We start from the raw sequence: 140,587 nt of genomic DNA, 5'->3' as shown, positions 1-140,587 counted from the left end.
GACAATATTGACTCATACTTATATAGTTAAAAATAATAATATCTATCTACAATCAATTATACAATTCCACTTGTTTTCTATATACAATTAAGAATAAAAATAAAAGAAAGATAAAAAAATATTTGTTTTAATTGTCACCCACACATTTGATAACATTTGGTATAAACAAAATTTCAATAAATATTTCAATAATATGCCTATCGATTCATAGATGGCGCTGTATAGTAAAAAAATATTTGTTTGATTCAGGCAATTTATTATTATTTTTATGACAATATTGACTCATACTTATATAGTATACCTTATAAAATAATAATATCTTACCACAATCTACAATCATAAATTATACAATTCCACTTGTTTTCTATAACACCGAAATCAAAATGTTCTAGTCAGGAAACGAAGTAATGTTGCAAAATAAAAGAAAATGCATAAAAAAATATTTGTTTTATTGTCACCAACACACATTTCGAATAACTATCGTTTGGTACATTGAAAATCACTAACTTCTAGGTAAGTTTCAAATTGTTTTATGTTTGAGACAATAGGGATTATAGTTCGAGTGTGTGGCAATGTGGACTACACCAACACGCCGTCAGCATACGTGCGAGTAGTGGACGCTTTCCTCTCGGGCCGGAGCTTTTACGTTTCGGTCGAGAACTGTGACTCATGTCAGGTTGATCTCCATCCCCACCTTGAGGGATGACCCGAGAGGGAGAGAGGGATGTCGTCCTCGCTTTATTTACTGGAAACCATCGTGATAAATTGCCATTTGGAAAACATAATATACGTTAAGATCATACGTAGTTACGTGGAGGGTTACCTGACATGGTACATTGTTATAGACCATCTGGAAACCATTGTGATAAATTGTTAATTGTCACGATATACTCCGTCTGTGCAACGTCCGTGATCGCCCGCGACCTGATCTCACGCGCGCGATGTTCTCGCGCGCGGACAGCGGGCGCGAAGCGCACCTGCGCGACCTATTTTATATCCTCCGTGGCGGCGTTACTGGTGCCCCGCCAGCGTATACCGTTAACGCAGGCAGGTGTACCATACCATTACCAGAATCCATGTCATAATCCATAAAAAATTATATATACAGTATATACACTACTGAGGTACATAATTCTGTTTATATCTCTAAAATGTATTAGTCTAACAATAAAATTCACACAGTATTTACATCTCTCACTCTTTTAATATTAACAAATTCACCAGGAATTTATTGCCGTGGTTTCCAGGGTCAACCGGAGACATATTTGACGTGGAAGTAGATGACAAGGGTAGACTGTCTTGTATTTGAAAGTAGTTAATAACCACGATAAGTTTAAATAAAATATTTAAAGATCGTCTTACAGTGAGATGAATAAAATAATAATTAAAATCGTCTAAGATACAGGATATATTGATGAATATCTGTTAAACAAATTTACTGAGCAAGGCCTATTACTCACTAAACGATTACTTGAATGACGAGCGTGCATGGCAATAGTTTTCATGTTCGGGATTTTCATTTAATGTCAGACATAGACACCTATATACATTGTAAATAAACTGGATTTAAAAAAAAAGTAATTCAATTGAGTTTCTTGCCAGTTCTTCTCAATTGGATCTATATACCGAACTGGACGGTAGGGAAAAAAAATTATAATGTAAAAACTTGACGTTCATAAGCGGCTAAAATGTCCTACATGAATAAATGATTTTTGAATTTTGAATATATTTAAAGTTTATTTTTTTTTTGTATCCTGTAATCAAAACTATAAAACATAATTCCATACATGTCACTTTAGTGTCTACCATTAAATAAATTGTTTTACTGTATATATATCTACAACAGGTAATGGGGTCTAGCAGGGGCGGATCTACCTAAGGGCTTTTTGGGCTGCAGCCCGAGGATACAAAGGTTCCCCAGTCCACACTGAAACTATATTTAGAATATAAAAAAATATCTAGAATGCTTAAAAACCTATCATAAGGTTGGCAACCCTGAGATCAATCAACTCATGCAAGTGTGCGTATTGAAAGGAACGGGGGATTTTTTGGTCGCTTGTTTTTGGTCAGTGTATTTTTATAGTCGAGTAATATAATTAGGTAGGCCCCTAAGTAGATTTAACCCAGGGCCCCACAAATTCACGATCCGCCCCTGGGGTCTAGCAGTCCCAATGATAACAACGTTTAACCACAAATCTGGCTTTTTAAGACCCGATTAGTGGTCGAAATTCGACCATAATAAAAAGTACAAGAACATCTTTATATACAACAATAACAAATATATGTATCTTAACAATAAACAAAATAGTATATCAACGTCTCCATGCTGTAGCCATGGTGAAATCATCATGAAATCATGGTGTAGTTGGAATTTTACTAATTTGAGAATTAAAATTAAAAAAATATTTATTAATTTAGGACATTTTATGAACGTCTAATTTTTATATTATATTTTTTCTCTATCGTCCCTTATATATATACATATATATATTTTATTATTTTAGTAATAATAGTGTATTAAATATTATTCCTATTTTTTTACAAACGTAATATAATTTTAATAATAAAAAAAATTTACCTTAAAATATATATAATTACCAGAGATAATAGTGTGTCACAGATAACTTAGAAATGTAACTAAAAACTATTTCTTAAATTGTATTGCCAACAACAGACTACATGAACTCTTTGGAAATCATAATTAATTCTTAGTGAATTCCCCACGTTGTGCTCACTGACCTGACTTCATGCTATTATCTTCCAATGCTGAGATCAGATTGGAGCAGGCACTATTCCACTATAATTCTAAAAATCACTTCACCAGTCCAAAGGATTTTGCATCACATCTTTAAATGACAAACTACGTTCGCTGTAAAACTGCGAGAACCAAGTGCGAAACGCTTTTATCTGTTTGTCAGTCCGTACATAAGACGGCGCGCTGACAAATCGTTTATTATTCCATATGGCTACATCGCGTTCGAACTGTAAAAAAAAAGAAAATGATTATTTCTTAAAAACACTTTTTCGAATTTAGTTTGTAATGCAAATCAAAATATCTTTATACCTACGTGTAGTTTCAGACTCTTATAATAAGTCAAATCTACCATCAACACCGTTCAGGAATACGACGGACGAGATCAAAGACAACTTTATTGATATCAAGGTTGCGTATATTTGCCAATAGATGGCGCCACTAACCATATACCTGTTTTATTCGTTAATAGATGGCGCTGTTTACTAATAATCTAACTTCGTTATTCGACAATAGATGGCACTATTCACCAAGTAAATTTTTATTCGACAATAGATGGTCCTACAAGCAATGTAATCTTTTATTTGATAATAGATGGCGCTACTAACTATGTAATTTTTTTAATTGGACAATAGATGGCGCTATTTACTAACAATGTAACTTTGTTATTCGACAATAGATGGCACTACTCACCAAGAAAATTTTTATTCGACAATATATGGTTCTACAAGCAATCATCATTGCCTTGCCTTTATCCCATTATTTGGGGTCGGCGCAGTATGTCATTCTCTTCCACTGCTCTCTATCAGTCGTCATATCTAAACATACTCTTCTTTTATTCATATCATCTTTCACACAATCCATCCATCTTTTCTTAGGGCGTCCCCTCCCTTTACATCCATCCACATTCATATTATACACTTTCCATAAGACATGGTCCTCATTCCTCCGCATAACATGCCCATACCAGCTCAATCTGTTACCTCGCAACTTTTCTATAACCGGCGCAACTTTCAAACTTCCTCGTATATACTCATTCCTTATTCTGTCATTCCTGGTAACCCCACACATCCATCTTAACATTCGCATTTCTGCCACATGCACACGCCTTTCGTCCATCCCCTTTACGGCCCAACATTCAGATCCATACAAAATGACAGGTCTTATGATAGATTTATAAACTTTACCCTTTAGTTTCAAGGGCATTCGGGGGTCGCATATCGTTCCCGAGACCTGTCGCCATTTCATCCATCCCGCAGTAATTCTGTGCCTTACATCGCGGTCTATGTCGGCGTTGTTCTGAATAACTGAACCGAGGTACCGAAAATCGGAGCAGACCGGAAGCATTACACCGTTTAGATAGATAGGCTTGAAACTGGAGAGACCGCCGAAATCGCAGAATAGGTATTCAGTTTTAGTTCTGCTGATATTCAAGCCAACACTCTCCAGTTTTTCTTGCCATCTATCTAGTCTACTCTGGACCTCGATTCCATCCTCACCAACAAGCACAATATCGTCGGCAAACAGCATACACCAGGGTACCTCGTCCTGAATGTCCGATGTCAGAGCATCCATTACAATGAGGAAGAGGTAAGGGCTTAGAGCCGAACCCTGGTGTAAGCCTACCGCCACACTGAACTTATCGGAGGCACCTACCGCCGATCGGACGTATGTGGTCCTACAAGCAATGTAATCTTTTATTTGATAATAGATGGCGCTACTATGTAATTTTTTTAATTGGACAATAGATGGCGCAACTAACAATGTCAGTTTTTATTCGACAACAGATGACTCTACTCACCATATAACTTTCTATTTTCACAAAGATGGCGCCGACGGGTGCGTTGTAAATCGGTGAGTACAATCTATGCACTACTTTTTGAAGTAATGGACCTATTGGTGTAACTGACTGCGATACAAGAATAGGTCCCACTGGGGTCTGAACGTAGAGTCGTACGTGGCCCGGTCCAATCTGAATAAACAAACAAACATACCGTCAAACCGACAATTATCCTAAATGAGATTGTTAGAGACATTGTCAACATGGACAATGTTGTGATGAATATAACGATTTTGACGGCCTCGATGGTCTAGCGATTTGGCACATCGCGTTACTTCCGATGGTCGCGGGTTCGATTTCTCGCATGATACAAACATTTGTATTCATGAGTATGATTGTTTGTATCTGTAAATTAGAGTGTTAAGTTAAGCAGAACTTGTGTTATGGGTACTATACAACTGATATAAATAAATAGATACATTTTTTGTAAATATACCGATACAAACAATTACACTCATGAATACAAAAGTTTGTATGAGGATCGTACCCGCTACCATCGGAAGTAAAGCGGTGTGCTGAATCGCTAGACCACCGAGGCCGTCATTTATATAAATTACTAGCTGTACCCGCGACTTCGTCCGCGGACCTACTTTATTTTTCTAAAATAAAAGTAGCTTAAGTTACTCCTTATTACATCAGCTACCTGCCAAAAAAAGTCTCGTCAAAATCGGTCCAGTCATTTCACAGTTTAGCCGGAACAAACAGACAGACAGACAAAAATTGTAAAAAAAAAATTTTTGGTGTATGTACGTATTTATATTCATGTGCATGTAGTAAAAAACGGTAATTTCAATATTACAAACAGACACTCCAATTTTATTTATATGTATAGATATAGATTATTATATAAATACCTGAGTAATGGATACATCCACGTGGAAGAGATTCAGTTTCATGATCTTATAATCATGCGTCAACTGCATTGAGGCCGTATGGTCCTCATTTTTCGACCAGTCTGCTGCCCAAACGTGCTGTCCTAGATTTACAGACACTGGCGTAACTAGATACCCACATGTATATTGAAATTCAAAGCCGAAGTCAAAATGATAAAATGTTGGATGGACCATCCATCCATACGTACGCACAATACTTACAAATACAAAATACAAATACAAAATATCTTTATTCATGTAGGTCTATTACAGACTCTTATGATATGTCAAATCTACCGAATGAAACATATCTTCGGAATGATTTCGAGATTCTTTCATTATTAAACATCCATCCATAATAGATATTTCTAGGGTTGTCTGCTTTTTAAAACAAAACCTTACTAATAATAAATGCGAAAGTTTGTAAGTATGTATGGATAGATGTATGGATGTTTGTTACTCTTTCACGTAAAAACTACTAAATGGATTTTGATGAAACTTTACAGTAACATATCTTGTACACCAGAACAGAAAACATATAGGTTATATTACAAAAATATATTATACTAGCTGTCCAGGCAAACGTTGTTTTGCCTTAAAATAAAATAAAAAATAGGGGTGGCTACTACCCTTAACATTTAGGGGGTGAAAAATAGATGTTGGCTGATTCTCAGACCTACTCAATACGCTCACAAAATTTCATGAGAATCGGTCAAGCCGTTTCGGAGGAGTATGGGAACGAAAACTGTGACACGAGAATTTTATATATTATATAAATTAGGCGAAATCATCATTACATAGTATAAAACAAAGTCGCTGTCGCTGTCTGTCCCTATGTATGCTTAAATCTTTAAAACTACGCAACGGATTTTGAAGCGGTTATTTAAACAGATAGAGTGATTCAAGAGGCAGGTTTATATATATAATACATGTTAGTCGAGCGCGTAAGACTTGTTTCATTACAAAATATATCTACTAATTTGATGCCCCAAAGGCAATTCAAAATACCACTAGCGCCATCTGTGTTGGCGTAGTGTTAACACTTTCTGCTTTGAATTTGTTGAGAAACTCTTTTGATATATTTTAAGTTTTCATGTATTCTCTAATCAAAATTATAAAAACAAAATTATATAATTATCACCTCACTCTCTACCATCTTACCGTTAAATACATTTTTCCAGTCATAAATAGTTTTACTACATATTTCTACAACAGAATTACCTGCGGGAATAGTTCAATGCGTGAACTAATGAAGCGCTACTGTCGGCGCTGTGATTGGTTCCCGCCATTTCGTCAAAATATGGCGCATTAACTTGCACGAAAGAAGTCTCTGACGCATATTTGCATTATAAATCAATATTCATTCGTGATATACTGAAAATGTACCCTAAAAAGCTGTATTTAGCCTAGTGTTTACGTGAGCTGGTGTTGTGGACAATCACGTCAAGCTCTAGTGATCTAAACTCAAGTAATTGTTGCTGGCGGCTCGTGCCCCGGCACCTGTACAGCGTGTGAAGTGCCGCGTCAGGCTCAAGGTCAGTGGTGTTTTGCATTACGTTTTTCACAGTGGCCTTTGGTTCTATTGAAGAACCTTTGAGGAGTTATAATTAGTAGGTATATCCATGAGACATACGCGTACCTAATTGCTAGGTACATATGAAGTAAACCCCAAATTGTTGACGGCTATTTACACATGTATATCCGTGCGAAGCCGGGGCAAATAGGTAGTATAATGATAGATTAAAGAGCTTCAACTATGTGTGCGAAATTTCATACTCCTTCGTTCGTGCAATTATCCTAAAAAGTGGTAAATGGTGAGGTAGTTACCTATAAAATTCAGAAGTATGGGGTACTTCTCACCCAACTGCGTCAGGAGCGATGGTGAATGCACAGCATTCAGATGAGCTACGTCAGCTCCATTTTCCGGTATCTCCTGAAAATATGTAAATAATCTAATTTTTAAATACGTTAAAGCAGTGTCGCTGTTCGGTATGTATGATTTACTATTTATTTCTTCTAAACCACATAATAGATTTTAATACGGTTGTCAGTGTTTTCGAGAATTTCTTCCCTAAAGTTTTACAATAATATCCTTGAACAATTCATACAGCGCCATCTAGTACCAAGCTAAGCAAAGCTTGTGTTATTGATACTTGCGAACTGCGAATGAGGAACATCCGGGTGATGTACACTAGTATACTAATAAACAGTGCGGGAACTACTCTATGTAATTATATTTTTTTTTATTGGGGGTGTTTGGGCAATTTCAGGTGCATGACCTGTAGCACTGCGACCTACATAGATCTATTGTGCTCGCCCTTTTTCAAAGTTCGCTACCTAGACCCGTGAGGAACAAGAATTGAAGGATATTCTTAGGAGTGATGGTTTTTATCTCCTCCGGATACTACTCTATCTAAATAAAAGAGGATGATCAAACCTGAATATGAGCGCTGATAACAAACTCATTCCTTCCCCTATATCCCCAACTCTTCAATTCTGGTGCATCCTTAAGTTCCCACAGGGGATCCCGACCCTCGGCGTCGTGCCAGATCCACACCGCACCATCGGCTTCTACTGTTGGCCAGGTTTTGATGGAGACTCCTCGAGGAGCTGTGATAAAAGGATAGAATAGAATAGAATAGAAAATCATTTATTCAAATAAACTTAATTTAAGCACTTTTGAATAGTCATAACAATTAGTTTTTTATCTACCACTCGTTCGGAAAGCTGTCTCATCATAAGAAGAACGAGCAAGAAATTTGTGTGTTGCTCTTTTAAATAATCCTTGTAAGTTTTCAACCAGCACTACAAATATAAATATTCAATAAGAAAATCAGTCGTGTGAATACAAACTACCAACCAGCACTAATTTTTTTTAGGGTCAAATATATATATAGTATTCAATAAGATTAAATCAGTTTTCGTAGTGATAAGAGCAGTCCAGTCCCTACAAGCAGCACTCGTTCACGAGTATGACGGATGATATTTGTTCATAAGCCATCACGTGCACTTATTATTATTATTATTTATAAGGCGACAATATTTTAACAGGGGGGCGGATGTCTGATCTAAGTAGTCCCAATGACCATCACTTCAAGTTATATATAGTTACGTTCGATTTGGATGTTTTTTTTAATTGATTTTGCTTCTCGCGTGGTCCCATATGAATACGGTGGATGAGACTGATAGTTTTTGAGTTAGGTAATCTTAATACTGTGATTATACTTCGTTTTTTCGTGGCCCGAACACTGTATTTCAAATACATGGTAAAATCAATTGTTCCTAAAAGAGATTTTTGATATTTATGAACTTTTTCCCTACCGTCCAGTTCGGACTGTTAATTGTTTTTCTTTTTTTTTCTTTTTTATTTCTTTGTCCACTCACCATGTTCTAAACCAGGTACACTGACACAGGCTCCATCTTCTCCAAACCTCCATTTATGGAAAGGGCATTCAATGCAGTTCCCGCAGACATTCCCGCCAACTGCTAGATTTGCGCCCAAATGAGGACAGTACGCGTCGACGCATCTGGCTGTACCATCTTCTCCCCGGTAGACGCATAGGTTCTGACCTGGAATTCAAGCAGATGGAACTTTAAGGTATGTAGAACAGAACGAGAGTAGTAGTCGTAACAGGTTTTAGCTTCGGACTTAGAAAGGGTATAATGACGCTGGCGGGGCACCAGTGGAGGATACGATGAGCATGAGGTCAGGTTCGTTAGCACATTGTGGCAATTTTAGCAGGAATTTATATTGATGGTTTCCAGGGGGAACCGCGTGGAGGTCAACTTGACATGGTACATTACAATACCATAACAAGCAATGGAGTTATTAATCCCCATTCCGGCGACTTAAAGATTGTAAGTTCAAATGTAGTCGACAAATAATTTGTGTCCTTTTTATTTAATTTTTTTTATAGTACAGGGGACAATCGAGCTTACGGCTTATCTGATGGTAAGTGATTACTGTCGCCCATAAGCACTAGCAACACCAGGGGATTTTTTTTTATCACACGGGACAAACGAGCATGCGGCTCACATGATGGTAAGTGAAGAAACACCAGGGGAATTAGAAGTATGTTGTCTTTTAAAAAGGAATAAGCTCTTTTCTTGAAGGTTTCAATATCGTATCGGTTCGGAAATACCATTGCTGGAAGGTGATTCCAAAATGTGGTTGTGCGTGGCAAAAAGTTTCTAGAAAACCGCACTGTGGAGGACCGCCAATCATCCAGATGATCAGTGGTATTTTGAGAGATGAAATTTATGCTGCTGTGATAGAAACACTGACAATAAAGTAAGCAATCCGAGAGATGGCGGTAGGTTCCCTCGTTGGCACGTTTAGTTTAAAAATGTTACTTACCAAGAGCATCGACAGGGATGACCCCACCGATCTGTAGCGCGGAACTCTCTGCGATGGCAAACCACCCGTTGGGGTATGGGGGTGGTATTTTAGATCCTAGACGCCTGGCGCTCTGCGCTCGGGAAATTCGGAGCGCTCTATCAGGACCATGCTTTATGTATTCGAAGCCTATTTCCGTCAGTTCCTGAATTTTTTTTAAATATTTCATTTATATTAGAATGTCAATTAAGACGACGGTAAGAGAAATATTACGGGGCGGCAGCAGCAACGATACGCATATTAATTTCTTATTTCACTTATATAAACAGTAACACACAAGTTTTTTGCTCGTTCTTCTTGTGATGAGAAAGCTTTCCGAATGAGTGGTAAATAAAAAAAATTTGATGACTATTCAAAAGTGCTTCAATGTAAGTTTATTTTAATTAATGATTTTCTATTCTATTCTGTTCTATGTACTTTTCACTTTGAATGTTTAAAACAAACTGGACTGTCCACACAATATACTGGTGTTATGTTTAAAGTCAGTAGGTCAACTTAAGACTGTTATGATCAAATGAGAACTTATATCTTGTATTCAAAAATAAACATGATTTTATCAAACTTCTAGAACATACATTTTATATCATAATTATAATTACATTTAATCTTTACTATTTATATATTTATTTCAAGTTTATAGGCATAAATAATATTTATTAACTCAATATATATTGTGGTGGTTATCTCACTCAAACTAGATGGCGTTGTAATCACTGAAATCTGCTTAGCGGGGCAACAGAAAATTTTGTCTTCAATCAATCTTTATAATTAGGTTCTTTTGACAGACTTAACAAACAGACACCTATAAGAATCTGTTAGGGAAATATGCGTTTGAATACAAGAAGAATGGATCTACATAAAGTAATTCCTACATTAAAAGTAGTGGCACTGCCTAAGTAATCAAGCGGTGATACTTTAACTTAAGTTACCGAAATAACTTAATTAAATTAAATATACAAATTTCATTAGAATTCGTCCAGTATTTTTTGCATGAAAATGTAATAAATATCCACCTCTCAAAGCCTTACATTCATAATATTAAGACGATATAGATTTAAACTCACCTTAGTATACAATACTGGATTCCAAAATGATTTATAAATAACATACAACAATAATACCAAGATCACAGTTAAAAAAATAAATAATGCATATTGGCAACACAACTCGTGAACCATGACAAACGCCCTGCGCGTCAAGTTGAAATAAAAAAACAAAATGTCATTTTTAAATTCCGAATTCAAGATGGCGTCGTGACATTTCAACAACGTTGACCGTTCCGGAAATTTTAAATCCATCGTTATTGTACAAGTCATGTCTCCTTATTTTATATCTGAAAATAGAAATTTTTATTTTTTAATTATCTTTATGTAACTGGAATGTCAACTAATCTGATGGTTTTTTTTATAGCATAGGGGACAAACGAGCCTGCGGTTCACCTGATGGTAAGTGACTACCGGAGTAAGTAAGTAAAGTAAGTGATTTCGGACAACTCTAATTGTGTTGGCCGCAGCTGGCCTTTACAGCTGCGCCGGACGATAGGGGGCGAGTGCAGATGGCACTTCAAACCAAAAGAAGAACTTATGGAGCGCTTCAGCCGCCAACTCCCGCCTGACGGATACGACTTTAGTCTGAGAGCACCATTAGGGATTCGAACCTCGTCTCAGGCCGTCGTAATATCGATCCCCGTTTGAATTGAACGGGGAATCGATCGGAGGGGTCCTATCCTATTGGTACAGTTGACATATTTATAAAATAGCGAGCGGTCGAGCGGCCGCTAGTGCACCGGATTGGTCGGCCTGTTCCTACCGTGGTGACATTGTTTGTAGTGATTGGCCATAATCTTTATTTTTTTTATTATTAGTAAGTACTGCGCCGACCCCAAATAATGGGATATAATTTATTTATTCATAGTAGGACAGATGGCCGTTGGGGCAGTAAAGTCCTCGAGTGGCGACCGCGGACCGGAAGACGCAGCGTGGGAAGGCCTCCAGCACGGTGGACCGACGATTTGGTCAAGATCGCTGGAAGGCAATGGATGCGAGCAGCGCAGGACCGATCGTCGTGGAGATCTTTGGGGGAGGCCTATGTCCAGCAGTGGACGTCTTCTGGGCTGAGATGATGATGATGATGATTTATGTACACACTATCATGACGCTCACTAGTAAGAATTATGATTAGTAAGGTATACAAATGTTTGTTTATGGAACTGTAGCATAGACAAAGTCAATGTCAGTGCCGTGTCGTGCCTTCTATGTGTCTATGACCTACATAATTTCACGCATCAAGGTCGACGCGCAAAACAACAATTGCCGCGTCAGTAATTCTTTCAATAGGCGCCATGTCATTCTATACCTTACACACATTAATACGCAGTCATTATTACACATTTTTTTATTACATGATAATGTAATGGTGCCCTCGTCTATGGTAACGCTAACAGTTTACGGCGGGTCACCAGTGGAGAATCATAAATTTATATTCAAAAATCATTTATTCATGTAGGACATTTTAGCCGTTTATGAATGTCAAAGTTTTTGTATTAATATTTTTTCTTACCGTCCAGTGCAGTATACAGAATCAATTGAGAAGAACTGGCAAGAAACTCAATTGAAATTCGTTTTTTTAAAGCCAGTTTATTTACAATGTATATTTATATAGGTGTCTATGTCTAACATTAAATGAAAATCTCGTGCATGAACAACTATTGCCATGCACGCTCGTCATTCAAGTAATCGTTTAGTGAGTAATAGGCTTTGCTCAGTATATACGATTTAACAGATGTATATGATTTATTTAAGGGTAATTCTATAATAATAATAATATTATCATCTCAGGACAATTCACACAACGCCATCTAGACCCAAACTAAGCCGAGCTTGTTTTATGGGTACTAGACAAATGATATAAATAATTAGATATTTTTTTATTCATATATACACAATATATATAGAAAACATCCATATTGATACAAAGTGTCATACTCATGAATACAAATATCTGTACCGAGGAATCGAACCTGCGACCATCGGAAGTAAAGCGATCTATTTAACCGCTGGACCACCGAGGCCGTCAAAATAATAATTCAATGAGCCTATAGTGGCAAATTCATCAGGAACTTATCACATTGGTGTCATGGGGGGGGCCGCGTGGAGGTCTAGATGACATAGTACTAGCTATAGAGTCATATACCACATTAGTAAGAATTCCCTCTTCCCATATTTAAAAAATTATAATGATACTAGCTGTCCCGGCAAACGTTGTTTTGCCTTAAAATAAAAAAAAAATTAGGGGTGGACCACCCCTAACATTTAGGGGAATGAAAAATAGATGTTGGCCGATTCTCAGACCTACTCAATACGCTCACAAAATTTCATGAGAATCGGTCAAGCCGTTTCGGAGGAGTATGGGAACGAAAACTGTGACACGAGAATTTTATATATGAGATATTTACTTATTCAGCTTCACGTTTGCGAAGAAGTCAATTATATAATGTGTAGCATGAAATAATTACTGAAACCTTATTTTTAAATTATCGGATGCACCGCTAGATGGTCAGCTAGTTTTATTATATATTATCTGTGCCCGCGGTTACACCTGTGTTAAATTTCAATAAAAAATACAGCCTAAATGTTATTCTGATGCGTAAGCTATATTACTGTAAAGTTTCATCAAGATCCTTTATGTAGTTTTTGTGTAACAAACAACCATACTCACAAACTTTCGCGTTTATAATAATATTAGCTACTCGCCTGAATCTGCATTCCGAATGAGTGGTAGAATCAAAATATGACTATTCAAAAGTGCTTGTAATGAGTTTATTTGAATAAATATTATTTCTATTCTATTTACATATATAAACCTTCCTATAAATATTAAATATAAAAATATTATAAGTAACAGTAACTTGCTACTCGCCCCGGCTTCGCACCGGTGTATATGTAAATAGAATAGAAATAAATAGAAAAATAATCATTATTCAAATAAACTCATTACAAGCACTTTTGAATAGTCATATTTTGATTCTACCACTCATTCCGAATGCAGATTCATCACAAGAAGAATGAGCAAGAAACTTGTGATGTATATATATATATATATATAAACCTTGCTCTTGAATCACTCGAATCTATTAAAAGAAACCGCATCAAAATCCGTTGCGTAGTTTTAAAGATTTAAGCATACATAGGGACAGACAGACAGCGGCAGTGACTTTAGTTTTATACTATGTAATAATGATATTTAAGATGTATATGTATGTATATGTATGTACACATAACATTGTAATTAATATATAATATAAGGAAGTGAAGTTAATTTATGATATTTGACTCCCCACGTGTATGTAATATACATACAAACACAACTGTATAGTAGACAAATAAAAGAAAACAACGTCATAATATTAAATCTACGTTTTTATTGATAAGTATCTATATATATATAACTCAAAGGTGACTGACATAGTGATCTATCAACGCACAGCCCAAACCACTGGACAGATCGGGCTGAAATTTGGTATGCAGGTAGATGTTATGACGTAGGCATCCGCTAAGAAAGGATTTTGATTAATTCTATCCCCAAAGGGATGAAAGTTTGTATGAAACTTTGTCAATTTTAAACCGATCGGGCTGAAACTTTGCATGCATAAAGCTACTATGACATAGGCATCCCCTAAGACAGGATTTTGAGAAATTCCACCCCTAAGGGGATAAACTAACGCGAGCGAAGCCGCGGGCAAAAGAGAGTTTCATTTATAATGCTAGATGACCCTATAAACGTTGATTTGCCATATAAATTAAAATCCATATTAAAAAATAGGGATTGCTAGGTCAAGCCGCTTGGGAGGAGTATGGTAACTAACATTGTGACACGAGAATATTATTAATAATAACACCTTGTGTTACATTATTGTAAAAAAGTCATCCATAACAAAGAAAGATAAATAATACAAAAATAATAATATAATAATAATCTCAGGAAAAATCACACAGCGCCATCTAGACCCAAATTAAGCTAGCTAAAGCTTGTGTTACGGGTACTAGATAACAGATACAGATACATAGATATTTTTTTTCGTAAATACATACTTATTATACATAGAAAACACCCAGACCGATACAAACAATCATACTAATGAATACAAATGTTTGTGCCGTGCGAGGAATCGAACCCGCGACCATCGGACGTAAAGCGGTGTGCTAGACCGCTAGACCACCGAGGTCGTCGTAAAACTATAGTGCTAATATAGTGCATAGTTCATAGGAGTGTTTCCCAACCTTTTTGTGCCTTTTTACAATTCTTAGATTGAAAAAAAGTGATGACTATTCAAAACTGCTTCAATATAAGTTTATTTGAATAAATGAATTTCTATTAGCTGAGTTTGTACCTATTGCCAATCATATTAAATATGTATAAATGTGTAACTATATAACTATACTCATATTGGCAATAAATGGATTTATTATTATTATTATTATTATTTGTGTGTTTCGCTTTCTCAGCCTTTTTGCTGGGGTTTTACGCTTTGTGGCGTATACCACACTTACGGGGCAAAACCAAGTACGTGCAGTGTGTGTGTGCGCGTGTGGTGCATATGTGAGTTATATTATTATTACGGTTTATATATATATATATATATATATATATATATATCCATATATTATATCTCCCTTTGATGGGGTGTTAAATTCATTATTATTTCATCATTCATTATTTTTTTTTTTTTTTTCAAAAATTCTCATCTCCTCTCCTTAAGAGAGGAGAGGAGATGGCAACATACCCCCGGCAGAAGCACAGTCGGCCGGGGTTTTTTTTTTATGGATGATAATGGAATGGTTCACCCGCCTGCGCTAACGGTTTACGCTGCCGGGAGTCGGCCGGGGTTCAGGGCCCCAGGGAGAGAAACCGGCGTACAAGAATGACCGGTGGGCAGAATGTAACAGCACCGATTTCTGCATTTTTCCCGGGAGTGAGCCGCCCCGGAATCCCAACCGTCTGAGATGTTGTTCCAGACTGGTCGGGATAAGATCGTTCACCGACATAACGATTGGAATGATTTCGGTGGACACCACCCCCCACATTTCGGTCACCTCGTGAGCCAGGTTGAGATATTTTCTCTTTTTCTCAGTTTCGGCTTTCACGAGGTTCTCGTCATGCGGTATGGTGATGTCCACCAAAAACACCCTCGAAAGTGCCCGATCCATCACCACGATATTAGGTTTGTTCGCAAGAACGGTCCTGTCCGTGATAATGGATCGTCCCAGCCTGTCAGAGCTTGACGCTGTCACTTTCGAGGACCGGCTGGAGCTCGTACTTATAGTACGGCAATATTTATTATTATTTTATATATATATATATATAACCTATATAACACCTCTTTCGGTATGGCAACGTCCCATTCTATTTTGCGATGTGGCCATATATATTCGTCGATAGTACGATATACTCGATACATTTTTTACACTGGCTCCAAATGGCTACATTTTTTGAATACACAAAGACTTTTTGGCTCTGAATATATTTTAAAAATCAATTACTTGTGTTGATCACTTTATATACTCGTCCTTACTGCGATACTTATTTTGATCCGAATATATATAGATACCGTAACGGTCTATCAATTATTAATTTACTAATCTAGATATTTTATATTCGCAATGCTACATACATTGTAATATCCGCCTCCATTCATTGTAACGGTCGAGGGACTAAATAGTTGCATAAAACTGAATAAGCAGTTGCTCCACTCTATAGGTACTGCGTCGTCGTCGTATGCTGTTTATTTTTTCACTCGTTTTGGCGCCAAGAGAGGGTCACATAGTCGTGGTCAAGTTAAGAACTTATAATTTAATTTTGATAACAATAGATACAAGTAAAAAGTAGGTATTATATTAATGTACGTAAGTACTGTACTTAAATATATTTATTCTTTATTGTACATTTGAAAAACTTAATACTTAATGACTTGTACATATACACGTACATACTGCCATTTTCTCTTAAAGACATCCAGAGATATTTAAGCACTATTTATATAATACGCGGGTATTGTGCACCGATATTTGACCTTATAACAGCTGATTCGCGCGTAACGAATTACATTGCTACTTTTTGGTATTTTATAGTGGATATTTCACTATAAAATATTATTATTTCTTTAGATTATGACATAATAACATAGTTTATAATTAGCCAGATACAACAGTGTGCATTAAAGTTAAATAAATAAAAAAAAAATACAGCAAGCACTAAATCCAATTCAACTACACATGAAACGAAATTATACCTTATAATTATTTAACGCAATTATTTAATAATTTGCTTTTTTCTTTAAATTTTGCACAGATATCTAGCGTTGCAATTAAATGGTCCGAAACGAATTCGTCGAGTCCATTATCGTATTGACCCCCTCCGGGGAATGGGCCCCGTTGGGAAACACTGGTCTGTAGCATGCAATGCAACACTTGATATGACAAACCAATATTTTGACTGTATCGCGGTATAGGATTAACCTAGTATCTTGAAATTATTTGATTTAATGTATTAATTAGTTAAAAAAAGAAATTCAGTTGAGTTTCTTGCCAGTTCTTCTCAATTGAATCTGATATTGAACTGGACGGTAAGGAAAAATATTAATAAAAAAAAAATACGTTCATAAGCGGCTAAAATGTCCTACATCAATAAATGATTTTTGTTGCAACCTATTGTTTACAAAAATACAATGCTAAAAAGTTGATACACAGTTTTAAATAAACAAAATTTTTTATTCAAAGACGCATGCACAGCTATAATTTCTACACCAAATGTCAATTACAAATTATTTGTCCTTGACTTTGAAATAAATAAAAAAAAACAACATACCGGAAACTTTCATTCCATTTGTTTTTTTGAAAATGGAATACACAATCGAAGCTTGCCGCGTAACAGATTGCACTGAGTGTCCTGAATGTGCACTTGGCTTTATATATAGAACGACATTCAGCAGGAGTGTGACATAAGGTTTTATTCACAGTATACGATTTGAGGTTATGATTTTCCCGCGCATTTATTATGTATGCTCTATGGTATAATTTATAGTCTGTTTTTTAATCCCTAAAGACTAAAATGACAGGTGTAAATGTCAAATTTTCAAATAATGTTACCACCTATAGCGGGGTAGTGGTGTACCTGCGATACTGATTTGTTTAATCGGATATTTTATTTTAACACAATAGTTTTAAAGCTTTATATGACCTTTCCACAACAGATTTTCAAAATTTACGTACTTAAACTAGTGTTCGCATTACTGTCGTGGTAAATACTTTTTTTTTACAATATTAAGCTACGATTATTATTTTTTCAAACTGCTAAATATTTTAAATACAATTTTGATATATGACACCATACAAAGGTCATTTGTTTTATAAAAAAGGCAGGTATTTTAGTGAAAAATAATGAACCTATACTTATTAATACTTTATTTTGCGATAATGCGTTTTAAATAAAAACCCACGCATTATTTCTGAGTAACCTATAAAAATTTAAATCTACTGCTGCGAAGTTGTTACTTCGTAGTAACGAACTATGAGATGCTGTGAAGTATTGTTCTTTTACTAGTAAAATTTGATTATTATATTGTATAAATTAGACTGTGGATACATACGTAGAACAATAATATATTAATACTTTAAAAACATTTATCTGTACCTTTAGTGTTGTAATACTGATTGTTAATTGACCTTATTTATAAGTACATATTATTTGTAAATATATATATTTCTCTGTTGGTTTTTTTTTAAAAAAGGGTAATTAATAGATGTTAATTTTCGATAGTGGTATAATCCTATTTAAAAATTGCAAAAGATGGAAGATGTGTTAGCTGTTTTTATTTCTGCTACTTATGAATTACATGCACAGTGCAAATAAAAGTTTGTATTCGGAACTATATGTTTTTGGGGTGGACCTTTTTTTTAATGGATGATAATGGAATGGTGCACCCGCCTGCGGTAACGGTTTACGCTGACGGGGCACCAGTGGAGGATGATAAGATGAGGATCTTTTAGGTCAGTTATAATCGTGACAAATTCAGCAAGAATGTATCACGATGGTTTCCAGGGGAACCGCGTGGATGTCAACCTGACATGGTACACTGCAACAAGATCATCAGTTCACATTACTGACAATCCCCTTTCCCCCTATAGGTGACTGTTACCACTTACTAGCAGGTGGACCGGCGGCTTGTATGCTATTATAATCATCTTCTTTTTTCCGGACTACTCTAATGTTGGCCGCAGCTGTCCTTTACAGCTTCACCGGACGATAGGGGGCGAGTGCAAATGGTTTGAAGTAACCAAAGGAAGGATGCGATGGAGCAGCTGGATACCAACTCCCGTATGACGGATACGACGCCAGCCTGCTAGGGTTAGGCACCGCTAGGGTTTCAAACCTCCGTTCAGGCCGTCGTAATTTCGATCCCCGTTTGAATTGGACGGGGTGGACGGTTTTAATAGTGGTCGACCAATTTCAGTAACTTTTACCCTTCTCCTTCCCTTCATATTACAATTGATCACATTTTAATATTTAAACTTTCGTATTTCGTTACAAATATTTATATAAAATCTATTTAAAATATCATCCCGATCATCTGGATGAATGGCAGTCCTCCACAGTGCGGTTTTCTAGAAACTTTTTGCCACGTACAACCACGTTGTGGAATCACCTTCCAGCAATAGTATTTTCAAACCGATACGATATTGAAACCTTCAAGAACAGAACTTATTTTAAAACGTACTTGCAATTCCCCTGGTGTTGCGGGTGCTCATGAGCGGCGGTGATCACTTACCATCAGGTGAGACGCATGCTCGTTTGTCCCTGTGCTATAAAAAAAATAGTAAAATCCAAAATCATTTATTCACATAGAACCTTTAGGCGTCTTCTGCAGGTCACTTTTTTACCACTATCACCCTACCGTCCAGTTCGGCTAGCTACTTCAGTTGGCGATATGGCATATTTTACAAGGGGGGTTTCCTAAGAGGGTGGGTTTTTATGACTCCTTCACCCTCAGTGCAAGTACATGAAGCCGTACAGTCCTAAGAAGGTGCAGGTTGGGATGCGGATTTTGAAGCGGCCTTTTTTAATAGATAGAGGATTCAAGAGGGAGGTTTATATGTATAATACATGTACATGTGCGAAGCCAGGGCGAGTAGCTAGTACAGTATAATATTCTCTTACACTATCTCATATATACACCGGAGATTAATTATAATTAGACTTGTCATAATTGTCTGTTATGGATTAATTAATTAATATATTTTAACATTAATATTTTTTTTATTTTATTTAATTTTATTTTAAATTCCATATATAAAAGTTGTTTCATTCTCGCCTAAACCCATCCCTCTACATATCCCATATTTTTTTCGTAGATTTATTTAAATTTCGACATTATGCCTTATGGAAGAGAGTTTTTTATGGAAAACAACATTTGTAATGCTAATTTACTTATGTTTTATGTACATATTACCTGGATCTGTGAAATATATTGGCATAATGTAGTAAATGTTCTCTTCTCTCCTTGTTTAAAGTAAACTAAAATCTTCTAGAAGTAGACTAGAATTTTTTTTTATTTTTAAATTTAGGAAACCAATCACTCCATTACCTCACCAGTGAACAAATTGCCTTAGCCGCACCGCAAGTAGACTAGATACAACGGATAAGAACTGAGAATAAAATCACACTATAAAAACTCGTCTGCATGTCTACCTTAGTATCACCTAGTTCAGCCGCTAAACAGCTTGATTTATAAAACCTTATTTAATAATATAGATAGACAGATACAACTTTTAGCGTTAAAGGCACATACACACACACACGCGCACACACACACACACACACACACACACACACACACACACACACACACACACACACACACACACACACACACAACACTCTAGTATATAACATTCTCGTGTCACAGATTTCGTGATTATACTCCTCCGAAACGTCTTGATCAATTTAAATATATGTATAATTAATTATATGTATATTCAGTAGTTTTATAACGAATTTTTATACACCTTAGTTTTAAGGGTGGCTCAAGGCAAATTTTTTTTTAATTTTCGACAAAGTTATATATATTTTGTATTTTATTACGTGGCATTAAGAATACATACAACCCTATATTTGACCCTTAACTAAATTAATTCACGGCAAAATAACATTTGACGGGTCCAGCTAGTCTAATATAATAACTAGTATGTGCATGTAATGCGTAGGAATGAAGATAATATTTTAAGGAAGGTGTTACATATGAATGTGAATGGTTATAAGAGAAGAAGGCCGAAAAAGAGATGGATGGACTGTGTGAAAGATGATATGGTAAGAAAGGGAGTAAATAACGCGATGACTGCGAACAGGGATGAATGGAAGAGAAAAACATATTACGACGACCACAAATAAATGGGATAAGGAAGAAGCAGATGATGATAATAACTAACATAATAAATCTGGTCATAGCCAAAAGCTATTAGCAGATAGGAACAGAAAGAAAGTGGTCGCCAGGTGGTCGAATTTCGACCGTAATTAAGGCGACGCATCGCAAATATTGACCTCAGAAAATAGTGAATTTATTATTATTATATTTTACATTTGGTAAGGCTGAAAATATCTTTAGATAGACAATAATAATCTATTCTCAATTTGACTACAGACTTTATCAAGTCAATGAACAAAGATACGTGTGCGTGTCAGATACATGGGAGTGTTTTTTTATTAATAATTATTAAATTATAAAATTAATTTTTTATTGGTTTACTTCATTTATATGTATAATTAAAAAAATATTAGCATAATAATTTCTCTATATAAATTATAAGTATGAGTTTTTCCCTTCGATCGATGCCCCGTCCAATTCAAACGGGGATTGATATTACGACAGCTTGAACCGAGGTTCGAACCCCTAGCGGTGCCATCAGACTAAAGTCGTATCCGTCAGGCGGGAGTTGGCCTTCAGCCGCTCCATAAGTCCTTCCTTTGGTTTGGAGTGCCATCTGCACTCGCCCCCTATCGTCCGGTGAAGCAGTAAAGGCCAGCTGCGGCCAACAGCATTAGAGTAATCCGAAACAAAATCAACAATCGATACTGCGCCGTCCACGCAATTATCGTTAAAAGTAATATTTTTATATATATAATAACTTTATACAATTCACACAGCGCCATCTAGTCCCAACCTAACTAGAGTTTGTGTGAACACTCAGACCGATACAAACAATCATACTCATGATTACACATGTTTGTGCCGTGCGAGGAATCGATCCCGCGACCATTAGAAGTAAAGCGGTATGCTTAAGGGCTAAATCACGAAAATCGGTATTTAGAATTAGTGTATATAACGTATATATATGTTATATAACATAATATAGTATCTTCAAGACTTTTGCTGCAAATTAAACAAGCATATGGCAAAATTGCGCCTATGCACGACAAAAATCTGCAGATTCTGCCAAACTGAAGAGGAAACGCCACTACACATCCTATGTGGTTGTAGCCCACTCATGCATAAACGAAATATCTCCTTTGGAAAGTTTACACTCTATCCTGAGGAGATAAAAACCATCGCTCCTAAGAATATCCTTCAATTCTTGTCCCTGACGGGTCTAGGTAGCGAACATTGAAAAAGGGCGAGCACAATAGATCTATGTAGGTCGCAGTGCTACAGGTGCTACAAACATCTGACAATAGCCCAAACAACCCAATAAAAAAAATAAAAATAATCTTCAAGACTGTTATCTCACACGGGGTGGTCAGTGTCAGAGTCATTGTCAACTGTGGCCGTGGTGGTGAACGCAATACTTGACATGTCCACATTTCGCTAGGTATGTTTGAATACAACGCGGTTGCGGGCGAGCCTACCTACCTACCTACCTGTGGATTGATGTTATTAGTTATTGGTATGTGTGACCGAATAATAATAGTAGGTAGTTTATTCTATAATCTAAGTGTATTTATGTGTTTAATTAATATATGTATACAACCTCTTTTGTCATTGTTATGTGCCAGTACTCGTGTTAAGAAAAAAGAAAAAAAAATAGTTTATTTAATCTGTCAAAAATTAATTAATGTGTTATTTTGAACAATACACCTAGATAAAACAAGGTCAAGATTTTTCATTTAAAACAATTTATTTTTAAACATATGTAATAAAAAACCCCTTATCGTACTTTCCCTAACTTCTAAATGAATCTTTGAAAACAGTTGGCTGCAAAATTCGTATAAAAAAAAAAGTTAGTTACACTGCTTTATACAAAACATATTTATTGTCCTTCAGCCGCTCCAGACGTCCTTCTTTTTGTTTGGAGTGCCATCTGCACTCGCCCCCTATCGTCCGGTGAAGCTGTAAAGGCCAGCTGCGGCCAACATTAGAGAGCCAGCATTAGAGTAGTCCGAAAAAAAAACTAAGCGATCGAACTTGCTAGTAAAACAATAGATTGCAAACACCGTAATAATTTTTTTTTATCACTAGGTGGCAAACAAGCATACGGCCCATCTGATGGTAAACGGTTACCGTAGCCTATGTAAAATGTATTAAAATTAAAAAGTTAGTTACACAGCTTCATGCAAAAAATATTTTTTACTTAGTGACGTAGTCATCGCATTTGGCGGCAGAAATATGTGAGACAGAGACGACGATATGCTGTCTCTCTTTAGTAAATAATATTATCAATTTTCAATTACAGCAATTCCTCTTCTGACGTCATTATATATGTATAATTCAGGACTTTAGCAACACATACGTTTATAAAGTAACTGTAGTTTGTCCGTTTGTTCTGTATAAATCCATATGTGAAATTGTAATGTACGATTTGACACTGTTTTAGGCGACCGTTAGCGAATGGCGGGCGCCATTTTGTTTTTCTCGAAATGCGTTCGGAAATGCCATGTTGTGTTTTTTTCGAAGAAATATTACAAACTTTTTTTTGTTAGTAGCGAATGGTTTTTTTTTATATTCGTTCATCTCCTTTCAAAAATGGAATAGGCAAAGATCCTTAGACCGTACAGCCTAGTTTAGCGAATGTTTTACTTTCACATAGACAGACTTTGTAAAAGCTCATCTACGTGGCTACTTCAGCCTCACCTATTTCAGCCGCCAAGCAGCTTGCTTTGTAAGATGTGTTTATGTTGTAGGGTACAGATTAGGCAGTGACATTACAGGATAAGAGGCGTGACATCACATTCTAAGGTGATATCTCTTGTGCTGTTCATGTATATAGACGACGGTTACCACTTACCATCAGGTGGAGGATCAGATTGTTTACCATTCCAATGGTAAAAAAAGTCTAGTTTCTTTCAACTACGTCTACATTTTTGAGTGCCAAACGTCATTAACATCAGGTCAGATGTTCATTAGTGAAACTGTCATAAACAGACGGACAATGAGATACTGAAGACCAGAGAGACTTCGCATTTATACCCCCAAGGGGGTCACCTGCATCCCCTTGGGGGGTGAAGGTTGCGGCTACAACCCCCGAGTAACTATACTACAAGTGTTCCGTATTCCAAACGTCTTTATTCTAAGAAGGTTGTATCACCGGCTTGCTTACTGGAGCAAAGCCTCTTCTAACAAAAATGTTGGAATACGAATCCTTATAAATTAATATATAAAAGAGAGAGTGGACTGTATTTATTGAAAAGAAAATAATTAATGGAAAAGGAAGTAAAAATACGATTTCGACCTGGAAGAACGTCTTCCACACTCCGAACACCCCAAAGTAAGCAATGTAACACCAAACTTACTCACCTTTGCTCAGGAACGTCCCGATGTGTAGTACTGTTTAGTGGCCACGCACTCTACAGTGTATATTTTCATCATAAACAATTATATTGTGTTAAATAATTTCTTAATTATCTTGTTTTATATAGATAAAATTACGAAGCGTGCTTTTAAGTCCAGTTCTTTTTTTAAATTGTTTTATTATTCTTTTTTTTAAATTTAAGTGGCCACATGTTTTTATATGTGGTCAGTATTACCGAGCGCCCTTTGCTCCAGTAAGCAAGCTGGTGATACAACCTGCTTAGACTAAGGAGGTTCGGAATACGGAACAATAAGTTATGGACATACCTTTCTAAAAAATACAATTAAATAAACTTAACCAAACCACAGATAACATAATATTACATAACCAAACTAAGAAGTAGTAATAATACTGGCTACTGTATTCCTTCTTTTCTTTGAGATTTTGATGACTTTGACAGACATTGACAGAATTGGCTGTCATCCATTATTGTTTACCTAACATATATATATTTTTTTCGGTCTACTCTAATGCTGTTGGCCGCAGCTGGCCTTTACAGCTTCACCGGACGTTAGGTGGCGAGTGCAGATGGCACTCCAAACCCGCGGAAGGACTTATGGAGCGGCTGAAGGCCAACTCCTACCTGACGGATACGACTTTAGTCTGAGGGCACCACTAGGGGTTCGAAAAAAGCACAGACCTTTTTGTTCTGCGCCTAAAATAAATGTATTATCTTAATATAATATATTATAAACGCGAAAGTTTGTGAGTATGGATGTTTGTTACTCTTTAACGCAAAAACTACTGAACGAATTTTGATGAAACTTTACAATAATATAGTTTATCTATGCATCAGAATAACATATAGGCTATATTTTTTATTGAAATTTTACACAATTATTTATGACATTAATACAATAAAACATTTACATTTTGTTATTAGAAAATTAAAATTCGTAATAACTTAACCGATTTGAGAAATTCTATTACAGTTAAAAACGTTTGTTATTCCAGAGAAACATAAATCATAGCTTTTGAAGCTGGTGATTAGTACCGTGGACGGGGCATACTAAGTCCCTCGGTACCTTATTATTTGCTACAGAAGTTTATTACGCTTTGAGGCGTCATATTTAAGGGCCGAAACCACCAGTATGTGTTTATGTACCTACTTATTGCGAGCCTTTTACTATTATTATTTATACATTTTATATTCTCGAATTTCTTCCGTGTTATAGGTTTTTTTTGTATGTGATAATGAAATGGAGCACCCATCCTGCGCTAACGGCTTACGCTGGCGGGGCACCAGTGGATGATAAGATGAGTATGAGGTCAGGTCAGTTAGCCCATCATGACAAATTCACCTGTAATTTATCACGATGGTTTCCAGGGGGAACCGCGTGGAGGTCAACCTGATATAGTACATTGATAGCAACGGGGTCTAGAGTCATTACTAACAATCCCCTTCCCCTCGTGTTATAGGTTAGAGTTATGGATCATACTGACCAGTTTTATTATTATTATTACTTTATATATGTTTTATATTCTCCCTTCTCCCTTTTTACAGGGGTAATACATACAAACACGCTAGCCTTAGCCAAAAGTTATACGAGGATGATAAAAGTGATGACGAAAGAATTTCCTTACAATACGGCAAGTGTTAAGAATGACGTCTTTTTGTAATAATTCTATTATAGAGGAGCGGATTTGCAACGTGTCTAGGTGTTTATTATTATTATTATTTAATAATAAAAAAATCAAATATTATTATTACTGTTATTCCAGTTACATAAAAAAAATATATCCGCGCCGCGTATCCGAACGCGCCGCGCCGATACCAATTCATGAATCCCATCGCCTCAATACAATATTTATGGAGCTGTGTGCGTCAAACACCGAGATTTGAATAAATGTATACAAACATTTTGAATTTCGAATGACTTTGGACAAACATCTTTGATGCGTCGATCAATTGCTGACCGTGAATTTATTCCCTTGTCTGAAAAAAAAAAGTTATTCGGATAGCTTGTTTCCTTTGCATGGTTTAGTACTTAAAAAGGTTCGTGTTTTTTTTAATAATAATTATTGTAATGTTGCAGACTATCTTCATATATAAATGTTTTCTTTGGCTATGCTTTTTATACATTTTTATTCTGTTTTCTTTTCAGCAATTACCATAAACGAGAAAGGGCGAGGTGAAGAGTATTGTTAATAAATGACGTTAATGTTGAACCTACACATACATATCAGGAAACCATCACTGTTACATAGTTCCTGCTGTATTCACCACGGCTGACCTGACTTCATGCTCATCCTGTCATCCTCCACTGGTGCGCCGTCAGCGGTCGAGGAACCATTTCATTATCACTCATTTAAAAATACTAAATATGAGAATATAAAAAAAACAGAGCTTTAAATGTTAAAAGAAGAAATCAATTGTTCGGTAATAATATAGACAGCGAACGTATCTGTCTGTTGCTTATGAGATAGAATAGAAACAAGACTAAAGTTATTTTAATTAATTTTGTTGTGAAATTAAGTACTTATAGAGGGACATAGACAATATTTTATTATAAGAAAAATTAGAGGAAGTTTTTTTTTATTAAATAACAGAACCAGGACAATTTACACAGCGCCATCTAGTCCCAAACTAAGTAGAGCTTGTGTTATGGGTACTATATAACTAATAATAAACTTAAATACATTCTTTTTAATACATACATAATTTATTTTTATTATTCATAGAAAACACCCAGACTAATACAAACAACTCGTATGTTTGTTCGGTCCTTGGACTCGAATCGCGACCATCAGAAGTAAAACCGTGACCCAAACCACTAGACCACTGGAGTCATCATGTGAATGTTAAGTCAAGGACTACTCAATATATAAAAAAATATTATATATTGTGTATTCTCCCATTGCAGTTCATTTGCCGCCATTTTGTTGTGTCTATTCTCGAGTTAACTTTGTCACGTTTGAAATTAGTTTTATGAAACAAAATCCTACATTACTGTTTACAATAAACGAAAGGTTGTATGTATTTTTTGTTTATAATTAATTCGACTCCCCGACGGGTGGGTCTAATTTAAATAACACTCTGGAATCGATAAATCGTATCGATATATTCGATTATTAATCGAATGAATGCGCGAATACTTCCGCGAAAGTGATTTCGTTTTCCTGCATTACTTTTCTTTTTAATCTGTATTTTATTGGCGCGAAATTACACAGAGTTATGCAGGTTTATATTAGTTACTCTGTGATCTGTAGTAAAGATTGACAGAGTTGCGTCACTTAGAAGAAAATAATTTTTATATGAAACTGTAACCAATTTTTTCTACAACGGAATATATGCAAAAATTGCTTGAATATATCAATTTTGAAAATTTTGTCGTTATGTGTTTGCAGGCAATATGTAGAAGAAATTAATTCTTGTATGAAACTGTTAATTTTTTTTTGTAGTTTTTCTAATACGGAATATTTGCAACAACATATATTCATTTTGAAGATTTTGTCCTCATGCACATGAGCACGTAACATTTTTTTCGATCTACTCTAATGCTATTCCGTAGCTTTTCTTTAATGGATGATAATGGAATGGTGCACCCGCCTGCGCTAACGGTTTACGCTGGCGGGGCACCAGTGGAGGATTATAAGATGAGCATGAGGTCAGGCCAGTTAGTCCATCATGACAAATTCACCAGTAATTTATCACGATGATTTCCAGGGGAACCGTGTGCAGCTCAACCTGACATGGTACATTGCTAGCAATGAGATCATCAGTCCACATTACTAACAATCACCTTTCCCCCCTGTTGTTCGTAGCTGGCCTTTACTGCTCCATCTGACGGTAGCAGGCGAGTGTAGATGACACTACAAACCAAAGGAAGGACTTAAGGACCGGTTGAAGGCTAACTGCCGCCTGACGTATACGACTTTAGTCTGAGGGCACCACTAGGGATTCGAACCTCGGCTCAGGCCGTCGTATTTTAGATCTCCGTTTGATTTGGACTGGGGATCGGAGGGGTAACATTTGGATGAATATATTTTTTGTAAAAAAACTGTGTAAGCTCTCCATTTTTAGAACTACTATAGGCAGTTACATAGATTCAATTATGGTTTCATTCATATATATTCTTATTATTTATATATATTATAATTATGAGGAGGTCAAAAGTGGCTCCAAATGGTTCGTGTAAATATACACACGGTGCTGCTCGCCAGTTCTCTTACTTGATACTCGGCTTGACACGCTACCACGTGTCTAGATATATTATTATATTCATATACTGTATAGAGATGCTAAGTTAAGTTAATTTTCATAATGGCGATTTCTTTAAAACGTTATTTTTTTGCTCTTTGATTGCTCTGTGATCATGATGATCATAGATAAAATAAAGATATTCAAGATATTGTCTGTTTAACATGATATCTTTATATTGTCTTTGTAATGGATCGGTGGACTGTATGAGTATTTAAATGATGACAACACGTGGTTTATAATAATATAATATATTAATGTGCAGTTGCGAACTATGAAAAGGACAATAAGAGAGTGTTACATACAATAAAGTGAAGTATATCAAATAACATGACATATAAAAAAGAACTCTTCAAAAATATAAATATCAAAGGAGTTCGGTGGTCGGTCGCCGGCAGTCTTCTTATTGTGGGATGTATTGTGTAGATACATATAGCATATTTAGTAAATAAACATTGCTTGTCTATATTGTAATTGATTTAAATACAAATAAAATAGTTTCTCAACTAAATTATATAAAATTCATCACAAAAATATAAATTTTAACTAAAGTAAGATTATTAATTCCAGTCAGTAAAATGACATTTACAGTGTTGCAGGTTTTTAGCCCCAAATAAATAGTGATGTGGTACATCCAGTTTTTACAATTAAAACTTAGTCGAGATTACATTTTTTTTATTCAATATCAAATTGCCTTTATATAAATAAAAATTCTAGTATTAATTCCTCTGAATCTCTTTTTACATTTTTTCCTAGCTTTTGTAATAATGTTATAGTGAGAAATTTTAATATGCTGGTAAGGTCCATATTTCTAAAATCGTATTATTTAATACGATATGTATTAAATATTATAAATAAAAAAAAAGTTTTTGATAGCTAATAAAATAAAGCATGACTAAATGTCTAAGTCTATTGATTGCCGAACATCACTATTGTAGCGGGTCATCCTTTTTTGTATCTGTGACAGTTGCACTTGTCATTTTACTGACTGGAATTAATAATCGTACTTTACTAACGAGCACAGGTTAGTTGTTAATATAATACACTAATAATACAATTTAGTATGTCTAATCATCTCTAGTTCTTCATTTCATTTATTAGTAATAAATAATGAAATTGGCGCCATCTTAAGTCAAACGTAATGGCGTCGTACTTGGAAACCGGACGTTACTTATTTTGCACTAAGTTCAACTTAACGCGCAAGTTGTATTATTTTTAATATATCATTGAAAAAAATGATTAAATATAATAATAAGTATTATCATCCGGAATAATACTCATTATTATCTAACTTTGTTGTTTTTGGCATGTTGTAAAAAAAAAACCCGCCATCTTACATATAAAATTCTCGTGTCACAGTTTTCGTTCCCATACTCCTCCGAAACGATTCTCATGAAATTTTGTGAGCGTATTGAGTAGGTCTGAGAATCGGCCAACATCTATTTTTCATCCCCCTAAATGTTAGGGGTTTTCACTAATTTTTTTTTTTAATTTAAGGCAAAACTACGTTTGCCGGTACAGCTAGTAATATGATAAAAATGTATGTAATGGAGGCAATCGAAATGAAATATTTAACATTTTCTATTCTTAATAAGAACAATTTAAATTTGGAATTGATAAGTTAATGAAATAATTTTTTTAATCATGGATATTAAGCAAATGGAGGCAAAAGTACAAATTACAAAGCGCTATTAACAACCTAATCAGTTTTTTAATGAAATTTTAAAGTAAGTGTTTTGATTTGATTGTTAGTGAAAATAAAATACTCATTTATTTTTACTTACGCATTCCATCATATTTATCTGAAAAAAAAAATTACTAGTGTTCTTATTTTGAATCGAATATACAAATTTATTTGTAAAAAGATGCCCGTAGCAACTTTTTACCTACTTCCTTTTAATATAATTTGGCAATGGGTACATGGAAAACAGCCAAAAAAGCCATACATATTCCATAAGTTTTTTCCAGTGACCTTATCACTGTAAGATATTTATGTATTCTCCCCGATTTCCTGGTTTTTTGCAATGTCCACACGAATAAATTGGGTCAATACGGGTCAAATTAAAGATAAGCACTCCTCTGATTTTAAATAGTAAGTATTTAGTAATACTGATGAGCAATGTCAAAAGCAAATGGAAGAAATTCCTAAAAGATTAGTTAGTTGAGTAAAAAGTGCTTATGCATCATGAGTAGGGCCCTCAGTGGACACTATAAATTGAATAAACACATCTCAAAATTAAGAGGTTAACAACAATCTGTAGATTTTGCCAAATAGAAGAGGAAACGCCACTACACATCCTATGTGGTTGTAGCCCACTCATGCATAAACGAAATATCTCCTTTGGAAAGTTTACACTCTATCCTGAGGAGATAAAACCATCGCTCCTAAGGATATCCTTCAATTCTTGTCCCTGACTGGTCTAGGTCCCGAACTTTGAAAAAGAGCGAGTACAATACATCTATACAGGTCGCAGTGTTAAGGGTCTGCACCTGACAATAGCACAAAACCCTCAATAAAAAAAATAGTTGGTAAAGTCTTTTCTACTAAACTATAAACGTGCATTGCAATGTAGCTGAGTTGATGCAGCTGTCATGATCTCCTCCGATTGATTCCCCGTCCAATTCATACGGGGATCGATATTACGACGGCCGGCCTAGGTTCGAACCCCCCCCCCCCCTCCCTCCCCCAGTGCTTTAAGATTAAAGTCGTATCTATTAGGCGGGAGTTGGTCTTCAGCCACAACATAACTCCTTCCTTTGGTTTGGAGTGTCATCTGCACTCGTCCCCTGTAGTCCGGGTAAGCTGCAAAGGCCAGCTTTAGCCAACAGCATTGGAGTAGTCCGAAAAAAAACAAGATGGTTATCTGTTGTAAACATCCTGTAATCCTTACCAACCTTTTTAAAAATAGTTTTTGAAATAACATGTTTTTAACGCTATGAGGCGCCATTTTGAATTTAAAAACAATGTGATTTGACATCCTGTTATATTGGCGGGAAACTGTTATCCTGTTTACCGTTAACGAAACGAAAATATGTCAATATGGTGTGTCCAAGACGCAATGTGGAACACTAAAATGGAAGGCTGACTGCGCCTGGAACCGGTTTATCTCCAGCTTAAAAAAATGTTTAATAAATTTACCATTAATAATAATAATAATAGAATAGAAGAAAGAATAGAAAATCATTTATTCAAATAAACTTAATTTAAGCACTTTTGAATAGTCATAACAATTTGTTTTTTATCTACCACTCGTTCGGAAAGCTGTCTCATCACAAGAAGAACGAGCAAGAAACTTGTGTGAAAATAATTCTTCACTATCATCATCCTCGTATAAGTTTTAAATAAACGTATTACCCCGTAAATATAGATATATAAAACATATATATGTTTATATAAAGGAATAATCTTATATATAAAATTCTCGTGTCACAGTTTTCGTTCCCATACTCCTCCGAAACGGCTTGACCGATTCTCATGAAATTTTGAGAGCGTATTGAGTAGGTCTGAGAATCGGTCAACATCTATTTTTCATCCCCCTAAATGTTAGGGGTAGTCCACCCCTAATATTTTTTTTTATTTTAAGGCAAAACAACGTTTGCCGGGACAGCTAGTAATTATAAAAAAGGTTAGTCAGTCTCGATTGTAGTGTGAAAATACAGTATATAAGCATGACAGTAGCCCTTTTGAATGGCAATTAACGTGTGTTAAGATTCCAATCGATCCCCCGTCCAATTAAAACGGGGATTGAAATTACGGCCTGGTCCGAGGTTCGAACCCCTAGCGGTGCCCTCAGACTGGCGTCATATCCGTCAGGCGGGAGTTGGCCTTCTGCCGCTCCATAAGTCCTTCCTTTGGTTTGGAGTGTCATCTACACTCGGCTTCTATCGTCCGGTGCAGCTGTAAAGGCCAGCTGCGTTTAACATTAGAGTAGTCCGAAAAAAAGAAGATGATTATAATGGCATACAAGCCGCCGGTCCACCTGATAGTAAGTGGTAACAGTCACCTATAGGGGAAAGGGGATTGTCAGTAATGTGAACTGATGATCTTATTGCAGTGTACCATGTCAGGTTGACATCCACACTGTTCCCCTGGAAACCATCGTGATACATTCTTGCTGAATTTGTCCCGATTATAACTGACCTAACTGATCCTCATCTTATCATCCTCCACTGGTGCCCGTCAGCGTTAGCGCATGCGGGTGCACCATTCCATTTTTTTTAAATTAAATTAAACAATATCTAAAATAATAATAAAGTATCTTAAGTTACTCCTTATAACATTAACTATCTTCAAATCTCGTCAAAATCTGTTCAGCCGTTTTAGAGATTAGCAAGAAAAACGTAGACAAATTTTAAAATTAACTTTTTTGATGCAAGTACCGTATATATTTACTTTCATATGCATTTAGTGGTAGCTTAAGTTACTCCTTGTAACATTAACAAAGCAAGCTGCTTGGCTGAAATAGGTGAAACTTAGGTATTTCTTCTTCATCCTCGCCTCTTCCCGTTACGCGGAATCGGCTTTCCTAATCTTAAGGACATGCATTCACTGGTAAGGATCGTCAATTGAGGACTTACACCTTCATGTCTTTTGTACATTGTTTTGGCAGGTATTTAGTGCCTTGCTTCTTTTCATTGCAATCATGGAAAGGCACTTTGTCACTACGTGGTATTCGGATTTACGCAAAATACGAGTATGTCTATTGTCTGGCTTTAACTGGCTTTAAAAACAAAAAAGAAATTCTTGCCAGTTCTTCTCAATTGGATCTATACATATACTGAACTGGACGGTAGGGAAAAAAATTAAAATAATTCGATACTGCACATAAACAAACTCTTTGCGCATTTTACAGTTTACAGCGACCCTCGTAAACGCGACCAACAACACGTGCTGAATCAGCCATTTGTACAGCTAGTGATGTTACGACGATTTTACTAAGACATTCACTATACTTATGTTCTCCTGGTAAGATTATAAACGCTAATGAACGTTAAATATAAATAAATTTAACGTTCATAAGCGGCTTATATGACCTACATGAATAAATTATTTTTGAATTTGAATTTGTATATGCACTTCTGTAGTGTCATTTCAGTTTCCAGTCAGTTTCAGTGTACCAAACAATAGACAATGGACAGTAGAGATATATAAACGTTAAATATAAATAAATTTAACGTTCATAAGCGGCTAAAATGTCCTACATGAATAAATGATTTTTTTAATTTGAATTTGTATACGCACTTCTGTAGTATCATTTCAGTTTTCACTCAGTTTCAGTGTACCAAACAATAGACAATAGACAGTAGAGATAATTCTTTGTCTCGTAATCGATTCACCTGACCTCCATTATGAAAATGGAGCATCGCTCCGGGACTGGAGACATGCTTCTTGTCACGTAACATATAATTCATGAGAGTGCTCTTCTACTATGGTCAGCAGTTAAAAAATTGACAATAACAATTCTCAGACCTACCTAGTACCTATACATATAAAATTTTATCAAAATCGGTTAAGCTGTTTCGGAGAAGTATGGCAACTAACACTGTAACATGAGAATTTTATATCTATACTAGCTTACAAGTAAAAGAAACAATACACAGATCAACACATTTATTCCTTATCATCAGATTACTCACACTGCTAAACAATCACAATCCGCATTACAAACAAAATACCACTACAATGTATAATTCCAATGATCAACATAAAATAATTATGTAATATATTCTAACTTAATTTTAAGGTAAGATTATTCCAACGTATAAATATAATATATATTATTTTAATAAATGGAGAACTATTCGGAGATCTGTCGACCTCAACGTTTTTAGAATGAATGCAGAACGCAGTGCTCCCTCGGGTGCGCCCTCTACCGCGCTCACGCAGCGACGGAAGTTGTAGTGGGAAGAATTTAGTCATTTTTATGACCAATAATCATGTCGATAACATCCGGCCGTCCTGCGCCCGCGTTCGTCCTCGAACGTCCCTGGAATATACACGAGTAAATACATTAGCATAATTGTAATAGGTCTCTTAAGAGATTAGTCATGGTGTGAAAACTGAACTTCCGACTGACAGCGAAGTGTTTAAGCTAAGTAACGTTCCGGTTACCCCATTACACTTCGGCAACAATCGCAAGCATCAGCGTTATTACATGGACTCTTTCAACTCATGATTGTCCGGGAATCCAATCCATTTGAGTAACGTTCTGGTTACTCACTTGTTCACGAGCAATCACGAGCTTTTATCAATATTTATAAAATAGGTAGAAACGATAAGCTCTAAACAATTAATGTATAACAAATGCTGGAGGTTTGGTGAGCACCTTATCTTACATAAATAAATATGTAACATTACCTTTATGAAGCGATAACATCCGCCTTACATATCCCTATTTTCTCCGATCTGAATCCATGGTTTCATGTTTTCTGCACAACTTACTCCATTGTAATGTTTTGAGCTTCTTTCTGATCCCCTCATATCGCTAATTCTATACCTGTCTTTACCTAAAACTTCATCAATCTGAAATGGACCCTTAAATAACGGCATTAATTTGGTGCTCTGTCCTTCATTCGAACAGTTTGGTGTTTTAATCACTACTAAATCACCTATTTTGTAAATGGGTGCTTTTTTACGCTTTGAATCAAAAGTATTTTTCTGCTTTTCCGCATTTAGTTTTATATTTTCATCTACTTTCAACCTCAATGCTGTAACATCCACTGTATTTTCCTCAAGATCGTTGTCAATTTTATCATTATCCATGCGAATTCTATATCCAAAGAACACTTCGCTTGGAACCGCAGCGGAAGTTTTATTAATTGTGCTGTTGATTCCTTGTTGGATATTTGTCACATGTTGGTCCCATTTATTGTTGTCTCCGTCTGCTCCCATACTACGCAATGCTTCTAATATAGTTCTATTATATCTCTCTACTTGTCCGTTGGAGCGTGGCATGGCAGTGGCGATTATGTGTCTCCTAATATTACGTTCGAGACAATATTTTGTAAATGCTTTTGAAGTAAATGCGCTACCGGCGTCACATATTACCCGTTTAGGATTGCCAAATATTTTGAATATTTTATTTAATTCGCTTACTACTCCCTTAGTCTTTGTATTTTTAACGGCCGATATAAATACAAATTTAGTAAAAGAATCGACTGCTACCAACAAATAGCTATTTTGTTTAGTGGACTTAATAAAGGGTCCTAAGTGATCTAAATGTAATGTATGGAATGGTCTAGCGTATTTAGGAATTGAATACAAAAGTCCTGGCTTTTTTCCATGCTCGCTTTTGTAGTATATACAGTTCAAACAATTTTTTATATATTTGGAAACGGTCTTTTTTAAACGCGGAAACCAATATTTTGAACGTATTCTGTCTATAGTTTTATCAACAGCAAAATGACCTACATCATCATGGTTGGCTCGAATTATCTGCCAAATACATTGTGTGGGTACTAACCAACGTCTGCCGTATTCTGTTCTCCGATATACTTTATTACCTATAACTTCGTATTCATTAAATAATTGTTTGTTTGACTCGGCCTCACCTGACATTAAAATATCCCTAATATTGCTAATATTTGTGTCTTGCAATTGCACGGCTAATAACCAATCGCTTTCGTTTATAGACATAACTTCTATATTCTCTTGAGCAATTATATCTTTTATAGGATTACGGCTTAATGCATCCACGTGTTTCATTTGGGAACCCGCTCTATGCGCGATATCAAAAGAGAACTCTTGGGTTTGTAAAACCCATCTACTAATGCGTGGAATAATGTCTTTTTTCGTTAGAGCATATCGAACGGCATTACAGTCTGTAATTATTTTAAAACTATTCCCTAACAAATAGTGACGGAATTTTTGAAGTCCTATCACTATAGCTAATAATTCGAGCTCGAAAGAATGATATTGTTTTTCCTCAACAGTTGTCTGTCTACTGTAAAAATAAATTGGTTTTTCTACATTTTCAGTTAACGAATTGTTTACTGTTTGCATGAGTATACATCCTATGCCATCTCGACTGGCATCAGTATATAATGTGATAGGTAATTTAGGATCGAAAATTTGTAATACTGCGTTCTCTATTAATTTATTTTTTAAAGTATTTACAGCTTGTATTTGTAGCGGACCCCATTGCCAGACGACATCCTTTTTTAATAAATTAGTTAAAGGTTTACACAAAACTGCACAATCTTTTATAAATTTTCTGAAGTAATTTATTAATCCCAAAAATTGTCTAACTTGATGAATTGAGGTGGGGATTGGGTACTCATTAATTGCTTTAATTTTTTTAGAGCTTGGCCGAACTCCTGCCTCCGATATTTCGTATCCCAAGAATGTAACTACCGTCTGCAAAAATTTACATTTTTCTAAATTTATTGTAAGTCCATTTAATTGAAAAAGATCTAATACTTGTTCTAAAGAACCTAAATTTTCCTCATACGTCTCGGTAGCTATAAGTAAATCGTCCATGTAACAGATTACCTTACCAAAGCGTAAATTTCCTAAAACAGTATCCATTAACCTTTGAAACACAGCTGGTCCGTTACATAAGCCAAAGGGCATTCTCAAAAATTCAAAATGTCCATCAGGGGTAATAAATGCAGTTTTATGTATTGACCCTGGTTTAACCGTAATCTGATAGTACCCGCTTTTTAAATCTAATAATGTAAAATATTTACACCCATGAAGTCTGTCAATGAGGTCTTCTATTAATGGCATTGGATATTTTTCTTTAACTGTAATTTTATTTAGCTCCCTATAATCTATACATAAACGTTTAGATCCTGACGATTTATTTACAAGGAGAGCTGGGCTTGCATAGGGAGAACTACTGTTTTGTATTATACCGTCTTGTAATAATTCATCCGTCATTTCGCGCATTATTTTTCGTTCACTCTCCGAAATTCTATAAGGCCTACGATAAATTGCTTTAGATGAACTTAATTCAATATCTAGCTCGACACGTGTGGTTTTCCCAAGATTGAATAATTTTTGTGAAAAACATTCAGGGTATTTTGATAAAATGTTATTAATTGTATGTTCATATTCCGGGAGTACATTATTTAATTGATATTTATCTAATGTTAATATATTTAACTCTTGTACTTGTTTAAACGTTAAGGTATCATTAATACGTACATACATTATACTAGAATCTTCCGTGAAATTTCGTCCTATAAGAATGTCACAACTACTCATGCTATCGATGATATAAAATGTTATAAATAATTCAACCGTATCAACTTTAACATTTACAGCTACGGCTTCGCTTACTTGAACAGATGAGTTGGTCGCAAAACCGACTAGATTAATTGCCGAATTTAGCCGAAATGGTTTAACGTGTAATTTATTTAATAACCGTGTTGATATTAATGAGCAATCGCTACCCATGTCAAAAAATGCTTCGCAATCAATATTGTTTATTAAAACATTTTTATAAAATTTTTGTTTGGTTCCCTGAGCTACTATAATTTTTACTTCAAGATTGTTTTCTTTTTCCTCCCCCTTTACTTTCTTTTTTGTAAAACAGATATTTTCTACATGACCTTGCTTATTACAAAATGAACAACGCACATTGGCATTACAATTTCTTCTAACATGACCTTCTTTACCGCATCGATAACATATTATTTTATTATCCGTATTGTTACTACTAGAAATTGCTTCTACATTATCACTATCAAACTTCTTGTTTAAGTTAGAATGCTCCTGAAATCGACGACTACTACTCGGTTTATTTGTTAAACAACTTTTTGTATTTAAGGGCTTTTCTATTTGAGAATAATTTTTTCCATGCAAAAAGGATGCCAAATCATCGCAATATTTAAAATTACCCGATTCGGCTACTATTCTAATATTTGTATCACCGATTGTACCTACTATTATGGACACTATATCTTGTTCCCGAAATCCTAAATGTAAACGATCTATTTTACTTTTTTGTTCGAAATAAAACTCATATAAAGATTGGCCCGGTAACGGTTTTGCATCTACTAATTGTTTTAGTGCGGTAAACATATTACGTTTAATTTGGAACGTATCTGATAACATATTACGCCACTGCCGCCATTTCCAAGAAGTCCATTTTGTCTCATTCTTTTGAAAGGAATCTAACCACATTTTAGCGGTACCATTTAATTTTTGCAGAGCTTGGTACTTTATCATTTGATCAGACCATCCGAAAGCATTTGAATTTGATTCTACTACGTTTATCCACATATCTATATCGTCAACTAATGGGTCGAATTGAGGAATTACTGATGATAAAATTGCATTTTGACTCACGGTTGGTGCTCCTTTATCGCGTTTACGCCTTTTCCTTACTTCCCTTGTTTCTGAAGATGATGATGATGATGATCGACTGGAACTGGAGGAAGTATCCCGTCGAGATTTTCTTTTCCGGCCACGAGGCATTTTTTTTTTTTTTATGCGGGTATTTCATCCCACTTCTGATAAAAGAAACAATACACAGATCAACACATTTATTCCTTATCATCAGATTACTCACACTGCTAAACAATCACAATCCGCATTACAAACAAAATACCACTACAATGTATAATTCCAATGATCAACATAAAATAATTATGTAATATATTCTAACTTAATTTTAAGGTAAGATTATTCCAACGTATAAATATAATATATATTATTTTAATAAATGGAGAACTATTCGGAGATCTGTCGACCTCAACGTTTTTAGAATGAATGCAGAACGCAGTGCTCCCTCGGGTGCGCCCTCTACCGCGCTCACGCAGCGACGGAAGTTGTAGTGGGAAGAATTTAGTCATTTTTATGACCAATAATCATGTCGATAACACAAGGCAAACGTATTTTTGCCTTAAAATAAAAATTTAGGGGTGGACTACCCCTAATATTTAGGGGGATGAAAAATAGATGTTGGCCGATTCTCAGACCTACTCAATACGCTCGTAAAAGCTCAAGCCGTTTCGGAGGAGTATGGGAAAATTCCAAAAAATCCCAAAATCAATTTATAATGAACTAGCTGTCCCGGCAAACGTTGTTTTGCCTTAAAATAAAAAAAAAAATTAGGGTGGACTACCCCTAAAATTTAGGGGGATGAAAAATAGATGTTGGCCGATTCTCAGACCTACTCAATACGCTCACAAAAATTCATGAGAATCGGTCAAGCCGTTTCTGAGGAGTATGGGAACGAAAACTGTCACACGAGAATTTTATATATAAGATTGTTTATATATAGTTGTCCGGGCAAACGTTGTTTTGCCATATAGATTAATATTTCGATAAAAAATAGGGGTTGATGGTAGAATGGTGAAGACTTGATTGTATTTTTCATTGCTAAATCATAATTTTGCTAACTAAAAAGTTAGGGGTGGATCACCCTTTGTTTAGACATTGAGGGGTATGAAAAATAAATGTTGGCCTATTTTTAGACCTATACAATATGCTCACAAAATCAGTAAAGCTGTTTCGGAGGAGTTTGGTAACAAACACCGCGGCACCAGAATTTTATATATAAGAAGATTTTAACGACCTTGGTGGTCTAGCTGTTACACACCACCTAACTTCCGATGATCACGGGTTCGATTCCTGCACGGCACAAACATTTGTATCCATGAGTATGATTATTTGTATCGGTCTGGGTGTTTTCTATGTAATATTAAAATCTATGTATTTGTATTATCTAGTACCCATAACACAAACTTTAGATACTTTAACTTGGGTCTAGATGGCGCTGTGTGAATTGTCCTGAGATTATTATTATTATATATACATGACTGTATTGTAAATTTGTAATACATTATGAAAAAGTAAAGTAACGCATCATTCCGATGCGCACAAGTGTCGACAGGCCTTTAAGAGAGAGATTCGCATATTTCAATGGTGTTTCTAAAAATAGATCAGTCTGTTAGTATGATTTGACCGACTTTTAGTTCTGAATCTATCAACTACCATGTACTGTCCCCAATAGTGTCCGAAGCTGTTTATCAATTCTATTACTGTATTCGAGTGTTTTGTATTGTTATACTTGTTGCCAAATGGAAAGGTAATACCACATACACATACGGTAAGGTAACACGTAAGGTACACTTAGTAGAAAGTCATCTGCGTATGTTTATAAAAATAATAATAATTATTGTACGCCGGTTTCTCTCCCTGGGGCCCTGAACCGCGGCCGACTGTGCTTCTGCCGGGGGTATGTTGCCATCTCCTCTCCTTAAGAGAGGAGATGAGAATATTTGAAAAAAAAAAGAAAATAATGATTATATTTTATTTGCCAAATGTAGGTAAACAATAACAAAGAATTAGTCTAGCCATTCAAAGAGGGAACGCTGCCAGTATCTTCGGAACATTGCCTAAAGAGACCCCTTTTAATAATATATTTTAGTATATTATATTTTTAATTTTAGGTTCTTAGTTGTACAATTAAGTTATGTAAATAAAAGTTAAAGGTAAACAATAAGGTGTTAACAATATTGTTGAGATCCGTACATGAACCTCGTAAGAGGTGTGCAAAATTTTAATTTGTAGGTACAATTATTATATATGTTTAATTAAATAAAAATCACTGTACTACGTCACGTACAGACAGTCATCAGAAATACACTGCCACACAACGAACACAAATCCTCGGATCGGTGAGGTCGCTCCGCGAAGCCTGTGAAGACAACAGGAGGCTTCTGCGCTTCTGGGAGGAGCTCTGGCTACTGTAGTACTCTCGGCTCTACACGTACAACGGCCCAAATGAGAGGTTAATTGCGGAGGATAGAGTCCACATTACATTACACTACATTACAATACGGTACACTTTATAGAAAGTCGTTTGCGTGGGTTCCCCATCCTCATTATCATCATCATCACCACCATCATCACCATCACCATCAACTCAATGCAGTCCACTGCTTCATAGGCCTCTCCCAATGAAAGCTACTGGGCACAATATTTAGCCCCTGTTATATAGATTGGTTGTACCATGATACATTTTGTAGAAAGTCGTCTGCGTGGGTTCCTTCATCATCATGATCAGCTCACTTCAGTCCACTGTTCCATAGGCCTCTCCCAAAGCACGCTACTGGGCACAATCTTTAATCATATCCAATCAAAGCTTCTGTTATAGGTACTAGATAACTGATACAAAAACATAGATATATATTTTTCGTAAATACATATATCATATATATGTACATAGAACACCCAGACCGATACAAACAATCATACTTATGAATACAAATGTTTGAGTCGTGGGAGGAATTGAACTCGCGACCATCGGAAGTAAGGCGGTGTGCTAAAACGTTAGACCTTCGTGGCCGTCAATAATTTGTTCACCATAAAGAGAGGAACTTCTTAGCATTCTATGGATTCACCGTGCGGATGCCGGGTCATTTCAATCCTACCTATTCCTGCTGTCAAGCAGCTAGCTTTAAGAAACGAATTCAAACAAAACCTGTACTTCGGAACAAATTACATAATACGTATAATTAGTAAAAACCACGGGATCTTTCTTTCGGACTACTCTAATGCTGTTGGCCGCAGCTGGCCTTTACAGCTTCACCGGACGATAGGGGGCGAGTGCAGATAGCACTCCAAACCAAAGGAAGGACTTATGGAGCGACTGAAGGCCAACTCCCGCCTGAGGGATACGACTTTAGTGTGAAGGCACCGCTAGGGGTTCGAACCTCGGCTCAGGCCGTCGTAACAGCGGTCCCCGTTTGAATTGGACGAGGGATGGATCGGAACACGTTTTATATTTATTGAGTACCCGATATTTCGTTTACCAGTTTACCCGTGATCATGGCGGTTGAAACACTGCCGAAATATCGGGAACTCAGTAAATATAGAACATGGTAAGATCCTGTGATTTACTAATTATACGTATAAATAATGATCGCGTCAAATTATATAACCCTTACATAGTATAAAATGATGTCGCTTCCGTTGTCTGTTCACTTAGATCTCTTAAAGTACGCAACGGATTTTCTTGCAGTTTGTAGCAAAAGATAGAGTGATTCAAGAGGAAGCTTTATATGTATAATCCATATACTTCTGTGAGAACCCGGGCCGAATAGCTAATCGTATATAAAAAAGGTTAGATTAAAAATGGACAGATTATGCAAACAGTGCGTCGTTAATGCAAATTCTAGAATATTCTCGAAAAATCTACTATCCCGTTAGTATATTCTGGATAGTTCTTTCCTGTGCCGTTGGGTGAAAGAATTATAAATAAAACATAAGTAAAAACCTCGAAATTCGTTCCAATTTCGATAGTCTGAATAACCGTTAAACTGAAACAGTGAGTCATTAATTTCACATGTGCGACAGAGAGCAACAATCGATTCATAGAATCGTTCGAAATCTATTTGTTTACCCGACTGATTGAGTTTCGTAAACATTGTTTTTTATGTCATGGTAACAAAATAGAGGCAAAGGAACAAAGCGATGTAAACAAGAAGGTTTCTAGCAAAGATCGCCATTGACAAATTGAGCATAGAGTAAGAGGAAACATAGAGAATACAATCGACCAGACTTGCGTCACTTACTGCAGAGTAATAAGGAGGTTGTTAGTAATCTGGATTAATAATCCCAAAATTGCTAGTGATATACCATATCCGCTTGACCCATGCGGTTTTCCCTAGAAACCATCATGTTAAATTCACGGTGAATTCACCACGATGTGCTAACTGACCTGACCTCATGTTCATCTTATCATCCTCCACTAGTCCCATCAGCGTAAGCCGTTAGAAAAGGCGGGTGCAACATTCTATTATCATCCATAAAAAAACCTTACAGATTTCATTGTAAATATTACCAGGAAGAGGAGATAACATGTTTGTAATTACATGTTCTCCCCTTCTCTCCTTAACAAATAAAGGTGCACCGCCAGCTACATATTAATATAACTATTGCAACACTATTACTGTGTTCTGTTTTTAAACTGGATAGTCCTGGTTTTTTGAACTTACAACTCTGGTTTTTTAAATTTGAGCTTGGCAACCCTATGGCATACAAACATTGACATGTTAAGCGGATAGAGAGTTTCAAATATTGTAATTGTCTCCATACCAACTTTGTGTATTGCAATTATTACAGCGACTCGATGGTTTTTATCACCCAACTCCATTTTATCATAAACCTAGCTACTCGCCCCGACTTCGAACGGGTGTACATGTATTATATATATAAACCTTCCCCTTGAATCACTCTTAGGGCTGTATGCAATTTTTATGCCAACTCAAAAATAATTTATTTCTCATCCAATATTGACGTTTCACATTTCACATTTAGGTACCAGATCCCTCCACTTACAATTTACAATTATTGGAATTACAATTGAGCGAAAACATAAAAAAAGAGAATCAATATTAACATAAACTTAACAGACCTATCTAATAAAACAAACCGCTTCAGAATCCGTTGCGTAGTGTTAAAGATTTAAGCATACATAGGGACGCACAGACAGCGACAGGGACTTTGTTTTATATTATGTAATGATTATTTGACAACGGTTTGGCGCGATATATTTTTTTTATACTACTGTGGTGGCAAACAAACATACGGCCCATCTGATGGTAAACGGTTACCGTAGCCTATGGACGCCTGAAACACCAGGGGTGTCACGTGCGTTGCCGACCCTCAAGAAACCTTAATATACCCTTCCTGAAAAACTCCATGCTGGAGTCTCTAGTCTAGAGAAAACCTCGGAAGGTAGTTCATTCCACAATCTAAGTGTATTTATGTAATAAATAATACCTATTACCACCTATACTACTTTCTCTAACTTCTAAATGAATCTGTGAAAACAGTTGGTTGCAAGTCCCGTGTAAAAACCCCATGTGTAATACCCTTCTTGAAAAACCCCATGCTATACATGGGGATATATTATGGGGAATTTCTCGAGAAAACACAATAAACCTTCATATAAGAATGACAGATTCCAAATTCAAATGATTTTTTCTCGGACTACTCTAATGCTGTTGGCCGCAGCTGGCCTTTACAGCTTCACCGGACGATAGGAGGCGAGTGCAGATGGCACTCCAAACCAAAGGAAGGACTTATGGAGCAGCTGAAGGACAACTCCCGCCTGACGGCTACGACGCCAGTCTGAGGGCACCGCTAGTGTTTCTAACCTCGGCTCAGGCCGTCGTAATTTCGATCCCCGTTTCATTTGGACGGGGGATCGATCGGAGGGGTTTTGTTTATGTAATTGTAACAATATTTATGGCCAGACTATGTAGATATCTGATAACGTTTTTCTGACCTTAAATTCTAGTTGCCATGGATGTATATTGTATAATTTAAATAAAATGGCTCTTGAAGGAAAACAGAATTATAAATTATACATAAGTTTATAGCGGAAATATTAATATGTTGAATGCTACCATGTATGTATGTATGTATGTATGTATGTATGTACATTTTGTATTATTTGTATGTCTACTGGGGTACATAACATAAGTATGTATGAATTGATAACACGTGTCGCCAAAATGTAATGTGAGTAATAATAATAATATTATATCTGCGATAGTTTGTGAGTATGGATATATGGATGTATGGATGTTTGTTACTGTTTCACGCAAAAACTACTGAACCGATTTTGATGAAACTTTACAATAATATAGCTTATACATCAGAATAGCACATAGGCCATAAATTTCATTCGGATGAAACCGCGTGAACAACTAGTAATAATATAATAATAACCTTGAACAATTCCCACAGCGCCATCTAGTCCCAAGCTATGCAGAGCGCGATTCTGTACCTACTAGACAACTGATATAAATACATAGATATATTGTTTTTATAAATACATGCATATACACAGAAAACACTCAGATCAATACGAACAATCATACTCAATACAAATGTTTGTACCGTGCGAGGAATCGAACCCGCGACCATCGGACGTAAAGCGGTATGCTAAACCGCTAGACCACCGAGGTCGTCGTAAAAATATAAAGTGCGAATATAGTGCATAGTCCATAAGAGTGTTTCCCAACCTTTTTTTAAGCTTTTTTACAATTCTTAGATGCGGTAGATTGAAAAAAAAGTGATGACTATTCAAAACTGCTTCAATATAAGTTTATTCGAATAAATGATTTTCTATTCTATTCTTATCCTCCCTGCTGGACCTCCGAGGTTGTCAGATATTTAATCTTATTTTGTTACTCAACCAGTTGATTGTGTTTTTATTTTTTGTCTCTAATGAATTAGTGCTAGTTAGTAGTTTGTATTCACACGTTTCAACTTAAAAATGTAAAGTTACAACGATTATTTAAAAGAGCAACACGCAAGTCTCTTGTTCGTTCTTCTTGTGACGAGATAGCTTTCCGAATGAGCGACAGATTAAAAAATGTGTATGACTATTCAAAAGTACTTCTATTTAAGTTATTTTTAAATAAAGCATATTCTATTCAAATTGTCTTAGTACTTAAATACAGCAAAAATATATATTGTAAATACCACAAAGTAATTGATTAATAAATATCTTTATTATAAGTTATAATAAATTCTTTATTCTAAAGAAATTTCGAGAAATTATCTAAAGGGCATAATATTAATAAATAATTGTAGCAATGAGGTTTACTTATATAGAGTTTGTAACAACTCGTCTGTGTACCTCAGTTTCACCTATTTCAGCCTCCAAGCAGCTTGCTTTGTAAGATGTTTCAGTTGTAGGGTGCAGATTAGGCAGTGAAATTACAGGGTACAGAGGCATGACACCGCATTTCTCTAGATTCACATCAACTATATTCTGTGTAAATTCATTAAGAATTAACTGGTATATTTTCCATAGAGACTGCGTAGGTTTTAACTTTACAGATCGGGGGGAAGGGAACTGTCAGTCAGATATGTCATGGTAACAAAATAGAGGCAAAGGAACAAAGCGATGTAAACAAGATTTCTAGCAAAGATCGCCATTGACAAATTGAGCATAGAGTAAGAGGAAGCATAGAGAATACAATCGATCAATCGACCAAACTTGCGTCTCTTACTGCAGAGTAATATGGAGGTTATTAGTAATCTGGATTAATAACCCTAAAATTGCTAGTAATGTTAGCTCAGCTATGTCAGATTGACCCATGCGGTTCCCCCTGAAACCATCGTGATAAATTCCTGGTGAATTTATCACGATGTGCTAACTGACCTGACCTCATGCTCATCTTATCATCCTCCATTAGACCCATCAGCGTAAGCCGTTAGAAAAGGCGGGTGCACCATTCCATTATCATCCATAAAAAAAACCTTACAGATTTCATTGTAAATATTACAATTACAAACATGTTCTCCCCTCCTCTCCTTAATAAATAAATAAATAAATGATTGATGAAAACAGCGTCCAGAAAAAGTTAAGTTTACGCCGTGGAAATCGATCATCTCAATGCCGGTTCACTACCAAATAAACTTTAAACCGAACCATTAAGGTTTCATTTCCAATGCGTGAATTTAATGAAAACGCGCTGAATACAAAACAAAGTATGGAAATGCAAGCCTATAAAAATACAGCGCGCTTCGCCCACCCTGCAGTGCCGGCGGACCGCCAATAAAGAGACACTCGTATTAAAAATTTCTTTTTAGAAACATAATATGAGTGCCATAATCCTTGTGCTGGTAGCCATTTTGGCTTACAATTTCTTCTCAAGGAAAGCCGTCACGTGGAGGAGTTCGAAATTCAAAAATGACAAGCCAGTATTCAAAACCGCGCCCGGCCCGATTCCTTTGCCCGTCGTTGGCAGCTTGCATTTGCTTGGAAAAAAAGAATCTCCTTTCCAAGTATTTACGGAGCTGGCTAAAAATTATGGCGACATATTTAGCATTAAGTTAGGCAGTACACCATGTTTGGTTGTGAACAATTTGGAGTTGATACGCGAAGTTTTGAATCAGAACGGAAAATTCTTCGGTGGTCGCCCCGACTTCATGCGGTTTCACAAGCTCTTCGACGGCGACAGAAACAATTGTGAGTGTTCTTTTTTAAATTACAATTTTAGAATTCCATTCCATATTTTTTTTTATTTTAAAGAGACTTTCTTCGTTTAAAATTGTCTAAGATGAAAAATTTGGCTCAAAAAACAGAGAACCATAGTCATTGAGAAAGCAAACTCTACGTTTTATCTAAGACACTAGGGTCCTTCCTCACTAGAATTTATAGTCAAGAGTCTTAATTTTAGAATTCTATTTAACTTTTCTAAAACTTGTTCAAATTTAAATTAAAACAAAGAAAACTACTAAAACAATTACTAAACTTAATAATTAAATAATTAAACGATTTAATAAAATTGAAAACAATACAAAAATTGGGCTAATATATCATAAAATAGCAATAATATCTCGCTATATAGGCCACACCGTTAACACTTCCTACATAAAAATAAATGTATAACATTTACGAATATTTTATTAGATACTTTTTAATTTGAAATCAACTTTAAAATATTACAGTTATAGTCGGTTATCTAGTGTATAGAATTGGAGGATACTGTCGTATCTAAATATATTAAAATAGACTTTAATATCTTAGATTTAAAATATATTATAAATATTTTTATAGATAAGCCTCAGTTTAATAACGAAGCTCACAGAGTAATTAATTATAGATAGAAGTTACGACCACAATTAACATTAGGTACTTTTTATACTAACTGACCGCGCCGTGACTTCATACATCACACTTACTTGACATTTATCATTGTATTTCGCCCAGTTTACATAACATATTTTTAAATTATAGTTTTTGTGTTATTTTTTTTTTATTCTTTATTGCACTTTAAAAGAGTGTACAAGAGGCGAGCTTAATGCCATATGGCATTCTCTACCAGCCAACCTTTGGGTAGAACTAGAAAGCGTTGTAGGGCAGTAATGGCAAAAATTTGTGATATTAATACTATAATAAATAATTAGGCAAACAAAATCTATGTACATATATAATTTATGTTATATAAATATAATATATACTTTAAATATTCATATATATATATATATAAATTATACAGAATAAATACATATTCTCATGTATAAGCTATATTATTGTAAAGTTTCATTACAAACCGTTTAGTAGTTTTTGCGTGAAAGAGTAACAAACATCCATCAATACATCATCCATACTAACTTTCGCGTTTATAATATTAGAAATATTGTAGTGCTCTAAAGAATGTTAAAAATTTATTCTATATATAATAATAATCTGTAATGCGTGCGTAAATAAATAAAATAAATAAATAAGACTGATTTGCTTATTTTAATGACGATTTCCAGACGAGCATGCATGGCAATAATAGTTCATGCAGCATTTCATTTAATGTTAGACATAGACCTAATAAAAAATAAACAACCTAATAAAAAAAAAACATAGACACCTAGGTTCACAATGTATATAAACTTGCTTTAAAAAAAAAGAAAAAAATACAATTCAGTTTACCAGTTCTCCTCAATAGAATCTGTATGCTAAATTGGACGGTATGGAAAAAAAAATACAAAAAATGTGACGGTCGTAACTGACTAAAATGTCCTATATGAATAAATGATTCTTGATTACGTTCATAAGCGGCTCAAATGTCCTACATGAATAAATCATTTTAGAATTTATTCATTTCAAAGCTTTTAAAATTAACCTCAGTCAATAATTGCTGACAAGTTTGCCGTAATACAAAATTGGTTACACTGTTTCTTACAAAATATTTAGTTAACATTGCTAGCAAACCAAATGGTTGGCTAGCGGTTGAAATCGACCGTAATAAAAAATAGAAAAAGATATTTGAACGAAGTCATAACTTTTAAACTAAATACCCAAAGACATTAACAATCACATCCAAACGCACACACAGACATACACACACACAAACACACACACACTTAATCTTTATTTTAATTAATAAATTACCTTATAATATTAAATTTTATATCGATACTATATTGGAACTGACTGTCCTAAAATCAACTAAATATAAATATGTGAACATAATCTGGCCGCTGCGGTACAAGCTATGCTTAGTGCAGATACCGTTGTAAATAAACACAACTGACCACTTTGTTTAACTGTCATAGGTTAAGTTAAGATCTATATTTGTAAAGTTGTGTCTCATGTGAAGTGTCTTTCTTGAAAAAAATAAATATTATTATTAAACAAAAGAGTATAAGCGTGTGTGTAAAATACATGCTATTGTTAGTAGCTTTTTTAATATGTAGCGTATTTTTTAAGCATAATATTTAAAAATATTAGTATTCTGCACTGGGTCTGTTCAAGTATTACGTAAGCAGATTTATCACAATTATTTACCCCTCATCCCCCGTTGTCAGCAAAAGTAAGCAAAGCTCTTACCCCTCCCCCCATGCTTACGTAAACATTTTTCAATTAATGTATTGTTTTACTTTAACAAAGACAATGTGAGGGTTGCCATTCGTGTAAAAAAGTAAATTACGACCGATGACGTAATCATCATACAGACTCCCCCACCCCCATGTCATCCAAAATAAGCAAAGAAAATACCCCCCGCCCCCCTATAGTGCTTACGTAATACTTGAACGGCCCCACTGTATATATAGACTATTTGGGTCTGTGGTTAATAATAATAAAATCATAAAAAAAAAAACTGCTAGCCGACCCCGCGAACTCTGTTCTAGAAATTATTATTTTTTACTATTTTCCTACATTTTATTACCGTTTAAACCTTCCCTGGATTTCCACGATTATTTCAAGATTAAAATTATTCTAATCGGTTCAGCCGTTTTCGAGTTTTAGCGAGACTAATGAACAGCAATTCATTTTTATTTATATATACTAGCTGACCCGCGCGACTTCGTCTGCATCACACTTATATATATTATATATATATATATATATGTATATGTATATATCGCCAAATTTACATAATATCTTTTTAATTTATAGCCTATATGTTATTATTAAGTAAAAACTTTCATCCACTATTTTATTTCACCCTTTAGGGGTAAAATTTTTACAAACTTTGAATGGCATATTTTATTATTTTATCAACAGCCTCAAAAATAAGTTACAAACTCTTAGCTTCAAAAATGACGATTCTTCCATACAATCTTTCATCCCCACTTTCAACCTCTTACAACCCTTTTTTCGCATTCAAAAGTACGTCCTTTCTCAGGGTCTAGACTATCTGTGTATCAAATTTCATTTAAATCTGTTCAGTGGTTTTGACGTGAAATCGAGACAGACAGACAGAGTTACTTTTGCATTTATAATATTAGTAAGGATATATATAGATAAGTGTGCGAAATTTCTTATACCTCCGTCCGCGCCATTTTACGTAAAAAGGGTACAAAGTTTTTGCATTTCTCTCACGCCACACTTACAAGCACAGACTACGGTCAGTAGCCTCACAAGCAAATAATGCTTCAATTTACTCTGTGCGCAATTAAATAATATATCGCCAAATACAATAATATATTAAGTAAAAAATTTCTAATTTGGAATAACCACTTTAAGTCATCATACTTAGAGTCTAATTTCAAAAAATAAAATTTTTGAGTTTGTGCAGTTTTATATGATATGTTGAAATAATGTAGCACCCACCTAATCAATAATGTATTAAGTCAAAAATTTTAAATTTGGAATAACCACTTTAAGTCATCATACTTAGAGTCTAATTTCAAAAAATTAAATTTTTGATTTTGTGCAGTTTTATATGATATGTTGAAATAATGTAGCACCCACCTAATCAATAATGTATTAAGTCAAAAATTTTAAATTTGGAAAATCCACTGTGTTTTGTAACTTTAAAATTGATATTTGAGTTTAGTCTTGTTAAAATAGTATAATAATGTATTAAGTCAACATTTTGAAATTTGGAAAATATACTCTACGGTTTTTACTTTCGAGTCTAATTTCAAATATTTGAATTGTTGAGTTAGTTCAGTTTTATATGATATGTCGAAATAATATAGCACCCACCAAATACAATAATGTATTAACTCAAAAATGTTAATTTCGAAAATCCACTCTATAATATTAAATTCAAAGTCTAAATTCATAAAATTTAATTTTTGTGTTAGTTCAGTTTTGGTGTGATATGAGTATGTTCAATAATGTAGGTCCCATTTTTGTTTTCTTTTTTGTATACCCTCCGTCCGTAATTGAAACTTAACCTATTTTTTTTTAATATTACACATCCTTACAATACAACTTTATATATAGACTTATTTACTACTAGCTGTTCCCGCGAATTCGTCTGCGTGGAATTTATATTATTTTTCTAAAATAAAAGTAGCCTAATTACTCCTTATTACATCAGCTACCTGCCAAAAAAAGTCCCGTCAAAATCAGTCCAGCCATTTCAGAGATTACCCGGAACAAACAGACAGACAGAAAAAAAATGTTATTTTGGTGTGTGGACCGTATTTATATTCATATGCATGTAGTAAAAATCGGATATTTTGAATATTGCAATCAGACACTCCAATTTTATTTTTATATGTATAATTTATTACACAAATTATAATCTGGTAATATAACGATCGATCCTTCATCCAATTCAAACGGAGATCGAAATTACGAGGTTCGAACCTCTAGGCATTGCCCTCAGACTGGCGTCGTATCCGTCAGGCGGGAGTTGTCCTTCAGCCGCTCCATAAGTCCTTCCTTTGGTTTAGAGTGCCATCTGCACTCGCCCCCTAACGTCCGGTGAAGCTGTAAAGGCCAGCTGCGGCCAACAGCATTAGAGTAGTCCGAAAAAAAGTCTGGTCGGTTCTAAGATGCTCGAATGCGACTAATAAACAAACGGACAAATAAACTTTCCTATAAATAATATTAAAACGAATGTTTCGCACGGGCATCCGATACAAGGCAGTTGTTATAAATTGCTTAGTCTCAACTTTGGAATTTTAATGATTTAATAAAAAGTTCATATGACCCAGTAACCTAGAAGTGTGGGCTATGATCTATTGTCTATGCCTGTAATTAAATATGGCCGACTAGTGACAACAGTGGGTCAAAGATAAACAAGTATAATATTACAAAAACAAACCTTTTGTTAATATTGTAATAAATTTGTTAATTATTAATTGGGACTAGATGTGGCCGCGATTTCATCCGCCTGCCTGATAATGTACATACACCAAAATAACAGTTTTTACAATTTTGGTCTGTCTGTTTGTTCCGTCTAATCTCTGAAATGGCTGGACCGATATTGACGGGACTTTTTTTGCCAGATAACTGATGTAATAAAGAGTAACTTAGGCTAGTTTTCTTTTAGAAAACTGCCTTTATTTTAGAACAAAAAAGTTAAATTCCACGCGGACGTAATCGCGAGTGCAGCTAGTAGTATATACTCTGTGTAGTTTTTTTTTTTATGGATGATAATGGAATGGTGCACCCGCCGCGCTAACGGTTTACGCTGGCGGGGCACCAGTGGGGGATGATAAGATGAACATGAGGTCAGGTTAGTTAGCCCATCGTGACAACCTCACCACGAACTTATCACGATTGTTTCCAGGGAGAACCGCGTGGAGGTCAACCTGACATGGTACATTGCTAGTAATGGGGTCATGAGTCCACATTACTAACAATCTCCTTTCCCCCTACTCTGTGTAGTTGATAGAGTCGCGTAGAGATAGTGTGAAACGCAAATTAGTTCTTTTTTTTAATACAGTACAGTTGTATAGTCCATATATAGGCTATATAACATCACGCTGTCACAAATAGGAGCGGAGCTGCAGTGAATAAATATTGCATGACACAAACGATGTTTCTCGAGTCATCGATAGATATATAAATTGTAAATTTATATCTCTAGCTGTTCCGGCGATTTCAGCTGAGTGAAATTTATACGCTACTAGCTACTCGCCGCGGCTTCGCACGGGTGTACTGTATTACTCTACTAGTACTTACTTTACTAGTACTTATACGCTACTAGTCCACTAGTCTACTAGTACTTATACGCTACTACCTGCTCGCCGCGGCTTCGCACGGGTGTACTGTATTACTCTAGAATCACTCTATCTATTAAAAAGTACCGCGTCAAAATCTGTTGCGTAGTTTTAAAGATTTAAGCATGGGTACATAACGTATTAGGGACGGACCGACAGCGACAGAAACTTTGTTTTATACTATACGGGCTACTCGCCCTAGCTTCGCCCGGGTGTACATGTATTATACATATAAACCTACCTCTTGAATCACTATTAAAAAAAACCGCTTCAATATCCGTTGCGTAGTTTTAAAGATTTAAGCATACATAGGGACGGACAGACAGCGACAGCGACTTTATTTTATAGTATGTAATGATGACTAGCTGTTCCCGCGATTTTACCTGCCTGAAATTTATACGTATCTGTTAATTTGATGTAAGTAATGTAGCTGACATTACTGTAAAGTTCCATCAAAATGCGTGCGGTTGTTTTTGCGTGTAAATGTAACAAACATCCATCCATACTCAGAAACTTTCGCGTTTATAATATTAAATTGATTACGATTAAATTGATTAATTATAAATATTTAACCTAAATAAATATAAAAAATAATTCATAATTAACATTCATCTAAATGCATTACGGTCGGAAAAGTGCATAATCGCCATTTCCTTTGCCAAATTTAATATTGAAACATTATACTCGACATATTAATATCATTTCCTATATTAATTTTAGCTTAGCACTTGTAATTTGATGTATGTTTGTTTCTTAATGCAATGGCAAATTATATTACTCCAGGGCTGTCCAAACTAATTACGATCACGGCCCATTTTTTAATTCTTATTAGAGACATCCGTCGTAGAGACTCGCCCGCTCCTCCGATCGATCAGTTCGAAGTTTCAGACGAAAATACGACGTTTCTACCCCCGTCCGATCGATTCCCCGTTCAATTCAAACGGGGATCGAAATTACGACGGCCTGAGCAGAAGTTCGAACCCCTAGCGGTGCCCTCAGACTGGCGTCGTATCGGTCAGGCGGGAGTTGTCCTTCAGCCGCTTCATAAGTCCTTCCTTTGGTTTGTAGTGCCATCTGCACTAGCTCTCTATCGTCCGATGTAGCAATATTTGCTTTGAGATGACAGGAACCTCAGTCTATGTGCCTGTTGTGGAAATCTTGGGAATCTTACTGTAGTCTGAAGGCACCTCTAGGAATTTAGGTCTTGATTTAGACCGTTGTAATTTTGATCTCCGTTTGAATTGGACGGGGGATCGATCAGAAAGCGTATTCATAGTGTGATTGTTTGCATCGGTCTGGGTGATTTGTATGTATATTTTTTAAGTATTTACAAATAATCTCAATATTTGTATCACTGCATTAGTACCCATAACACGAGCTCTGCTTAGCTTGGGACTATATGATCCTGTGTGAATTGACCAGGGTTATTATTATTGTTTTCCAATCTAATCCAGAATACGCCGCAATATAATTCTAGTATTATATAATAAATATAAAATGTTGGGACACTTTTATGAAAACATTATTGAGGGAAAAATAGAAGGAAATGGAGAGAATTGACCAAGGCACAGCTACATCAAGCAAATTAAAGACAGAATTGGAGTCATGTCGTAACAACTTTTAGAGAGAGGCAGAGATTAAATAATCTTTGTGACATTGACAAGTAGATAGATGGATGGACGGAACTGACGTAGCTGGAGTTTGGAGCGAAAAGTTTGGAGTATTTATTATTATAAAAACAAATAAGAGATGGTAATTGTGAATATTCTAGGCATCGGGGCATGGGACAATTGAGGGATGAATGGAAGAGAAAAACATTACGCCGACCCCAAATAAATGGGATAAGGAAGAAGCAGATGATGATAATGATGATGATTGTGATGGGTATGGGACACAGTCACCTAGATACATCAAAATAATCATTGCATTTAATAATGTCTAGTAAGACAAATTCAATATTGTCTACTAAGAGCATGATGGAAGATCGAGGAAAGTGGAAAGAGCTCCACCGACAAGAGGTTCTCTCTTAAATTATGAATGAAAGACCAAATATAAGCTGCGGCTCGCATTGGTGTTGCGGGCCGTGATTTAAACAGCTCTGATGTCACATATCTACGTAATTACGTGTACATTACCTAAAAACTCGCATTAAACGTGTATCTAAATATACGCCATTAAGTGGGACGCAATATCTATATATATATATATATAAATGAATTGCTGTTAGTTAGTCTCGCTAAAACTCGAGAACGGCCGAATCAATTTGGCAAATTTTAGTCTTGAAATATACGTAAAAGTCTAGAAGTTAAACGGCGATAAAATATGAAGAAATTTCATGGAGAATAGTAAAAAGAACAATTTTATTTTTCCAATTTTCTGAACGTAGCGCAGTGTGCGTTCTGAAATTTATTGCGTAACTAAACTTCAAAACTCATTTGATTCTAAAAGAGGTTAGTCGTGACTCTGACTACCCCGTCTAAAATGACAGTCGTGATGTTTATTTGTTTTTTAAAAGCTTATATGATAGAAATGGAAATTACTAGAACATAATTAACATTGATAAATAGTTACCCACTTAATAGAGCATGAAGGTATAAAAAGAAGCCTATTACAAGATCACGATACAATGCACAAGCATAAGTTACTAGCTGACCCGGCCAACGTTGTTTTGCCATATTTAAAAATAGAGGTTGATGGTAAAAGAGTGAAAAATTAGGGATGTATGTATTTTTAATACCGAATCTTAAAATAATAAAAAAAAATATTCCAAAATGTAACATACAGTTTTGAAGTCGGCCAGTTTTATCACGTAGGGGATATTAAAAAGCAGATATTATAAGTAGCATTAGAGTAGTCCTAAAAAAAAAGGATTCATTGTCAACTGTGGTCGTGGTGGTGAACGCAACACTTGATATGTCCACATTTCGCTCGGTATATTTGTATACAACGCGGCAGGGGGCGAGCCTATCGCCGCGCCGTCTAGGAATAATTTTTAGTTTTATATGTAATTTTTCTTTTACCTAATTTAATCGTCAAATACTAAGTCTAAATTCGTCATGACGAAAAATCCTGATTATTATATAGTATATATATAGTAACCATCAAAACAAATAAACAAAATCGTATTAGAAAATATAACAAAATACATTTCACTTTATAACCTCTTCGTATTTTCCGCCATTTTTTTACTATAAATAATGTTCTAAATTTAAATATGGTTATTTTTAAGATTTTTGTTTTTATCATCTATTAATTGATGTAACATTATGACAAACTCTTTGTTAACTGTACAATGTTTCCCGCCATTTTTCATCATAAATATGATTCTAAATTTAAATATTGTCATTCTTAAGACGCTTGTTTTTATCGTTTATAAATTGATGTAACATTCTAACAACATCTTTGTTGACTTTACATTTCCCGCCATTTTTTTCACCATAAATATGGTTCTAAATTTAAATATGGTAAGTCCTTAGACGCTTGTTTTTATCGTCTATTGAGTGATGTGTCATTATACATTCACATATTAAAACTGAATGTGCATTAAGGCGCAAGACGGGCGCTTGCGTGCGTGAATATTTTATCTGCAGAATTTATTATCTGTGTAAATTTAGACCGATTATGCTCTTGGCTTCGTGTTACTTTTAATATTGTATAATTTAAGTACTATTTAACATTCAATTAAATTACATTTATTGTTTAAAAATAATTTATATTGTGTTTTAAATAGTCATCTAAAAACACATTTAAAGTCTGCAACACGTACATGATACCCCGTGTTTCAGGCTACGGTTACTGTTTACCATTAACTGGATCGTAGGCTTGTCATTCAGTCGCTCTATGGTTCCAAAAACTTAAAAAAACTATTTCTTTGTCCACAGCTTTGGCCCTATGTGACTGGTCTAATCTCCAACTAAGGCGTCGCAACCTTGCAAGACGGCATTGCGGTCCCAAACAGCACACCGACAGCTACGCAAAGATCGGAACCGTCGCTACATTCGAGTCTATCGAACTAATCCAAACTTTAAAGTCCATCACTAGAACCTCCGACAGCAGCATTAACTTGAAGCCTATCCTCATGTCTACAGCTATGAACATGTTCTCCCATTACATGTGCAGTGTCAGATTTGACGAGAACGATCCCGAATTCAGGAAAATCGTAGACCACTTCGATGAGATCTTCTGGGAAATAAACCAGGGGTATGCCGTCGATTTCTTGCCGTGGCTCGCGCCTTTTTACAAGAAACACATGGAAAAATTGTCCAGTTGGTCTCACGATATCAGATCCTTCATTTTATCCAGAATTGTTGAACAGAGGGAGCTCAATTTGGATGTGGACGTCCCCGAAAAAGATTTCTTGGATGGACTGTTAAGGGTTCTACATGACGATCCGACAGTTGATAGAAATACTATTATATTTATGCTCGAAGATTTCCTGGGCGGTCATTCTTCTGTTGGTAACCTTGTTATGCTCTGTCTGGCAGCTGTGGCGAGAGATCCTGACGTCGGTAAGAGAATTCGGTCGGAAATCGACGGATTCATTAAAGGGAAACGCGCTATAGGACTATCTGATAGAAGTAACCTTCCATATACAGAAGCAACTATTCTAGAATGTTTAAGATACGCATCATCACCTATTGTACCTCATGTGGCCACGGAGAACGCAGCAGTAGCCGGTTATGGCGTCGAGAAAGGTACTGTAGTATTTATCAACAATTACGAATTAAATACATCAGAACAATACTGGGAGAAACCGGATAAATTTGATCCTTCGAGATTTTTAGAGAAGAGTAAGGTGCGGGTACGAAGAAATTCTCAATGCGACTCCGGTATGGAATCAGACGGTGAAAGAAACGGGCCCATAGACAAAGCTACTGAGACAGAAAAGGAGGTTACATCAGTTAAAAGGAATATACCACACTTCCTGCCGTTTAGTATCGGAAAAAGGACGTGTATAGGTCAAACATTAGTTACGACAATGAGTTTTGTTATGTTCGCGAATATAATGCAAGAGTTTGAGGTAGCGGCTGAAAATTTAGATGATTTAAGACAAAAGCCAGCATGTGTAGCTTTACCCAAAGACACATTTAATTTATATCTCGTCCCACGGAAACACTGACTGTAATTATTCTCACATTTTAGGTATAGACTCTCGAGATCAGTGTCATATTAATTTGTTTTTTTTTTTACGCTAACCACAGATTAAATATTAGGTTACAAATGAGGTTATATAGAAAAAATATTTGGTCTATAGTTCTTTAAAATTTTTATTATGTTTTCATAAATTTTGTAATGTTTTTAATCAACCTTTTTAGTGACATTTAGGGAATGAAATAGACGTGGCTTGACTCGAGGGAGACGCTCAAAATATTTATTTATTTTTCGAAATAATGACGGATTAGGTTATGTAAACGAATCCCAGTGTAACGCAAAAATGTTAATATAATTATCTCTATAAAAAAAAATGTGCCACGCATTGCCATTTTATTTAAAAGATAAATATTTTTAAATATAGAACACATTACTAACGACTGCATTTTGTTTGGCGGATTATCGATTTAATTTTAACTTTACGCATTTTATTGACTTCCTTTATGGTGGCCTATTTTTTTTAAATACGCCCCAAGTCAAAGGAGTCTAATATAAACGTTTTTAATTAGGATTTTGAGAATTACCTACTGAATGCATTTATATAGTGTAGACATACTTTCTCATTATAATAGTCTGTTATATGTAGTTATTTCATTTGTAGAGTCTTAATAAATTTGCTGTTTGTATAAAGAATTCTGTATATTCTCTTGTCCGTATGTTAGTGATAGTTTTTTTTAGAATTTACATACACCTCCGAATAGGGGTTCATTAATAAATTACGTTACACAAATTTCATAATTTTTGACCACTCTACCCGTTCTTGTGAGGGTCCACCTCCCCATAGTGTGGCGTCATATTTTGCAATTTTATTTTAGTAAACAAATAAAACAAAGCAAGTTATACCTTAAACTTATACAGATAAAGTTGAAAGTCTTTTGTCACAAAATGTCAAATATTGCAACATCAGCATAAACAAATGACGTAATTTATGAATGGCCCATAGATAATTTAGAAGTATATTTACCATGTATTAAATATCCTCATTTTCATTAAAACAGTAGCATTAATCTATAATAAACCATACTGCTTTGTATTTAAAATTTAATTCAGTAATTCAATTTATGCGTTTTCATCACTGGCTGTTGTATGTAATGTAATTTGTAATGGTGGTTCTGAATTCCATTTTTAAAATCGTACTAGGTACATAGATTAATAAATCGAATCTTGTAGGTTATACATTTGGCGGGAAATGACTTGAACCAAACCATAGACTATTTCTTTATTTTAAAACATTGACAAACAATAAGACAATAAATTTCATAGTAAATTATTTTGTTTTATAAATTTCTATATAAGACAAGACGATGTTAAAATCATGCTCAAGTTATTTTCCGATGAACTTATTTGACATTTTAATAACTTTTTAATGACATTTTAGTTTTTTTTTTAATCAAATGTAAACATTATTCTTTGTATAACGTGTCTAGTATTTTAAAAGAGTATTTAGTAAATGTTGTTGTTAATTCTTCTTTATAACAGAATTTTTGTTAATTTCCTGTCATTTTGTTTTGTTCATGGAATAATGTGTTGAGTAATAGCGTAGTACAATTGTGATCGTTTAGTTTGTAGATGCTGAGTTACAGATGTTGTATTATTGAAATTATAGTAATTATTATGCAATGAAATTTGATTTTTATTTATTTCCCAAATATTGTAAAGTGCAGTTAGCACATTAAAACATATTATTCTGACCCTTAAATAAATGTGATAATAATAATAACCTCAGGACAATTCACACAGCGCCATCTAGACCCAAGTTAAGCTAGCTAAAGCTTCTGTTATGGGTACTAGACAACTGATACAAATACAGAGATATTTTTTTTCGTAAATACATGCATATTATACATAGAAAACATACAGACCGATATAAACAATCATACTCATGAATACAAATATTTATGCCGTGCGAGGAATCGAACCTGTTACCATCGGAAGTAAGGCAATGTGCTAAACTGCTAAACCATTATTCATACACTCTCTGAAGGTATACTTCAGAGATGAAATGAACTTGTAGTGAATGTTCTACATGTTATTCTAGAAATAGATCTATCTATGCACCAAATTTCATTCGAATCCGTATAGTAATTTCTATTTATAAGAGTAATAAACATCATATCGTAATAGACATCCATCTATCCTTCGAAACTATTTTTTATGTAATCGGAATTACAGTAAAAATACTTACTTACATAAAGCTGACCACTTGGTGGTAAGTGGTAACCGTCGCCTATATACATGAACAGTATTACGGACATCACGTTATCATATAACACCCGTGATCCTAATGCGTTGTTATACCCTAGGACTTCGATGTCACGCCTCTTATCCTGTAATTTCACTGCCTAAACTGCACCCTACAACCGAAACATCTTACAAAGCAAGCTGCTTGGCGGCTGAAATACGTAAGACTGAGGTATACACGCAGACGAGTTTGTAGTGTCTATCTCGGTAGATAATAATATTATAATAGATATGGAATGGAATAAATAATATGGAAAAAGAATAGAAAATATTATTCATTACTCAATTATGTTTATAGCGACATCTAGTTTGTAGTAGAGAAAACTGCATAAAGTTAAACCGGTTTCGAATTTATTTCTACTACTTTGCACTAGATGGCGCTACTTGTCGTATATTGGAGTGGAATGAAAGATGGCGCTGAATGACATGCTTTCTTTCAGTGAACCAATCATTTATTCAAAATACTTGCGCATTTAAGTATTTTAAATAATGCTAGATATAAAAATAGTACATACAAAATCTTAAAGAATTTATTTATATATCTTTATTGCACCAGAAATAAATCACAAAGAATATAAACAGAAGTAATAAGGTACAATCGGTGGTCTTATCGCGTAAGCAATCTTTTCCAGACAACCTTTGGGTCTCTAGCCAGAAGAGAGAAGACTTCTGTCTTCTCTACTCTACCTTCTCTTTCTCCACTTTCTAGTGGTAGATGGATTATATAGTTTGTTAAAGAGAAGTGTGAGGAGAAGACTTTTCGGGTTACGGTCAATGATTAGACTATTTCCTTTTAACAAAATTGCAATAGTATATGCTGGTGGTCACTCTATACTCCCAAATTTGAATTTAAAAATGAATCTCTATTTGTGTAATCATGTACAAGCTCATTTGAAAAGAATAAGAGCTGAATTTCTTGTCAGTTCTTAGCTCGAAAGACTTCAAACTGACGGTAGATTTGACATATCATAAGAGTCTGTAGTTAATTAATTTATTCCATTTAAGGGGGTCTTCCTATGTGACGGCCTGTTTTTTAGGGATATTTTAGGATTTTTTTTCTACGACCAGTAAATATTTAGAGCTTCAAGTTTTTTATCATTTATTAACACATATTTGGACAGTATAAATATAAAATTTCAGCTAAAAATATTCAGTCAAACTAGAGTTACAGCGCTCTGAACACCCCCGCCTCGAAAAAAAGAGCTCCCACTTCCTCCACGATTCCGGCTGATCGGCTTATCTGAAAAAAAAAAAAAAAAAACGGCGTTTTAATTTGTAGGCTTAAAAGCACGGAATGACGTATAATCAAATGAATATAAAAAAAATTGGATTTTTGATAGACATTTGAAATAAAAGTTGCAAATTAGGCGTTTTTTTTTTGTTTTTTGCTATAAAAAAATCGAAGTTTTGAAAATTTTCGATTGATAATAGTTCATTCCATGCGTTTACATATATTGAGTGTGCCCTGTAAATTTCAAGTAATTCGGTCCAGCCGTTTCTGAGATACAATGGAGGAAAGTTTGAAAAACACAGTTTTGAGAAAAACGCGTTTAAAGTTTCAAGTCCGTTAAAAACTATTAAAATATCAACTTACTCTCAATCGGCGATGCCTGGTCCATAGAGTATTCCTTCCTCTTCCTCGTGAAACTCTTTTAAAGCAGATTGTTCAGCTCTTGAGTCAATCCTGGCTTGTTTAACGACATCACTTTCGCGCCGCTCAGAGCGTAAGATTCGCTTTTCATCCCGTTTCTCAACATACGCTTGGGCTTCACGACCAACAGGGCATCCCATAATCGACATAACTTTTAAAATACCTTGAAAACCTTCATTAAAGATAATAACTGCTAAGTAGCTAGCAATTTCAACAACTTTGGGACCAGAATGAAGATGTTTAGGAGCGAAAGTCCAAATCAAAGAATTCAAAGATTCGTTATTGTTTTGTGTCTCTGCTCCTAAACAACGAATTAATAATTCGTCTTTCGATAAATCTTCGAAAACCGGTTTGATAGCTTCTTGGACTTGCGGAATTAGAGGTGGTTTATCGTGATGAAATTGGTCCAGTTCAATATTAGCTTCAGCCTTACGCCATTTACACCAACTGTCTTCGCCTTCTGGACAAAATTGATGCTGAGGGTTTTCATCAGAAGAACATTTGTGATAGTACGTTGCCCAAACTTCCTTTCTCATATCTTCAAGCGAATCTGGATGGCGTCGAATTGCTAATCCGTAGAATTTTGTAATTTCTTGGATAACTTTATCAGTAAGTTTCCTTGCTCCTTTTCCTCCTATTCCTTTATTGGTTTTATCCTTTTTAACAGCCCGAAGTCGTGTTCCCATCCTCTTTTCTACGTGACCCACACATTCTTTTTTGTTACCGCAGTATCTCCATACGGTTTAGTATCTAGGATGCCCTTGAAAGTTTTGCTGTCACCGTCGCCAATGTATGTTAGATACTTTACGCCATATTTTTCTACAGACCTCAGAAACATTTTCGTGATGGCACTTATTTCCATTTTACCGGAACTTCCGGAATGGTTTATGGTGCATTCATCTACATGCGTTTCATACCACATCTCGTATTCTAAAGGATTTGTTTTTTTTTTATTTTTCCACAAATTACATCCACCACAAAAACTACTCATGACCATGACATCTAAAACTTTCCCAGTGTACTTGCCGATCAACGTAGACGCCGAGCAGAGATGAAAAGCCTCTTTTCTTCCAAGTACCGTCACCTGACACAATCAATTCATCCTGTGGTTTTCCTGATTCTTCATTCATAGTTTTTTCTTGCGTAACAGCGAATGCCAATAAAGTATCACACAGTGAAGATGTAGCAATATGAATGTTTTCCAGTAGTGCAGTATAAGTAGAATTTGCAACACCCGAACACATGTCCATAAAGCTACAGAAAAGATTTACTCCTTCTTGACCAACTCCCAATAATCGCATCGCAAATACAAACCGACGATTAACCTCAAATGCATTTCCGATCAACGGGCCTGAGTTTATAACTGTCTGTTTTTCACACTCACACGATAAAATAATTTTAAAGCCTAGGCCTCGGAAACTTGATCGCGAAATAGACACGTCACTTTTACAAGTTTTACATATAACTATTTCAGAGATTGCAGCAAATACAGAAACAAACTCCAAAATGCAATATGCGAAATTCGAAGCGATGGGAACATTCATGTTCATGTTATTTTTAAGTTTTTTGGCCGAAGCTGATGTAAATACCGTATCATTTTGGTGGGTAAAACGGTTTCCACTAAACTTTCTTTTTTTACTACGACCAGGATGAACATTTCCACTCGTACTTCCTTTCCGTCCACTCATTATGAAAAAAAATAATTTGTAGCTGTTGCTCTCTTCGAAGTTCAACCAAGACTAAAATAACTTCGGTAAAATATTATAACAATAGAAATTTCTGTTTAAGTCTGTAGAAACGTGTCTAAACTTGTATAAACAAATATATTAATAAAAGGGAGGCCAGGTATAAAGCCGACGGTACACAATAGGCCCGGTCTCTAACTGCCAACTCACCGCTCCGAACCGCTCTTTCTTTTACCTGCTGTATCTTTAAAACGACTTCGAATTTTCTAAAATCGCTTTACTACCGTATTCTAGACATGTTAAGGGAGCAATTTATGAAAAAAAAAAAACGATTTTTTCAACCCATCACATAGGAAGACCCCCTTAAATACACGTTTAAGGCGAGTTTTTAATTAACTTGCACGTAATTACTTAGATGTGATGTGTGATATCTGGAAACCATCTTGATAAATTCTTTGTGAATTTGTCACGAAGGACTAACTGGCCTGATCTCATGCTCATCTTTTCATCCTCCACTGGTGCCTCACCAGCGTAAACCGTTAGCATCGCAAACGCGAACACCATTCTTTTTTTTTTATATACCACGTAGGTGGCAAACAAGCATACGTCCCATCTGATGGTAAACGGTTACCGTAGCCTATAGACGCCTGAAACACCAGGGTATCACATGCGCATTGCCGACCCTTATTCTATTATCAAACATAAAAAAATAGACCTACATAAATAAAGATATTTTGAGTTTGGATACGAATTTTAAGTCATACTTGGCACAGACAGAGATTAATAACAAATAGTTTCACTGCAATGTGAGGAAAATTTTATTACGTATAGAGGAAATCCTAAGTGACTCACCGTACAAACATTGACCACATCCCACCGTGACCAACTGTACTAACTTGACTCACAAGTTAATACCATTTTCGTGACGTGTAAATGTATTTTTGTTTTAAATCATTATCATCATCATCATTACATAGTATAAAACAAAGTCGCTGTCGCTGTCTGTCCCTATGTATGATTAAATATTTAAAACTACGTAACGGATTTTGAAGCGGTTTTATTAATAGATAGAGTGATTCAAGAGGAAGGTTTATATATATATATATAGTATTTTTTGTAATTATTTATTTAAAATAACATCTATTCAAAAAAGCAACACATAAGTTTCTTTCTTATTCGTTCTTCCTGTGATGAGTCAGCGTTCCGAATGAATGGTGGAATAAAAAATATGACTATTAAAAAGTGTTTATATTGAGTTTATTTTAATAAAGATTATTCGTATTTTTATAAAGAACTAGCTGTGCCCGCGTCTTCGTCCGCGTGAAATAGTAAGAATATCCATTGTTAAATGACATATTAATATCTAACTTAAAAAAGCATATCTATTGAAAAAGTGTGGTGTAGAGAAAGATTGTTGGCGGTGCACATAAATGAGACATGTCCAAAAAATATATAAGGCAAAATATATATATTCTATAAAAAACAATACATATATAAATATAGAGATAAACACTATATATGAATAAATACTTAATAATCAAACAATCAAATTATAAATACAAAATAGTATATATCTGCAGAAGAAGTCTTATTTTCCCGCACAAAACTTTTTTTTTTAATCTTATGGGACACAGTTACACAAATTCAATATTGTCTACTAAGCACTGCCGTGTCTAAACTGTGTCACCCCACCTTACATTATCCTATCGTTATTTAGTATATAAGATCATTATTTCTATGTACATATTGTCAGTTTATTATCATCTGTAATATACATCGTCTCGACCAACAACATCGTATCATTTAACGGCAACAAAGCTCAATGAAAGCTACCTGCCGGGAGGAAATAATTGACGAAAAAGGCCTCTGGCTCGTGGACTACAACTACAACGAGCCGTAATAGCCCAAGAGCCCACGACTGCCAGACATACGTCATTTTAGTAAACGTGAAAGTTCTTGTATGTGTGTCCCCAACACAGGTAAGAACGATCCCCAAACATGAAACCTGGATCTGAAATTTTCTGGATATGAAATTTTTTACACCTTTGTTACCTGGTACCTGCCAAAGGAACCACGATCCAGGTTTCATGTTTGGGGATCGTTCTTTCCTGTGTTGGGAACACACATACAAGAACTTTCACGTTTACTAAAATGACGTATGTCTGGCCGTCGTGGTCTCTTGCTCTATAACAACTACTTGACTCCTTCCTGCAACAGGTAACTAGCGAACGACTTTGGTAGGAGTCCTGCAGGAAAATATGCGAATATATCATCATCATCAACATCATCGCAGCTCGGAAGACGTCCACTGCTGGACATAGGCCTCCCCCAAAGATCTCCACGACGATCGGTCCTGCGCTGCTCGCATCCAATGCCTTCCAGCGATCTTGACCAGATCGTCGGTCCACCTTGCTGGAGGCCTTCCCACGCTGCGTCTTCCGGTCCGTGGTCGCCACTCGAGGACTTTACTGCCCCAATGCGAATATATAAATAGAATATAATACCTGTTTTATATAAATGTATAAATACTACAGTACACGGGACTCAGTGGTTTTTCTTCCATTTTTATTGAGGGTATTATATAGAGGGTTATAGTCACGTATTTTAAAGTATCTACTATAATAAGTGTAGCGAACTCCTTGATAGGTTTTTATGGTATTTTTAAATTTTATAATAATATTCTTTGACATATATAATAATAATAAATGCATCAGTCACTAAATACCCTGAACTTGCCCCCTAATATATACTGCCAACTACAGAAGGCTGTAGTTCTAAATACATGCCGCAATGTTAGAAAGTTTCTACAGACAGATTAGGCCTACATTTGTATTATGGTATATCCACCTGAAATAGAACATTGTTATGTACTTGGCTTAGGCCCGTACATACCAAGATTACCGGCGAAAGTCGAGAGGAAAAATAATAATAATAATAATCTTTATTTGTCTCAAACAGAAACTTTTTACACAATACAACTATTGCCCATAGAATAATATAATTTAAAAACTAATTAATGAGACAAAACGAGCTTTATTATTACTTTCTATTATATATCGCTGTCATACTAGTCGCATTTCATTTAATCTCCGTATTTTCCTCATTAAAACCCTCAGCACCTGTCACTCATCAGACACATTTGATACTAAGAATATATATATATATATATATATATATATAAACACCTCTTTGGGCACTTTGTTGATCAGGCCACGACCTAAACACTTGCTGATTCCACCTTTTGCACTGAATAACTTGACTCCTATCGCGTATATCTCAGGCGGTATGGCAACGTCGCATTCTATTTTGCGATGCGGCCATATATATTCGTCGATAGTACGATATACTCGACACATTTTTTACTAATAATTCGTGCATGACTGGCTCCGAACGGCTAAATTTTTGGCATACACAAAGACTTTTTGGCTCTGAATATATTTCAAAAATCAATTAATTATGTTGATCACTTTATATACTCGTCCTTACTGCGATACTTATTTTCATCCGAATATATATAGATACCGTAACGGTCTATCAATTATGAATTTATTAATTTACTAATGTAGATATTTTATATTCGCAATGCTCCATACATAGTAACTCCACCGTATCAGGGGGAGCACCGTACACCGCACCCCGCGCACACAAACAAATTAGATATTTTTTGAATACACAAAGACTTTTTGGCTCCGTATATATATTTCAAAAATCAATTAATTGTATTGATCACTTTATATACTGGTCCTTACTGCGATACTTATTTTAATCCGAATATATATAGATACCGTAACGGTCTATCAATTATGAATTTATTAATTTACTAATCTAGATATTTTATATTCGCAATGCTCCATACATGCCAGCTCCAGCAACGGTGGAGGCAGGGGGGAGCACCGTACACCGCACCCCGCGCACACAAACAAATTAGAATAAATTAAATTCATAAGATTATTTATGTATTTCGACTGCCTCGGTGGTCACACCGCTTTACATCCGATGGTCGCGGGTTCGATTTCTCGCACGGTGCAAACATATGTACTCATCGGTCATCGATTGATTTCATCGGTCTGGGTGTTTTATATGTATATTATATATGTATTTACAAGATAAAAATATCTATTTATATCAGTTCAGTATCAGTCTGTGTTAATTGTCCAGCGCTATTTATTATATTTTTATAAACGGTTATCTTTTTCCATCGCACCGCTCGCTATCGACAGTGAATTCATAGAAATGTCACTCTAAAAACAAAAATAGTTTTGTATTTCAAATACTAAATGCAAAATAGGTATTTTCAAAATACTTTTTCAAAATAAAGTACCTTTTGAATTTTTGTCCAAACCTCAGATATTTTATTTATTTTACATAGGTATATCAATCATTACATAGTGTAGTATAAAACAAAGTCGATGTCGCATCTAACAGTACATAAATAAAGAAAGAAGACTTTTTGGCTCTGATACCGTAACGGTCTATCAATTATGAATTTATTATACCTAATCTAGATATTTTATATTCGCAATGCTACATACATTGTAATATCCGCCTCCATTCATTGTAACGGTGGAGGGACTAAATAGTTGAATAAAACTGAATAAGCAGTTGCTCCACTCTATAGGTATGCGTCGTCGTCGTATGCTGTTCATTTTTTCACTCATTTTGGCGCCAAGAGAGGGTCACATAGTCGTGGTCAAGTTAAGAACTTATAATTTAATTTTGATGACAATAGATACAAGTAAAAAGTAGGTATTATATTAATGTACGTAAGTACTGTACTTAAAAATATTTATTCTTTATTGTACATTTGAAAAACTTAACACTTAAGGACTTGTACATATACACGTACATACTGCCATTTTCTCTTAAAGACATCCAGAGAAGCACTATTTATCAAATACGCGGGGTGCACCGACCTTTGACCTTATAACAGCTGATTCGCGCGTAACGAATTACATTGCTACTTACATTACTATTTTATAGTGGATATTTCACTATAAAATATTATTATTTCTTTAGATTATGACATAATAGCATAGTTTACATGATTTTAAGGGAAACATACGATAAAAAAAATTCCCGTAAAATGTAAAAGATAAAAAATGGTTATTGTTGGTTATCCTTGAGAGATAGACATATACCATCACGGACTTTTTTGTTGACCTTATTTTGATACATCTCAAAGCACTAGACAATACGCATTTTCATTAAACAGTATTGTATTTTTTTTATTTATTTAACTTTAATGCACAAAAAAATTTGTACATGTGGCGGACTTAATATCTTGCCGCGTTATTTACCAGGCAACAAAGAAAGATTATTGGCGGTGCACTAATATAAATAAGAAATGTCAAAAAAAGGTATATAAATACAAAGCAAAATATACATTTCTATAAAAAAATAACAATATACATACATAAATATATAACCCATAAATGTATAAATAAATACATAATGACCCGATAATCAAATTATAAGTACAGTCTCAAATTGAAAGTAAGAAAAACAGAAAATATAGAGAGAACTATAGGGATATAACAGAAAGATGTTAAAAAAGGAGAAGGACAGTAAAAAAGTTACAAATTTAAATAATATTCCCGCAATTTCTGTTTAAATGAATTTATTACATTATTATATATATTAGGCATACGACTAGCCTTATGACTGTTACTTTTTTTTTAATCTATACATCTATACATGTAAATAAAATTGGAGTGTCTGTTTGTAATATTGAAATAACCGTTTTTACTACTTGCATATGAATATAAATCCGGTACATACACCAAAATAACATATTTTACAAGTTTTGTCTGTCTGTCTGTCTGTTTGTTCCGGCTAATCTCTGAAATAGCTGGACCGATTTTGACGGGACTTTTTTTGGCAAGTAGCTGATGTAATAAGGAGTAACTTACGCTACTGTTATTTTAGAAAAATAAAATAAAATTTCACGCGGACGAAGTCGCTGGGGCCAGCTAGTCTATAGATATACCGAGATTTAATATTTAAGTTGCTATTATGTTGTTGACAAAATTTTACTGTAATGTTACTATTACGTTATCCTACACAATTTGTATTATTTTGGATGAATAAATAAATAAATAAATAATAATCTATACATCTATACATACAAATAAAATTGGAGTGTCTGTTTGTAATATTGAAATAACCGTTTTTTACTACATGCATATGAATATATATAAGATACATATACCAAAATAACAATTTTTATAATTTTAGTCTGTCTGTCTGTCGGTCTGTTTGTTCCGGCTAATCTCTGAAATGGCTGGACCGATTTTGACGGTACTTCTTTTTGGCAGGTAGCTGATTTATAAGGAGTAACTTAGGTTACTTTTATTTTAGAAAAATAAAGTTTAATTCCACGCGGACGAAGTCGCGGGAACAGCTTGTTTTTAATAAAAACATCTTTTTTGTGGTACTTGAGAATGTTGAAGCCTGTTGTTTGTAATATTGAAATAACCGTTTTTTACTACTTGCATATGAATATAAATACGGTACATAATACACCAAAATAACATATTTTACAATTTTTGTCCGTCTGTCTGTTTGTTCCGGCTAATCTCTGAAATGGCTGGACCGATTTTGACGGGACTTTTTTTGGCAGGTAGCTGATGTAATAAGGCTACTACCTAGTAACTTAGGCTACTTTTATTTTAGAAAAATAAAGTTAAAAACCACGTGGACGAAGTCGCGGGAACAGCTACTGTATAATATATTAGAGATACCTACGTGTTTTTTTATTGATGACTAGCTGTACACGGGATTTCGTCCGTGTGGAATTTAACTTTATTTTTCTAAAATATAAGAAGTTAAATTCCACGCGGTACAGCTAGTTGTCGGTAGTCTAGCGATTTAGCTAGCACACTGCTTTGATTCCTGCTTGGTGGTCGAGGGTTCGATTCCTCGCACGCTGCAAACATTTGTATTCGTGAGTAGGATTGTTTGTAACGGTCTGGGTGTTTTCTATGTATAGATAATATATATGTATTTACAAAAAAAATCTTTGTATTTATATCAGTTGTCTAGTACCCATAACATAATCTTCAGCTAGCTTAACTTGGGTCTAGATGAAGCTGTGTGAATTGTCCTGAGATTACTATTATTATTAATTGGTACACAGGTAAACTACTAACTAGGCCATATTGGTGTTGTTTGTTATGGTGAAAAAACTAGTATATATATAAGTTACACGTACAATTTCAAAGACTTATTTCTTCAAAACTACTGGCTATTCTGAAATAAAACTTTAGGGTTTGTATATGTAATGTTTGCATATAAAATATGATTAAAGGTTACCAGTGTATTTACACTTTTACTGAACAAACAGAGTTGTTTAATAGTGAAAATATTGTGTGGAAGACATCAATTACTTTCAGTACATGTATAGCTTTTCTCTTTTCCTAATTATTATTATTATTAAGTTTAAAGTGGTTGAATTTTAAGTAAGGGGTATTTATACATTATTTCTAATTTACCATTTATTTTAAGTTTTTTAAACTCTATTCATCGAGACCTATCTAATGAGTCCAAACACGATATTTCTGCTGTACATAAGTTTTCGAAGAGTATGTTCATCATCTGATAATACTGGTGCCAGCATGAAGTCAAGGTTAACAGATAACTAATTACTTTTATTTCGTCAAAATCTTTAGATTACGTATAATAAATTCATAATATCGCTACCTATTCAAATCAAAACAAGTATTAGGTACTTCATGTACTAGTATATAAATTCATCAACACACAAGTAAATGATTTTTAAATATATTCAGAGCCAAAAAATCTTTGTGCATTTAAAAAAATTGCCGATACGGATTCACTATTGCAGGAAATTGTTGAAAAAATATATATCGCGTATAGGTATCTACTACTATCGACGAATACATTTGGCAACAACGCGCAACATATGCGATGTTGCCGTTCCGGCCGAGACCATGCCGGAACGGCAACATCGCATATTAGAATACAAAGATAGTGATAGAAAGAGAGAGACAGTGGAATCAGCAATATCTACGGATCGTGGCTGGATCAACTAAGTGTGCAAGTTTATATAAATGTATATATATATATATATATACATTTGTCTTTAATTCAAAGGAAATATAAATAATGAACGCATCACATTTAAAACAGTATAAATAGTTAATAATTTAATAATAAGTTAATAGTTTAATAAGTACGTACGTAATATTATCACATGGTAACAGCACGTATTATGGCAAAAATAAACATCGGCTGATTTGAAAAGATTTATTATAGTAATAATAGTAATCTCAGGACAATTCACACAGCTTCATCTAGACCCAAGTTAAGCTAGCTGAAGATTATGTTATGGGTACTAGACAACTGATATAAATACAAAGATTTTTTTTTCGTAAATACATATATATTATCTATACATAGAAAACACCCAGACCGTTACAAACAATCATACTCATGAATACAAATGTTTGCAGCGTGCGAGGAATCGAAGCCTCGACCACCAAGCAGGAATCAAAGCAGTGTGCTAGCTAAATCGCTAGACTAGCGATTTAGCGGGAACAGCTACTGTTCCCGCGACTTCGTCCACGTGGTTTTTAACTTTATTTTTCTAAAATAAAAGTAGCCTAAGTTACTAGGTAGTAGCCTTATTACATCAGCTACCTGCCAAAAAAAGTCCCGTCAAAATCGGTCCAGCCATTTCAGAGATTAGCCGGAACAAACAGACAGACGGACAAAAATTGTAAAATATGTTATTTTGGTGTATGTACCGTATTTATATTCATATGCAAGTAGTAAAAAACGGTTATTTCAATATTACAAACAACAGGCTTCAACATTCTCAAGTACCACAAAAAAGATGTTTTTATTAAAAACAAGCTGTTCCCGCGACTTCGTCCGCGTGGAATTAAACTTTATTTTTCTAAAATAAAAGTAACCTAAGTTACTCCTTATAAATCAGCTACCTGCCAAAAAGAAGTACCGTCAAAATCGGTCCAGCCATTTCAGAGATTAGCCGGAACAAACAGACCGACAGACAGACAGACTAAAATTATAAAAATTGTTATTTTGGTATATGTACCTTATATATATTCATATGCATGTAGTAAAAAACGGTTATTTCAATATTACAAACAGACACTCCAATTTTATTTGTATGTATAGATGTATAGATTATTATTTATTTATTTATTTATTCATCCAAAATAATACAAATTGTGTAGGATAACGTAATAGTAACATTACAGTAAAATTTTGTCAACAACATAATAGCAACTTAAATATTAAATCTCGGTATATCTATAGACTAGCTGGCCCCAGCGACTTCGTCCGCGTGAAATTTTATTTTATTTTTCTAAAATAACAGTAGCGTAAGTTACTCCTTATTACATCAGCTACTTGCCAAAAAAAGTCCCGTCAAAATCGGTCCAGCTATTTCAGAGATTAGCCGGAACAAACAGACAGACAGACAGACAAAACTTGTAAAATATGTTATTTTGGTGTATGTACCGGATTTATATTCATATGCAAGTAGTAAAAACGGTTATTTCAATATTACAAACAGACACTCCAATTTTATTTACATGTATAGATGTATAGATTAAAAAAAAAGTAACAGTCATAAGGCTAGTCGTATGCCTAATATATATAATAATGTAATAAATTCATTTAAACAGAAATTGCGGCAACATTATTTAAATTTGTAACTTTTTTACTGTCCTTCTCCATTTTTCACATCTTTCTGTTATATCCCTATAGTTCTCTCTATATTTTCTGTTTTTCTTACTTTCAATTTGAGACTGTACTTATAATTTGATTATCAGATCATTATGTATTTATTAGATATTAACTATTATATTATGCATAAAAAATATTTGTAATAATAAAGAAAATACATTTAAAATGTTTTACTTGTTGTGTTAGTTATTTATAAGATCTTACTATAATTGTTAGCTGCTTTACAATTTAGAAAGTACAATAGGTAATGTAAATTAAAATTAATTGAATACTTAACAACGTTTTGTTCGATTAAATTCATTTAATTATTAAAATAGTTAATTTAAAATTAGAATAAAGACAAAAAAAAATAACAAAAAAAAATCGGTGGCGGGAATCGAACCTTGAGCGTCCGTTTGGTAAGTTGATTCAAAGGCTTATTAAAATCAAAATTAAAAATTCAAAGGCTTATTTCTTCGAAATTACTGGTCATTTTGAAATAATACTTAGGGTTCGCATACCCTTATCGGATACTACTACTACACGGAGTTTCGTCAAAATAAAATATCTAGGTTAGGTATAATAAATTCATTGTTAATAGACCGTTACGGTATCTGTATATATTCGGATCAAAACAAGTACTATGAAATAAGAACGAGTATATAAATTGATTAACACAAGTAATTGATTTTTGAAATATATTCAGAGCCAAAAAGTCGTCTTTCTTTATTTATGTACTTGTTAGATGCGACAGCGACTTTGTTTTATACTATACTATACTATACTATGTAATGATTGATATACCTAAAATAAATAAAATATCTGAGGTTTGGACAAAAACTCAAAGGGTAATTTATTTTGATAAAGTATTTTGAATACCTATTTTGCTTTTAGTGTTATAGTACTTTAACTGTTATATTTTAAGTAACAATGTTTAATTATAATTAATACTACTGCACCAACACTCCGATCGTGCAAAAAAATTTGCTGTTTCATTATTTTTTAGTTCAATTAGTGGTCTACCTAAGTCCTGGGCTAAGGGGGAGAGTCATGACGCCCCCATGACTCCCATGACCTCCATGACGCTCCCCCCTGGATCCGCCGTTGCGTCTTCTCTTTATTCGCTCAGTAACGTTGTTACAAAAGAAAAGATTCCCGTCCAAAAAATAATAAGTATTGAGGTTTGATCTGGAGTCACGTTACTCCAGACTGATTTCTATAAATATTTAGATTAGATAGACTATTATTCTTGAAATACTAGCTAGACATTATTAAGTTACTGTAGCCATAATGTAGTAGCCCAAACGTGCCAATGAGGAAGCCCTTGGCAAATGCTGCACCCTGATTGGCCCGTTTGAATTGGATCAAGAACTGCTCGTATGCCAAAAAGGTGGATTTGTATAAAATCGTGTATAAGTTGCTTAATTATTATTATTACTCGTCGTGACAGTTGTGGCTCAAAACGGATCAACATTTATATATGGTCAGCTGGCATTAGATCAACAAAAGGCCTCCGGATCAACAAGTGAAAATGGATCAACAAAAAACTACCTATACGGCACGTCTGAGCCACAAAGTGCCCAAGGGGATATTTATATATATATATATATATATATATATATATATATAAGAAAAAAAAATCCACTCTAACAACTATAGCAAAAAAATTTGAATATAAAACGTTAGCAGTATCAAATTATGCCTCGCTCTGATGTAATTTATAATAAAACATATTTTATTTCGAGCTATTGTAATGTCTGACCTTTACAACTTCACCGAACGAAAAGGGCGAGTGCAGATGGCACTCCAAACCAAAGTAAGGACTTGTGGAGCGGCTGAAGATCAACTCCCGCCTGACGGATACAACTTTAGTCTGAGGGCACCGCTAGATGTTCCAACCTCGGCTCAGGCTGTCGTAATTTTGGTTATTAGTATAGTTCGTTACTGCAGAATAGGACTTGATTGAAATTGAAACTTGAAACGAACTATGGTTTTAGTGAAACAAATAAAAACCACATCAAAAAAACTAGCTGACGACCTTGTAGAGTGTAATCTACCGTAACACGTTTTTATTGATTTTGCCATGCAGAAGAGGAAACGCTACATATACTATGGTTGTAGCCCACTCATGCATACACAAAATATCTCCTTTGGAAAGTATACACTCCATCCTGAGGAGATAAAACCATCGCTTCTAAGAATATCCTTCAATTCTTGTCCCTGACGGGTCTAGGTAGCGAACTCTGAAAAGGAGCGAGCACAATAGATCTATGTAGGTCACAGTATTTGTTACAGGTCTTAAAAACTTACAATAGTCCAAAACCATCAACAAAAAAACTTGTTTTGATACTACTATATTAAAAACCAGTTCGTAGTTACATCTGAGAACTAATTAAATGCTAACAATTCGAACAATTAGATACTACATTGTTATAACGAACTACATAGCTCTAGTTAATAATTACATAACATCGTATTACAAAAAAATTATAGTACAGACAGATTAATATCTAAATTAAAAACATTTATTACAGCACAGATCACAATATAACCTTAATTATATATAGTTCATAATAATTATTACATTATAACGAATTAAAATCTCTAATTTTGCAATTATGTATCTACTTATAAGCTATTTAACAGTTGCAATACCAAAATGGTTCATAGAAAATAGCAAACTAAAACCACAGCAAATTAAAACCACAGAGTAAATAATTTTTTTACATTTTTATCACATTTCTAAGAACAGGAATTCAACTACAAAATTCTTATTCTTAGGAATTACTAACTTCAGTTTCGTCATCCTTTAATGTCACTAGATCACTAGAGCATTTCGTTACGTTTTTGCTCTCAATTACTTCCCAATGTTTTCATTTTCATTGTAAATTTTAGTATCGCTTGTGTTACCACAGAGTAAAGACGTGTGTTAAGTGAGTCAAAATATTCTTGTTTATATTTTTTTATTTTCCTATTTTATGTAAGGAAATAAGTATATAATTATTGTTTTCCTGTGAAATTGTATTGGAATTAGTTTTTCATTGTACTTGCTAGTTTATTAACAAAGAAATGTGGTTCTGTTTTCTTAATTAGTGATTTATATTGGCGGTTGCTTGGCGATTTTCGTGTCACTTTTTGCCGGTTTGCCGGCGCCGACGCGTGGGTTTTAAAACATTTATCAGTGTCCTTTCATGTTTTATTTGTTCTAAATATTAGTTTCAGGGTTACACGGAATTTACTCCAAAATACACTATTTGCAATTTATAACGCGATATTTTTATACATATATAAATTTATACCTACATTATAACTTTATTTTTGACAACGTACCTAAATCTATATACAAACGTAAATGTTAATCTATGTAAATAAATAAATTATTGACAAATTACCTTAACCATATTTGTTAAGTAAACCTTATTTTACTTCTTACTATTATAAACGCGAAAGTTAGTTACTATTTTACGCAAAAACTGCTGAACTGAATTTGATGAAATTTACGTAATATAGCGTACATTAGAATGACCACCATGGCGATCACAGATAACATATATTATTATAATTATGTACAAGTTAAACATAATTATTGAATTCATCATTTATATACCAATTACGCATTGTTTATATACATTTGACAAATATTTTTAATAATATATTTGCATTTAACAAAATATCTATTTAAACATTATTTATGAATTACAAGCTACTCGCACGGATGTACATGTATTATACATTTAAACCTTCTTCTAGAACCACTCTATCTATTAAAAAAACCGCTTCAAAATCCGTTGCGTAGTTTTAAAGATTTAGTCATACATAGGGACGGACAGACAGCGACAGCGACTTTATTTTATACTATGTAATGATTATACTTACGTACAAGTTAAACATAATTAGTTAATTCATTATTTATATACTTATTACGCATTGTTTATATACAATAACATTTAACAAATTATATATTTAAATTATGAATTATGTCAGATAACGTATTTCAATATTGTATACTTATTAATTACTAGCTGTACCCGCGACTTCGTCCGCGTGGAATTTAACTTTCATTTTCTAAAATAAAAGTAACCTAAGTTACTCCTTATTACATCAGCTACCCGCCAATAAAAGTCCCGTCAAAATCGGTCTAGCCATTTCAGAGATTAGCCGGAACAAACAGGCAGACAGCCAAAAATTGTAAAAAATGTTATTTTGGTGTATGTACCGTATTTATATTCGTATGCATGTAGTAAAAGACGGTTATTTCAATATTACAAACAGACACTCCAATTTTATTTATATGTATAAAGTATAGATTATTGAGCATCATAGTACAGAGTAAAACTATAGTAAATTTAAAAATTAATATTTCGCTATGAGCTGAAAGGACCTCTCCACTAAGGTAGTGCCGCAGCGTGTCTCTGCAGCGCTGACTTTCAGTTTCAGTTCAGTTTTATTTATATGTATAGACTAGCTTTTGCCCGCGGCTTCGCTCGCGTAGTAAGTATTATTATTAATTAGGTGTAGTTTTTGCGGCTTTACTTTTGTTTAGCGTGTGTAAAAAATTAGGGCCTACAAAATCTAAGAAGATTTATACATACTTTCATCCCCTATTTTATCTCCTTAGGGGTGGAATTTATAAAAATCCTTTCGTAGGGGATGCATACGTCATAGTAGCTTTATGCATGCAAAGTCTCAGCCCGATCGGTTTAAAATTGACAAAGTTTCATACAAACTTTCATCCCTTATTTTATCCCCTTGGGGGTAGAATTAATCAAAATCCTTTCTTAGCAGATATTACCAGCTTTTGCCCGCGACTTCGCTCGCGTAAAATTTATCCTCTTAGGGGTGGAATTTTTCAAAATCCTTTCATAGCGGATGCCTACGTCAAAACATCTACCTGCATGCCAAATTTCAGCCCGATCCGGTCAGTGGTTTGGGCTGTGCGTTGATAGATCACTATGTCAGTCACCTTTGAGTTATATATATTTAGATGTATATTTAAATATGTGTATTTAATAATAACATATAATTTGTATGTACACAGATAATGCCTGAGGTACACGCAGCGTTTGAGAACTCTGGAAGGAGTCCCGGACTCGAAGTGTGGAGAATTGAGGTAACTAAACTTTACGTATCCATATCTTATCTTATTACATATATATTATACTAGCTGTTCCCGCGACTTCGTCCGCGTAGAATTTAACTTTATTCTTCTAAAATAAAAGTAGCCTAAGTTACTGCTTATTACATCAGCTACCTGCCAATAAAAGTCCCAGAATTGGTCCAGCCATTTCAGAGATTAGCCGGAACAAACAGACCGACAGACAGACAGACAAAAATTGTAAAAATACCGTATTTATATTAATATGCATGTAGTAAAAGACGGTTATTTCGATACTACAAACAGACACTCCAATTTTATTACACTATATAATGATAAGTAAGGAGTAAGGATTGTTGGATGTGTAATTGTCATTTTTTTTTGTAATTATTACAAATTCTTTACGTCATTGTTCTCCCGAAATAAAGTTGATTTATCATGTATATAAACACATCTGACATTTGTTGTGCGTTACATCGGATTTTATAGTCGGAGAGGATGTAATAAACGGTTTTATTACCACCGTATGTAGCGACCTCGGTAGTTCAGCGGTTTAGCACGCCGCTTTATGTACGGTAGTCGCGGGTTCGATTCCTCGCACGGTACAAACGTTTGATTTTATTTATTTATTTAATTAACACAATATAAACTTAGCTAATTGCAACACGTTTATATTTTAAAACTATTATACTTTACTATATATACTACTTAGAATAAACTTACATTGAAGCACTTTTGAATAGTCATCACATTTTTTTTAATCTACCGCTCATTCGGAAGCTGTCTCATCACAAGAAGAACGAGCAAGAAACTTGCGTGTTGCTCTTTTAAATAATTTTATTATTACTTTACATTTTTTTAAGTGTGTGAATACACACCACCAATTAACATTAATTCAATTAAATACTCAAATAGAAAAAAATATTGAATATATAACCAACTGGTAAAAACTAAATAAGAGGAAATCATTAAGTTAAATATAGTTATATCTCTATATAGAACATGTATTATTTTGAAATAACACAAAAATGGTTGAAATAAACGTAACAATACGTAGACTCGTCGTCTACGTAGGTATTTTAAAACTTTCAAGTCTTAAAGAGTCTAGTATTGAATTACTTTCAATTTTAGAGAAAATCAGATTTAATTAACGGACCCAGTCTAACAGTGACGAAAGTAATATAAACGCATCTTTTTACTACTCTAATGCTGTCACCAGCAGCTGGCCTTTACAGCTTCACCGGACGATAGGAGCGAGTGCAGATGACACTCCAAACCTAAAGAAGTACTTATGGAGCGGCTGAAGGCCAACTCCCGCCTGACGGATACGACGCCAGTCTGAGGGCACCGCTAGGGGTTCGAACCTCAGCTCAGGCCGTCGTAATTTCGGTCCCTATTTGAATTGGACGGGGGATCGATCGGACGGGGGTAGAAATATCGTATTTTCGTCTGAAACTATGGCGTTTATACACCTCTCCGGTAGATCTAGTCTATATATCCGCCATTTTCAAACACATCATGTGACCATGGGAAATGCAATGAAACATAACATTTATAGATTGACCGTAAACTTGTGTGACCTTGGATTTAACTGTAAATCCGTTGTTTTGAACTTCAATGAATAGAATAGAGTTTGTTGACTCAAAATTTATTTATTGAACAAAATATCTTTATTCATGTAGGTCTATTACAGACTCTTATGATATGTCAAATGTACCGTCAGTTCGGAATGATTTCCAGCTAAGAACTGACAAGAAATTGAGCTCGTATTCTTTTCAAACGAGCTTGTACATGTTTATTAAAATACAGATTCATTTTTAAATTCATACTAGCGGACCCGGCCACGCGTTGCTGTGGTTAAGGCAATAAAATAATATTGCGACTATAAATTGAGATGTAAGCTATCCTATCTTTCAAGTTGGATCAAATTGCACACAATGTGCAAATCAAATTTGCAATCGGTTCAGTAGTTTAGGAAGCCACCAAACAACATGACACGTAATTTATATATATATGTATATATATAACTAGCTATCCCGGCAAAAGTTGTTTAGCCTTAAAATAAAAAAATAAAAATTAGGGGTGGACTACTACCTACCTAACATTTAGGGAGATGAAAAATAGATGTTGGCCGATTCTCAGACCTACTCAATACGCTCACAAAATTTGATGAGAATCGGTCAAGCCGTTTCGGAGGAGTATGGGAACGAAAACAGTGACACGAGAATTTTATATATAAGACAAGCTACTCACCCCGTCTTCACACGGGTGTACATGTATTATACATATAAACCTTCCTCTAGAATCACTATCTATTAAAAAAAACCGCTTCAAAATCCGTTGCGTAGTTTTAAAGATTTAAGCATACTTAGGGACGGACAGACAGCGACAGCGACTTTGTTTTATACTATGTAATGAATATTACGGAAGTTAGAGTGACCAGCAGCATATGCTATTGCAATTTTGTCAGGAAATAGTCTAATCATTGACCGTAATCAGGACGGACCAGTCCGCACTGTTGTAGTTTTATTTTATACTAGCTGTTCCCACGTTGAACAGCTAGCGACTTCGTCCGCGTGGAGTTTTACTTTATTTTTCTAAAATAAAAGTAGCCTAAGTTACTCCTTATTACATCAGCTACCTGCCAAAATAGTCACGTCAAAATCGGTCCAGCCGTTTCAGAGATTAACCGGAACAAACAGTTAACAGACAGACAAAAATTGTAAAACATGTTATTTTGTGTACCGTATTATGTATGTACCGTATTTATATTCATATGCATGTAGTAAAAAACGGTTATTTCAATATTACAAACAGACACTCTCACAATTTTATTTATACGTATAGACTATGTGACCCACGCAACTTCATCTGTACCACACTTATTCGACATTTATCATTATATCTCGACCAATTAACATAATATCGTTTTAAATTATATCCTATGTGTTATTCTGATGTATAAGCTGTATTACTGCAAAGTTTCATCAAAATCCCTTCAGTAGTTTTTGCGTGAAAGAGTGACAAACATCCAGCCATACCCACAAAATTTCGCGTTTATAATATTACTAGCCTTTGCCCGCGGCTTCGCTCGCGTAAAATTTATCCTCTTAGGGGTGGAATTTATCAAAATCCTTTCTTAGCGGATGCCTACGTCATAACATCTACCTGCATACCAAATTTCAGCTCGATCCGTCCATTGGTTTGGGCTGTGCGTTGATAGATCACTATGTCAGTCACCTTTGAGTTATATTTAGATTAACATGTATATAGAAAAATGAAAATACTAGAAATACTGAGATTTTTATATATTTTATATTTCTAATATATAAATTTGTAATCCAATATAATTGTTGAGGTACTTTTTGAGTTAATCCATTATTTCAAGTCGTTTGTGGCCCGGGACCCCACCAATATGCTGCCCACCTTCATGAAGGAGGACTACTGGCCGAAGGGTGTGGTGTACCAGCGCTACCGTGGCAGATTGCCGCCGGCAGTGCCGTGATCACACAGACAATTTCAATATCTTAATTTTATACTATTTCATATGTATGTTAGTCTGTAAGGTATTTATAATATGGGCCTAGTAGCTTGAAGTAAATAAATAAATAAAAGATAAATAAATTAAACACACAACATACAAAAAATAAAACCTATTTATAATCCAATACAATATAGTAATCCAAGCTCAGATACTTTTCGAGTTAATCCATTATAAACAAAGATACAAATAGTTAAACATTCACTCTTTATATTTGTTTAAATGCGCAGACAGATATTGTTTTCTTACGAATTCATTATGTTTCGGTAAAATTTATTACGTTTCTAGTAGATTCTATCACCTCCCACAGAAAACAGGGTTCAACAACTAGGGTTGTCTATTTAATACGAAATCTTACTAATGTTATAAACGCCAAAGTTTGTGAGTATGGATGTTTGTTAATCTTTCACGCAAAAACTACTAAATGGATTTCGAAGAAACTTTACAGCATTATACCTTAAACATATGCATATACAATATTTATAATATTACTAGCTATGCGCCCCGGTTTCGCACGTGAGTACATGTATTATATATATAAACCTTCCTCTAGAACAGTGTAGGCGAACCTTTATGCATCAACGGGCCATTTTATCCAAAAAACGTTTAATGGGGTCATTGACGTACCATCAAATAATATTGACTTTCTGATTATTTTGAAAATAATAATAAATACTATCAAAACTCTCTATGAAATAAAGTAAACAAAAGAGGTACATTTTGGATTGTTTTCATTACACGCATAAATTAAATTACTGTAAAATTAGTGTGACTTCTGTTGCTGCAGGTTAGATGACAAATAATTTATGTCAGGCTTGTACGATGTTACTTTTAGCAAAATGCATGCTGAACTGGATTCATCTGTCAAACGGTTTCTAACCGAGTTTTTAATGTTATTCAACTCTGAAAATGACTCGCAGGCATGGGTAGGTGAAAATATTGTTAAAATAGCATGAGCCAGTTTCTTCAAAACAGTTGTATGATCGACGGCGTGCCCAAAATATTGTCGCGTGCAATTGGTTTGCCTACCCTGCTCTAGGATCACTCCATCTATTAAAAAACCGCTTCTAAATCCGTTGGGCATAAAGATTTAAGCATACATGGGGACAGACAGCGACTTTGTTTTATACTATGTTATGATTATGATATATCACGATTGAGAACCCTGAGTTAGCCGTAGCAGTCTATTTTAGGTTCATGATGCACTGTCCCTGAATATACCAGCTGAATTATGTTTTCTGCTGTCTTTGTGTTTATTTAGAATAACGGTCTGAATCTCTGTTTGGACAGTTCAACAATTATTGACTCATTCTATCTACATATTTATAGACTAGCTGTCCCGTTTTTCTTTCTTTTGAAACTGTCTATATTCCTTCTGGCATAGATGATATTTTCATAGATGTATTGAGAAGCAACGGTGAGGATATTTGATTGCTTAAAACACTCTCGCAATGACTCCCTGGAACCCATACCATAAATGGAGTACTTATTTCCCTTATCCTACGATCACTGCAGTGTGGCTAAAAAATACATCAGTACTGTTATATAGTTAAGTCAATGCTAAGATTCGTCCATTTTACAAGCGACGAGGCCACCATAGATCGATATCTCCCATGATCGATGACGTCACCACGATAGGGTGCGACAATGGTGTATTCTCAAGGGAATTAGGTCATATCAAGGTGAGGTAAATATCAAACAGTTATAAATATTTGGACAAAATTTTTAGTTTCTCTTTTTTTATGATACAACATACAAAAATACATACAATCCTAAATTTTCACACTTCTGTCATCAACCCCTATTTTTTATAGCGTTATTAATTTATATGGCAAAACAACGTTTGCCGGGACAGCTAGTCATCCTATAAAATTATCTACGTCATAGACCCATAAATAGCAATAAATCAATATCAGTCTGTCTGTAAATAGAAGATTGGTACTTAATTATTTAAAGCCGGGCCTAAATAAAGAGATGTACGTCAGAATATAAGATCTTACTAGCTATTGTTACCGTTGGCCATCGTGCCCCGCTAAAGCAGATTTCAGTGACTACAACGCCATCTAGTTTAAGTTAGGTAATCACATCGCTCGGGTACAATGTTGATACTAAATATACCTACCTGGGGGGAAGGGGATTGTTGGTAATGTGGATTGATAACCCCATTGCTAGCAATGTACCATGTCAGGTCGACCTCCACGCGGTTCCCCCTGGAGACCATCGTGTTAAATTCCTGGTGAATTTGTCACGATGTGCTAACTGACCTGACCTCATGTTCATCTTATCATCCTCCACTGGTGCCCCGCCAGCGTATACCGTTAGCACAGGCGGGTGTACCATTCCATTATCATCCACAAAAAAAAATATACCTACCTACTACAGAATGTCCTTATAAACAATATTTACAGTTTTTTTTGTTATTAGACAGTACAAACATGATTTGTTTAACGCCGCCGGCCGGGCCGGTATGGACCTGCAAGATTTCAGTGACTACAACGCCATGTATGTAGTTTGAGTGAGGTAATCACCACAATACCCCGCCCCGGCTTCGCTCGGGTACAATGCTGATACTAAATATACCTACCTACTACAGAATATCCTTATAAACAACATTTACAGTTTTTTTTGTCATTAGACAGTACAAACATGTTTTGTTTAACGCCGCCGACCGGGCCGGTATGTCCCTGCATTTTAAATCTGTAATATCTTCGGAAGTATTCATTTAAATATTTAAATTACATGCTGTAAAGTTCATACTGATCTATATTAATTTTTGTTGACCTTTTCAAGATGTACCGTACTGTAGTACATTATTTTGATTTATCTCATGGGGTTCAGCCAGCGTTTTCAATGTAAGCGCAAAAAATGTGTTTATTTACGACCTACATCACATTAGTATCAGTGTTTCTCTACAATAGTATGTATGTAAACCTTTAAACACATATAAATCTTCCTCTTGAATCACTCTATCTATTAAAAAAACCACTTCAAAATCAGTTGCGTAGTTTTAAAGATTTAAGCATACATAGGGACGGAAAGACAGCGACAGCGACTTTGTTTTATACTATGTAGTGAAGTGATATGTTATTATGATCTGTAAGCTATGTATATATATGCTACATGGCATTTGTACTATGAAATTTACAGTAAAGGCAAAGGGGTTTATTTTTTGTATATTTTATCACATCTATTGAGAAATACTGATCGTGGTAATATTTTAAAGATTTCTTGTTGAAAGAGTTATATTGCGCCACCATATCGGCAATTAGTCAGAATCAGGTCGCCATTAAAATCGATAAATCGATTCCATGATTCTATGGCTGTTTACATATATACGTTGAACAACATTTATTTAAAACGCAACACGCAAGATTCATGCGGATGCTCGTTCTTGTGATGAATCCGCGTTTCGGATGAGTGATAGAATAAAAAATTATGATTATTCTAAGGTGCTTACATTAGGTTTATTTGATTAAAGATTATTTCAATTTTTATTTCTTACTATACTCATAATTCATTTAAAATTTTCATATAAATAAAGAAATAGCGAAACATATTTTATTACTCAACAAACTCAGTGTCTTCATACACCACATGTTATATTTATGTCTGTAACATCAGATAACTAAAAATATATCAGGACTTTAAGATGTGTCTGCCGGATGTCTTGGTCGCGAGTTGAAATTAAATACTTAATGTCTGGTCATTTGTCAAACTGCCATATTCTCGTTTAAAAAATATATATGCTAAACATTTATAAAACTTGTGACTAAGCAGTATAAACCATGCTCTGCGCCTGTTCAAATTGGATGAATTTTAAAACGACAATAATTAAAAAAATAAATTTTCGCGCCATTTTATGTTTGCGATTGAAAGCCACAGTGTACATTATTATATACGTTAAGTTTAAATTTAGAACATAATGAAATCAGACTTGTATAGGAACGAGCTATTTAAGAATCTGTGATACTTATTTTTTTTTTGCAATTGTTTGCATAGATTAATTTAAAATATTTTATTTCGTCGTGAACAAAATTTTCAAATTCTATAATTATGCTAATTATAAAAAAATATACTTGTTACCGATAAACGACTGCGTTTTCGATTAATTTATCGATTAAACATTTAATGTTAGTTATTAATTAAATATTTAAGATAACTCCCAAATCATTAAATTTAATTAAATTTAATTAAATTAGTTTGTATATCTTATCTGAAAAAAAAATATGCTTTTTTTGTCAATACATACTTTTTTTTTTTTTAATATTATAATGTTGGTAGACACTGCTGACCTTTACAGCTTCACCTAACGTTAGGGGACGAGTGCAGATGACACTCCAAATCTATGGAAGGACTCATGGAGCGGCTGAAGGCAATCTAAGGGCACCGCTAGGCGTTCGAACCTCGGCTCAGACTGTCGTAATTTCGATCCCCGTTTGAATCGGACGGGGGAATGTATATAGAAAACACCCATATTGATATAAACAATCATACTAATGAATAAAAATGTTTGTAGTACGACCTAGGAATCCTCCAGGTCAAGGTTTATTAGGAAGCCGCTAGTCTCCTATATTTAAAATCCCCTCCCTAATCGTGAGCGTTGTTATTAAACAATACAGTTTAAATATGCTCATAGATAACGGTTTGTTTGACTAGATAACGTTGAGTATGTAACGTATCTTTCTAGGTTTATAAGTATGTACTATGATATATTTATCAAGGTATTCACTTAAATCTAGCGTTAAAAAAAATATTCACACTGCCATAGTATGATTTGCATATACGTTCTCAAAACACGTTCTCCTCAAAGCACTGAAGTCGCGATAGTCCCCTTGGAAAGTTGTAGAAAATGATTGCACGCAAATTTTCCTTAGAGATTTCCATTTTTACAACTTACATATCACCTTTTAATAGACGATACAATAAAACTATTCGACCAATCTGAAAACATTCTTTTGTTTTCGATTTCTAAATTCAAAAAGATGTAAATGCTATATGCTTTTTTTTTAATAAACGCGGGAGGTTGGCAAACTACACGACTTAAAAGGCAGCCTAGGTATACAGCTATGACACGCTCGTCATGCTAATGCGGTTGCGGCCGTGCGATTTTCCCGCGCTTTTAATTTGTGCGGGAAAATAAAATGGCGTAATATTTTTTTTCTATTTAATTGTCTATATATACCAATCCCATACTTAATCCGATCTCTTTGTTTTTATTGCATGGGTGTTTTTTTTTATATTTCATTACTTAAAATACTGCTACATACCTGCCTGAATAAAAATACTTTTTTAATATGCATTGACAGTATTCTTCATTGTTAATATTCTATATACATTTTTATAACTGTAACTAATTTTTAATACATTATACTACATATGTATAAGGGAGAAAGGGGATTGTTAGTAGTGTGAACTAATTACTCCATTGCTAGCAATGTACTAAGTCAGGTTGACCTCTACGTAGTTCCCCCTGGAAACCATCGTAATCAATTCCTGGTGAATTTGTAACGATGGACTGATCTAATAACTGACCTGACCTCATGCTCATCCTATCACCCTCCACTGGTGCCCCGCCAGAGTAAACTGCTAGAGCAGGCGGGTGCGTTATTTCATATTTATACATCTATACATATAAATAAAATTGGAGTGTCTGTTTGTAATATTGAAAAAAAAACGTTTTTTACTACATGCATATGAATATAAATACAGTACATACACCAAAATAATATTTTTACAATTTTTGTCTGTCTGTTTGTTTGTTCCGGCTAATCTCTGAAATGGCTGGACCGATTTTGACGGGACTTTTATTAGCAGATAGCTGATGTAATAACGAGTAACTTAGACTATTTTTTTTGGAAAAATAAAGTCAAATTCCACGCGGACCAAGTCGTGGCCAGCTAGTCATATATAAAACTACCTATATATACACCAAACCTAGTATTTATACTAGCAATTGTAATGATCTACTTAACTTACCTTCCTTGATAATTATCTCATAGTACTTGTTAACCTAGTGAGGTAGTTGAGTCATTTTGTAGCGTGGTGGTTATCACCTCACCACTGTAGCGTTATATATGTTGTGATGAGTTGTCGCCACATAATATATTGTTTATTGTAGTATGTAGGTAGTGAGTATACATGTGTAATGATTGTACTATTTATTGTACATTATTGTACATCAGTCATCGCGTGCGATTCTTTGCGTACGGATGTGCAACAGAGCTGTCTCAGTTATCGGTCAGCATAATGGCATCAAATATAGTAAAATGCAATAATTGTAATATTGTGATTAGTGAAATATTGTCTTTTGTACAAAACAAATGTGAAGTTATGGATGAGGAAAGTCTCATTCGTATTATTACGTCGTCATTTTCGAGTGAAGAAATTAAGGAAGCGAAAACTTTGCTATTTGATTCAGTTAAATCAAAAATACGCAAGATCATACGAAAAAAGGATGGAAAAGAGAAGCGTGACATAGAAGATATTTTATCTGTAATAAAAAGTGTAGATCCTGAGAATATTCCAGTATTTGTTGCGAGAGATTTGCAGAAACTACCGCCAGTGAGTTTTGATCATGTGGATGTAACTAGATTATTAAAGGATATTCTTGTGTTGCAAAAAGAACTGCGAACTATTAAAGAGACCTGCGCTTCGTCAGAAGAAGTACAAATGATAAAGAATGAATTGTTGAATTTAAAAACGGCTTCAATTGTTAATAATTTTGAACCGACACAATATGTAAACACGAAAAGAGGTGGTTCAAATTTAATTGATAATTTTCATTATGACAGTGGGCCGATTGGGTTGCTTCATATATCGCAGGAAGAAAGAAATGAGAACTTAAGTAATAATTGCGATACAAATATTCCTTTGAAAAAGCAATCTAATGCTTTATTGAATAGTTCAGTAAACAATATTTGTGTGCGGGTAGGAGATACAGTTGATCAACCGTCGTTTAAACAGCGGCAGGTATTAGATGAGGCGCAAGCGGGCGCGGGAGGAGTAGCGCCACCGAACGCACCAATCACGTCAACCGGTATAGCAATGAACATAGTTGAAAGTAATGATCGAGTCTCCCATCCATTAGTAATGGAAAAATCATATGCGAATATTGTTACCAATGAAGCATGGAAAAATATAAAAGAGACAGAAAATTGGACAATAGTGCAAAAAAAGAAATTGAAGAATAGATTTATGGGAAAAAGAGGTCAAGCATGTACGGAACCCAATGGAAAATTTCGAGCAGCGGATATAAAGATACCGCTATTTATCAATAATGTTGACAAGAATACATTACCGGATGACATTGCTACCTATATACTGCAAAAAACTAACGTGCCTGTAACTCTAGAAAAAATTAGCATGAAACTACAGAAGGAATACGATGCATACAAAGTATACATACCGCGGAGTAAATTTTCTATCTTTATGGATGCGGGTCTGTGGCCGGATGGTATTTCCTTTCGTCGATTTGTGACTTTTAAAAAGACACTCGTAAAAGGTGATAAGATATAATTTATAAAATAAAAGTGGATAATACAACACAGTTATCTTTTATATCATTTAATTGTAAATCTGCGAAGCGATCGGCAGAATGTATAAAATCCTTGTGTGAGAGGTCCGATATCGTCGCTTTGCAGGAAACTTGGCTTCTTCCCCATGACATACATTTTTTGGACAGCATACATGATGATTTTGGATACACTGGAAAGTCTTCTGTAGATACTTCAGTGGGTATACTTCACGGTAGACCATTCGGAGGTGTCGCAATTTTATGGAGAAAAAGTGTTTTTAATTCGGTATCGATAATTAATAGTGAAAACTCGCGAATAACAGCAATTAAAGTGGAAACTAGTGATAAAGACATGGTCATTATGAGTGTTTACATGCCCACAGATAATAGTGATAATTTAACGGAGTTCACACATTGTTTGGGCGAGATTTGTGCAATTGTTGAAAATAATGATGTGCAATCTGTTTTTATTCTGGGAGACTATAATGCGCACCCAGATGGACAATTCGGTAAGGAACTTTTAAACTTTTGTTCGGAACAACAGCTGATCTGTGCGGATATACAGAAACTAGGTTTACAATCGGACTGTTATACATTTATTAGTGATGCACATGGAACGAAAAGATGGCTAGATCATGTTCTAGTAACACAAGCTGCATGGGCATCCACTGTTGATGTAGACATACTGTATGATGTTTACTGGTCTGATCATTTCCCTATTGAAATAAAATGTAATGTAAATCTTTTAAAACCGAAAGTTTCCATTAATAAATATGTTTGTAATAAAGTAGTTTGGGGTAGTAGAAACAATGAACAAATAAATATATATAATAGTTTTTGTAATGAAAAATTAAAAAATATTGATTTCCCAGAAAAACTAATTGGCTGTTGTGATGGATATTGTAGTGACTTAACTCACAGAGATATAATAAATCAATTGTATAGTAACATAGTGAACATATTATCAGAGGCTGCAGTCCGAAGTCACGACAGGCCGGTGGGAGTAGGGGGGCGAAGACGGATATCTGGGTGGAATAAATATGTTAGGGAGGCACATAATGAGGCGAGAATTAAATTTTTAGTATGGGAATTATATGGCAGGCCGAACGTGGGTGTTGTGTATGACGAAATGTGTGAAAGTCGTAAAAGGTTTAAAGGTAAATTAAAATGGTGTCTCAATCACCAAGACCAGATAAAAATGGATGCATTAGCTCTTCACCGGTCCAACAACGACTTTGGTGGGTTCTGGAGAGCTACAAACAAGTTGAGTGGTAGACCCTCTATACCTATTAGTATTAATGGGATTAAGGACTGTAAACAAATAGCTGATATGTTTAAAAATAACTTTAAGGTGAACTCATCTCTGCCTCCATCACAGTCAACCACCAACATTTTCAGTGAGGGTGTGAATAGTGAAGTGCATAGATTTACATCTGAGGATATTAAAGTTGTTATAAAGAACATGAAAAAAGGAAAGTCCCCGGGATATGATGGTCTCAGTTTGGAACATTTTCAGGCAGCAGGAGATCACTTGCCTAGGTTACTTTCAATGTTATATACATTTTGTATAGCGCACACATATTTGCCAGACGATATGCTAAAAACGGTTGTTGTACCAATAGTTAAGAATAAAACGGGAGACGTATCAAACGCGGGAAATTATAGACCTATATCTTTAGCAACAATAACTGCAAAGGTGTTTGATTGCTTGCTTGACTCACAACTCAAACGACACCTAAACCTGCATGACCTGCAGTTTGGTTTCAGGCAGGGGGTGTCAACAGAGTCTGCTATTTTATGTCTCAAGCACACAGTCAGATATTACACAGAAAGATCTACTCCTGTCTATGCCTGTTTCCTTGATTTAAGCAAGGCTTTTGATATGGTGTCCTATGATGTTTTATGGAGTAAGCTTAAGAATACTACTCTACCCGTAGAATTAGTAAAGATTCTTAGGTATTGGTACAATAACCAATGCAACCAGGTGAAGTGGAATAATTCTCTGTCTGACCCATACCATTTAAAATGCGGAGTGAGACAGGGTGGGCTGACCTCACCTAACCTTTTTAGTTTATATGTCAATAGTTTAATAGAGGAGCTCAGCGGTATGCATGCTGGTTGCTATATCGATGGACTTAGTATCAACAATATAAGCTATGCAGATGACATGGTATTGTTGGCCCCCTCAATTGGAGCTTTAAGGAAAATGGTAGCTGTATGTGAATCGTATGCAGAAAGTCATGGATTAGTTTATAATTCTGTCAAGAGTGTGATTGTAGTGTTTGCATCTGGAAGTAAAAAACCGGATTATGTGCCTCCTATATCACTCAATGGGAATATATTGAACCTTGTTTCAAATTTTAAATATCTTGGACATATTGTTACATCCACATTAAAAGATGATATGGACATAGAACGTGAAAGAAGAGCATTGGCAGTTAGAAGTAATATGTTGGCACGCAGGTTTGCCCGGTGTACAAAACAAGTCAAAATAACACTTTTTAAGGCATTTTGTCAGGTTTTCTACACTGGCGGCTTGTGGGTCAACTATACTCAAAAAACCTACAATGCTCTTCGCGTTCAATATAACAATGCCTTTCGGGCACTGTTGGGACTGCCCCGCCACTGCAGCGCGTCACATATGTTTGCGCAAGAGCGCACAGACGATTTCTATGCTATACGGCGGAAGCGAATAACGTCCCTATTAGGCAGAGTGCGGGCGAGTTCCAACAGTGTCCTGAAGACAATTGCTTGTAAAGTAGACTGTCCCATTCTAAGACACTGGGTGGGACAGGTAATATGTTAAAAGTTACATTTTTATTTTATTATATATTTTATTACTAACATAGGATAAGTTATGTCATTAAGCTGTTACTAACACAATGGATCATGTTGTCTGAAACAAAATTATTATTATTATTATTATTATTAGTAAGTTTATTTGGTAGTGTGCTACATGGCTTATTAGTGACGCGTACATTAACTCGAGTTAGGCATAAATTTAAAAAGAATAAAAAATTCAAAAATTTAAAAGAGCAACACGCAAGTTTCTTGCTCGTTCTTCTTGTGATGAGACAGCTTTCCGAATGAGCGGTAGATTAAAAAAATGTAATGACTATTCAATAAAATTAAGTTTATTTGAATAAATGATTTTCTATACTATTCTTATTCTTGTAGGCACAGTCTCACGAACTGTAATATTTTTATTTCCCATTTTGCAATGTTATTAAATTTAATAAATATTTTATGTTGTACATATCTAGTCTTATTTTTATAATAAAGACTAGCTGTCCAGGCAAACGTTATTTTGCCTAAAAATAAAAATAGAAATTTAGGGGTGGACTACCCCTAACATTTAAGGGGATGAAAAATAGATGGCCGATTCTCAGACCTACTCAATACGCTCACAAAATTTCATGAGAATCGGTCAAGCCGTGTCGGAGGAGTATGGAAATGAAAACTGTGACACGAGAATTTTATATATAAGATTATTATTTTAAATTTAGATTAAAGCAATGACCACCATTTTAACTACATTTATGTCAAAAGAATCAAATCAGCAATCGTTAATAAAATAATTGAAATAGCGCCATCTGTTGATAAATATAACAACTACAATAACTTGGGAGTACACCAATACCAGTGGGGCACCATTCATAATATAGATGGCGTTATTCATCTAATTTCTAATTGGTCTGTAACGTTCTAAACACATAATATCTATCAAGATATCGCTCAAGATGTAAGAACGAGTATATTTTAATAGTCATTTATACATTCCAAAGATCCATAATTTGCAATAGAATTCAACGCAGAACAGCCATTTCGAAATCTTACCATATAATGCCTGCGAAAATAAAGTCGCTGTAATAATGGAAATGAAAAAAAAACTCTTATGTTTAATATTAATAAGTGTGTGCAATAGTCAGGAAATATCTTCTTATATATAAAATTCTCGTGTCACAATGTTAGTTACTATATATACTCTTCCGAAACGGCTTGACCGATTTGCATGAAATTTTATAGGCATAATCTGTGCGTCTGGGAATCGGCTACTATCTATTATTATTCATACCCCTAAGTGATAAGGTTTGTCACCCCTAACATTATTTTTTGATGAAATTTTTGTCTGTCTGTCTGTTTGTTCCGGCTAATCTCTGAAATGGCTGGAACGATTTTGACGGGACTTTTTTGGCAGGTAGCTGATACAATATGGAGTAACTCAGGCTACTTTTATTTTAGAAAAATAAAGTTAGTTTCTACGCGGACGAAGTCGCAGCAATAGCTAGTTATAACATAATATTACAAATATGTACCAATACATATGATTTGTTTTAATTTCCAGGATTTCGAGCCTGTAGCCGTACCAAAACAGCAGTATGGGAATTTCTACTCCGGAGACTCATATATTGTCTTAAAAGTAAGTATAGTTTACATTTACTGAAGAACTATTTGAACTATAAGAAAAACACACATATACACAAAAACACACATAAACGGACGCTCATATACCCAGCCTACACGCAAACTTTACCTTTATTTTAGTTATTATTATTCTTTGTAAAGTACCGATATAACATTGGTTAATTTTGTACGTCGTTGAACCGGAGCCTGTTTTAAGTTAATGTTTTTGTAATTAAGGATTTCTGATTCCTGCGACACAAGCCCTGAGCTTAGTGCAGGGATTGCTGTTAATTGTCTTGTCTACAACCATTGATGTAATGTGTACAAATAAATAAATATATAAAAATTTCTTTTTTATTTTCTACCATTTGCATATTACTTTGTCATTCTTGAAATAAACTAAAGTCTTTGTTTTTGTATTGATCAAAAACAAACAGATAGTACATAACCTTAAAATACATAAGGCATAACCTTGAAACAGCGCAGTTTGATGTGGTTTGACTTTTAAAAACTACTGTTTTTATATTTGTGCCTAGCTATTCGCCCCGGCTTCGCACGGGTGTACATGTATTATATATATGTATAAACCTTCCTCTTGAATCACTCTAATACCGCTTCAAAACCCGTTGCGTAGTTTTAAAGATTTAAGCATACATAGAGACGGACAGACAGCGACAGCGATTTTGTTTTATACTATGTAATGAAGTAGTTAATCTTATTAATATTATAAACTCGAAAGTTTGTGAGTATGGATGGATGTTTGTTACTCAAAACTTTCACGTGAAACCTACTGAATGGATTTTGATGAAACTTTACTGTAATATAGCTTATACATTAGAATAACATATAGGCCATAAATTTCATGTCTGTGAAACTACGGGCACAGCTAGTAGTTAATAATTTTAGCCGAAAATAATACATTTATTGTAAGTTGGAATAATTATTAAACGTTTGATGTTATCACTCTTTGATAAGGCAAATAAAAGATTAAAAAGTTTGCCGCAAATTGAACCTCACTTCAAAGTTACATCGCCCATTCGATCCCGACCTGTCAGAAACGCAAACCGAATAGCTGTATGGGTGCAGTTCCTTTGCCTTTCCGTTAAACGATAAACAAAAATAAAAAAAGCAAACTCAGAACGGTCAAACTGTATTCTCCCTTCACAGACCACAGGAAGCAGTCCCAACTTCAACTGGGACATACACTTCTGGTTGGGCACAAAGACGTCCCAAGACGAAGCCGGGACGGCGGCCATTCTGTCTGTAAATTTAGATGACAATCAATTCCAAGGCGCCGCAGTACAGCACAGGGAGACCCAGGGCCACGAGTCTAAGGAGTTTTTGAAATACTTCGAGCCAGGTATGTTATACTAATGCCTTTACATAGTAATCAGAGATGTTAAGGAGCTCTGTAACCGTAACCGAAACTATCGGATATCCGACATAAAAATATCCGTAACCGTAACCGAAACTATCGGATATCCGATATAAAAATATCCGTAACCGTAACCGACACTATCGCATATCCGATATAAAAATATCCGTAACCGTAACCGAAACTATCGATATCCGATATAATAATATCCGTAACCGTAACCGAAACTATCGGATATCCGATATAAAAATATCCGTAACCGTAACCGACACTATCGGATATCCGATATAAAAATATCCGTAACCGTAACCGACACTATCGGATATCCGATATAAATATATCCGTAACCGTAACCGAAACTATCGGATATCCGATATAAAAATATCCGTAACCGTAACCGAAACTATCGATATCCGATATATAAATATCCGTAACCGTAACCGAATCCGAAATAAATATTCGGACTATATCGGATAGGGGCGGAGCCTTTGAGACACGTGATGTAACCGTTTTATTAGATATTTGTATTTTACTTTTGAAATTCCTTAAGGGGGTCTTCCTATGTGATGGGTTGAAAAAATCGATTTTTTTTTTTCATAAATTGCTCCCTTAACATGTCTAGAATACGGTAGTAAAGCGATTTTAGAAAATTCGAAGTCGTTTTAAAGATACAGCAGGTAAAAGAAAGAGCGGTTCGGAGCGGTGAGTTGGCAGTTAGAGACCGGGCCTATTGTGTACCGTCGGCTTTATACCTGGCCTCCCTTTTATTAATATATTTGTTTATACAAGTTTAGACACGTTTCTACAGACTTAAACAGAAATTTCTATTGTTATAATATTTTACCGAAGTTATTTTAGTCTTGGTTGAACTTCGAAGAGAGCAACAGCTACAAATTATTTTTTTTCATAATGAGTGGACGGAAAGGAAGTACGAGTGGAAATGTTCATCCTGGTCGTAGTAAAAAAAGAAAGTTTAGTGGAAACCGTTTTACCCACCAAAATGATACGGTATTTACATCAGCTTCGGCCAAAAAACTTAAAAATAACATGAACATGAATGTTCCCATCGCTTCGAATTTCGCATATTGCATTTTGGAGTTTGTTTCTGTATTTGCTGCAATCTCTGAAATAGTTATATGTAAAACTTGTAAAAGTGACGTGTCTATTTCGCGATCAAGTTTCCGAGGCCTAGGCTTTAAAATTATTTTATCGTGTGAGTGTGATTTGGACTTTCGCTCCTAAACATCTTCATTCTGGTCCCAAAGTTGTTGAAATTGCTAGCTACTTAGCAGTTATTATCTTTAATGAAGGTTTTCAAAGTATTTTAAAAGTTATGTCGATTATGGGATGCCCTGTTGGTCGTGAAGCCCAAGCGTATGTTGAGAAACGGGATGAAAAGCGAATCTTACGCTCTGAGCGGCGCGTAAGTGATGTCGTTAAACAAGCCAGGATTGACTCAAGAGCTGAACAATCTGCTTTAAAAGAGTTTCACGAGGAAGAGGAAGGAATACTCTATGGACCAGGCATCGCCGATTGAGAGTAAGTTGATATTTTAATAGTTTTTAACGGACTTGAAACTTTAAACGCGTTTTTCTCAAAACTGTGTTTTTCAAACTTTCCTCCATTGTATCTCAGAAACGGCTGGACCGAATTACTTGAAATTTACAGGGCACACTCAATATATGTAAACGCATGGAATGAACTATTATCAATCGAAAATTTTCAAAACTTCGATTTTTTTATAGCAAAAAACAAAAAAAAAAAAAAAAAACGCCTAATTTGCAACTTTTATTTCAAATGTCTATAAAAAATCCAATTTTTTTTATATTCATTTGATTATAGGTCATTCCGTGCTTTTAAGCCTACAAATTAAAACGCCGTTTTTTTTTTTTTTTCAGATAAGCCGATCAGCCGGAATCGTGGAGGAAGTGGGAGCTCTTTTTTTCGAGGCGGGGGTGTTCAGAGCGCTGTAACTCTAGTTTGACTGAATATTTTTAGCTGAAATTTTATATTTATACTGTCCAAATTGTGTTAATAAATGATAAAAAACTTGAAGCTCTAAATATTTACTGGTCGTAGAAAAAAAATCCTAAAATATCCCTAAAAAACAGGCCGTCACATAGGAAGACCTCCTTAAAACATTAATATTCGTAACCGAAATTATCCGAAACTAAGGGATAATCCGAAATAATTTCATATCCGCATCCGTATCCGAAATTTCATATCCATAACATCCCTGATAGTAATAATAATAATAATCTCAGAACAATTCACACAGCGGCATCTAGACCCAAGTTAAGCTAAAGCTTGTGTTATGGGTACTAGATAACTATTAGATATTAATACATAAATATTTTTGTGCGTAAATACATATATATTATACATAGACCGATACAAATAATCATACTCGCGAGTACAAATGTTTGCCGTGTCAGGAATCCACTCTGCGACCATGGGAAGTAAGGCGTTCTGCTAAGCCGCTAGACCACCGAGGTCTCGCACGGTGTATGTAAATGTATTCATTGTTTGTCTGGATGTTTCTTTTTGTATATATTCTAGCTGTTCCCGCGACTTCGTCCGCGTGGAATTTAACTTTAGTTTTCTAAAATAAAAGTTGCCTAAATTTCTCTTTATTACATCAGCTACCTGCCAAAAAAAGTCCCGTCAAAATCGGTCCAGCCATTTCAGAGATTAGCCGGAACAAACAGACAGACAGATAGACAAAAATTGTAAAAAATGTTATTTTGGTGTATGTACCGTATTTATATTCATATGCATGTAGTAAAAAACGGTTATTTCAATATTACAAACAGACACTCCAATTTTATTTATATGTATATCTCCCTTTGTTGGGGTGATAACTGATAAACTTGTCATTATTATTATGATTACTATCAGCTATCCGTTACTTGGACGGCGGCCACGCGTCGGGCTTCAGTCATGTAACAATAAACGCTGGAGCAGAGAAGAGACTCTTCCAAATCAAAGGCAAGAAGAACGTCAGAGTGAGACAGGTATATATATTCTTCTTTTTTATTTATTTACTAGCTACTCTCCCCGGCTTTGCACGGGTGTATTATCATAAAACCTTCCTCTTGGATCACTCTATCTATTAAAAAAACCGCTTCAAAATCCGTTGCGTAGTTTTAAAGATTTTAGCATACATAGGGACGGACAGACAGCGACAGCGATTTTGTTTTATACTATGCAATGATTTAGGCAATCAACAGTTCATACAATATAGTATTACATAATTAGTAAAGCTAATAACAAATTCTTCATGAATTTATTGAAAATGTGTGAATAGACGAACATCATCATCATCATCATCATCATCTACTTCTTCCTTATCTTGTTTATTTGTACTATGTTTTTCTCTTCCATTCATCGCTGTTCGCAGTCATTTAGTAATTTACTCCATTTCTTCTTTATCCCATTTGTTTGTGGTCGTCGTAATATGTTTTTCTCTTCCATTCAACCCTGTTCGCAGTCATCTCGTTATTTCTTCCCTTTCTTACCATATCGTCTTTACACAGTCCATCCATCTCTTTTTCGGATAAAAGTTTAGTTACATGGAAATTCGTCATTTTTGCAGCTAGAACGATGAAACATTTTAGGTAGAATATTAAATAATAGCAGCCGTTCAAATTTACTTTAAATTACGTAAGCACTATGGAGGGTCTTTACTTTGTTTATTTTATTTTTATTTATTCATTTATTTCAGGCAACTATTATAAATACCTTATAGACTAACATACATGTAATATAATATTTAAAAACTAATACAATGATATTGTCTGTGTGATGACGGCACTGAAGACGGCAATCTGCCACGGTAGCACCGATATACCACACCTTTCGGCCAGTAGTCCTCTTTCATGAAGGTGGGCAGCGAGTCGGTGGGGACCAGGGCCACAAACGCTTTGAAACTCGCGTTGTGACTCGACTTCAGCTGCGTTACCCTCAACTAACTATAACTATTTTGGAGGGGAGTAGTTAAAGGGCCTCTTACAGCTAGTAATAAATAAATAAATCAACAAAATTACATGATTTCTTTCAGGTGGAACCATCAATAGACTCGATGAATAAGGGAGACTGCTTCATCCTGGATGTGGACCATACCATCTACTTGTTCGTTGGAGATCAGTCCAAGAGTGTTGAGAAAATAAAGGCTATATCGGTAGCTAATCAGATCAGAGACCAGGATCACAATGGAAGAGCTGATGTTGAGATTATTGGTAAAGTCAAATTAAATCAAAAATCATTTGTTCATGTAGGACATTTTATCATCATTAATGTCAAAGTTTTTCTTTAGTATTCAATTCATTGTTGGATAAAAAAGTTTGCTTACTTCCCGTGTGTAGTTTTTTTATGGATAAAGGTATGGTTCACCCTCCAAAAGGTATACGCTGGCGGTGCACCAGTTGAGTATGATAAGATGAGCATGAGGTCAGGTCAGTTAGACCATCATGACAAATTCATCACGAATTGGTCACGATGGTTTCCAGGGAGAATTGCGTGGATGTCAACCTGACATGGTACATTGGTAGCAATAAGATCATCAGTCCACATTACTAACAATCCCCTGCAAAGCTAGAAGCTTGAAACTTATTTTTTAGGCTGTTGACTTGTGTGGAATTCTGTATGGAAATTCATCATTTTTTAAGTTAAAACGATGAAACTTTTTTATTTGGAAAATCCAAATAAAAAATCGTTATTAAATATTTTTGAATTATACGGTCAAGATTACTACTATTTACGACGAAAGTCGCGGGTACAACTAATTAATAATTACACTAGTCATAAGTGTCTGTACGTACATGAATATAGTTTGAGTTAAATCTATATTTAGTTGACTATATTTGCCATTCCAGATCCATATTCATCAGGCTCTGATACAGAGAAATTCTTCACCGCACTCGGTTCTGGTGATTTGGACTCCGTGTCGGACGCTTCTGAAGGTGGTGATGATGAGGTAATTTTTATAATAATAATAATAATAATAATAAGTATAGCCATCCCAAACACACACAATATACAAAGCGCAGTCAATGAAAAACTAACAAAGTACACAGATCTAGCAATAGAATTAAAAAAACAATGGAAAGCAGACACCATCCACAAAGTACCCATAGTTTTGTCATCCACAGGAATGATACCAAAAAGTCTGAACAAACAAAAAGCCTACAAAAAGCCGTCATACTAAATACATGCCGAACAGTAAGAAAATTTCTTTCTTCATCACATAACTCATCCATGCTTGGCTAAGGCCCGCGTGTTTGAATATATTACCCCCGTCAAAAGGGAGATATAATATATATATATAAAATAATAATAATAATATTACACAAACTGACTATACACACAGACAACCAAATAGCCAACGTTATTCACCAAAATTTAGCACATAAATACAAATTAATACAAGATACAAAAACCCCGTACTACAAATGTACACCCTGTTAGAAAATACATCTCATAAACTATATTACGATCGTGCTATACTTACTGATAAGACTATTCATTACAACAGACCAGACATAATACTACAAGATAAAGTAAATAAAAAACCTACCTGATAGATATTGCAGTTCCTAATACCCACAATCTCCAGAAGACAATTGCTGAAAAAATAAACAAATATGCAGAGCTAAAGAAAGAAGTAACAAGAATTTGGAAACAGGAAAAAGTTTATATAATACCCATAGTCCTCTCATCTACAGGTATCATACCCAAACACCTACATCATAGCCTGAAACAATTAAATATACAAAAAACACTTTACATCACCCTTCAAAAGGCTGCCATCTTAAATACCTGTCGTACAGTCCGAAAATTTCTCGAAATAGATGAAAAGGATATAACAGCAGTCACACCAGGCACACAATAAGTACACACACACTCACACATACACACACGCGCACACACATACACACTTACTTGGTTTCGGCCCGTAAGTGTGGAGAAAACCAGCAAAAGCTGAGAAAAAAATAAATAATAATAATGATAAAGGAAAATGTTTATATAATACCAATAGTCATCTCATCCATAGGTATCATCATACTAGATCATAGACTGAAACCATTATTCATCATTCGGTCATTGGGCTCCCTAAAATATGATCGAGCACAGTGATGGCTGGCTCATACGTCATACTCGTGAACGAGTGCTGCTTGTAGGGACTGGTCTGCTCATATCACTACGACTGATTTAATCTTATTGTGTTTTTATATTTGAGCCTAAATAAATTAGTGCTGGTTGGTAGTTTGTATTCACACGTTTCGACTTGTAAAATGTGAACTTACAAGGATTGTTTAAAAGAGCAACACACAAGTTTCTTGCTTATTCTTCTTGTGATGAGACAGCTTTCCGAATAAGCGGTAGATTTAAAAAAAAATGTTGACTATTCAAAAGTGCTTAAAATAAGTTTATTTGAATAAATGATTTTCTATTCTATTCACGTAAATTAAATGTTTTTAAATCTGTCCCGACAGGACTTCGAACGTGGTGAGGTTCAGGAGGTGTCCCTCAGTGAGATCTCTGACAGCAGTGGCACCATCAAAGTGACCAGTCTGCCCAAACCCTACCAGCGGGAGCAACTCAACACCAAGGTTGGTATTTGTTTAATCATTACCATTACATATTATAAAACAAAGTCGCTGTCTGTCTGTCCCTATGTATGCTTAAATCTTTAAAACTACGCAACGGATTTTGAAGGGTTTTTTTTTAAAGTACTATTGTGGCAAACAAACATACGGCCCATCTGATGGTAAACGGTTACCGTAGCCTATGGACGTCTGAAACACCAGGGGTGTCATGTGGGCGTTGCCGACCCTTAAGAAACCTTAATATACCCTTCTTGAAAAACCCCATGCTGTAGTCTCGTGGGAAAACCTCTGCAGGAAGTTCATTCCACAATATAAGTGTACGCGTGTTTTTAATGGATAGAGCGATTCAAGAGAAAGATTTTATATTAGAGATGAAACGGATATCCGGTAACTATCCGGTATCCGGGCTATTCGGCGGCCTTAATACTGTACCGAATAGCCCGGATAGAAATCCGGCCGAATGAAAAAAAAATCTGGCTAAAAAATTTTTTTAAAATAATTATTTGCTTTATTTAGTTAGTCTTAGTATTACATAACGAATAAAATCAGTTTTAGTTTAAAATTTTTAATCACTCGATAGTAAATAATAATAATAATTTTATTAATTAGACAACATGATCCATATATGATTCGACTGTTATAGAAAGAAAATGAATTTTCATTAGTTTACCCCCTAAGTTTCAGGCGTTCATAGGATATCCATCAGATGTTTCCCATCGTAGTTCTCTAGTTTATATATATAATACATGTACACCCATGCGATGGCGGGATGAGTAGCTAGTTAGTTAAATATATACTGTTTTACTTACTGTATTAAAAAAATTGTGAATGTTTCAGGAATGCTACATCTTGGATACCGGTAGTGGCGGAGTTTATGTATGGGTTGGAAGGGAGTCTAATGAGAAGGTATGACTTCATCCCATGACGGCCTCGTGGTCTAGCGGTTTAAACACCGCTTTACGACCGATGGTCGCAGGTTCGATTCCTCGCACGGCACAAACAATTGTATTCATGAGTATGATTGTTTGTATCGGTCTGGTTGTTTTCTATGTATAATATGTATGTATTTACAAAAAAATCTATGTATATAGAATAGAATAGAATAGAAAATCATTTATTCAAATAAACTTACATTGAAGCACTTTTGAATAGTCATTACATTTTTTTAATCTACCGCTCATTCGGAAAGCTGTCTCATCACAAGAAGAACGAGCAAGGAACTTGCGTGTTGCTCTTTTAAATAATTGTATTAATACTTTACATTTTTAAGTTTAAGTGTGTGAATACAAACCACCAATTAGCACTAATTCAATTAAATACTCAAATAGAAAAAATATTGAGTATATAACCAACTAATATGTATCAGTTATCTAGTACCCATAACACAAGCTTTAGCTAGCTAAACTTGGGTCTAGATGGCGCTGTGTGAATTGTCCTGAGATTATTATTATTATTATATTATAACATTTTATTAATTTACACTTACACTATCAGTATAAATGTTTTAATTTAATCAATAATTTCAGGAAAAAGCCGAAGCGATCAACAAAGCTCAACAATATTTGAAGCAACACAATTTACCTCCTTGGGTGAGTATTCATTTTCAAAATTATAAAATTATCACTAATTTCCAGTGGACACCGCGTGGAGGTCCACCTGACATGGTACATTGCTGACAATGTGGTCGTAGGTAAGGTAGGGTGAGTCACAACGCGAGCTTCAAAGTGTTTGTCTCCCGGGTCCCCACCAACATGTGACCACCTTCATGAAGGAGGGCTACTGGCTGAAGAGTATGGTGTATCGGCGCTGCCGTGGCAGATTGTCGTCGTCCAATGTATTGAATCCACATTTGTTTGAGTATATATATATTCAAATATTATATATTCAAATATCCTATATGTTCATAAAAATCTTGACTTCTTTCCAAAAAACAGCAATATTCATAATATTAATACTAGATTTAAAGACAAACTTGCTGGCCCCAAGTATCGTTTAGGTCTTTTATGGGAATAGGTATAAAATTTTACAATAAGATACCAAAGGATATATTGGAATTACCCTTAAATAAATTCAAAACATCTGTTAAATCATATTTACTGAGCAAGGCATATTACTCACTAAACGATTACTTGAATGACGAGCGTGCATGGCAATAGTTTTCATGTACGGGATTTTCATTTAATGTCAGACATAGACACCTATATAAATACCTATGCATTATAAATAAACTGGATTTAAAAAATAAAAGTAATTCAATTCAGTTTCTTGCCAGTTCTTCTCAATTGGATCTATATATATACTGAACTGGACGGTAGGGAAAAAAAATATAATGTAAAAACTTGACGTTCATAAGCGGCTAAAATGTCCTACATGAATAAATGATTTTTGAATTTGAATATAAATGTTAAGTGTTGCGTTCACCTCCACGGCCACAGTTGACAATGACTCTGACTACCCCGTCTAAAATAACAGTCGTGAATATATACCTAGCATCTGGTGTAGGGAGGAGAGGGGGGGGGGGGCTGCGGAAAATATAGAAAATAAGGTTTCACAACCATACCAGGAATTATAATTTTGACAAAAATCTGATGGTTTTTTTTTTCAATACGCATAATATTGTAAATGATACAATTCCGAGAGGAGTTTGCTCTGATTATTGTAAACATGTAAAGAATATGAGCTGAGTTTCATGTCAGTTCTTCTCATCTCGAAATCATTCCGAACTGACGGTAGATTTGATATATCATAAGAGTCTGTAATAGACCTACATGAATAAAGATATTTTGAATTTGAATTTGCTTTCAGGTACACGTTTCAAAAGTGCCAGAAGGTATTGAGCCGACAGCCTTCAAACAATACTTCGAAGCTTGGTTTTAATTGGTTTTTTTACTAAATGTATATATATATATATATATATATATATATATATATATATATATATATATATAAATATAAAACCAATTTTTGTTCCTTTTTTTGTATATTCAATTACTGCATTTGTATTGCATTATTGAAATGTTTATAGATCATAGACAAAACGTGATATTTTTTTTTTATAATATAAATAAAGATATATTAAGTTATATAGTGTATTTTTATTTAATTTCATTGTAATACATTCCGCCTACACTTGTAATATTTCAAAACTCGGCACCCTTCCATTTGTTTGCGTCTCCATAACTTTGATTACACCAGTATAAAGTCACGCCTCCAATCGATTCCCGGTGCAATTCAAGCGGTGGTCGAAATTACGACGAGCTATGCCGAGGTTCGAACTCCTACCGTTGCCCAAAGACTGCCGTCGTAACCGTCAGGCAGGAGTTGGCCTTCAGCCGCTCCATAAGTCCTTCCTTTGGTTTGGAGTACCATCTGCACTCGCCACCTATCGTCCGGTGAAGCTGTAAAGGCCAGCTGTGGACAACAGCATTAGAGTAGTACGAAAAAAACACACTTAGAGGTATAAAAAATAGGTAACAATCTATTCTCAACTGGCTAATGGCAATACAAACCGCCGGAGCCAAAAGAAGAGAGAAAAAACCTATTCTCAGACCTATCTCCTACTTCTACCTACCTCTCAGAGTACACATACTAAATTACGTTCAGTAATTTTCGATCACACCGCAGACAAACAACATGACATTTTATATATATAGTTAACATACCACCTTACTTTCCATAGTCGCGGGTTCGATTCCTCGCACGGCACAAACACTTGTATTCATGATTATGATTGTTTGTATCGGTCTGAGTGTTTTCTATGTATATTATACATGTACATACAAAAAAATTATCTAACTATTTCTATCAGTTGTCTAATACCTATAACACAAGCTCTGCTTACCTTAGTACTAGATGACGTTTTGTTTTAATGTGTATGATTGTTTGTATTTGGGAGTTTTCTATGTATAATATGATAATATTTACGAAAAAAATATATCTATGTATTTGTATCAGTTGTCTAGTACCCATAACACAAGCTTTAGCTAACTTAACTTGGGACTAGATGGCGCTGTGAGAATTGTCCTGTGATTATTATTATTATACGGTATACATAATGTATTTTTATTAAGGTGTACATAAAATCTTGAATTTCTACGAACGTGTTATCTGTGTGATTATATGTAGAAATAACATTAGTAAGAAACTCATTTCCAGTAACTAAAACACTACTTTATCGTTAAATATAACAACAACGTTTATATATTATATAAAAATAACAATGTTTGTTCGTTTGTTCACATTTTAAGAGGTGTATGTTGCACCAAGTATAATTTTCTATGTTAAATCCATGACTTTAAAAATATGTATAGTTTCGTAAATACGTACATATTATATATAGAAAACATCCAGACTGATACAAACAATCATACTCATGAATACAAATGTTTGTGCAGTGCGAGGAATCGAACCTGCGGCCATCGAAAGTAAGGCGTTGTGGTAAACCACCAGACCAACGAGGTCATAAGTATATTCAACGAGTACTACTTACTAACAGAGGGATCGATATTACGACGGCCTAAGCCGAGGTTCGAACCCCTAGCGGTGCACTCAGACTAAAGTCGTATCCGTCAGGTGGGAGTTGGCCTTCAGCCGCTCCATAAGTCCTTCCTTTGGTTTGGAGTGCCATCTGCACTCGCCCCCTATCGTCCGGTGAAGCTGTAAAAGCCAGCTGCGGCCCACAAGCAATAGAATTACTAACAGATTGGTCAACATCCTGTTCCATTCCAATAGAATAAGTAATTTAGCAGATAATTGAGTAAAAAAGATGTAAACAGGAAAACATAAATAGCCACACAATGCGAGCATCACCTGGTGATACACTAGTGTACATCATATCTGTGAGTTGACCTATGGCTCTATTTACTATATTTAATACATGTATATATATATATATCATAAACAATAATTGTGACAGTTGTGCTCTGTATTTGACACCCACATAGCATGTTTTTAGTTATAATATTTCGAAGAAAGTGACCAAATATTTGCTAGGTAAGTGTTTTTTTTATATACTGTTTTAAACTTGACGCGGTCATTATTTATACATATAATTAGTAAAAATCACGGGATCTTACCACGTTTTATATTTATTTGCTGAGTTCCCGATATTTCGGTAGTGTTTCGACCACCATGATCACGGGTAAACTGAAGAGCAGCGGGTAGATGGAAAATGAAATCTTTTTATGGGCAGACATATGCGTCTACCTTCACACGTCTTCGTTTGTTGCTACTACTGGAACTCGCTCGATATTCATCTCGGCAAACTGTACTCACAGTATCTTTACGTACATTTAATACACTTTTTGATCGCGTTTTTTGTTTTTGTTTAATTAAACCAATCACTGGATTCCAGGCATTAGAGAGCCTATAGCTGTCTTCTCGATTGAAATTTTTTGTTTTTTTATTAATATCTTGAGGATAAGATACAGAGTAGATTGGCGATATGGCAGCAAAAGCTGGAAAGTGGTGGCTTAAAGATAAGTAATTCCAAAACGGAATACATGTTTTGCGACTTTGGCGGTCTTTCTGGCTCTGCAGCCATTTATTTAGGTTCACTCCTCCAAAGCAATGGCGAATTAGACCGAACCATATAGCACAGGATTAACTCAGGTTGGATGAAGTGGCGGCAGGTTACGGCGACGACGACTCACGAGTTCCCCTTAAACTTAAGGGCAGAATTTACAAGACCATGATCCGGCCTGCTATTTTGTATGGATCAGAGTGCTGGCCCATAAAGGTGACGGATGAGAGACGACTGCATGCAACTGAAATGCGAATGTTGAGATGGATATCTTGAGATGGATGGACTGTGTGAAAGATGATATGGTGAGAAAGGGAGTAAATAACGAATGACTGCGAACAGAGATGAATGGAAGAGAAAAACATATTACGAGGACCACAAATAAATGGGATAAGGAAGAATCGAGACTCTAGAGGTTATATTATTATTTATTTCAGGCCACTAGGCCCATGTTATACATACCTTATAGACTAACATACATATGAAATACCTAATATTTTAAAACTAATCTTAGATATAAAATTCTCGTGTCACAGTTTTCGTTCCCATACTCCTCCGAAACGGCTTGACCGATTCTCATGAAATTTTGTGAGCGTATTGAGTAGGTCTGAGGATCGGCCAACATCTATTTTTCATCCCCCTAAATGTTAAGGGTAGTTCACCCCTAATTTTTTTATTTTTATTTTAAGGTAAAACGTTTGCCGGGACAGCTAGTATAATATATATATATTATTAATCCATACATATGAATAAAATTGGAGTGTCTGTTTGTAATATTGAAATAACCGTTTTATACTACATGCATATGAATATAAATACGGTACATACACCAAAATAACGTTTTTTACAATTTTTATCTGTCTGTCTATTTGTTGCGTCTAATCTCTGACACGGATGGACCGATTTTGTCGGCACATTTTTTGGCAAGTAGCTAATGTAATAAGGAGTAACTTAGGCTACTTTTAATATATGAATAAAAAAGAAACTTTACGAATTAATTAAAACATATCATGTAATAAGCAATACACTTATACAGCCTTGTATTAATTATAAATAAAATTAAATAACTATTATTACAATGATTTTAAAATATAAACGTGTTAGCAATAAGCTCTAAGGTTTTATTAAATTAATTTAATAAATAATTCAATTTCATTGTAAATAATTTCATAAAAAAAGGACTTATATTGATTCAAATATATGAACAACTTTTACCAGTCAACCGAAAAACCTTACATTTCTTTAACAAAGAACCCTAAAAACTCAATTAAATAATACCAGTCCACTTATAAAGATCCAATTAAGTAATAAAAACAATATTGACCCTACATGACCATATTCGACAACCATGTCCGAGTTACGATTGCGTCCATCTTGAATCTTGGCTAGTGTTTCCCGCGCTGTCATTGACTGCGCATGCGTATTACAGTGATTGTGTTGATAAATAAAATAATAACATTACAATAATGTAAGTAATATTTGTTATTAGTTTTTCTATAAAATGTTGATTTATTGAATTAATATTGAAATATTGGGGTTAGTATTAGAGAAATTGTGTTAAGATATATTAAAAACTAGTTTAGAATTGCCGTTCATTTTAGATAAATGACTAGTTTTCTTGTTACCTACATAAGTCTTGATCTCGTTACGGTTTAAAGATTTTGATTTTTGTGATAACTTTCAAAGTATTATATGTTGCTTTATCTTAACATATATATATTATTAGGTGTGATTCGCAACTTGGTCGGCTTGAAATTTACCTCTTTTTTATTAGAATAAATAAACTAAAATTAACCCAATCTTCTAACATTAGCTAACTGCGAATGTAAGTCCCGGCAAAATTATTCCAGTCGTCTCAGAGATCAGCAAGACTAACAGACATACGAACAAAAATATTAAATTATTTATTTGATATTAATACTATAGCATGAGATTTTTCCAGAACCCACGAAGGGTTAATACTGTCTAACATATTGTTATAAATTTTTTCTTATAACTTACGACTTACCCCGTTAACAGGTTCCGGCATGACGTCGACTTCAGGGATGTCCCACCTGTATAAAATAAATAGAATAGAAATCATTTATTCAAATAAACTTATTTTAAGCACTTTTAAATAATCATGACAATGTTTTTAATCTACCGCGCATTCGGAAAACTGTCTCATCACAAGAAACTTGCGTGTTACTCTTTCAAATAATCCTTGTAACTTTACATTTTTAAGTCGAAACGTGTAAATTCAAATTAACAACTAGCATTAATTTATTAGGGACAATTATGCATACACAATAAGACGAAATCAGTCGTAATGATTATAGCAGACCAGTCCCTACAAGCAGCACTCGCTCACGAGTATGACGTATGAGTCAACCATCACTGCGCTCGACCATATTTTAGTATAAAATAAATAAAATTGAAGAGTTTGTTTGTAATTTCAAATTAACAACTCTCAACTAAATGCATATAAAAGTATATACAGTACGTACAACAAACAAAACAAAATATCTACCTATTTGTTCTTGCTAATCTCTAAGGGTCGGCAACGTGCACGTGACACCTCTGGTGTTTCAGGCGTCCGTAGGCTACGGTAACCGTTTACCATCAGATGGGCCGTATGTTTGTTTAGTACACCACAGCGACTAAAATAGGTAAGACCGATGGTCATTCCAGAGGAATAAAGTGCCATTACCCTGTAATTTCACTGCCATATACTTCAACCGAAAAACATCTTTCAAAGGAAAATAGGTAAAAATGTGTATATATATTTTTTATATTAAGTATTTTTAAGGCCTTGGAAACATCCTTCCAGCCAAATAATTACATGATACACATACAGCTTATCTAATAATTACTACTGTTAGAGCGTCCTTATGGTATTTAGGATGAAGTCATATATAATCTGATAAGTTTCAGGTTTTTGTAGTAGATGACAATTTTTTTTTCGGATCACTCTAATGCTGTTGGCCGCAGCTGGCCTTTACAGCTTCACCGGACGTTAGGAGCGAGTGCAGATGGCACTCCAAACCCGCGGAAGGACTTATGGAGCGACTGAAGGCCAACTCCCGTCTGACGGATACGACTTTAGTCTGGGGGCACCGCTAGGGGTTCGAACCTCGGCTCAGGCCGTCGTAATATCGATCCCTGTTTGAATTGGACGGGGGATCGATGTGAAGTGTAGATGACAAGAGCCGGTTTATTTCATCTATATTATACTAGCTGTGCCGTATAATATAGTTCGCGAGGAATATTATTTAGGCTTAGGTACCTTCCTAATATTATTTAGTATTTGTTGTACATTTGGAATGTACAACAAATAATAATGACGTAATAACATGTAACTAAATTCGAAAGTAATCCACTAATGACGACTTAAATAAACAAAACAATGACCCAAATAAAGAAAACATACTATATTAAAATACTATACAATGTCTTCGTACGCACTAAATTAGAAAGTAACGTATGGAACCCACATGAATCAAAATATATACTCATGGTGGAGAAACTCTAAAAGAATTTATACGATATGTATATCAAAGGCAGTACGGTTATAGTCACATACCCTAATATATATCCTACTATGTTTTTGTTGGGGATGGTGGGATATGACACACTCGAAGTAAGACGGAAGATTGCATTAATGGAATATGTAGTCAAAGTCATGAGAGGTGAAAAATGTAACCAAGCGGTATTAACATCGGTGTCCATAAGAGCGCCCAATAATTACGTACAAGCACGAAGATAAACTTGTTCGGTGTTCCATGGAGAAGAACAGAGCTGGCCAAACAGGCTCCTATTTCTCTGGCATTGAGTCTACTCAACGGTGTAGTTAGTCGCTTTCCAGATCTCGATATATTTACTTGTGATTTGCTGGAGTTTCGTAAGATGGCAGTAGATTATTTATGTAGTATGTTACATTAAAATTAGGTATTATTTTTTCTTTTGTTTCCTTGTGTAATTAGTGTGTATGTATGTAATTAGTATTTATAATTGTGTGTATTTGTATACAATCTTCCTAAGCGAGCATATTGGGAGACTGTAAAGCTTACTTAGTATGATGTAAATAAATAAATAAATAAATATCGTCTACCATCTCCATGAGATGGTAACGCATTTTCGTGACTGAAGTATCGTAATACCCAACGTTATATAGAAGTTTCACTTCAAAAATCAAAATGTGTATTTCAGACTACGCAATTCTAGTCTTGGAAAATTAATGAAGCATGATTGAGATCATTGTCTGGATACGAAAACAATCTATATATGAACAGGACAAACAAACAAAGAGAATATAAATCCAATTAGAGCATTAGCTATGTGTACAAGGTCACTGAGATTTAGTCATCATTACTCATTGCCTACGAGTTAAGTTATTGAACGTTTAAATTTTACCTTCCTCATAAAAACACCTTTATATACTACTAGCTGTACCCGCGAAATCGTCCGCGTAAAATGACTTTGAGCAAATAATGACAAAATATTTAATAATCTGACCCAATGAATGCCAAATAAAAAAGTTTCAAGCTTCTAACTTTAAAAATGACTATACTTACATACAATCCTTCATCACCCCTTTCAACCCCTTTCAACCCCTTGCAACCCCCTTACAACCCTTTTTTCGTATTAAAAAGTAGCCTATGTCCTATCTCAGGGTCTAGACTATCTGTGTACCGAGTGATTCGACCGGCAGACCAGGCAGTCAACTCAACTTGTGTTTTTCATTACAGAATGAGGGTGTTACACATTGTAGCGCTTGCAGCGCTGACTGTAGCGGTCAACTGCCGCACCACTGTGAAGCAGCAGACAGAGATCACACCACAGATTACATCTCTCACCGACAAGGTAATTCACTAGTTTTCATCATCATCTGCTTCTTCCTTATCCCATTTATTTGTAGTCGGCGTAATATTTTTATATTTCGGACTACTCTAATGCTGTTGTCTGCAGCTGGCCTTTACTTGCTTGCCTGGATTTGCTTGCTTGCTCGATATGTTTGCTTTGACGACCTCGGTGGTCTAGCGGTCTAGCACACCTTTACGTCCGATGGCAGCGGGTTCGATTCTCCGCACGGCACAAACATTTGTATCCATGAGTATGATTGTTTGTATCGGTCTGGGTGTTTTCTATGTATAATATGTATGTATTTACAAAAAAAAAACTATATATATATATATGTATCAGTTATCTAGTATCCATAACACAAGATTTAGCTAGCTTGACTTAGGTCTAGATGTCGCTGTGTGAATTGTCCTGAGATAATTTTTAATATTATAAGCTCTTGTCTTGAAGGTTTCAATATCGTGTCTCGGTTCAGGTTTATAATATTAGTAAGATATATATATATATATATATTTTGATTATAGCATATTATGTTTTCAGGATGCCAGAAGAAAAGCATCTGTACATCCTCTGTTTGCTAACGCTGGACGCCAGGCTGGAGTTGAGGTCTGGAGAATAAAGGTATGTAGACTGGTAGAAATAATAATTAATTTTGTTTACTCACAGTCAACTTATCATCCAAATTTGAATTTAAAAATGAATCTGTATTATTGTAAACATGTACAACATTTATTTGTAAGGGATACAAGCTGAGTTTCTTGTCAGTTCTCATCTCGATATCACTCCGAACTGACGGTAGATTTGACATATCATAAGTCTGTAATAGACCTACATGAATAAAGATATTTTGAATGCGAGGTGAGTTTCTTGTCAGTTTTTCTCATCTCGATATCACTCCGAACTGACAGTAGATTTGACAAATCATAAGAGTCTGTAATAGACCTACATGAATAGAGATATTTTGAATACGAGGTGAGTTTCTTGTCAGTTTTTCTCATCTCGAAATCATTCCGAACTGACGGTAGATTTGACATATCATAAGAGTCTGTAATAGACCTACATGAATAAAGATATTTTGAATACGAGGTGAGTTTCTTGTCAGTTCTTCTCATCTGGAAATCATTCCGAACTGACGGTAGATTTGACATATCATAAGTCTGTAATAGACCTACATGAATAAAGATATTTTGAATACGAGGTCAGTTTCTTGTCAGTTCTTCTCATCTCGAAATCATTCCGAACTGACGGTAGATTTGACATATCACAAGAGTCTGTAATAGACCTACATGAATAAAGATATTTTTAATTTTAATTTACTAACTGACATCGTCCGTGTGGAATTAGGTTAAAATCCAATTTTTTTTTTTACAATTTACTTTTTTGATTACATAAATTAAAATTCAAATATAAAGTGACCTAAGTTAATCCTTATCTACATATTAATAAGTAAAGCAAAATCTTTGGACCACTTCTTACGAAAATTCCGCGCACGATGTAGTATGAAATTTCTCACACTTATAGTTTACCAGCTGATCTCGCGATTTAGCGTTTAGCGTGGAAAAAATTTTCTAAAGTTTCTTTAAATAAAAGTAGCCTAAGTTACTCCTTATTACATTAGCTACCTGCCAAAAAAAGTCCCGTCAAAATCGATCCAGCCATTTCAGAGATTAGACGGAACAAACAGACAGACAGACAGACAAAAATTGTAAAAAATGTTATTTTGGTGTATGTACCGTATTTATATTCATGTGCATGTAGTAAAAAACTTGTTTCAATATTACAAACAGACACTCCAATTTTATTTATATGTATAGATATATGTATGTATGTATAGATAGATGTATATATGTATGTATAGAAATATTATATAGAGAATTAGTGCAGAATGCTAATGTCTGTTTACTAAACTGGACGGTAGGGAAAAATATGAATTACAAAAAAACTTGATGTTCATAAGCGGCTAAAATGTCCTACATGTATTAATGATTTCTGTTTTGATTTGTTTTGTTTATCTAGGAGTATAAAATATATTTTACAAGGTAATCTCTAGGAGAAGAATGCCCAGAATTTGATAACCTTATGTTGTGTAGATAACGACAGATAAGTTATGATCTCGCGTAAACCAAACCTAACAAATCATTTTATTTTATACTAGCTGTACTCGCGACTTCGTCCGCGTGGAAGTTAATGTTATTTTTCTAAAATAAATATAGCCTAAGTTACTCCTTATGACATCAGCTACCTGCCAAAAAAAGTCCCATCAAATACGGTCCAACCATTTCAGAGATTAGCCGGAACAAACAGACAGACAGACAGACAAAAATTGTAAAAAATGTTATTTTAGTGTATGTACCGTATTTATATGCATGTGCATGAAAAATTGTAATGGTTGGAAATGAAAAAATGGTTATTTCAATATTACAAACAAACACTCCAATTTTATTTATATGTATAGATATAAATTGACAGAAATTGTATACATTATCTATATATAGTCGCAGATTCGATTCCTCGCACGGCACAAACATTTGTATTCATGAGTATGATTGTTAGTATTGGTCTGGGTGTTTCCTATTTATATTATGTATTGCAAAACATCGTATCTAAGTATTTATATCAGTTGTCTAGTACTCATAACACAAGCCCTGCTTACCGTGGGACTAGATGGCGCTGTGTTAATTGTCCAGGGTTATTTATTTATTTATATCAGTTGTCTAGTACTCATAACACAAGCTCTGCTTACCGTGGGACTAGATGGCGCTGTGGTAATTGTCCAGGGTTATTTATTTATTTATATCAGTTGTCTAGTACCCATGACACAAGCTCTGCTTACCGTGGGACTAGATGGCGCTGTGTTAATTGTCCAGGGATATCCTTATTATAACGGTGGCTCTATACATCCTAATTTGAATTTAAAAATGATTCTGTATTATCGTAAACATTCACAAGTTCATTTGAAAAAAATACGAGCTGAGTTTCTTGTCAGTTCTCATCTCGAAATCATTCCGAACTGACGGTAGATTTGACATATCATAAGAGTCTGTAATAGACCTACATGAATAAAGATATTTTGATTTGATTTGACGGTCGAAATACTATAAACGAAAATGTAATAAATTTTATAATTTTTTTTATTTCTTTGTACGAGGCTAAATATTTTTAAGTTGGCAACCCTGATAGATAAATTGTTGTTCCAGGATTTCAATCCGGAAGTGGTATCACAGAGAGACTACGGCAAGTTCTACAAGGGAGACTCTTACATCATACTCAAGGTATAATAAAATTTTTTAAACGAGCATTTAAAATTTAAAATCCTATGACGCAGTTTATTAAGTACTAGTTGACCCGCGCAACTTCGTCTGCATTTCATTTGCAATATTTGTGTGGTGGTGGTCGGGACCTTTTGCAATATTTTTCATTGCTCCGCTCCTATTGGTCGTAGCGTAATGTTATATAGCTTAAAGCCTTCCTCGATAAATGGACTATCCAACACAAAAAGAATTTTTCAATTCGAACCAGTGGTTCCTGAGATTAGCGCGTACAAACAAGCAAATAAACTCTTCAGCTTTATAATATTAGTATAGATTCAGGACGTCCCAGGATACTACAAAAAATAGGACATGTCCTGGGAAAGCGGCAGGAAAGCACCACTCTACATCTGTTTTTTTTTGTAATGAATGATAATGTACTGGTGCACCCGCCTGCGCTAACGGTTTACGCTGGCGGGGCACCAGTGGAGGATGATAAGATGAGCATGAGGTCAGGTCAGTTAGCACAGCGTGGTAAATTCACCAGGAATTTATTACGATGGTTTCCAGGAGCCGCGTGGAGGTTAACCTAACATTGTATATTGCTAGCAATTATGTTTCTATCATCATCATTAACAATCCCTTTAGAATTAAATGAAGGCAAACCACTATGCCATGACTACCTCAAATATTATTATTTAATTCTTATTATATAAAAAAAACTTCCATTCAAAAGAGCAACACAAGTTTCTTGCTCATTCTTCTTGTAATGAGTCTGCGTTCCAAATGAGTGGTAGAATAAAATATTAGACTATTCAAAAGTGCTTGTATTGAGTTTATTTCAATAAAGATTATTTCTATTTCAAGAAATAGTCCTACCATTTTGTGTGCTATCCGGTTAGTACGTCATAGTGTCGCCGGTCCATTGAAGGTTATTATATCCGGATTTATGTTACACGAGTTTTTGCCCGCGGCTTCGCTCGCGTTATTTATCCCCTTAGGGGTGGAATTTATCAAAATCCTTTCTTAGGGAATGCCTACATCATAGTAGGTTTATGCATGCAAAATGCAGCCCGATCGATTTAAAAATGACAAAGTTTCATACAAACTTTCATGCCCTATTTTATCCTCTTGGGGATAGAATTAATCAAAATCCTTTCTTAGCGGATGGATGCCTACGTCATAACATCTACCTGCATGTCAAATTTCAGCCCGATCCGTCCAGTGGTTTGGGCTGTGCGTTGATAGATCACTATGTCAGTCACCTTTGAGTTGTATATTTTTTTATATATAATATAATTAATTAAATATGGTTTTCTTCACCAGACAACAGCGGATAAGAAGAATAAGCTGTCCTGGGACATATACTACTGGATAGGCAGTGAGTCCACGCAAGACGAGTCGGGGGCTGCGGCTATATACAGCGTCGGCCTCGATGACAAGTTCAACGGTGCTGCTGTACAGCACAGGGAGACACAAGGATATGAAAGCCAGCAATTCACGGCCTTATTCCCATCTGGTAAGTGTCTATTTTGCTTGTAATAAATATATTTTTTTGGGTATTAATTCAAAAGTAAATGTAACTGGCAGCCTTCAAATATGTGTGTTGCCATGTCAAACAAAAAAAAAGATAGTTGAAAAAAAAAATTCAAATCAACAGAAACATTAACACATTTTATTTTTGTTTCATTTCATATAAATATAATTTTAAATTTTAAATGTATCAACCATCCCTCAAATCCTCGATCAGGTTTAAAAAGTGAGTTTATAGAAAATATGCAATGTACAACCTTATTCTGATCTGATAAGTGTCTATTTTGCTTGCAATGTTACTAATATTATAAACGCGAAAATGTGTGGATGTTTGTTACTATTTCACGCAAAAACTACTCGACTGATTTTGATGTAACTTTACAGTAATATAGTTTATGCATCAGAATAAAACATAGGCAATAAATATTATGTAAATTGGGCGAAATAAAATGATAAGTGCCAAGTAAATGTGATGCAAACAAAGTTGCGCGAATCAGCTAGTAAATAATATGTATATGTATATAATTAGTGTATTTATTGTATTAAAAAAAAGGTCGATTCTATTCATGTATGTATGTACCCGTAGTTATGTGTATTTTGTTATTATAATGTTATCTAAATATATATAACTCAAAGGTGACTGACATAGTGATCTATCAACGCACAGCCCAAACCACTGGACGGATCGGGCTGAAATTTGGCATGCAGGTAGATGTTATGACGTAGGCACCCGCTAAGAAAGGATTTTGATTAATTCTACCCCCAAGGGGATAAAATAGGGGTTGAAAGTTTGTATGAAACTTTGTCAATTATAAACCGATCGGGCTGAAACTTTGCACGCATAAAGCTACTATGACGTAGGCATCCCCTAGAAAAGGATTTTAATAAATTCCACCCCTAAGGGGATAAATTAACAGGAGAGAAGCCGCGGGCAAAAGCTAGTTTTATTATAATTCTTTTAGCCGCATTCAAGTATCTCCGCAGCTCAAAGGTGTACTTTGATGTGTGACTGGGAGAGAATGCTGTAGCATTTGGTCCACCTTTTGTAGCAATTCTAGTGGTCACAATAAAGCAAAATAAAATATATCTAGGTACACCTTGCGTTTTTCTTTTTTTCGGATTACTCTAATGCTGTCGGCCGCAGCTGGCCTTTACAGCTTCACCGGACGATAGGGGCGAGTGCAGATGGCACTCCAAACCACAGGAAGGACTAGTATTTACAATTCTTGCTTCTCAATACATTTATGAAAATATCATCTATACCAGAAGGAATATAGACAGTTTCAAAAGAGTTAGTGATTGCACTAATAAAAGCGTACGTAACAATAACAAATTGATTTTACCTAAATGTCGTTTGGCTAAAGTTAGTAATTCGTTTTATGGCAATTGCGTAAGGTTTTACAATAAAATACCAGAGTCTGTTATAAATCTACCAGAAAAAAGATTTAAATGTCAAATAAAACAGTTCCTTTGCAAAAAAGCTTACTATAAAATTGAAGAATTCGTTAACGATAATAATGTTTTTATAGAAAAACTTTAAATCCATAGCACTGACAATATTATCTGATTACACTAATAATGAGTGCGTAGCGACTTCTATGTTGATTATCGCATGCCTCTTACTTGTTATACTGTAATTATTTATATAAAAAAAAAAACATCTATTAAAAAGAGCAACACACAAGTTTCTTGCTCAGTCTTCTTGTGATGAATCTGCATTCTGAATGAGTGGTAGAATCAAAATATGACTATTCAAAAGTACTTGTAATGAGTTTATTTGAATAAAGATTATTTCTATTTTTATTATTTCTATTTCTATTATTCCTATTTCTATTAAGATCATGAAACCTAACATGGTAGTACCATGTGACCACTTACCAGTTTTATTAAGACCGAAGGTTTAAAAGCTGCGTTAATTGAAAACTGCGTTAATTAAAAACTGTGTTAATTGCTACAATTGCGTACATCATCCTATTACTCAAGTATTGATATTGAATTGTTAATTGCTACAACTTCTGCTCTGAGTCGCAATAAAAACAATTGACCACAACTGCCTGTAATTGTTCACTTTAATTAAACTAAAAACATTAAATTAATAGAATAGAATAGAAAATCATTTATTCAAATAAACTTACATTGAAGCACTTTTGAATAGTCATTACATTTTTTAATCTACCGCTCGTTCGGAAAGCTGTCTCATCACAAGGAGAACGAGCAAGATACTTGCGTGTTGCTCTTTTAAATAATTTTATTATTACTTTACATTTTTAAGTTTAAGTGTGTGAATACAAACCACCAATTAGCACTAATTCTATTAAATACTCAAATAGAAAAAATATTGAATATATAACCAACTGGTTAAACAATTAATAAGAGTAAATCAGTCATAGTGATTAGAGCAGACCAGTCCCTACAAGCAGCACCCGTTCACGAGTATGACGGATGAGCCAGCCATCACTGCGCTCGACCATATTTTAGGGAGCCCAATGACCCGGCCGACCACGCCGCCACAAGTCTGGACATTTTAGTGAGCATGACTACTCAAAACACTAGACTACGTCAAAGCTACTTACAATTGCTATCTGATAGTTATAGTATTCACATTTTACATAAGAATGCATGCGGCAATCAATACAAAAACCGCTACGCTTTCATATTTCTAAAATCAATCAATTAAATCAAGAAAGCAATGAGATAATTAAATTAAAATCTCCTTGAACTTGTAATATAGAATAGATTGCACGTCTCTGCATAAAAACATATTATCAATATTATAAACTCGAGTTTGAGAGTACTGAGTATGGATGGAAGTTTTGTTAGTCTTTTACGCAAAAACTACTAAACGGATTTCGATGAAACCTTACAGTAATGTAGCTTATACATCAAAGTAATATATAGGCTATAAATTTCACGCGCATAAAATCGCGGGCAAAGCTAATAGTTCATAAAACAAAATTGTAAAAAAAACGACTTATAAGACAATCAAAACAACTGTGCACATAAAATTACTTTAAGTTTTATGAATTTACTAACTGTGCCCGCGATTTCACTCGCGAAATTTATAGCCTATATGTTATTCTGATATATAAGCTATATTACTGTAAAGTTTCATCAAAATCCGTTCAGTAGTTTTTGCTTTAAAGAGTAACAAACATCCATCCATACTCACAAATTTTCACGTTTATAATATTAACTTGCTTTTGTCCGCGGCTTCGCTCGCGTTAATTTATCCCCTTAGGGGTGGAATTTATTAAAATCCTTTCTTAGGGGATGCCTACGTCATAGTAGCTTTATGCATGCAAAGTCTCAGCTCGATCGGTTTAAAATTGACAAAGTTTCATACAAACTTTCATCATCTATTTTATCCCCTTGGGGGTAGAATTAATCAAAATCCTTTCTTAGCGGATGCCTACGTCATAACATCTACCTGCATGCCAAATTTCAGTCGGATCCGTCCAGTGGTTTGGGCTGTGCGTTGATAGATCACTATGTCAGTCACCATTGAGTTATATGTATATATTTAGATAACAAGCTTTTTTACATTAAGGCCTCCGGTGATAATGAGCATTGTAGCTTCGGCTGCAGCAATACACCAAGTTCTTTTTAGCTATTAGCTAATAAAAAAAAAAACTTGACGTTCGCAAGCGGCTAAAATATCCTATATTAATAAATAATCTTTGAAATATTTAAAAGATGGCCTCAGAATTCTAGCGGTTTAGCACTCCGCTTTCCTTCCAATGGTCGCGGGTTCGATTCCTCGCACGCAAACATTTGCCTTCATGAATGTATTGAGTCCACATTACTAACAATTCACTTCCCCCTTTTCATCCAGGTGTACAATACCAGAATGGCGGATACCCTACAGCATTCCGTCACGTGACCACCAATGCTGGAGCCGAGAAGCGCCTCATCCAAGTCAAGGGCAGGAGAAACGTACGGGTTCGCCAAGTGAGTGTTATTAGCTGATCAGATTATTACATAGCCCAAAAATCCAGAACTTTCCAGGCCCGAAACATATAATAATGGGATTGTCCATTAATCACGTGAGGCTTGACCCCCTGCTATCGATCCCCAGTCCAATTCAAACGGGGATCGAAATTACGACGGCCTGAGCCGAGGTTCGAACCCCTACTGGTGCCCTCAGACTAAAGTCGTATCCGTCGGCCAGGAGTTGGCCTTCAGCCGCTCCATAAGTCCTTCCGCGGGTTTGGAGTGCACCTGCACTCGCCCCATAACGTCCGGTGAAGCTGTAAAGGCCAGCTACGGTCAACAGCATTAGAGTAGACCAAAAAAAAAAAGTGAGGCTTGAAAGGGGGGGCGAAAATCGTTTGGTAAAAATCACGAAAATATCACAAGGAGAAGGGGGAGTGTAGTAAGATATCACGTGTATCTACTTTTATGGCAATCAAAAACAACCTGCAACCCAGTCTAGACATTTTTATCATGGTCCTTAATCTATATATATATAAAAATGAATGCTGTTCGTTAGTCTCACTAAAACTCGGGATCGGCTGAACCGATTTCGCTAAGTTTAGTCTTGAAATATTGGTGCAAGTTCAGAGGAGGTTTAAACGGTGATAAAATATGAAGAAATTGTTTAGAAAATAATAAAAGCAGCAATTTTATTATTACAGCCCATACAAACTGTTCGTACCTGTCTAACAGGGTTAATTCAGAAATTTATAGTGTAACTAATTTTAAAAAAAACTCGAAGTTTTCGGGATGAGCTAGCTAGCTATTTTATAGATGATTATGGAATGGTTCACCCGCCTACGCTGGCGGGGCACCAGTGGAGGATGATAAGATGAGCATGAGGTCAGGTCAGTTAGCAAATTGTGACAAATTCACCAGGAATTTATCACGACAGTGTCCAGGGGAACCGTGTGGAGACCAACCGGACTACCTGACTAGCAATGTACCATACATTGCTAGCAATAATAATAATAATAATCTTTATTAAATTCAGAAGGATCGTTACAATATTATTTATACAATAGGTACACATTCCAGACAATATCAATCCTTTCAGTATTTATGTGTAGTCCTGGCTTCTGAACTAGCATTAGCCGTATGACAGATATAAGATCATCAATTCACATTACCAAGAATCCCCTTTCCCTCTGATTATTATATTACTAAGCCAATAATCTGCCAATAATGACTGCTTCTATAAATGAGACAGCTATAATTTTAAACCAGCTTAATAGGAAAACTGGATTAATGGAAACCCTTAATAATAGAATAGAAAATCATTTACCCAAATAAACCTAATTTAAGCACTCTTGAATAGTCATAGTTATCTCTCTTTCAATCTACGATCATTCGGAAAGCTGTCTCATCACAAGAAGAAACTTGCGTGTTACTCTTTTAAATAATCATTTAAAAGTATAACTTTGAAATCCCAATTAACCGGCTTTCACTGTATAATGTCATCAAAAGAAATCTGCACGCATGTCCAATACACTGAACATTATATTTATTATATACACCTTCAGGTGGACCCGAGCATCTCGTCAATGAACAAAGGCGACTGCTTCATCCTGGATGTGGATCATGACGTTTATATATATGTGGGCCCCAACTCCAGGAATGTGGAGAAGCTGAAGGCGGTCTCTGTTGCTAACCAGATCAGAGATCAAGACCATGTGGGTAGAGCTCGGGTTGAAACCATAGGTATGTATTTTTGTTTTACCCACTGCAATCGATCCCCCGTCTAATTCAAACGGGGATCGAAATTACGACGGCCTGAGCCGAGGTTCGAACCCCTAACGGTGCCCTCAGACCGAAGTCTTATCCGTCAGGCGGGAGTTGTCCTTCAGCCGCTCCAGACGTCCTTCCTTTGGTTTGGAGTGCCATCTGCACTAGCTCCTAACGTGCGGTGCAGCTGTAAAGGCCAGCTGCGGCCAACAGCAGAGTAGTCCGAAAATAAAATGTAGTTTTAACATACCAGCTGACCCGCTATACTAAAGTACGTGTAGTTTTTGCGTGAAAGAATATTCCATCCAAAAATTGGATGTATTTTTGATGTATCGTATGATATATACATCAAAAAGACATCCATCCATCCATACTCACAAACTTTCGCGTTTATTATATTAGTAAGATGTATCATAACAATAATAATCTCAGGACAATTCACACAGCGCCATCTAGACCCAAGTTAAGCTAGCTAAAGCTTGTATTATGGGTACTAGACAACTGATACAAATACATAGATTTATATTCGTAAATACATAAATATTATACATAGAAAACATCCTGACCGACACAAATAATCATACTCATGAATACAAATGTTTGTGTCAAGGAATCGACCCCGCGACCATCGGAATTAAGGTGGTATGTTACACCACTAGACCACCGAGGCTATCAAATAATAAACGAAAGTTTATCTATAACTAAGATCCCCTTTTCAGACCAATACTCCAGCGACGTGGATGTTCAGAAGTTCTTCACTGCTCTTGGCTCCGGTGCTAAGGACAGCGTGCCTGACGCCACCGCCGGTGGTGATGACCAGGTAATCATCACCTAGTTGGATTGTTCCTGATTTATTTTATTGGGGGAGTTTGGGCTATTATCAGGTGCTAAGACCTGTAGCACTGCGACTTACATAGATCTATTGTGCTCGTCCTTTTTCAAAATTCGCTACCTAGACCCGTCAGGGACAAGAATTGAAGGATATTTTTTATCTCCTCAGGATAGAGTGTAAACTTTCCAAAGGAGATATTTCGCTTATGCATGAGTGGGCCACAACCACATAGGATGTGTAGTGGCGTTTCCTCTTCTGCTCGGAAAAATCTACAGATGTTTAGCTAAGGCCTAATTTCGCCATGTGGTTATTCAAAAAACAACATTGGCGGTGATCTACCAAGATCTTTTAGATCAAAACTAACAATATATTGATGGAAGATAGTCGAAAAAATTTCAATAATGTTGAATCTTTTTGGTTTGTTAATAATCGAGTTAAATATTATGTTTATGGGGCCGAAAACCTGGCCGTTTTTTTTCGGACTTTCTAATGCTGTTGGCCGCAGCTGGCCTTTACAGCTTCACCGGACGATAGGGGGCGAGTGCAGATGGCACTCCAAACCAAAGGAAGGACTTATGGAGCGGCTGAAGGACAACTCCCGCTTGACGGATACGACTTTATTGTAATATCGCTAGGGGTTCGAACCTCGGCTCAGACCGACGTAATTTCTATCCCCGTTTGTATTGAACGGGGGATCGGAGATCTACATCTGTAACATTTCTACTTCCAGAGCTCCTTTAGTCATCGCTAGGGGTTCGAACCTCGGCTCAGGCCATCATAATTTCGATCCCCGTTTGAATTGGAAGGGGGATCAATCATAGATCTACATCTGTATTATTTTTACTTCCAGAGCTTCGAGAGGAACGAAGAACAGAATGTAATTTTAACTGAAGTGTCCGACAGCAGCGGGAAATTGGTAGCGACACCCGTGTCGAGACCATTCCGACAGGAACAACTCAAAAAGCAGGTAACTGTAACTGTAAAATTGACACACCCTATATATATAAATATATATAGGCTGTATCAATCAGCTATATATACATATCTATAGGATGTACCAATCAGCTGGTATATATACATATCTATAGGGAGTACCAATCAGCTGATATATATACATATCTATAGTGTGTACCAATCAGCTGGTATATATGCATATCTATAGGGTGTACCAATCAGTTGATATATATACATATCTATAGGGTGTACCAATCTTGAATGTAACTTTTTTTAAATAAAATCAATAGCTTAGCAATAAGGCCGTCTTTTAAACTTGTATATTTTATACCCTTTGATGGGGTGATAGACTTGTCTTTGCGGGTGAAAATCACAAAATTATTATTATATTATTTCTTTCTAAGGACGTGTACATATTGGACACCATCAGCGGGGGCGTGTACGTGTGGGTCGGGAAACAATCCTCAGAGAGGGTAAGTTATATTTACTTACTCTATAATTTTTTAGATACGTTTTTTTTAATACTAATACTTATAATAACCGCCAAGTACTAATGATCTACTACATTACATTAGTAATACTATAAGTTAAAATATTAGGACGATCTGCAATATTCATTTATTTTTTGGTTCGTTTATCCTTTATCGGAAAGACAAAGGGATCTGTGCCCATACAGCCATGTATGCAGGTTTTGATATTCCTAATTTTCTTAGTTTATTTTATTTTTTGAATTTTTGATAATACCATGTTGATGTTTTTAAATACTTAGTATATTGTATATGCCTTGATTTGTTCATTAATGTAGTTGTACAGTGCAAAAAATGTTCTTGAGTCTCCTAATAATTCCTGAAGTGATCGCGGGACATGTCCCACAAGCAATTTCCCGGACAGAACTCGCTTCAAAAAAAATCCTAAGACATCGGAACATACACTCCCCAAGCCCCAAAACTTTCCTACACAACGAGCGACTACCCATACCCATCCGGACGACTCACCACAGTAAAGACCACACCCCGCGCTCCCGCCACATTTTTACTTCACTACACTTTTTTTTTTCACTACACAAGTGTCAACATACAGACAACGGCTAAGTCACAAAGTCTAAACATACTGACAACGGCTGTATGTTTAGACTATTTGCCTTTTCTATATAAATAAAAATAAAAAATAAAAAAAATGTGGCGGGAGCGCGGGGTGTCTTTATTGTGGTGGGTACTCTCACAATCGTTTTGGTATTTTAGTTCTATTTACGTTTTTCAGATATGTTCTACTGTAATATAATTTCTCTTTTCCCTACCAATATTCAATTTTCGCGCCAAAACTGACATTTCTTTTTTTTTTGCAGGAAAAAACTGAAGCTTTGACAAAGGCCCAACAGGTTATAACATCAAAGAGCTATCCGTCTTGGGTATGTTTCCATATATAATTATTTTTGTTTTTTACTGCTTATCCGATCGCGGGTTCGATTCCTCGCACGGGGCAAACATTTGTATTCATGAGTATGATTATTTGTATCGGTCTGGGTGTTGTCTATGTGTATTGATTTATGTATTTACAAATAAATATATCATCACTTATCTAGTACCCATAACACAAGCTCTGCTTACCGTGGGACTAGATGGCGCTGTGTTAATTGTCCAGGGTTATTAATTTATTTATATCAGTTGTCTAGTACCCATAACACAAGCTCTGCTTACCGTGGGACTAGATGGCGCTGTGTTAATTGTCCAGGGTTATTTATTTATTTATATCAGTTGTCTAGTACCCATAACACAAGCTCTGCTTACCGTGGGACTAGATGGCGCTGTGTTAATTGTCCAGGGTTATTTATTTATTTATATCAGTTGTCTAGTACCCATAACACAAGCTCTGCTTACCGTGGGACTAGATGGCGCTGTGTTAATTGTCCAGGGTTATTTATTTATTTATATCAGTTGTCTAGTACCCATAACACAAGCTCTGCTTAACGTGGACCTAGATGGCGCTGTGTTAATTGTCCAGGGTTATTTATTTATTTATATCAGTTGTCTAGTACCCATAACACAAGCTCTGCTTACCGTGGGACTAGATGGCGCTGTATAAATTGTCCAGAGTGATTATTATTTATTTAATGTAATTAGAATGTCAAATAATCTCAATACCAATTTAGTGGTAAATGGTAACCGTTTTTTTTTCATTTACGAGAAAGGAATAATGCACCCGCCTGTGCTAACGGTACCTATACGCTGGCGGGGCACCAGTGGAGGATAAGATGAGCATGAGGTCAGGTCAGTTAGCGTCGTGGCAAAACCACTAAGAACTTATCAAGATGGTTTCCCTATAGTATAACCATATATATAAATAATATAAGTAGATTTTTTTAAATTGTTCTAAGTGTGTATGTATGTATGTGTATATGTATATGTGTAATGAGTGTGAGTGTGCATATATATATATATAAATGTGTAAATGTAATAATGGTTGTCAAGAAATGTTTTTTCTTATACAATGTGCTATTTCATCCCAACATTCATTTACTTTTCTAATCTATTTTATCTACAACTTCTTTTTCTTGAATTCTTTCCTATAGGAAGCCCTCATTACTAATGATCTACATCATTACTGATGAGGCCTTACAAACCCATTGCTAGCACCGTACCATGTCAAGTCGATCTCCACGCGGATCCCCCTGGAAACTGTCGTGATAAGTTCCTAGTGAATTTGTCACGATGTGCTAACTGACCTGACCTCATGCTCATCTTATCCTCCACTGGTGCCCCGCCAGCGTATACCGTTAGCGCAGGCGGGTGCACCATTACATTGTCATCCAGTCAGACATGGCATATTGTTAGGAGTGGGTTTACTACTCCCACTACTAATAATCCCTCCTCTATATGTACATATATATATATTTCGCTTTATTTATGTAATTACATAATTTTAGAAGTATATTTGTACGTTTATATATATATATATATACACCTATATACATATTTTTTTTCTGTATTAATCTATTTAATACTTGTAAAATTGCACCGCTATACTATCTCTGATCAACGCGTCGGTTGACTGGTAGAGAATGCCATCAGGCATTAAGTCCGCCATGTATACAATTTTGTGTGCAAAAGAATAAATAAATAAATATATATATATATATTAAATTTTGCAGGTGAAAGTAACCCGTATACCTCAGGGAACAGAGCCGGCTATATTCAAACAGTACTTCGCCACGTGGAGAGATGTCAACATGTCGCATTCTAGAGTCATCTAAATCTTTGACTTACTGGTTAAACATTGTAAGTAATTTCAAAACTATTAACAAAATAACAATAATCTCAGGAGATTATAAAAAAATCACGCTTATATTTGAGAAATACTGGATTATTCTATAGTGGAGAGGAATAAAATATAATATATAATTCAAATTCAAAAATCATTTATTCATGTAGGACATTTTAGCCGGTTATTAACGTCAAGTTTTTACGTTATAATTTTTTTCCCTACCGTCCAGTTCAATATTCTACATATATATATTTATAATTATATTATATATATCACTAATAATCTACATATTTCCTAATATATCACAATAAATTCAAATTCAAATTCAAAAATCATTTATTCATGTAGGACATTTTAGCCGCTTATAAACGTCAAATTTTTACGTTCTAATTTAATATTAAGTATTAACTAATAATATATAAGCTAGGTGATCCCACATATGTTGTTTTGTCATATACATTAAAATCTTTATAAAAAAAATAGGGGTTGATGGTAGAAGGGTGAAAATCTAGGGTATTGGATTTTTTTTACAATTAAAAAAAACAATAAATAAATTTTTTTTATAAAAAATGACATGACCTTATCAGATAAGGCTATGAAAAGTAGATAGTAGCCTATTCTCAGACTGAATATGGATATAAAAATTCATAAAAATCGGTGAAGCCGTTTCATAGAAGTATGGTAACTAACATTGTGACACGAGAATTTTATATATGATACTAGCTGTCCCGACAAACGTTGTTTTACCTTAAAATTAAAAAAAAAAATTAGGGGTGGACTACCCCTAACATTTAGGGGGAATGGAAGGGGGGGGGGGAAAATAGATGTTGGCCGATTCTCAGATCTACTCAATACGCTCACAAAATTTCGTGAGAATCGGTCAAGCCGTTTCGGAGGAGTATGGGAACAAAAACTGTGACACGAGAATTTTATATATAAGATATACACTTCGTCACGTGGAGAGACGTCAACGTGTCTCATTCTAGAATCATCTAAACCTTACATGAAACCTCAAAACGATCAACAAAACATAAAAATATGCAAAATTATGTTATTACTAGCTTGGCCCGCGGCTTCGCTCACGTTAATTTATCCCTTTGGGGTGGAATTTATCAAAATTCTTTCTTAGGAGATGCTTACATCATAACATCTACCTGCATGCCAAATTTCAGCCAGATCCGTCCAGTGGTTTGGGCCGTGCGTTGATAGATCACTACGTCAGTCACCTTTGAGTTATATATATTTAGATAATTGAATTAAAAACAAATATATGTGTTAAAATATTTAAGTATTAACATAAAATAAATTAACTAAAATAAAAATTAATTGAATATAAAATTGTACTTTAAGACTTTAGATTTAAAGTTTAATATATTTTTTTTCTTTATTACAGGTATCAAAATTGTATCCAGGAACAGTTTATTAACAGATATAAAGTAATAATTTAATACATATATTACATCTATAGGCTACGGTAACCATTTACCATCAGATGGCCCGTATGCTTGTTTACCACCATAGTAGTATAAAAACAACATATTTATGAATATTAACCGACCACAAAATTAAAAATAAATTAGTTTACTAACGAGTATACTTAAAACTAATTTACTAAAAATCCAATGAGTAATTCATAGTGTAACTTAATTTAGTTGCAATATTTTAGTTTATTTTATCTTCGACTATTGTATCTAAACTTGATTTATTCTCACTTTTTTATAATATAATTTGTTGTTTTTTTAATAATAAATAAATTTATTTTATAATGAATGTTGTTAATAATTATATTTCAATGTGTTTTTTATAAAATAAATTCTAGATAAAGTTGCTTTAAATAAAACATTTTTACGATGCTCTGTTTCTTTATTTACTATTAATGCCAGCGATTGCACTCGCATGAAATTTATAGCCTGTCTTATTCAGATGTATAAGCTATATTACTGTAAAGTTACATCAAAATCCGTTCAGTAGTTTTTGCGTAAGAGTAACAAACATCCATACTCACATACTTTCGCGTTTATAATATTAGTAACATATTTACCAGAGGTACACCGTACAAACTCGTCCGCGTGTGTACCTCAGTCCCACATATTTCAGCCTCCAAACAGCTTACAGTCTTAAATTCGAAAACCATGTCCTAGATTGTGTGGGGAATTGCTTCTACAGACTAAAGATATTATACAAAATTCGAAATTATCTTTCAACTGATCTACGTGTTCGACTGTGCGATTCTCTGATATTGTCCAAGCTGAGTTACGGTTTAGCTGTTTTCGGTTCATGTACACTAGCTAGATCACGGCGGCTTATCCAACGTGTACAAAATGCATGCGCCCGTTTTTGCTTCCGTATACCACCGCGTAGTCATGTCTCTCCTTATCTCAATAATGCTAAACTACTAAATTATGTCTTCACGTTACAACCTTTATTTTGCGACTTTGTTGTTTGATGTCATTGAATCCAAAATGCCTGATTACCTTTATAGAAAACTTGTGTGGTCTGGCAATCAGCATGCTTTTAAAACCAGGGCTTCGTTGTATCGACTAGTGACTCCAGCACATCGGACTACTGCCTTCAGAGGCAGTTTCAGATATATGGCCTCCAAGTGTTGGAATAACTTACCTCCTCCTATTCGTAATATAAAAACTAAAGTGAATTTTAAAAACCTTTTAAAAAAACACTTATTGTCTGAACAACTGACTTTAAATAGGAGGTCCTTTATCTGAGGAGTCTTTTTTTCAACGACCGAAGTCGGTAAGCATGGTCAGGAACAATAATGTCTGACTCACGGCGCGTTTAGCCAGCGACCTTGTATATGCAACAACTATTATTTATGTACGTAGTATGTATCTATAGGTTAACAATATATGTATACATAACACACCACTTCATTTTTAATCTATTTGTATATTGTATAATGTTTTGTAATAGTATAATTTTTTAAGAGCTCGAAGTGTAATATATAAACATTCACGTATATATGTATGTAAGTATGTATTTAATTATAGGAGCCAACAGAGTATCAGCGCTGCAGACTTATCTGTAGCTTCATGCTGAGTTGGTTGCCTCTTCATCATTGCGAGTTGCGACACATAAAGCCACCTCCATTTTTATTTTATTTTGTAATATTATATTTCTGTATTATTTAATCTGTAAACTTTATTTCTATTTATAAAATGTATCTCATGTATGCTATGTGTTTGTAATGGTTGAATAAAGAACTTATCTATCTATCTATCTATCTATCTATCTTACAAAGCAAGCTAAACATAATTGAGTAATGAATAATATTTTCTATTTTTTTTCCATATTATTTATTCGATATCTATTATAATATTATTATCTACCGAGATAGACAATACAAACTCGTCTGCGTGTGTATCTCAGTGTCACCTATTTCAGCCGATAAACAGCTTGCTTTGTAAGCTGTTTATGTTGTAGGGTGCAGATTAGGCAGTGAAATTACAGGATAAGAGGCGTGACATCTGACAGACTTGACATCTTAAATTAACATTCAATCGTAATCCATCTTTACCTAAAAAAACCCTCCTTATTCTCAGAAGAGAACAATTCACACAGCGCCATCTAGACGCAAGTTAAGTTAGCTAAAGCTTGTGTTATAGAAATAGAAATAATCTTTATTCAAATAAACTCATTACAAGCACTTTTGAATAGTCATATTTTGATTCTACCACTCATTCAGAATGCAGATTCATCACAAGAAGAATGAGCAAGAAACTTGTGTGTTGCTCTTTTTAATAGATGTTTTTTATATAAATAATTACAGTATAACAAGTAAAAGGCATGCGATAATCAACATAGAAATCGCTACGCACTCATTATTAGTGTAATCAGATAATATTGTCAGTGCTATGGATTTAAAGTTTTTCTATAAAAACATTATTATCGTTAACGAATTCTTCAATTTTAAAGTAAGCTTTTTTGCAAAGGAACTGTTTTATTTGACTTTTAAATCTTTTTTCTGGCAGATTTATAGCAGACTCTGGTATTTTATTGTAAAACCTTACGCAATTGCCATAAAATTATGGGCACTAGATAACTGATACAAATATATAGATTTTTTTTTTTGTAAATACATACATATACATAGAAAACACCCAGACGGATACAAACAATCATACTCTTAAATACAAATATTTGTACCGTGCAGAGAATCGAACCCGCGACCATCGGATATAATCGTTATTTGAAATTGCAACTAACTATTACTATCACAGATACATACATATTATACATAGAAAACACCCAGACCGATACAAACAAACATACTCATGAATACAAATGTTTGTATTGTGCGAGGATTCGAACCCGCGACCATCGGAAGTAAATCGGTGTGCTAAAACCACTAGACCATTAAGACCGTAATGTGTAGAAATTCAACACCAACAACAACTAGCCCAAAATCATAGTCTAAATAATGTAAATCTTTTAAACTACGCAACTGATTTTAATGCAGTTTTTAGCAATAAATAGTGATTCAAGAGGAAGATTTATAATACATGTACACCCGTGCGAAACCTGGGTGGATAACTAGTTAAATATATAAATACTAGTGTAACATAAAGTCTGTAGTACTAATCAGGGCAGTTACAACATCAACTCTGACTACCTCGTTTTGTATAGCAGTTGTGAAGGTAATCTACCTATACATATACATAAAATTGGAGTGTCTGTTTGTAATATTGAAATAACCGTTTTTTACTACATGCATATGAATATAAATACGGTACATGCACCAAAATAACATTTTTTACAATTTTTGTCTGACTGTCTGTTCAGGCTAATCCCTGAAATGGCTGGACCGATTTTGGCGGGACTTTTTTTGGCAGGTATCTGATGTAATAAGGAGTAACTTAGGCTACATTTATTTTAGAAAATTAAAGTTAAATTACACGCGGACGAAGTCGCGGGTACAGCTAGTATAAAATATATTCAAGGAAAATGTCACACAAGTATATATATATATGTAAATTAATTACAGGAATATGTACTTTTTATATTTGAATGTACACTGACGCACCGGTTGTAGGAAATATTACTAATTAATACACTTTAGACCAGAGGTTCCCAAACATTTTTGTGTCGTAGACGCCTTGCCATATTTTCTGTTTCGGGTAGACCCCCATTCTAACCTGGTATTGATTTTTTATAATTTTAGTGATTTCTAACTGCGATTTTAATAAGAAAGCAATGAGATAAACAAATTATAACGTTGTATTTAGTTTTAAATATAAATTTCTAACTGCGGTAAAGTTTAGTTTTAAAAACATAAAGTAAAACCAACAAGATGATCGATGTCGTAGATCCCTTGGAGTTTGTCATAGACACCTTTTTTTTTTAACGTGTGGAAAAATCTTCAACAAGACCGTCACCCCGCCGGAGGGATCGCCAGGTGGTGTGTGGGACTCGTACCCACTAAAAACCACACGGTATACCTCGAGGTGCCGCGGGCCGAAGTCCGGGGTTCGCACTTGGCACTCAACCCAGACTTCGGCGGCTTGGCCTGTCCTGTAGATGTTGTAGGACAGGCCCCCTCTCTCTGGTTAGGGTGCTATGGCTTGCACCCTACCTTCTCGTGGAGGCGCGTGGGTACACCCGCGCGCCTCCAGGGGCTTGGTTGTGGGGTGGTGCCGCCCTCAAGGCACCCTGGGACGGAGTTGGGCTCGTCCCGACGTCTGCGCCTGGTCCTCCGGCGGGACGAGACATCTAGACACCTAGAGGTCGATATAGACCACTTTGGGAATCACTGGTCGAGACTGATATAACCATATTACGTGGTTTACAAGAGCTCACTAGTGTTGTGCTGCTACCTACGTGAGCAAAGTTAGCGATATTTCTTCGAGATATTCTAATGCCTCCACAGAGGGCCTACAGCTTCGCGCGCCTAAAATAGGAACGATTGGGGAAAAGAAATTGTTTTGTGGACTAATAACCCCATTACTAGCAATGTACATGTCAGGTCGACCTCCACGCGGTCCCCCTGGAAACCATCCTGATAAATTCCTGGTGAACTTGTGACGATGTGCTAACTGACTGTTCAACATGATCCGTTAGCGCAGGCGGGTGCATCATTCCATTATCATCCACTTTAAAAAAAAAACCATCCCTTTCGCCCCTAGCCCTGACCTCATATTCATCTTATCATCCTCCACTGGTGCCCCGCCAGCGTAAACTGTTAGCGCAGGCGGGTGCACCATTCCATTATCATCTATAAGAAAAAAACGGACCTTGAGGAAACTTCAGACTACCGCTTAAGCATCAAAATAACGTAAATTTCATGCAGGTGAAATCGCGGACAGAGCTAGTCATTTATATTTGTATTGTATATTATTCTCAGGTAGGACATTTGGAGTGCTCTGTTGCACGCGCCACGGTCAAACTACTCAATTCAGAGTTGCAAAACTTGTTCTTCCGCTGTTAACCGTTACTTTTGCAGAAATAAAGAAACAAAATCGCGTAATCATATCTTTTTTATTTATGAACTGTCTACTCGCCCCGGCTCCGCCCGAGTGTACAAATGTATTATACATATAAACCTCTAGAATCACTCTATCTAATAAAACAAAACGCTTCAAAATCCGTTGCGTAGTCTTAAAGATTTAAGCATATATATAGACGGACAGCGACAGTGACTTTGTTGTATACTATGTAATGATATGGAATATTGCACCCGCCTGCACTAAGGGTATACACTGGCAAGTAATTAGTGGGCGATAATAGAACGATCACGAAGATAGGTAAGTTAGCGCATGGTGGTGACTGTAAGACTCGGTGGTCTAGCGATTTAGCACACCGCTTTACTTCCGATGGTTGCGCAATTCATTCCTCAGGGATGCAGGGATGGTAATACATCGAAATGAGGCTTTATTTGAGGTACGAGGAATCAAACACTACACCTAATAACAGTTTCTCCCCCAGACTAGATCTTAGTCTGTGTGCTTGTTCCCACTTTTTCGAAGCATATAATATCAACAAACTGTAAAAATTAATATGGACAAACTAGTTTTACCTAAGCGCCGTTTGACGAAAGTTAGTAATTCGTTTTATGGAAATTGCGTAAAATTTTATAAAAAACTTCCAGTCTGTACTCAATTTGCAAGGAAAAAGGTTTGAAATTTCTTATAAAATATTTCTTTGTAACAAAGCTTATTATAAAATTGAAGAATTTATAAATGATAACAATGTTTTTTGGAAAATATCTAACTTAAAATTCATAGCGCTATATGATTGAACAAGGATTGAGAGCGTAGCGGTTTCTATGTTGCTTGTCTCATGCCTAGTCCTTGTTACTGTAAATCTAATTAAAACAATATTTATTTAAAAGAGCAACACACAAGTTTATTGCTCATTCTTTTTGTGATGAATCTGCGTTCCGAATGAGCGGTAGGTAGTAGCGTGATATCATATAAAAACATGAGCAAGGTGTGCGAGTAATAGAAATGGCGTGGATGTACGGGCGCCGCACATCAATGATATGGACTGAGCTCAGGCCCTCCTTGCACACTGGGCCCGTGCCCAGGGCCTCGCGATGGATTGGGGCCCCCAAGTCTAGTCTGGTCTCTACTCCATTACCCAACGATAACCGATATCCACTCTCGCCTGAAAATCAATCTTAACAAATGCTTACTGACTTATGATCAATTTTTTTATAAATGTCTAGCAAGAAATTGAACGACACAATCACATAACGAAATTTTTAAAATTATATCTGCCTGGTTTGTTTTGAAGGTAGGGCATCCCCATATACATATCTAAAGAGTCAAGTTCAAAAATGACTTTGTCTATTCTAACAAAATAGTGTTTTATAATTATGGTCATAGGGCCTCATTATCCTAATGTGCCCAAGGCCTCTAATAGGTGAAAGACGACGCTGACTGTGCTTAAACATAAATTGATAACGTGTATAACGCCAGCTACAGAACTGATCAGCAACAGCAAGAAGAACTGAGGTGTTTTGGGAACTGGAACGATTTTATCAATCGTTTTAATCTTCAACTTGTGGGGAAAGGGGATTGTAATGAGGCCTCATAGCCTCATTACTAGCAATGTACCATGTCAGGTTGTCTTCCACGCGGTTCCCCCTGGAAATCATCACGATAAATTCCTGGTGAACTTGTGAACGTAGGGCTATTTGACCTGACCTCATCTTATCATCATCTGGTGCTTCTTCCTTATCCCATTTATTTGTGGTCGTCGTAATATGTTTTTCGCTTCCATTCATCCCTGTTCACAGTCATCTCGTTATTTACTTCCTTTCTTACCATATCATCTTTAACACAGCCCATCCATCTCTTTTTCGGCCTTCCTCTGCCCTTATAACCATCCACATTCATATGTAACACCTTTCTTAACATATTATCCTCGTTCCTACACATTACATGTCCATACCTGACCTCATCTTATCATTCTCCACAAGTGCCCCGTTAGCGCAGGCGGGAGCACCATTCCATTATCATCCATAAAAATAATCTTATTAATTTAAATGGGGAAAATTGCTTTCAGATACGTTAAATAAACTCGTATATCTAGGTACCACTGCACATATCGCTTCGCATATCCTTGATAGCGCATTATCGCTTACGTAGGACACCAACAGACTGCGGTCAGAAAATCTATATACATAATTTTAATAACCTGTTTTGTATGTCGTTTGCTTTCAACATGAATGGATGTCTGTTTGTCCTTTTATTGACTTCCTCAACTACATTTGCTATTAATAATGATAAAATTAATACCGTATTCAGTTGGAAACAAATTAGTTATGATTTTAAAGGAGTTTTATGTGAGTATTAATTTATTTTTATATTCTTCTTCCTTATACCACAGATAACATAATATTACATACTTATACTATTATTTAATATTATAAACGCAAAAACTACTGAACTGATTTTGACGAATCTTTACAGTAATATAGTTATAACTTATACATTAGCATAATATTTCACGCGGGTAGAACCGTGGTGTGCCCACGGTTCTACCCGTTAGTAAACATATATATGAATCTATTACAGACTATATAGGTCTATTACAGACTGTTATGATATGGCAAATCTACCGTCAGTTCGGAATGATTTCAATCTAAGAAGTACTGACAACAAACTCAATTTATTCTTTTTAAATTACAGATAAATTTTTAAATTCATATTACGTATAATAGAGAGGCCACCAATATATGCTATTGGAATTTTGTCAAAAATTGTGTAATCAGTGATCGTTTAAAAACAACACGCTCTTTCACAAGATAAAGATATTTAGTACAAAACGATCCTGTTCCAGCCTCTTCAGATTTCCTTGGACTGGTCTACTCTAAACACTACGACTGATTTAATCTTATTTGACCCAAATAAATTAGTGCTAGTTGGTAGTTTATAATCACACGTTTCGACTTAAAAATGTAAAGTTACAAGTATCCTTTAAAAGACCAAAACACAAGTTTCTCGCTCGTTCTTATGATGACAGGTTTCCGAATGAGTAGATTATAAAAATAAGTGTGTATACTATTGTAATTGTAGAAAGGAAATAGTGTAATCTGTGGCCGTACCTTACATTTTCTTTCTAACAGATCTAAATGACACGGAGTATGAAAGAAGCAACTCCAGCATATACTTCGTGCAAGAGTTGCATGACTCTGAGAAGTTCTTCCTGCAGTACAACAATGTACCCATCGGCTTTGAAGTTTATGGAGACAGAGTCTTCGTTACTGTACCCAAGAGGCGATATGGTATTTTAAAACTTTCTTTGTAGAGGGTCTGGATAGCCGTCAGCACTTCAAATAGTCGTGAATTTTCTTTCTCACTTATTGTCACAGTTATTGAAGTTAATGACAATGGAATGATGCAGCCGTCTGCGCTAATGGTTTACACTGGCACCAGTGGAGGATGATAGGATGAACATGAGGTCAGGTCTGTTAGCACATCGTGACAAAAACACCAAGAATTTATCACGACGGTTTTCAAGTTGAACTGAGTGGATGTCAACCTGACATGGTACATTGTTACAATAAGATCATCAATCCCCTTTCCCCCCCGATACACACATTTGTAATCTTGATATGATTGTATTTAAGTATTTATATCTGTTATCTAGTGTCCATAACAGAAGCTCTGCTTGGGACTAGATGGCGCTATGTGAATTGCTCAGGGATATTATTATTTTTTTTAAATTATAAATGTCGTAGCAGAAGCAGTCACGTAGGTTTTTAGATATAGTTATGTTAATTACTCTGACGTCACTTGCGTTATTCTCGACCAACATGGTCGAGAATATCTCAATTGTTTAACTCGTAGGTTATTATAATGAAACAAACTTAATGTAAGCACGTTTGAATAGTTACTGTATTTGTGATTCTACCACTCATTCGGAACGCAGATACATCACAAGAAGAATGAGCAAGAAACTTGTGTGTTGCTCTTTTAATTAACTATTATTATTATTACTAAGCAGACATGACTTACAAAGTCATGTAAGACTGTTGTAAGTCATGGCTGTACCTACAATTCCCGAATCATGCCAGCGCCGATATATACGCATATATTTAAATATATACTAATTCTAAACATATATATGTATGTATTTCTATATGTAAATACATACATAATATATAGAAAACACCCAGACTGATATAAATAATGAATACTAATGTATGCAATTAAGAGGAATCGAACTCGCGACCAACGGAAATAAAGCGTCAAAAAACCTCTTTCTTATGATTTAAAATGAAATTAATTTCCAGGAATACCATCAACTTTGAATTACGTAGAACTAGGGGGACCATCTTCGCCCATCCTGAAGCCGTACCCCAGTCCAAGATGGAGTGAGATCCTCGTCTCCACCTACCGTCCAAGAGTTGACGCCTGTGGTAGATTGTGGGTAGTTGATACTGGCCTTCTAGAAGTACCAGGTATGATTATTTCGTAATTTTATACCGAAGCACTCCAGGATTACGTGAGCTTTTGTTTAAGGGACAGTGGCCAGTTATTATATTATATAATATAGTATATTAATTTGGTATCTGTTATTGGCTTTACTAACTAAGTAATACTATATATTATCTGTAAATTGTATAAGCTGTTGATTACCTAAAATAAATAAATAAATATAATATTACAAATACACTTCTGCAGCACTCTAAATTGAAAATACTAAGCATTATTGGAACCGAGATATTATCACCGATAGAACAATAACATGTAATAGACCTGATATAACACTTACCTTTAAGCAAGAAAACACAACTCACCTTTTAGAAATCTCGATACCAAACACCGAAAGCCTAAAACAGAAACATAACGAGAAGATTCAAAAATACTTACCTCTTTCCGAAGAAATAAAAGATATGTGGCACCAAAAGAATGCCGATACAATTCCGATTATATTATCTTCTACTGGCGTTCTCCCAAATTCTCTACACAACTCATTCAATAAACTGCACCTTAATAAAACAATCTTCATTGAACTCCAGAAATCTACAGTATTATATTAACAGAGCAACACACAAGTTTCTTGCTCATTCTTGTGATGAGTCTGCATTCCGAATGAGCGGTAGAATAAAAAAACTTGACTATTCAAAAGTGCTTATATTAAGTTTATTTGAATATTTTTTATTATCTATTTCTTTTATTTCCACGGGCTTCCTGTATTTCTTCTAATAATAATGTAATAATAATATTATTAATATTATAAACGCGAAAGTTTGTGAGTATGGATGGATGTTTGTTACTCTTTCACGCTAAAACTACTGAACGGATATTAATGAAGCTACAGTAATATAGCTTATACATCAGAATAACATATACTGTTAGGGAATTTACTCTCTGCTACCAAAATGTTAGGGAAAGTACTATGTATATATATAGGGAAGCGTCTGTCACGTACCTGTATGGTTCTGCGGATTTCTTGGGCTTCAGGATCTCGAAGATATCTTCGCTA

The 140,587-nt window shown here is 35.0% G+C and overlaps 5 protein-coding genes across 6 annotated transcripts in view; 4 read left to right on the top strand and 1 right to left on the bottom strand.

Moving 5' to 3' along the window:
- Nucleotides 1-2,726: 2,726 nt before the first annotated feature.
- LOC131849021 (cholesterol 7-desaturase nvd) lies at nt 2,727-17,819 on the bottom strand. Its single transcript, XM_059198998.1, has 9 exons — nt 17,724-17,819; nt 10,925-11,193; nt 9,822-10,005; nt 8,849-9,034; nt 7,902-8,074; nt 7,292-7,397; nt 5,447-5,568; nt 4,554-4,724; nt 2,727-2,982 (listed from the first exon to the last, which is right to left on the bottom strand). Exons 2-9 carry the CDS (start codon nt 11,174-11,176, stop codon nt 2,818-2,820), a joined length of 1,359 nt encoding a protein of 452 aa, XP_059054981.1. The 5' UTR covers nt 11,177-11,193; nt 17,724-17,819; the 3' UTR covers nt 2,727-2,817.
- A 29,602-nt stretch (nt 17,820-47,421) lies between these two features.
- On the top strand, nt 47,422-59,003 carry LOC131849020 (cytochrome P450 307a1). Its single transcript, XM_059198996.1, has 2 exons — nt 47,422-47,842; nt 57,660-59,003. Exons 1-2 carry the CDS (start codon nt 47,473-47,475, stop codon nt 58,895-58,897), a joined length of 1,608 nt encoding a protein of 535 aa, XP_059054979.1. The 5' UTR covers nt 47,422-47,472; the 3' UTR covers nt 58,898-59,003.
- An 18,175-nt stretch (nt 59,004-77,178) lies between these two features.
- On the top strand, nt 77,179-105,836 carry LOC131849023 (gelsolin-like). Its single transcript, XM_059199001.1, has 12 exons — nt 77,179-77,197; nt 79,256-79,327; nt 94,712-94,786; nt 95,938-96,130; nt 99,044-99,159; nt 100,206-100,383; nt 101,020-101,120; nt 102,640-102,756; nt 103,591-103,659; nt 104,280-104,342; nt 105,559-105,667; nt 105,702-105,836. Exons 2-11 carry the CDS (start codon nt 79,259-79,261, stop codon nt 105,628-105,630), a joined length of 1,053 nt encoding a protein of 350 aa, XP_059054984.1. The 5' UTR covers nt 77,179-77,197; nt 79,256-79,258; the 3' UTR covers nt 105,631-105,667; nt 105,702-105,836.
- Nucleotides 105,837-107,667: 1,831 nt separating this feature from the next.
- LOC131849022 (gelsolin-like) lies at nt 107,668-128,627 on the top strand. 2 transcript variants are annotated; one of them, XM_059198999.1, is made up of 12 exons: nt 107,668-107,745; nt 113,002-113,116; nt 113,654-113,734; nt 116,311-116,385; nt 117,688-117,880; nt 121,727-121,842; nt 123,390-123,567; nt 124,311-124,411; nt 125,274-125,390; nt 125,782-125,850; nt 126,723-126,785; nt 128,526-128,627. In XM_059198999.1, the coding sequence occupies exons 2-12, from the start codon at nt 113,003-113,005 to the stop codon at nt 128,625-128,627; spliced, it is 1,209 nt and encodes a 402-aa protein (XP_059054982.1). In that variant the 5' UTR covers nt 107,668-107,745; nt 113,002. The 2 variants fall into 2 exon arrangements, with proteins under 2 accessions (XP_059054982.1, XP_059054983.1); XM_059199000.1 differs by lacking the exon at nt 107,668-107,745 and adding an exon at nt 109,669-109,742.
- Nucleotides 128,628-137,299: 8,672 nt separating this feature from the next.
- Nucleotides 137,300-140,587, top strand: part of LOC131849026 (L-dopachrome tautomerase yellow-f2-like) — a 17,949-nt gene continuing 14,661 nt past the window's right edge. Inside the window, exons 1-3 of the mRNA XM_059199006.1 lie at nt 137,300-137,438; nt 138,222-138,380; nt 139,392-139,559. Of these exons, the coding sequence (XP_059054989.1) occupies nt 137,300-137,438; nt 138,222-138,380; nt 139,392-139,559 (466 nt within the window). The remainder of the gene's footprint in view (nt 137,439-138,221; nt 138,381-139,391; nt 139,560-140,587) is intronic.

Source organism: Achroia grisella, unplaced genomic scaffold (genome assembly GCF_030625045.1).
Source record: "Achroia grisella isolate CSIRO2021 unplaced genomic scaffold, CSIRO_AGI_Agris_v1 utg628, whole genome shotgun sequence".
Lineage (NCBI taxonomy): Eukaryota > Metazoa > Arthropoda > Insecta > Lepidoptera > Pyralidae > Achroia > Achroia grisella.
The sequence above is the reverse complement of the archived record's forward strand: the minus strand, read 5'-3'. Positions and strand labels throughout refer to the sequence as shown.

What these genes read in the sequence shown, in the direction of transcription:
- LOC131849021 (XM_059198998.1), bottom strand. Translation starts at nt 11,176, where the DNA reads ATGACTTGTACAATAACGATGGATTTAAAATTTCCGGAACGGTCAACG. An exon ending in ATCCAGTATTGTATACTAAG is followed by an intron (nt 10,006 to 10,924) that starts GTGAGTTTAAAT and finishes AAAAAAATTCAG; the next exon opens with GAACTGACGGAAATAGGCTT. An exon ending in TGAAAATAGAAAGTTATATG is followed by an intron (nt 2,983 to 4,553) that starts GTGAGTAGAGTC and finishes TTTTTTTTACAG; the next exon opens with TTCGAACGCGATGTAGCCAT.
- LOC131849022 (XM_059198999.1), top strand. Translation starts at nt 113,003, where the DNA reads ATGAGGGTGTTACACATTGTAGCGCTTGCAGCGCTGACTGTAGCGGTC. An exon ending in CCGCCGGTGGTGATGACCAG is followed by an intron (nt 124,412 to 125,273) that starts GTAATCATCACC and finishes TTTTACTTCCAG; the next exon opens with AGCTTCGAGAGGAACGAAGA. An exon ending in GGAAACAATCCTCAGAGAGG is followed by an intron (nt 125,851 to 126,722) that starts GTAAGTTATATT and finishes TTTTTTTTGCAG; the next exon opens with GAAAAAACTGAAGCTTTGAC.
- LOC131849020 (XM_059198996.1), top strand. Translation starts at nt 47,473, where the DNA reads ATGAGTGCCATAATCCTTGTGCTGGTAGCCATTTTGGCTTACAATTTC. An exon ending in CGACGGCGACAGAAACAATT is followed by an intron (nt 47,843 to 57,659) that starts GTGAGTGTTCTT and finishes CTTTGTCCACAG; the next exon opens with CTTTGGCCCTATGTGACTGG.
- LOC131849023 (XM_059199001.1), top strand. Translation starts at nt 79,259, where the DNA reads ATGCCTGAGGTACACGCAGCGTTTGAGAACTCTGGAAGGAGTCCCGGA. An exon ending in TTTGAAATACTTCGAGCCAG is followed by an intron (nt 96,131 to 99,043) that starts GTATGTTATACT and finishes GATTACTATCAG; the next exon opens with CTATCCGTTACTTGGACGGC. An exon ending in CTGAAGGTGGTGATGATGAG is followed by an intron (nt 101,121 to 102,639) that starts GTAATTTTTATA and finishes CTGTCCCGACAG; the next exon opens with GACTTCGAACGTGGTGAGGT.